Here is a 141,486-nt window from a genome sequence, read left to right on the forward strand (position 1 = left end):
CTACAAAAGTAGATAGATCTGTTGTAGTGAGGGCTAGTGTCTCATCCTGAGCTGAAAGTCTACACTTCCATTGCACATAGACAAGGTCATGGGAACACATCTGTGCCAATGAAATGAGAGCAGATTTGTCATGCGTCATCCTCAGGTCTGTGGGGTGGGCAAAGGACTGTTGGGGCACCTGCCCCAATGCGGTGCTGCTGGGCCTTGTCCTTACGTGTGCATGCAGAGCAGTGTGTGGCACACATACACGCTAGTCCTGGAGCTTAAACTCAAGGCCTGGACACTGACAATGAGCTGCTTTTACTCAAGGCTAGCGTTCTATTACTTGAGCTGCAGCTCCACTTCTGGCTTTTTGCTCATTAGTTGCTAATTACTAAGAGTCTCTGGGATTTATCTGGCCTAGCTGTCTTTGAGTATGATCCTTAGATCTCAGCCTCCTGAGTAGCTAGGATTAAGGGCATGAACCACTGGTGCCTAGACACAGCACCCCAAGTTCTGCTCTGGTGGAAATGATATGCTAGCATGTTTATCCTGCTCATGATAAAATTTTAAAATAAGTACATAAAGTCTACAATGATGTAGTGATAGTGGAAAGGATGTAGAGCTGAGAAGGGACTGGAAATGGGGACGGAGTTCAGGTAGGGCTGCTGGGGAAGGTTTCAATGTTAGAGGGGCACAGGAGACAGAAAAACTGTCCTGTCTTGACAATGGCCCTGGTATTCTTTGGCTACCAACATGTCGGCGCCTGCCTGTGTGTGTCCCTGTGGGACTGGCCCGGCAGGGCAGGGTGAGGTGTCTGGAATGGAGTCTGGAGCAGAGCAGGAGCCTCGCAGCCCGGCCTGTCTCAAGCTGAGCCAAGCAGACCCAGGGCCACCAGATCTGGGCAGTATCAGCAACACCTTCTCCCAGGCTGGATGCAGCTATCTCAGAAGCAGGACGGGCCCTGGAGATTATACAGTCTCCTTTGTCTGGCCCTTTGTGGCATCAAGAGTTGGGTGGGGGGACACTGTGGGGTGAGCGTGGCTTTCCACCTCCTGCCCCACCCTCGCTACTACCTTGGCTCCTTTCCCACTCCCCACAGGCTGTCCCGCCGGTGGGTTTTTTCCAGCCAGGACAGTGGCCTGACCCAGCGGGGGTCACAGGGATGAGGCAGGGACCATCTCTGGACAGTCAACAGCTGCGACCCTGAGCCCTGATGGCCAACAGCAGAGGAAAGACAGGAGCAGGTAGAGGACAGGGAGGGGAGGCGCTCCACCCCACATCCTGTTTTCAGAATGTGGGGCCCGAGCATGTGCTATTTATTCCCTTTGGACTGGATCCAAGGCACCCCCCACCACACCACACACACACACAGGCCCACTCCCAATGGATCCTGCAGGAGAAGGGGGAGGTTCCCCACATACCCCAGCAGAGATTAACCTAGGGTTTTTCCAGGTTGGGCTGCACCCCTGAGCCAGGTGGGGGTGGGGCACACTTCCTACCCCTTCCTGAAAGGCCGGCCAGGGAGCCCTGTCAGCTGATGGAAGACCAGGCAGGTCCCTGTGTCTGACTGAGAGAGGAAATGGTGCCTAGGAGGCGAGGCCCAAGGCCCTTGCCCCTCACAGGAACAGGCATGGCCCAGCTCCAGCCTTCCCTCTTCACTCACACAAAGCCCTGGGGACCAGGGGGGGCCCTGGGACATCACCAGGGACAATTTCTCCACAGGCTTAAGAATGTGGGCTTCATGCCAGGCACTGCTATCATCAGGCCTGTAATCCGAGTTATTCAGGAGGTTGAGATCTGAGGATCATGATTCACAGTCTGTGAGACACTTATCTACAATTAACCAGCAAAAAGCTGAGAGTGGAGGTGTGGTTTAAGTAGTAGAGCACCAGTTTTAAGCGGAAAAAGCTAAGGAATAGCGTCCAAGCCCTTAGTTTAGTACTGGCACACAGATGCACAAAGAACACAGGGGGCCAGGGGCTGGTGGCTCATACCTGTAATCCTAGCAACTCAAGAGGGTGAAGATCTGAGGATCACAGGTAGAAGCCAGCCCCGCAGGAAAGACTAAAAGACTCTTATCTCCAATTAACCACCAGAAAACCAGAGGTGGATCTGTGGCTCAAAGTGGTAGAGTGCTAGCCTTGAATGAAAAGGCTCAGAGACAGCACTTGGGCCCTGCGTTCAAGCCCCATGACTAACCAACCAACAAACAAAAAAAGAACATGAGCTCAAGCTGAGCACCAGGTTGGTTGCTCAAGCCTGTACTCTGCTACTTGGTAGGCGGAGACTGGAGGATCTCAACCAGTCCCAGCGAAAGATTCCCAAGACTCTATCTCAACCAATGAATGGCTGGGTTCAGTGGCTGCACTAGTTAGCTATAGGGGAAGCAGAAGTGCACACGTGCCATCTGCAGCCCCATGGGGAAGCCACAGCCCAGGCCAGCCTGGGCAATAAATTGAGACTCTACCTTGAAAATAAGCAATTCAAAAAAGGCTTAGTCACAGATCAAGTGCTACTTACAGTCACAGATCAAGTGCTACTTACAGTTCCAGCCTCGACAGCATGAGGCCTTGAATTCAATCCCAGTACAGGCAAAAAGAAAAGAAACCGTTGTACTAAGTGTGAGGCCAGGATCTGCTATTTCCTGGCAGAATGACTGGGCCTCAGTTTCCCTGCCAGGGATATTGACTAACTGAATGAGCAAATGGATATGACAGGCTGCATTTAGGTCCCGGTTTGGCCGGTGCTGGTGTTTGGGCTTGGCAGGCTCCTAGAAGGTAAAGGGGACAAACAAAACATCTCAACCAGGCCAGGCACTGGTGGCTCACACCTGTAATCCTCACTACTCAGGAGGCTGAGATCTGAGGATCACAGCTCAAAGCCAGCTCAGGCAAGAAAATCCATGAGACTTTGATCTCCAATTAACCACAGAAAACTATGGTTCAAAGTGGTAGAGCGCTAGCCTTGAACAAAAGAGCTCAGGCAGTGACCAGGCCCTGAGTTCAATCCCCACAACTGACCAAACTAAAAAAAAAAATCTCAATCAGGTGCTGGCGACTCACACCTGTAATTCTAGCCATTCAGGAGACTGAGGTCTGAAGATCACAGGTTGAAGTCAGCCTGGGTAAGAAAGCCCATTAGAGTCTCATCTCCAATTACCCAGCAAAAAGCCAGAAGTGGAGCTATAACTTAACTGGTAGAACACCAGCCTTGAGCAAAAAAAGAAAACAACAACAAGACTAGCCAGGCTCTGGTGGCTCACACCTGTAATCCTAGCTACACTGGAGGCTGAGATCTAAGGATCACAGTTCAAAGCCAACCCGGGCAGGAAAGTCTGTGAGACTCTTATCTCCAATTAACCACCACAAAACCAGAAGTGATGCTGTGGCTCAAGTGATAAGAGTGCTCGCCTTGAGCTGAAGAGCTGAGGGACATCAACTTGGGAGTCTCTCCCCCTGGCTTACTAAGTCCCTCAGCCGACATCCTGATTCCCCTGCCTCATGGGACATCTTCTGCTCTCTAGAGTAGGAGGAGGAGAAGCTCAATTCATAGCCTCCAGGGTGGGGGTGGGGGAGGGGGAACCTTCTCTACCTTATACAACACTGTGTGCATCATAGTAAATGTGAGTATTTCAGAGAAGAGGGAAGCAAGCCAGCCAATCTTCTGTTGGTGGGGCGGGGTAGTGGTGGTGGTAGTGGTCGTGGGGTCTGAACTCTGGGCCTGGGTGCTGTCCCTCAGCTCTTCAGCTCAAGGCTAGCGCTCTACCACGAGCTACAGCACCATTTCTGGCTTTTTCTGCTTATGTGGTGCTGAGGAATCAAACCCAGGGCTTCATGTATGCAAGGCAAGCACTCTACCACTGGGCCACCTTCCCAGCCCCATAAGCCGGCCATTTTTGATAGTCATGTTTTTCCACATGGGATTTTTCCATCCATGGGGTTTGTAAAATGGTTGAGACCTAAACTTGCTGGGATTCGGTGGTCCACATCTGTAATCCTAGACACTTGGGAGGGGGAAACTGGGAAGATGGAAGTTCAAGACTCCATCTCAGGGCTGGGAATGTGACTCAGTGGTAGAGTGCTTGCCTAACATGCCTGAAGCCCTGGGTTCGATTCCTCAGTACCACATAAACAGAAAAAGCCGGAAGTAGCACTGTGGCTCAACTGCTAGAGTGTTAGCCTTGAGCACAGAGAGGCTCAAGGACAGTGCCTAGGCCCTGAGTACAAGTCCTAGGACTGGCACGCACACACACACACACACACACACACACACACACACACACACACACACACGACTCCTCCGTCTCCAACAATGACTAGATGCGGTAGCACATAACTGTCATCCTAGCAACACAGAAGTGGGAAAGTGCCAAATAGGTGGATTGTGGTCCAGCCATCCTGGGCATACACTTGAGGACCTATTCAAAAAAAGGTGGGGGTGAGGGTGTGGCCCAAAGAGATCAGAGTGGCTGCCTAGCAAGGCCAAGGCCCTGAGTTCAACTTCCAATACCACCAAAAAGAGAAGGGAGCGCGAGAAGAGAGAGTGATCACAAACAAGAGCACTAGATGAAACTTGGGGGTCGGCAGGCCCAGCCCCTTTGGGAAATGCTGAGTAATTTGTCCAGGTCCAGTCATGGCAGAGCTGGATCCAGAAGTCTTTAGATGTTTGCTGCCTCCTAATCACCAGCACAAACCTGTCGCCCAGTGCCAATGTGAACCTCCGCCAGGTGCCAACGATCACTCCCCTGAAAGTGACAGTCAGCTACAGTCAATCTAGGCTGCTCATTCTAGGGTGTCTGAACCCCTTGGTTCCCTCAATAAAGGTTTAGCTCTGGTTAACTCCCACCCAATTCCAGATGGAGACAGAACTATGGGATGGGCATGGGGGTTGGGGGGGAGGGAGGAAAGGGAGGGCTGGCAGAGCCCAGCTAGGGGCGTGGCCCTGGGTCTGTTCCCAAGGTGGGGCCAGCCAGCAGGGTCACCCTGTCCCTTTAAGAGAAGGGGGAGAGCTAGCCCCTCTCAGCCATCCTGTCCTGTCAACCATCCCAGCCAAATCCGAAAGGGAAAATGAAAGAGGGACCAGAAGGGACAGGTCCCAGCTGTCTCCCAGGGTCCTGTCCTCAGCGCTAACCCTCCAGCTTCAGGGTAAGTGGGGCTGGGAGCAGGGCTGGGGGCACCAGGGGTCTGAGGGCACCTGCAGGGGTGTGTGTGTCAGACAGGGGAGGCGTTCGGGAGCTGTGAGAAGAGGTGGAGGAGGAGGTGGGAGCAGGCTGCACCAAATTCCCACCCTGCTTGAGGGAGGAGTGGGAGGGAGCACCGCCAGCGAGGATCCTGAAGTAAGTAGGAAAGCCGAAGCCACTCTTGTGCCAGTCCCCGATCCAGAGAGAAGTTCACCACAGTGGAAAGAGCAAGAGAAAAGCCGCGCAGAGTGGGGCATGAGGGATCTCGTGGTCTGCCTCTGGCTCCTGCTCCCAGGGCTCTCAAACGAGGCTCAGAGGCCTGGCCTCCGGAACCATTCTCGCCCTGGGGAAGCACCCTGGGCCTCTGCATCTATAGTGCCAGTGGAGGCTGGTCCCGGGGACCTAGAAGCTCCTTTCTTACGGGCCTGTGGTCTAGAGGACCGAAAGGTCTAGCAAGTGGGTCCATGGATGGCTAGCTAAAAACCAGGATGGTCTCCCCTCTCCAGCACCCTCTGTCTCCAAAGAGAAGAGAGCCTGTGGCTGACAACCACCTACTACACTCAGCAGGTCCTGTCCAGGGTTTGGAGGCGTTGTTTTTGTTTTGGTGCTGGTCCTAGGACTTGAATTTAGGGCCTAGGTGCTGTCCCTGAGCTGCTTGTTGTTGTTATGAAGGTGATGGACAGAGGGGTTACATACATAAGTGGGGTAAAGAGTTTTTTTTTTTTTCTTCTTTTTCTTTTTGGTGGGAAGAAGGGAACAAAGTCACCCTTTTCCTTGCTCTCTCCCAGTTTTTCCCTTTTGATCCCAGGTCCCTGAGCTTGTTTTGGGGGATGGGGGGGTCCGGTCGTGGGGCCTGAACTCTGGGCCTGGGCGCTGTCCCTCAGCTTTTCAGCTCAAGGCTAGCACTCTACCACTTGAGCCACAGTGCCACTTCATGCTTTTTTTTTCTGCTTATATGAACCCAGGGCCTCGAGCATGCAAGGCAAGTGCTCTACCACTGAGCCACCTTCCTCAGCCTGTCCCTGAGCTTTTGTACTCAAAGCTAGTGCTCTACCACTGGAGCCACAGCCCCACATCTAATTTTTGGCTGGTTAATTAATAGGAGTCTTGTGGCTGGCTGGCTTCAAACCACTATCCTCACATCTCAGCCTCCTAAGCAGGAGGATTACATCTCTGCCTCCTAAACAGCTGGGATTACAGGGGTGAGTGGCTAGGGCTTCGGGGATTTTTTGGTTGCTGTTTTTTATTGTTGTTGTTTGTCAGTCCTGGGGCTTGAACTCAGGGCATGGGCACTGTCCCTGAGCCTCTCTCTGCTCAAGGCTAGCACTTTACCACTTGAGCCACCGTGCCAGTCCTGGCTTTTTCTGTGTATGTGGTACTGAGGAATCGAACCCAGGGCTTCACACATGCTAGGCCAAGAGTCTACCACCAAAGCCACCTTCCCAGCCGGGCTTCCAGGTTTAACTCATTAGTTCCCACAGGCTGAACCCAGGCTTCTCTGAGTCCTGTCTCAAGCTCAAGTTAGAGACCATAAAACGGGTCCCACCGGGTGGGCGTGGAAGGGGCAGGTCCCCCCCCTCGGTCCCAGCCTCTGACGCCCCCCCCCTCCCCCGCTGCGCGCCCCAGCGCCATGGGGGAGTGGGCGTTCCTAGGCTCGCTGCTGGACGCCGTGCAGCTGCAGTCGCCGCTGGTGGGACGCCTGTGGCTGGTGATCATGCTGATCTTCCGCATCCTGGTGCTGGCCACGGTGGGCGGCGCGGTGTTCGAGGACGAGCAGGAGGAGTTCGTGTGCAACACGTTACAACCGGGCTGTCGCCAGGTCTGCTACGACCGCGCCTTCCCGGTGTCCCACTACCGCTTCTGGCTCTTCCACATCCTGCTGCTGTCGGCGCCGCCCGTGCTGTTCGTCATCTACTCCATGCACCAGGCCAGCAAGGAGGGCGGCGGCGGCGCGGAGGCGGCGGGGCCCCCGCGCGCGCCCCGCGCCCTGCGCGCCCGCCGCGCGCGCCGCTGCTACCTGCTGAGCGTGGCGCTGCGCCTGCTGGCCGAGCTGGCCTTCCTCGCGGGCCAGGCGCTGCTCTACGGCTTCCGCGTGGCCCCGCACGTCGCCTGCAGCGGCCCGCCCTGCCCGCACACCGTCGACTGCTTCGTCAGCCGGCCCACCGAGAAGACGGTCTTCGTGGTCTTCTACTTCGCCGTGGGGCTGCTCTCGGCGCTGCTCAGCGTGGCCGAGCTGGGCCACCTGCTGTGGAAGGGCCGCGCGCGCGCCCAGAGCCGCGGACCCCGCAGCGGCGACCGCGCGCTCGGCCCCGCGAGGAAGCCGCTCCCCCCGCCGCCGCCGCCGCCGCCGCCGCCGCCGCCCCCGGCCCCGGCTCCGCCCTCGCCGCGCGCCCCGGCCCCCGCCCCGCCCTCGCCGCGCGCAGACCCCGACCCCGACGCCGACGCCCCGCCCGCCTACGCGCACCCGGCGCCCGGCCGCAGCCCGGCGTCGCTCGCTACCCCCCGCCCGGACCTGACCGTCTAGCGGCCGGCCCTGCCCCGTGCGGACGGCGAGGCCCCCGGCCGAGCCCCCACCCTCCAGCCAGGTCCTGGCGGCCAAAAGCCAGAAGTGGCCTCCGGCGGGGACGGTCGCCGCCTGCGCAGCGGATGGATGCGCGCTGGCGACGGGCCGGCCGGGGGTGGCACCGCCGCGGTCCCCACTGCGCCGAGCTGCCCGCTGCCTGCCGAGCGGGGGCCGAGTCCTCGGGGTGCTCGGATCCCGGCGGGGTGCGAAGTCGGGGGGGTGGGGTGGGGACCAGAGGAAGGGGACAAGGAGGCCGGCAGCTGGCGACCTGGTTAGGGTACCGGGAACCTATCCAGCATTCTCGGGTGTCTGTGGCCCCACAGGAGTAACTCTCTGGCGTTGTCCATGGGTGTGCACCCAGAACCCTGGGGGCTGTGTGCCTGCACGCGGAAACCCCGCTGAGCTCTGCGCACGCGTACCGTGCTTACACACACCCTGTGCAAGCTGCACCCACGCACGTGTACGGAGGTGCGCACACACACGAACCTGCCCCATCCCCCAAGGAAGTTGTGTGCTTACACGCCTGGGTGAGTTGTGACCGTGTGTGTAACAGACGGGTATGGCGGCTGTGAATTCTATGCGCATTTGGGATGCTGTCCTGGGGAGCCGAGTGTGCGCATTGTGGACCCCAGTACATTCGGTCCCGGCTCTCTGCACGCCCACGTATACACTGCACATGCGCAGTGCGCATGCCGAGGCCTGGGGAGCTCTGGGCGCAGGTGTGCGTCGCTGCTCTCAGTGCCTGGATGACCAGGATCCAAGGCCGCAGTGGGCCCCGGGTTGCCCCTCCCTGCGCACAGCGACCTGTGATGGTGTTCCTAATGAAGGAGCTCACATCAACCAAAGTTCCCAACCCTGTAGATCTGTACACACACCCCCATGCCAAGCACGTGGCTGGGCCCCAGGTAGTGATGGGGTGGAGGTGAGACCATAGGAGGAAGGACTAGTGTTATTCTTGTCTTTTCCATCTGTACACACACACACACACACACACACACACACACACACACACACGCTGCTGTTCTCCCAGTCTGTAAACGTGGTCAAGGCCCTGGCATCCTCAGGAAAAAGCTGCTCCTGCCCCGCCCCCTCCCAGCTAACTCTTCTTCCCACCTAGGCCTTCCAAGAGCTCGGAGGGGGCCCACTCTTCCCTGCCTCTTCTTGCCCCCACCTGTCTTCTTCTACCACCCCAGAGGGCCCACTCTCTACAAGCTCACCCGGGACCAAGTGACCAATGCAGGAGCTGCCATCACAGCTGCTGACCAGGCTCTGCCTTTGACCGCCACACCACCACTCTGCCCATTTCTGCCTCTCTGTCTCTTTCTGAAATTGCATGCACTCTCTTTCTTCCTTGAGTTGGCTTTTTTGTGTGTGCCAGTACTGGGACTTGAACTCAGAGCCTCATGCTTTCCACAGAAGGGTTTTGTTGTGTGGGTGTTTTTTGTTTTGTTTTGTTTTGTTTTGGGGTCCGGTCGTGGGGCCTGAACTCTGGGCCTGGGCGCTGTCCCTCAGCTCTTCAACTCAAGGCTAGCGCCCTACCACTTGAGCCACAGCGCCACTTCCGGCTTTTTTTCTTTTTGCTTGAGGTGCTGAGGAATTGAACCCAGGGCTTCATGCATGCAAGGCAAGAGCTCTACCACTGAGCCACCTTCCCAGCCCCATGTGTGGGTTTTTGTGTGTGTGTGTGTTGTTTTGTTTTGTTTTTTGTCAGCCTTGGGGCTTGAAATCTGGCCTGAGCACTGTCTGGAGCTTTTTTGCTCAAGCCACAGCTCCATTTCCAATTTTCTGGTGGTGGTTAATTGGAAATAAGAGTATCATGTAGCCGGGTGCCGGTGGCTCATGTCTATAATCCTAGCTACTCAGGAGGCTGAGAAAGTGGGTGAGATTCTTATCTTCAATAAACCACTAGAAAATTGGACGTGGCACTGTGGCTCAAGTGGTAGAGCCCTCACCTTGAGCTGAAGAGCTAAGGGACAGCGCCCAAGCCCAGAGTGCAAGCCCCACGACTGACAAAAAAAAAAAAAAGTATCATGGAGGGGCTGGGAATGTGGCTTAATGGTAGACTGCTTGCTGTGCATGTATGAGGCTCTGAGTTCGATTCCTTGGTACCACATAACCAGAAAAGGCTGGAAGTGGTGCTGTGGCTCAAGTGGTAGAGTGCTAGCCTTGAACAAAGGAAGCTCAGGGACAGTGCCCAGGCCCTGAGTTCAAACCCCAGCACCCCCCCCCCCAAAGCACCATGGACTTTCCTGCCTAGGCTGGCTTTGAACTGTGATCCTCAGATCCCAGCTCCTGGGTAACTAGATTATAGGAATAAGCCACCAGCACCCAGCTTCTCTCTTGTTGTTGTTTGTTTGTTTGTTTGTTTTGTTCAACCCCATGTCCTTACTTCCAATCCATGCTAGAATTTCTTTTCTTTTGGTCCCAGAGCAGGACTGGAACTCGGAACCTGGTACTTTTGCTCGTTGGCTAGGGCTCTCCCGGCTGAGCCATGCCTCCAACCCCTGATGCCAAGGTTTCTATTCCTAGCAAGTGCCATGTTGGCTTCTGTTCCTCACTCATGCAGCCTCCCTGCCTCCCTAGCTATTGCCTGCCTGGTTTTGGTCCTGCTTAGAAGCAAACAACTGCCTTGGGGAGAGGCCATCACTGGGAGCCCCCCGTAAGTCAGCACGCATGCCCCGGGCTTTCCCAGGATGACCTTCCTGCCCCCTGCACGTGTAGGGGTGTTTGGTGAGAAATTTGAGGGGTCTCAGGCCCATCCCATCACATGATCCAACACATACCCATGCTCCCTAATGACCAGGATAGGCTTTTCCCGCTCTCTAAAGACAGTCTGCTCTGTGTGCACCACTTGGGCCTCTCTGTGCAAATGCGAGTACGGCTATCCAGCTCTTTTCCAGACAAGTTCATTCAACAAATACTTGTTGAGCACCTGTGATGTGTCAGGCAGCGTCTGGGATCAGCATTACTTGATTAAAAAGCATGTGAACCATATTTCAAGTTTTCCACAAACCACATTATTAAAGAGAGAGAAAAAAAGAACCAGATGTGAATCGTGTTCATAATATCTTATATCTGCAGCCCATCATTGATATGAAAAAGTATTAAGGAGACATTTTCGTCTTTGGGTGGTACTGTGATTTGAACTCAGGGTTTCAGCCTTGCTCAGCAAGTACCTCTGCTACTTGATCACATGGGCCAGCCTTCACATTGTTCTTCTACGAAGTCTCCAAAGCTGGCGTTGACTTTACCTTCAGCACATCTCAGCTTCCACCAGCCATAGCCCCATGGCAGGGCCAGCATGCGCCGCACATCACAGACCTTGATGTGGGGCTGCAGCCGAAAGGTCCCCGACCCCAGGGACCAGCTGCCCATCTACTGACCACATCTGCAGCTCATCACTTTGCCACCTAACCATCACCTTCCCTGTTAACCTCCTCTCATCACCACCCCTTTAGATGCTGCCCAGGGCAACTCCACTGCCCCTGCTCTGGAGATAGCCTACAACTTGGCTCTAGCCCCTCCCAGACCAAGCTGATAGGCCCAGCACTCAGGAGGTAGAAAGGCAGGAGGATCGTGAGTTCAAGGCCTGTTTTAGATCTTGTTTTACAAAAACATAGCAAAAGATGGGGCTGGGAAGGTGGCTCAGTGGTAATGTGCTTGCCTTGCATGCTCAAGGCCCTGGGTTCAATTCCTCAGCACCACATAAGAAAAAAGCCGGAAGTGGCGCTGTGGCTCAAGTGGTAGAGTGCTAGCCTTGAGCTGAAGAGCTGAGGGACAGCGCCCAGGCCCAGAGTTCAGGCCCCCACGACCAGACCCCCCCCCCAAAAAAAATAGCAAAAGATGCCGGGCACCGGTGGCTCATGCCTGTAATCCTAGCTACTCAGAAGGCTGAGATCTGAGGATCACCGTTCAAAGCCAGCCCAGGCAGGAAAGTCCGGGAGACTCTGATCTCCAATTACTCACCAGAAAACTGGAAGTGGTGTTGTGGCTCAAGCAGTAGAGCACTCGCCTTGAGCTGAAGAGTGCAGGGACAGCACCCAAGCCCAGAGTTCAAGCCCCACGACCACCACCACCAATAACAACAAAAAATAGCAAAAGGCTGGGAAGGTGGCTCAGGGGTAGAGTGCTTGCCTTGCATGTATGAGGCCCTGGGTTTGATTGCACAGCACCACATAAGCAGAAAAAGCTGGAAGTGGCGCTGTGGCTCAAGTGGTAGAGCGCGAGCTGAGGGACAGTGCCCAGGCCCACAGTTCAGGCCCCATGCCTGACCAGGAAAAAAAAAAAGGCAAAAATAATGGAACCAACTAAAACACAGAACTGCTGGCAATTTCTACTTATGCAAAACTACGAAAACCCTCTGGGCCCCACCTAGGTCTTTACAGGGTGAGTGGCTGAAAGGGACTCTGTGTGTGTGTGTGTGTGTGTGTGTGTGTGTGTGTGTGTGTGTGTGTGCGCATGTGCCCATTCATACACGTGTGCACATGTGTGCAAGCATCAGCACTGGGGCTTAAATTTAAGGCCTGCCACTTACCCTTAGCTTTTTCTACTCAAGGCTCTACCACTTGAGCCACACCTCCCCTTCTGGCCTTTTGTTGGCTAATTGGGATGAGTCTCATAAATATGTCTGCCTAGGCTGACTCTGACTCTTCATCCTCCAGATCTCAGCTTCCTGAGCCACCAGCACCAGCTGCTTTGGTTGTCACAGCTCAGGAGGAAACACCATTGGCACCTTCAAGGTAGAGGCCAGGGAGGCTGCATGCGGCAAGTCGTCACCTCGCCCTGTGTGCCTGGTGCCATGCCTGAGACTCTGCTTTACACTGATGAACTGAGGACCGGAAAGGACAACCTGGAGCCAGGCGCCGGTGGCTCACGCCTGTAATCGTAGCTATTCAGGAGGCTGAGATCTGAGGATCGTAATTCAAAGCCAGCTTGGGCAGGAAAAGTCTGAGACTCTGATCTCCAATCAACCACCAGAAAACTGGAAGTAAAGCTGTGGCTAAAGTGGAAGCCTTGAGCAAAAAAGCTCAGGGATAGAGCTCAGGCCCTGAGTTCAACCCTAATAATAGCATGTGCCTGTGTGTGCGTGCGTGTGTGTGTGTGTGTGTGTGTGTGTGTGTGTGTGTGTGTGTGTGTGTGTGTGTGTGTGTGTGTGTGTGTGTGAAAGATGACCTGGAGCCCAGTAATCCCCAACTGTGAGCCAATCAGCACAGGAGAACACTTCCCCAAGGGAAGTTCATCAGCGTGGGGACCACTGCCTGGTTGTCACAGTGATCAGGGACTCAGATGGCTTTGATCAAGGAATACGAATGCCAAGATACCCTCTCAAAATAAAGCATTGTTACATCCAAGTTTAAAAGAGACGTTTACAGGGCTGGGATGTAGCTCAGTGGCAAAGCCCGTGCCTAAGCAAGTGCAACGTCCTGGGTTCGATCCCCAGGACCAAAAAAGAAAAGCAAAAAAAAAAAAATAGAATTTGGAGCTGGGATGGTGGCTCAGTGGTAGAGTGCTTGCCCTGCATGCATGAGGCCTTGGGTTCGATTCCTCAGCACCACATAAGCAGAAAAAGCCAGACGTGGTGCTGTGGCTCAAGTGGCAGAGCAGCCTTGCGCTGAAGAGCCAGAGTTCAAGCTCCATGACCGACAAAATAAATAAATAAAAATAGAATTTTAAAAAGATATATTTATATAGAGAACAATCGAACAATCTCTTTAAATTACCTTAGCCCAGTACCTGGCCCTGGTTTATGTGGAGAATTTGTTTCTGGATTTGGTTTGTGTTTTGTTCTGATATATTCATGGTGGTGTTGTTGTTGCCTTTGGAATATTACAGTTTTTGCTGGGCTCTGGTGGCTCATGCCTAGAATCCTAGCTACTCAGGAGACTGAGATCTGAGGACCACAGTTCAAAGCCAGCCTGGGCAGGAAAGTTCATGAAATTCTTACCTCCAGTTAACCACCAGAAAACCAGAAGTGAAGTTCAAAGTGGTAGAGCACTAACCTTAAGCAGGAAAAATCTCAAGAACCGCATCCTGAATTCAAACTCTACAACCAAAAAGAAAAAACCTCCAGTTTTTGTTTGTTTCAGTGTGCTGTCGTACAGAATAACATGCAGCCTGCTAGATTAAAAAGTCCTCATTTACAATAGAAGCACGAACAAATGTATTGTAATACACAATGCATCCCCATTCCTCCTGTGTGATATGATATCACACTGATATTTGAAAGTATGCATAGAAGAATTTTATACTTTGATTTGTTTCCTAAAGATGTTAGAAAATATTTCCCAGAGGAAATCACCTCTTCCCAAGGTGCCCTCTGGAGAGGGCCTTAGAGAAGGAGCTGCTGCCCCCTTGTGGCTGGTATAGAAATGCTGGGGGCCTCCCAGGGAACCTCTTGTTCTTTACCTAGGGCACTGAGCTCCTCCTACCATCACACCCACTGTGATTCCTCTTTTGGGGTTCCAGCTATCCAATAAAAAGCTTTAGGCTGAGGTTAAAAACCGGGAGAGACCTGGACGCCCATGGCTCACGCCTGTAATCCTAGCTACTCAAGAGGCTGAGATCTGAGGATCGTGGTTCAAAGCCAGCCCGGGCAGGAACAGCCCAGAGACTCTTATCTCCAATAAACCACCAGAAAAATGGAAGTGGTACTGTGGCTCCAAGTGGTAGAGCACTAGCCTTGAGCTGAAGAGCTGAGGGACAGCGCCCAAGCCCAGAATTCAAAATTTAAAATTAAAAAATTAAAAATTAAAAAAAAAAAACAAAACAGGACTGTGAGGGGAGGGGTGACATTGTCCAAAAAAGAATTTTTTTTTTTATTTTTTTTTTGCCAGTCCCGAGGCTTCCAAGCTTTTTCTGTTTATGTGGTACTGAGGAATCAAACCCAGGGCTTTATGCATACTAGACAAACACTCTACCACTAAACCACATTCCCAGCCCAAGCAATGTACTCTGTACCTGGCTTATGTAATTGTAACCCCTCTGGACATCACTTTTTATTTTTTTGGTTGGTTGTGGGGCTTGAACTCAGGGCCTGGGAGCTGTCCCTGAGCCTCTCTGTCAAGGTTAGCACTCTACCATTTAAGCCACAGCACCACTTCTGGGTTTTGGGTGGTTACTTGGAGATAAGAGTCTCACAGTCTTTTCTGCCCAGGCTGGCTTCAAACGACGATTCTCAGATCTCAGCCTCCTGAGTAGCTAAGATTACGGGTGTGAGCCACTGGTGCCCAGCTGTACATCACTTTTGAAACAATAAAAACAACTTTAAATAAAAAGACACACCCTGGGCTAAGAAGCAGGTAGCTGTGATCTGCCACTAAAGTCACTGCCTGACTTTGCTCAAGGACTCTGCTGTCTCCCGGGTAAAATGTGGAGCAGTAGAAGGGAAGGCCAGCACACACTCCAGGCTCTCATGCAGTCTGTCCTTTGTGCCTGCTATGTAGAGTGGCCTCAGGGTGGACAGGACAGAGGGAGTCCTTCCTGCGGAGGATGGATGTGGAGGGGCTGCTCTTCTGGAGCCAGTGTTGGTGTCTCATGCCACCAAACCCTGACCTTAGCCCATGACACCTGACACTGCTGTCATGAAGATCAAAGCCTCTGGCCACTCCCCAAATTGAGTTCCTCTGACAGTGAGTGGCTATAAGCTTAGCCTCTGGTACCCCAAGGCTGAAGTGCTGAAACCCAGGGACCTACTTTCTCCCCAACTGGGGCTCCCAAAGGCACAGCGGGCTCTCCTGTCAGGTCCCTTTTCCCAGCCTTCCCACCACCCCCCCCAACCCAGACAGTGTAGACCTCCACATAGCAGGGGTTCTACTTGACCCCCTGTACCTGATCACTAAGTTCTAAAGCCTGCCAGGGAGCACCCTAATATCAAGACCACTGTCCAGACTTGAGGTAGCAAGACACAGACACATGTAGAATAAATAGAACTTTATTCTTTATCCAGTAGATCTTAGTGGAAAGCCCAACAGTAACAGGTGCACCAGCTCCAGGGATGAGACCCCAACCCCATGGCCAGGAGGGCAGGGCAGAGCCAGCTCCCCCAGCCCAGGAATGCAGGGGCAAGGGGAGGGGTCCCCCTGGAGGCCCGTCCTGCGGGGCAATGAGGGGACATGGGTATAGGGCGAGAGAGGACAGGCCAAGGAATGGAGGAACTCAGGCCAAGTGTGTTGCCATCTACTGTGTGTGTGTGTGTGTGTGTGTCTAGGGGCCCCGTGGGGTGGGGTGCTGGTGGCTGTGAGGCTGAGGGGGGCAGCTTGGACTCCTTGGCCAGCCCCTTCACAGTGGGGCCGGGAGCTTGGATGGTGGGGGCCTGGCAGGCGGACAGCACCCCGCTGCTCTCACCCCAGGGGGCCCCAGCCTGCCTCTTGGTGAGTGGAGGCAGGTTCCAAAGGCCCTCTCCTTCCAGAAGTGCTGCAGACTCTGCCCACCCTCAGGGGTGAGCGGGGGAAGGGGGCTGGCTTCTGTCCTCACACAGGGAGGGAAAGACAGCCTTGGAAAGTTAGTACTTCACAGTATTAAAGAGAAAACTGAGGAGAAAAGGCTGAGGAGAGTGCAGGGACAAGGGACATGGAGAGGGGCGTCCCTGGAGCCCCGCCCCTCCCGAGGCCCCGCCCCCTCCAACTCGGAATCCAGCTCCCCGCAAGACACAGCAAAATTCCTTCAGTATAAATGTGCTTAAAATGAAAATTCTTATTTAAAAAAAATCAAAACCAAAAAAAATTAAAATAAAAACAAAACCAGCGAGAATTAATACCTGGGGGGTTGGTACTCAGGGTATGTACAGGGGAAGCTCCCCCACCCCAGCCACCCCTCGGTCACCAACCAAGGCAGGGGGAGGGCCCCCAGCGGGAGCAATGGCTTATGAGTTCAAAGGATGGAGAGAGAGCCAGGTCCCGGCGGCCGTTTGCTGGTGATGAAGATGTGGCCGGGTGGGCAGGGGCCGTCCGTCTCCTTGGGCAGCAGGCCCAGGCCAGGTCCTTCCTGGGCTCCACCTTGCCGCGGTGTCAGCCCCAGCTGTGGGAAGAGACAGTCCATCGCAGGCCCAGATCTCTGTCCACAGTCGCTGCCTCCTCCTCCTGTCCCCAGTTCTGTCTGGGAGGATGGGCAGGGGCAGGGCTGGCAAGGGTTGCATGGTCGGTAGAAGGCAGAAAAAGCCAGGACAGGGGTGAGGGCTGTGTCCATGTGGCGCGGTGGTCATGGGGAATGGGTGGCTGGGCTGCTTCTGTTGGAACTGGGGCTGAGGCTGGGGCTGCAGCTGCCTGGCGGAGGGGCCAGGCCACCCCCGTCCCTTGTCCCACCCCCTGCCTGTCCGCTCAGAGTGTCCAAGCCCTCCGAGTTCTCCAGCATTTCCTGGATAAGAGGCGGCATAGAGCCTGGGATCTCCATCTTCAAGGTGATCACTCGCTCAGCCCCTGCAGGAAGGGAGGGCAAAGGTCAGTGCACCAGCTGAGCCCTAGCCCCGCCCACAAAGCCCCTCTGGGAGAGAAGCTGGGAATGAGGAAACCAATGCGGCCCTGTGGGTCTCCATCGTGTTCTGCACTCGCGATGTGACACATGCCAGCTCTCAAGTCTCCAACATGTGGCACTGGGACAAATGGCTCTGACCTCAGGTCCAGGTGCACACTGCCTGCTGGTTTGGCCCTGGGTTGGTCCCCAGTGCTGGGAGCTGACACCTCTGAACACAACCACTGTCCCCCCCTCCACACAGCCCTATTCAGTGGTGTGAACATGCCAACACTGTTGTAGTCTGAATGGGGACAGGTTGGATCCAGACAAGCATAAAGACGTGAGTGCCAGCCCTGCTGTGGGGGTCCAGGCCCTGGGCCTGGGTCTTAGGCCAAGTGTCAGGAGTGGGTCTTCCAGCACCAGGAGACTCACCCTTAGCACTGATGCTTCTCAGGTCCGTGATCTTCATCAGCATCTTGGGGAACATGTGGGGGCGGCTGGGCCTCCGTTTCCTCACGTACACCTTCAGTGCCTCAAGCAGCGGTTCTTGGAGCATGTCCACCCTTTCTGGCTGTTCTAGGTCCTGCCGATCTGGGAAGCACAAAGCCAATCTCTGAGCAGGCAGGCCAGGTCACTCGGGAACACCACTGCACTCCCAGCCACAGCCACTGGAGGTCGCACCTGCCCAGGCCACAGCACAGGAGCCTGGCTGCTCCCAGGTGCCTCCAGGCAAGGCCAGAGAAATGGAAACCTAGGCAGCCCAAAACCCTCCCCTACAGTCCAGTTGGTGGTATGGGGCCAGGTCACAGGAAGAGCTCCCTCACACAGACCCACAGAGGTCATTACTTGGGAAAGCAGCATGATACACACAAGTGACAGCAACAGCAGATCTTAGTCTGGGCACAGAGTGCCTTATTTACCCCTCCCCCCATCTTTCTGAGGAAGAGGCCACTATTGATCCATCAGACAGAAACAGATGCTCCAAGCCCAGCAACCTGCCCAAGGTCACACAGCCACCTAGGACTTGACCCTGGGTGGTCTGCCTCTCACTCTTGATCTAGGCACCTAGAAGAATGCTGCCCAGAAACAGGGAACAAGAGGTTCAGGCGCTGGTGTCTAACAGAGGCAGAATCAGACACTGTGTCCTGAGCCTCAATGTCCCGTTTGAGAGAGACCTGACAGATAGGCTTCAGTTTCTTAGAAGAGGATCTAGGGTCTGCACCCCAACCCTGGGTCTGGGCCTTGTCCTAGGCCCCTACTCACCTCCACAAATGAGGCAGATGGCGCTGAGCAGCCCGGTCTCAGCATCGTCCATCTCCAGAGGCAGCAGCTGGTTGGCGAAGGCAAAGACCAGGTCGGTGAGGGGACCGAAGCCAGCATTGTGCATCTGGGTCCGGTTCAGAGTCAGCCCATCTGAGAAGGTCATGGTGTCCTGCTCAGGCGTGTACCGCGTGCAGATCCGCAGGATCTGAGTTCAGGGGAAGCACAAATCCAGGGCTCAATCCCACCCATTCCTAGCACTCCAGCACCAGCATCCCCAGAGGCCCCTGGCAGGCAGCCAGAGCACGGCTGTCCGGCAGAATTTTCTGCAGTGATGGAAAGGTTCTGTCTGCACAGCCCACATGGTAGTCACCAGCCCCATGTGACTACAGAGCACTTGAGATGTGGCTAATGCATCTGAGCAACTGAACTGAATCTAACTGTAATTAATTTAGGTTTAAATATAGTCACATGTGGTGAGCTGTGACTGAGCTGGGCAGCGCCAATCTAAGTCACTGCGCCGCTGTCTCCGTGCAGAGAATTCTGAGGGAAAGGGATTTCCAGAACAGAGCCTGATCAACGGCGCGTCAGCCTGAATCACAGGAACTCAATTGTGTAGGTCACATCGGTGCACGGCCTGGACCACACGTTCCACACTCCCATCCCTGGCTGTACCTGGGAGGGAACATCCCTTCTTACGGATGACAGAGGAAAAGGAAGTCCTCCTTCCAGCCTCCACTTGGCTGTTTGTACTACCCTGCACCCATCCCTTGCTCAGATCACGCTGGCAGCTCCAAGGACCTTCCTGTCCCCTGAATCCAGCGGGCCTTTCACCTGCTCCTAGGGGAGGGATGACCTTTCACGCGCCCCTGTAAGAACCCACGAGGTACTCCTTTGAGACATCCCTGTTGGGGGGAGGGTAGCAGGGAGAGGCCAGCCCTCCCCCCACCCAGCAGTAATCAGCTTCAGATCTGTTCACTGCCTACGGCCTCCTCCACCGGGAGGTTTTTGAGAGAGGGGAGGTGGTGTGTTCAAGTCTATGCATTCAGCGATGGGACTGGCCAGGGAGCCCCAGGAGACTCTCATTATGGACTAAATGGAGGGATGGACAGATGGGGAAGACAGACAGGTGTGGGCATAGGTGACCAGGTAAACCCATGTACACCTGGGTCGGCGGACAACTGATGAATGGACAGGCTGATGTGGGAGGAGAAAGATGGCTCTCTGGGTGCTGGTCATGTGGATGGGTCAGTCCCAGACATGTGCAGGGAGGTCAGAGCAGTGCCCAGGAACAGGAGCAGCCCCTCACCAGGATGTCCAGGCAGGCAGCCTTGAGGAGGGTGATCTGGTCAGCGATCGTGAGGGTGGTGAAGCCGGGCAGCTGCTTGGCAAACTCTACGGTCTTAATGATGCACTTGGTGGAGAGTTCACTGAACTTGTCCCAGAGGTCAATGTCCAGGGAGACACGTTGTTCTGAGCTGTTGTTCTGGGGGAGGGAGGAGAGTGAGAGCCTCCTCCATGGCACCCATCCTCAGCCTGATTCCACCGGCTCCCCGGCCAGCCCTCCACCCAGCCTTGCTTCCTGAGAGCTGCTTGGCGGAAGGGGCAGAGGAAGGGCAAGGGGAGGCCAGGAGACCCTGGCCAGGGTGAGGTGGCAATGCGAGGCAGAGGGCCCTGTGGCGTACCGTAGTGTACTTGCCCAGCTGGCAGAGGGCGGGGAAGGTCTCCTGGTGTGCCTTGCGCACCTTCTCGATGAGCTCCCCCACTTCCGGCGTCAGGGTGTAGCTCTCCGAGCACTCGGGCTTTGGGGTCTCCTTCTTCTTCTTGTTGCGGTCGTTCCGCACAGCTGTGGAGGGCACAGGGCCGTTTAGAGAGCAGCTGCCACACACAGTGCCCACCCCAGGCCTCGGTCCAGCCCAAGCAACTTGCACCAGCCCTAGCTGCCAGCTGCTGAGGTCACCTGGCTGAGTAGATGCGTAGATGCCCACACATGCACGTGCTTGCATGCATGCGCGCGCGCACACACACACACACACACACACACACACACACACACACACACACACACGTGGCAGCCTGTGAGGCCCTGTTCTCCCACGCATCTGTCCCTCCAGCCCATGTGCCAAGGGCCAGTGCTCAGGGCCAGCAGCCTCACAATCTGCATCGCTCCTCTGCCCCCCAGGGGGGCTGCCTGCCTTCCAGGCCGCACTCTCCCAGGGGGTCCCTGGGCCTGGCTCAGAGCAGCTTGTCTGGCAGGCAGGCAGGCAGGGACTAAGGGCCCCACAGCCCAAGAGAGTGGGGGGCCCACAGGAGAATCTCTCGGCCCATTAGCCGGGGAGCTGACAAATCACCAGGGGCGCTGAGCCGCACACACCACTCGGCTTTAAAGAAGCGATGGGGTCGTTACCAGCCGATTATCCCAGACACACAATCATTCACAGGGCCATGGTGGTGGCTGCTGACAAGGGAGGAAAGCAGGGTGGGGGTTGGGGGGACTCGGGAGGGGGCAGCGGGGGGGGGGGGCGCTGGCATAATTTGGAGATCACTCATGTCGATTCTGCAAATTCAATAAAGTGCAGGGGAGAAGAGGGAGAGGGAGAGAGAGAGAGAGTGGGGGGATAATTTGGGAAGAGAAAATTGCAGCTGTGACAAGACGTTTATCATTCGGAAGCTTTAATTCTATTGAAATGGCAGCTGCTCAGCTCCAGGGCACAGAGCAGCAGGGAGAGGGGAAGGAGGGAGAGAAAGGGGGAGTCGGCAGTGGGAGGGAGAGGGGTCCCCACCCTGGTCCTTCTGCAGTGAAAGGAAGGGAAGGTGGCCCTGAGGGAGAAGGAGATGACGGCCTGCCAGAGAAGGGTCCCAGGCCTTCAAGTCCCAAGTGGTATCACTCCGCCTCAAGGACGCACCACTTCCTAGACTCCAGACGGGCACCACCAGCCTCCAGGGGCAGGAGCGGGCAGCATACTCCAGCTCCCTTCCGCTCTTGTCTAAGGCTCCTAGTGCATGAGTCACAATCATCCCCTGGCCCCTCCCCACTTCCCTTCCCACAAGGGGGTAGGGGGTCCTGCCGCCCCCTCCCCCACCCCATCCCCCAAGGCTCAGGCTCCATGGCAACGGCCACGCAGACAAGGAGGCGTCTGTCAGCGTCATTTATCTCTGACATCATCAATCACCAGTCACCACGGCAACACCCATGATTCAACACAAGAGGGTCTCCCTGTCCAGCCTCTCCCTCCCTCTCTCCCTTCCTAGGCCTCAGCTGAGCCCAACTGGAAGTCCCTGTTCCTCTGGGAATCTGAGAAGCCCAATTCTCTCTTCTGACTCCAGGTCTCAGGCTTCTGGATCCTTGTGCCAGCCCCCCAACACATAAGCACAAACCTTGTACCCCACAGAGATCAGGCTCCACACCCCCCACCCCCATGAAAGATGCCTAATTAAAAGAGATTCAAGTACACCACTGATCCTTACCCCAAAGGCAAGCAAGGGCCTGGAAGAAGGCTGTCCTGAATATGGGTACACATACACACACGCATGCCAGCACACACAGACGGGCACATGGAATGGTCACGTGCACACTGCACTCAAGCACTGACCCACATCTCAACACCCAGCCAGGCAGACTCACAAACAGGTCCTTGCAGCTACACACAAACCATCTGTGCTATGAACTTGCACGCCACAAGCATGCATGTTCACACATGTGCACACATATCCAGACGGCCCCGCTCCCTCGAGCCCCACCTGGGGCAGGTGTGGCACTTACACTCCTTGGACATGCCCACTTCGAAGCACTTCTGCAGCCGGCAGTACTGGCAGCGGTTCCGGGTCACCTTGTTGATGATGCAGTTCTTGTCCCGGTGACACGTGTACACCATGTTCTTCTGGATGCTGCGGCGGAAGAAGCCCTGGATATAGAGGAGGGGAGTCAGGCCACCCACACACAGGCGCAGCCGCCTGTCCCAGAGCCTCTGCCACAAGCCTTTGCCCAACACCTGCCTAGGAAGAGGCAGGAAGAGGGCTGACCAGAAGGACTCCTCAGAAGAACCTCACAGAGTGGCCAGTGTATTCCTCTACCCAGCACCCATCTATCCAACTCCTCCCTGCTGGGGGAAAGGCTGCTGGAACACCAGAGGCTAATGGGAGAGAGGCAGAGTTCTGGAACCCACAGCCCAGGACTCAGAATGCGGGAAGAGAAGATGGCAGGAAGAGGCCAAGAAGGCAGAGACAGAGAGGCAAGACACACATTGACCCACCAGACACACAGGCTGGGACCAGCCAAGACCTAGGAGCATGTAGAAAGACTGAACAGAGGCTGGGAATGTGGCTTAGTGGTAGAGTGCTTGCCTTGCATGCATGAAGCCCTGGGTTCCATTCCTCAGCACTATATAAACAGAAAAAGTTGGAAGTGGTGCTGTGGCTCAAGTGGTAGAGTGCTAGCTTTGAGCAAAAGAAGCTTAAGGACAGTGCCCAGGCAAGAAAGAAAGAAGAAAGAAAGAAAGAAAGAAAAAGAGAGAGAGAGAGAGAGAAAGGAAGGAAGGAAGGAAGGAAGGAAGGAGAAAGAAAAGAGAGAGGAAGGGGGAAGGAGGGAAGGAAGGAAGGAAGGAAAGAAGGAAGGAAAGAAGGAAGGAAGGAAAGAAGGAAAGAAGGAAGGAAGGAAGGAAGGAAGGAAGGGAGAGAGAGAAGAGAGAAAGAGAGAAAGGGGGGAGGGAGGGAGAGAGGAAGAAGGCCTGGGAAGGTGGCTGAGTACTAGAGTGCTTGACTCACATGCATGAGGCCCTGGGTTTGATTCCTCAGCACCACATAAGCAGAAAAAGCCGGAAGTGCCCTGTGGCTCAAGTGGTAAGAGCGCTAGCCTTGAGCTGAAGAGCTCAGGGTCAGCACCCAGGCCCAGAGTTCAAGCCCCATGACCAAAAAAGGGAGGGAGGGAGGGAGAGAGGGAGGGAGGGAGGGAAGGAAAGAAGGAAGGAAAGAAAGAAAGAATAGGTAGGAATAAGCAGAAACAACCAGAGAGAATCAGCAGATAGTCTGCAGCTTTGCCCTTGAACTTTCTCTCACATCTGGAGACAGCCACTTCAGGCTGAGAGGTGTCCCAGAGCCCCAGACCCTGAATCTGCACAGCTCCCAGGCTCCTGTGTCTGAAGCAGGAACCAAGAATGGAGTAGTAGCTAGGACACCAGACTGGGAGCTGCAGGAAAGGTGCAGCCATGTCTGCATCTGGAACCTAGCATGAGGACAGGAATCCAGCAGGACCCCAGGGGCAGGGGGCTAGGGGGAGGGGAGGAAGGGCCCTGTCCTGGATGGCTGAAGAGGAGGCCAAGGCAGGGTGCCTCTCCTGACCACCTCCCGCCAGGCGGCCAAGGCAGACCTCTTGGGTCCCCAGCCAAGAGCCAGTCGGCAGCCAGCTCACCATGGCAACCTGGGCAGCGGTGGTAGAGCCTGTATATACGCCTTGCCAGCTGGGAGATGGATCCAGAGAGCTCAGGCAAGAGGGGACCCTTTGGTTTGGGGGTGCCCTGCTCATCTTTAGAGGAGGTTCTATTACAGGCACCCCTCCTCTACAGCGGTTGCCAGCTCACACTCAAAGGCCACCCCCTACCCCAAGTGCATCCCCTGGAAGTGGCAGTGGGGACCCTTCATTTATCCCATCGAGACTGTCTGTCCGAATGATTCTGATGACTCCGGGACTCACCTTGCAACCTTCGCAGGCGCTGACTCCATAGTGGTAGCCTGAGGATTTGTCTTGACAGACAAAGCAGGGTTTGTAGATGCGGGGGAGGGGGGGTGGCGAGGGCGGGCTGGGCACTATCTCTTCCGAACTGCTGCTCTGGGTCTCAATGGCTAGGAGAGAAGAGGGCAGAGGTGTTGAGTGCCAGGTCACCATCCTTTAGTACTCTGCCCGCCCTAACTCTTGGCCTCACCCAGGAGCCTCTTCCACCTCAATACCGCTGATGGCAGCACTCCAAAGTCTGAGCAGAGACAGTATTAGGAACGTCCCCAACCAAACTTGGGGGAGGGAGGCTACCACTAAAGCCTCCAGTCCCCCCATTCCTGTCTGCCTCCCTAGGACCCACCTTCAACCTCAGAAAGATTTGGGTGAGTACCTGTTGGGCAGGCAGGGGGAAGGTTCCAAAGCCCTGGCCCTTGGGCACCTGGCCAGGTCTCCCCCAAGTTAGGAAGGAGTTAAGACGTGAAGAGGGAGGGAAGAGACATAAGCTGGGGACAGAGGAAACTGGGGTCAACAGGATATTCAAAGGCGGCCACTCCCTCGCCCCTCTGCTTCCGCCCCCCCTTCCACCCTCTCTGCCAGCAACCACAGCCCCTCCTCCACCCAAACAATCCACTGGCCAAGGCAGGGTCCCAGGCGGGGTATGCAAAGAAGAATCACAAATGGTGGAGCAGAGAGGGGCAGAGCGGGTAGGCCCTCCCTGAGATGAGTAGAGGAATCCCCTTTAAGACAAGAAGAGTCCCCACGGCCCCCAGAAGCCCATCACTCCACCCCAGGTGGGGGGGTGAGCATGACAAAGGGGGGTCTGTTCCCATCAATGCCCTGTCTGTCTGGCCTCAATGGTATATCCGGGTTACTACCCCCTCCCCTCCTGTTATTCAGCTCCAAGAGGGCAGCTAGCAGGGGTAACCTAGCCGGCAGGGGAAGCGCCCCCACTAACCCCAGCCTTCCTAGTGCCTCACTCCATGCCCATCACCCAAGACTGAATGAGGGTGGGGGGATGTCTGTATCAAGAGCCTGGGCAGCTGGACATTCCCAAGAGGCCATCCAGCATCCTTCTGAGGCCTGTGCCATATACACCAAGCCAAGGAGGGACAGGGGTGCCACCCTGATAGAGGTGGCTTCCTCACACACCCTGCTCCTCCACACTCTGCACAGAAACTGGTACCTAAAGGGGAATGAGCACCCTCTAGATGAGAGTAGCCATCAAGGTCAGGCACAGGGGCAGGAAGCTGAGGGACACCGGGGGCTGGACTCAGACTACCACCCACCCCCTTACCTAAGAATACACAAGGGGCTGCCAGGCAGCTGATGACAGGGGACCAGGCACTTCTGGCTTCTAGTAGGGCCTGGGTATCACTTCTCTGGTCAACAGACTGACCAGCGCTGCCGAAGTCTCAGGTCTCCTTCCCTGCCCAGAAACTAGCCTGCAGCAAAGGGACAATCTATGCCTGTGCCCACCCCCACAGGTCTAGCCGATCCTTCACTGACCTCCTCCAGCTCTCTACTGCTCACCCAACAGGGAGCTACCTAGGCCTCATCTCTACTCCACTCTCCCCAAGCCACACAAGCCAATCAGACAGGCAGGAAGGTCTAAGAACAGCTGTGGGGGGGGGGGGTTGGGGGGCCTGGGTGAGGCCAGGAGGCAGAGGGGTGAGTGACAAAGGAGTCCTTTGTTGTGCTAACTTTTTCCAAGACGTAAAAGCAGTAACAATAGACAATGGGGGGAGGGCTTCAAGGACAAAGGGGGTCTGGCCTAGAATTCTGGTTGGCATTCCAACAAGCAGAGTAAGAAGGCCCTGACCTCCTCTCCCCTCTTTACCCATCCTTTGCCCTGGCGCCCCACCAAGCCTCCACCTCTAAAATGAACCAGTTGAAAAGGACTGGAGAGTTTAGGGGTACACGGGAGGGAGGGAAGGGGGGCACAGGAGACAGAAGACACCAAGGAGGAGGAGCAGCAGCAGCAGTGGGTTCTAAGGCTAGATAAGAGGAGAGATCACAGGGGCAAAGGCCTATAGAAATTTGGAGCTAGGCAAAGTCCACAGGGTATTTATGGCACTAAAATACCCTTTTAAAGCTGTTTTTTGGCCAGGCACTGGTGGTTCACTCCTGTAATCCTAGCTACTCACAAAGCTGAGATCTGAGGACTGAGGTTTAATGCCAGCCCAGGCAGAAAAAGTACACGAGACTCTTATCTCCAATTAACCACTAAAAAGTCACATGTGGACCTGTGGCTCAAAGTGGCAGAGCACTAGCCTTCAGCAAAAAAGCTTAGTGACAGTGTCCAAGACCCAGTGTTCAAGCCCCATGACAAACAAGAAAACAAACCTGACTTTATAGGTCTACCTTGGGCTGACTGAAGCCTCTTTCTGGGCCAGCCCCCTCCTCACCCCAGCCACTGGCCCTCTTCGAAGATGTTAACAGCCTGCACCCATATCCACAGCATATCCAAACCTGTCACCCAGGTAACATAGCTTGGAGGTTGCCTGCTCTGCCCTTTGAACCCAGAACCTGTGGCCCAGGCCCCACCTCTCCAGGCCTCTGAAAGAGCTATAAACTCAGTACAGACAGGTGAGGGGGTGCACCAGGGGAAAGACTACCCTAGCCTGGCCCCTCCAGAGGGCTCCCTCCCTAGAGGCTCCCAGCCCACAAATCTCCCTTTTTCCAGAAGGACTCAAGCTGCAGAAGGACCACACCTTCTCAGCTCGAAGTTCTAGATCCCCAGCAAAGGCTGGCAGAGGCCCAGGAAGCCCTGCATCCCCTCTTGCAGCCGCTGCCTGTGGGTGCCTCTCCTCTGCTCCCCCTCCAGGGCGGGTGCTCAGTGCTTGGAGTCCCCACGCCCCAGAGCTGTTCGCAACCTCGCGCAAGGGGCCAGTTTCCTGGAGGAGATCAGCAGGAAATCAGCTGGGCCCCAAGCCAGTGGCTCCCCTCCCAATCCAGCTGGCGCCCTCTCCTCTGCAGCCCCTGGAGAAGCTGGGGAGGGGGCACGGGGGCCCTCTCCACTGCCCTTCCTCCCACAGGTCGCTGGGGGGGGGTCTGCTCTGCCACAGTGGAAGGGCAGAAGAAGCCCATGGATTGCCTGATAAGCATCTCTCCCCTCCCCCACTACGGGCATCCACGTGCTTCACATTCTTGGACGTCTGGGAGCTGGTGGAGGCGTAAGTGGCTGAGAATGGTGGGGGACAGATGGGGAGCTACATCCTATGCACCCCTTGTCCTCTAGTGCACCAAAATGGGGCCTGTGGGAGGGAGGCAAGATCCCTGGGCCCCTGCAGCCCCAGCAGGTCCTCCCACAGCCAACCTGCTCTCTTCCCATCAGCGGTGGAGGTCCCGGGCAGTGGGGTATTCTCCAAGAGGGGCTGAACGGCGTCTCTAATCACCAGAGAATCCCCATACCCCAAGGGGCTCCTTCCAAGGCAGACACTGGCCCCCCCAAGCCAGGCCGAGTGGCCACCTTCAGACTTCAGATCTTTCCTGCTGGCCTCAGAGCAACCCAATGTCCCCCACCGTGGATGCTGGAAGCAGACACACCCCCACCCCACTGGGGGAACTGGGAGGCCAGCTCCCCCTCCCCGGCCCTTCTCTACCCCAGGCCAGGTGTGTGGCCAGGTTCCTGTGGCTGGGGAAGCACTACTTGGGCTGCTGGCCGGCTCACTGCAAGCCTCCTCCCCTCCAGTTCTGGGCCAGGAAGAGCTGAGCTGTCCTGTGGGCTAAGGAAGGGCAGGGCTGGAGCCCAAGGGCTCAGAGCCCAACTTCCCCCCAGAGCTCCAGTGGAGCAGAGATGTGGTAAATCTGCCTCACTATCCCCAGGGGTAGGTGCCTCCTTTCTCCAGTGCGTGGGGGTGGGTGGGGTGGGAGAACAGCAGAAGAGTCCTGGTGTCCACTGTCTCACCTCTCCCTTCTAGCAAAGCCAATGACCATTCACCCCACCCCATCAGTCAGCAGCCTTAGAGCTGATTCTGTACCCCCAACCCCTGCAAAGGTCAGGAGGCAGGACAAGGGGATAGACTGGGGCTGAGGTGGCTCTGAGAGGCTGTCTACTTCAGTTTTCCCTCCCTGTAGGGCTGTAGGTAGGGAGGTCCTTTGCCCTTCAACCTTCCCCAACCTACCAACACCCCACCCCCGCCTCCAACTCTGGCAGGCAGGAGGATGACAGCAGGTCTGGGAAAGTGGAAGAAACCCCAGGGAATAGTGAGCCCCCCGGGGGGGCGGGGGAGGGAAGGGAGAAACCTGAGCCCCCCTCACAATAACCCCCAAGCATCTACCTTCCTACCCAGAGCACACCACCTCCCAGCTGGCACAAACACGCCCAGGTGTGCACTCTGCCCTGGGTGTGCATGGATCCTCTCCTTCCCCAAGAACCTGACCCCAGGCTAGATAAGGTCTCCCGCTGGGACACCAGACTTCTCACCAATGCCCCTCACAGAGACAGCACAAGGCCTGGCCCTACCCCCTACACTGGGTAACAAAAGGACTCTGTGAGCGGCGGGGTTCCTCACTTCCAGAGCAGCCCTAGCCTCACAAAATTCAAACATCCCCAGAGAACAAGCCCTCTTAACATTAAGGGGCAGGGGAATCTTCCTGCCAGTGAAGTTTCTCCCCTCCATTTCCAGGACCAAAGCCTCCAGGATGCCAGCCAAGGGCCTGGGGCCATAACAACCCCCAACTAAGCCAGTTGCCCTTCCTGAGCATGTACAACAGCTGGGTGTCTGGTGAAGTTGCCCCTTTCTGCTACACCTCACTGTCAACACCAAAGACAGGAAGTGCGCCCCTGACACCCACCCTAAAGATTCAGGGCTAGGGACAACAGCCGCCACATGGTGTGTGTGTGTGTGTGTGTGTGTGTGTGTGTGTGTGTGTGTGTGTGTGTGTGTGTGTGTGTGTGTGTGTGTGTGTGTGTGTGTGTGTGTGTGTGTGTGTGTGTGTGTAAGACCTCTCTCTCCCAGGCTTTGGCAGGGGTGGCATTTACAGAAGTGGTCCCTCCTCCTACAATGCTAACAAGCCCACCCTCCAGGCAGCTGTGAAGCTCTGGGATCCTGAGGAATTAGATATAAATTGTGGCAAGGGCTAGGGCCCTTAGAGGAAGCACTGGGAGAAGAGAAGAATACATATCCTGACACTAAAAGTTCCCCACCCCTAACAGTACATAAATGGAAACTGAAGATTACTAGGTCAGGGAGCACTGTCCATCAGAGGCACAAGAAACGCATCAAGCTGATGGTTCAACCTTGTAATCCTGGCTACTCAGGAGGCTGAGATCTGAGGATCAGGATCGAGGTTCAAAGGCAGCCTGGGCAAGAAAGTCCGTGACTCTCATCTCCAATAAATAACCACCAAAAAGCTGGAAGTGGAGCTGTGGCTCAAGTAGTAGAGTGCTAGCCTTGAGTGATAAAGCTAAGGAACAGCAACCAGGCCCTCAGTTCAAGATTTAGTACTCTTACAAAAAAAAATATTTTTCATCAAGAGAGATGGGTGGAAAGTGGGAGACAAATCCCCAGCGCGTTGGCCCAGTCCCTGGGTAGGACAGGAAGCCCTAACTGCCACCCTCTCCCCGGCTGCTACAATAGCAGCGCGCGGCCGGTACGTACAGTGGTTTGAGCCATTCCAACCCGGAGTCCGGAGCGGGGTGGAGTAGGGGCCGGGGGCGGGGAGCCCCTTCTCCGGGAGCAAACAGGCTCGGTTCTGGTTATAAAAATCCACCACAAGAAAGGGATTAGGGGTGGGAGCGAGTCCCCCCACTTCCACGCTCTCGTACATGGTCCCCCGCGAAGACAGGAGGTCCCGGCGGGGAAGTCCTGCGTGCCGCCCCCCTCACTCGGCCGGCGGCGCCATGCGAGCAGGGCGGCTGGGGGAGAGGGGAGGGGTCCCTCGCCCCGTCCCACGGCCCGGGCGGCGGGACGCCCCCCGCCGAGGGGGCCCGCGTCCAAGTCCTCCGCGTCCAAGTCCGTTGGCCCCTCTGCCAGTCCCAGGTGGAAATCGGGAAGTTGCGTGTGCAAGGATGGGGTTCCTCGATGCTCCCGGGGAACGCCCGGCGGAGGCCCGGGAACTCGGCGGCTTCACCTCGAGGGGGTTCCCGGCTCGAGACTCACGGTCCAAGGCAGAGTCCGGCGGCTCCCTAAGTCGGCCGGTGGCAAGCGAGGTCGGCGCGGGGCGGGGCGGGAAGGGGGGGTCACGGAGCACTTCCTTCTACCCGCGGAGGACTCCCGGGCTTCTCCCCGGCGAGGATTCCGGGTCGGGGTGGAGACCCCGCGCGGCCCCACCTCCGCCAGGCCAGGGCGGCTCGTTGGGTCTCCAGTGAACGCGCCGCAGCCCCCCAGCCCACGCACCCCGCCCTCTGGTCCCACCCCTCTCCCCGCCCCGATCAGGCCCCGCCCCACCGAAGCCCCGCCCCACCGAAGCCCCGCCCACGCGGCCAGGCCCCGCCCCTGACTTAACCCTTTCCCCACGGGTGGCACACACGAAACACCGGGAGGCCGTCGCAAGAGGCGGCGTGGAGACGGCAAGTAGGGGAGCCCCGGAGTGGGGAGAGAGGGGGAGAAGAGTTATCAGGCCCCGTAGGAGGAACGCGGCGAGTACTGGCCGTGGCAGGGACGGACGGCGGAAGGGGGCGTCTCCCCCATCCCAGTCTGGGCCTAGAGACTGTGCGGAGCTCCCTGGAGGGGGGTGGTCCCGGCGCCCTCCCCTGCGCCCCCCCCCCCCGCCCCGGAGCACACCCCGAACCAGCCTCGGCCTCATTTGCCTAATGCAATGCGGCTGAACTCGCGCTGAACTCGCCCGGCGGCGCCTCACCTCCGGGTGACCCACCCACCGCTGCCCGTGACATCACCCGCCGGCCAGCCCGCCCGCGGGGTTCACCCTCCGGCCCCCCGCCGGCCCGCCCCGCCGCCGCCCCTGGCACGCGGAGCGCGGCCGCCCGAGGCGCAGAGCGGGGTGCCGCGAAGGTGGCGTCCCAGCTGTGACGCGGTGCAGCCCCGCAGTGTGAGACACCCTGCTTGTGTCAGCCGGTGACATCACGTGTGACTCGGGCCGCCCGCCGGAACCCGGCTCGGCCACGCCGCCGGCTGGCGCGCGCACACACACACACACACACACACACACACACATACACACACACGGCCGTGGGAGGCACACACACACACACACACACACACACACACACACACACACACACACACACACACACACACACACACGGCCGTGGGAGGCTCCCGCCCTCCCCGCTCGGCGTGCTTCCGGCGGGCGGGCGGGCGGAGCCCCGCCCAGGGTGTCTCCCAGCCGGGGAACCCGGATCGTGGCTGGATGCTCCAGCCACAGAGAGATAAAAGAGCCCGGTGCCTTCCAGCCGACCACTTCCTCCCGGAAGCCCTCGGGACGCTGAGGACGTCGGTTTCACTGGAAGAAAAGCCCAGATTGAGTAGCTTTCCAGAAAAAGACGGGATACCCACGGGAAGAAGGACTTTCCTATTACCCTGTTCTCTAAAAAGAAATTACACGATATCAAAGGATTTCCTTCTAGACCCCCGGCTCTTTACAGCTGGTGTCAGTTTACAGAGCAACTCCAAGAAAACTTACAAAGAAACTGCAGTCTCAGCAGGCCGGGTGGGTTCTCCAAGCTCATACTACTAATATAAACGGGTTGTTAAGGGTGCTTTCTGCCACCAAAGCCCACACTCCCACTAAGCCACGAAAACTCAAAGATAAATTGTATTTCTTTTTTCTTTTTGTTCTAGTCCTGGGGCTTGAACTCAGGGCCTGGGTGCTGTCCCTGAGCTTTTTCCACTCAAAGCTGGTGCTCTACCACTTGAGTCACATCTCCACTTGCAGTTTTTTGGTGACTAGTTCGTTGGAGATAAGAGTCTCAAGGACTTTGCTGCTCTAGTTGGCTTCAAACTGCAATCCTCAAATCTCAGCCTCTAACCACCAGCGACCCACTAAATTGTATTTTCCAAGTGCCATCTGTATGGCTCTCCAGATGAACCTGCCCTTGGAGACCTTATGTAGTAACAGCCTTTAAACAAATAACCACATGATAGATAAGATAGAAGAACTGCAAACTGAGGTAAGGCTATGATCGCACAGTGACAGCGCACTCAGTAGGGAAATGATGTGGGTTCAAGGGTCAGGGAAGAACTCAAATCTGAGAAAAATCAGAAAGTAGAAACTCAGAGTCAGGCAAACAAGAGGCCGGGGGTGAGGTGGCTCTGAGAGGCTGGCTACTTCAGTTTTCCCTCCCTGTAGGGCTGTAGGTAGGTAGGTTCTTTGCCTTTCAACCTTCTCCAACCTACCAATCCTCCCCTTCTCCCCCCCTCCCCAACTCTGGCAGGCAGGAGGGTGGCAGCAGGTCTGGGAAAAAGAAAAGAGCCTGTGTAAGAGCTCTTGGGGCTACAGAAATAAGTGAGTTCATGCAAGGAACCGACTAAAGACTAGAATGGATGGAATATACAATTTCAGAGGGAAAGATAGGCGAGGCCAGGTTGGATTTGTAGGCTGCATTTGAAGAGGCTTTTGCATTTTATCCTAAATGCATGGAGAAGCCATAAAAAGACTGCAGATAAAGGAGAGGGAAGTTACATAAAAAGAATTCTTCAGAAGCTGTGTGAAGAATGGGTTACAAGATGGCAAGAGTGCCAAGCGCTGGTGGCTTATGCCTGTAATCCTAGCTACTCGGTGGCTGAGATCTGAGGATCGTGGTTCAAAGCCAACCAGGGCAGGAAAGTCTGTTAGAATCTTATTTCCAATAAACCACTAGAAAACCAGAAGTAGCGCTGTGGTTCAAGTGGTAGAGCGCTTGCCTTGAGCTGAAGAGCGCAGGGACAGCACCCAAGCCCAGAGTTCAAGCCCCACGACCAACAAAAAAACAACAACAACAAAGATGGCAAAAGTGACCACTTAGGAGCTGCAGCAACCAGTCCAGACAGCTGACAGGCTGCTAGCCCTAAGAAAGTGACAGAGAGGGGAAAGTGGCTACAGACAAGTGATTCACAGGATAGGTGAAAAGTAGAATCATTGGGGGGGAGGGGGGAGGCTGGGAAGGGATGTGAAGGGTAAACAAAGGAGGAGGCTGCAATGCTTGGTAAGAAATGTACGCATTATCCTGCCCATGTAATTGTAACTCCTCTGTACAGTATGTTCACAAATAAAATTAAATTAAAAAAAGAAAAAAGAAAAAAAAAAGTAGAATCAATTGGGAGAGGGGCAGTTCTAAGGGGGTTTTATTCTGTCCCAGTACTGGGACTTGAATTCAGGGCCTGAGCACTGTCTCTTAGCTTTTTTGCTCAAGGCTGGCACTCTACTGCGTGAGCCACACCTCCAGTTCAGGCTTTTGGATAGTTAATTAGAAAAGTCTCATAGACTTTCCTGCCAGGGCTGGCTCCAAGTTGTGATCCTCAAACCTCAGCCTCCTGAGTAGCTAGTATTCTAGGCATGTGCCACCAGTGCTGGCTGCTTTTTGTTTTCTGTGGTACTAGGGATTGAATTTGGGGCCTTTTGTTTGTCCTTGATCACTTAAGCCAGACCCCAGTCTGTGTTTTGGGGTTGTTCTGTTTTTGTTTTGAGATAGGATCTCCATATGCAGCCCAGGATGGCCTAGAACTGAAGGTCCTGCTGAGTTGCTGGGATTACTGGTGTGTGCCACTATGCCTAGCTATGATACACAGCTTAGGCAACAGAGAAGTTCCTGATAGCAAAACAGAGAAATCTACCTGCTTCTGGGCAGATGAATATGGGCATGCAGGGCTACAGATGAAATTTGGATCTACAGATGGGGGTCTGGATCAGGTACACAAATCTTGATATAAATGAGGCTGTTAGGGAAGAGGGCAGAGAACTTAAGGACCTGAGACTGTTGCCCTGTCAGAAAGATCTCTCAGATGATTATAGCTCATGGCGGAATAAGGGGGAATAACTTTGTGGTAGAGATGAATGCTGTAAGAGAAAAAAACTATGCCACAGGCATTCAAAGGAGGGAGGGAGAGTGTGGCAAGGAAGGGGAACATCTGTGAAGGTTTCTGGGAAAAGGCGGCATTCAAAATGTTCCTTGAAGGATGGACAGGATTTCCGAAGCTAGATAGAAGCTGGAGTGAGGTGCCCGTGCTGGGCAACAGCAAGGTCATGGAGCAGGTCAAGACAGAACATGGTGTTCTGGAGCAGTGGAAAAAGAGGGAAGAGAGAAGGGCTCTGGCCAAGGGCAGGGGGATGGGGCCTCTGGTGGCTGCTGTCTACAGGCCTGGTCCCCATCATGCTCAGCCTCATCCCCCCAGCTCCTCCAGAACCTTTGTGCTAAGCAAGCTCTCAGCAGGTAAAGGCTGAGCTGGCCCCCACTTGTGCCAAGCCGGGCTCCCTCTTATCCCTACCCTCATCTGAAGAGAACAGGCGAGATCCTGAGGCTGACTGCCAGATGCACATCAGGTCCCAATAAAGGGCGGTCGGTCCCCAAGACAATGCCCAGCTCCAGTCTGTCCCTGTCATCACTGCTCTTGCAAGGTACTTGAGGCTCCGCGCGAGGCCATCCACAGCAAGTGGGTCACTGTGGCCTTGCAGCAATTAGGCTAGCCCCAGGCGAATTGGGAATCTCGCTTTAAAAAGGAGGAAACAGATTGAGGGAGATGTTGGGTGACCTGTCCAAGGCTACACAGGAGCAACAGCTTTTTAAGACTTCTCCCTATAATGCAGGGGGAGAGGTAGAAGTGGTCGGTGTCAGGGCATCTTCAGGCTGGCAAGTATTTCTAGAAACCCAGAATGCCAAATGGAATTCAGATTTTTTTTCTTTATCCAATCAAGAGTTAAGTGTCCTCCAGTCTATCCTGACCACTGAAGGGGCAGAAGCACAACCCCAACAGGATTTAGAGAAAGGCACCACTTCCCCTTTCTGCAGATGCTGCCCCTCCCCCCACACACACACACATAGAAAGAAGGCAGTCCAGGACTGCACTGTCTCAGTCTCACGGGCCCACGTCCCACGGTGTGAAGAGGACACAATGCCATGCCTCAGGCCCTGACTTGCTTAAGAGGAAGACAGACTTCCTTCCGAGTCCCCTCCCCCATCCCCCAGTTCAGGCTGGGATCTTGCCCTAAGGATATCTGTGCTTTATCCAGGCTGGAAGATAAAAGGTATATGGGGTCTCGTTTTCACTGAAGACTCCTGTGCTAAGGTCTTTTGGCTGACATAGCATTTTGGACCTTCGGAAGGCATTGCTAAGGCAGTGACCCCTCCCCCTAGGCGGTCCCTCCCATTGTCCAAAGGAAAGAGGGAGGGAAGATGCTCAGACTGAAAAGGAGGAAGAAATGGGAGAGGAAAGTAAAAGGGAAAGGCGCTTTCCCTTCCTCCCCTCCGGCCCAGGTACACCAGACTCAGGCTCATTTACAGACTGGGGAAGTGTAGAGAGACCCACTTGCAACCAACAAATGGGTGAATGGAAATTCTGGAGCCACTCTCCTCCATTGACTGTTCCTAGCTTCCCTGCCCCCACCCCACAAATGGAAACAAAATAAGCATAAGAACTCGACTTTTACACCCTGTTCCTTCAGGGTCTGTCTGGAGACTGGAGGAGGCCACCCGCGAAGCTCCGCAGACTCCCAGAGGGCTGTGGCGGGTGGGGGGCTGGTGGGGTGTGAACAGACTGTATCCACAGCTTCCAGGACAGGGTGACGAACTGCCCCGCCCCCCCCTTATCTCCCTTTCCCTCCAGCCTTCAGGATCCAAAACATAGGCGAGGGGGCGTGGCTTGGGAGCTCCCCTGCGCCCCCTACTGGGGAAGCCAGGAGGTCCTGAGGCATTAGCAGGGCCTCAACCACGGGAATGGGGGCAAAGCTTTCAACCTTGGTCAGTACCCCCCACTAGGTTTCCCACACCAGGAGTGCCTCCCTTCCTAAAATGGAAAACAGGAGCTCTACAACAGGCCCTCCCCTCCACCTGATCTCCCCTTCTATTTCCCATGTTAATGGGGATAAGGCCTCCATAGGAAGTTCCGCAGCCTCCCATTCTAACTCCCACCTAGAAATGAGGTCCCGTCCCTGGCACAGGGTCAAGCGCCAGGCAATGTGCGGACATTGCTTCCATGATTGTGTGTAAAGCCCTCTGAGGTTGGTTCTGGTTTTTAAAAAAATCAGAGGGGAGGGGGGAACTGGCACAGAGTTATTTCCTTGGACACAGAAACACTAGCTCCCACTCCACAGCCCTGACTTCAGTCCAGACCCCTCAGCCCATGGAATTCCCGGGATCTGCAACCAAAGTGGCAGACTAGCTCTCCCTCCAGCAAGGAGAGGTGCAAAGAGACAGAGACCCTCTCTTCCCAAACAGGTGCTCTTTGAAGACCACACCTCCTTACACCTCTGTCCTGCCCCTCCCCCAGCCCCAACACACAAGCTGATAGCCTCTTCCAGCCCTGGAACCCTCTCACCCAATACATACAAGCCATTAATCCCCTTCTCAACACATACTCAACCTTGACCCCACCCCCACCCCTAAAACACACACACAGGCCTGACCCTCCACATAAAGTACACGGAATCCCAAACCTCAGTAAACACCAGTCTTCCCTGCCAAGTAGCAAAGGGAGAGGCTTGCACTATCTCTGGGACCTCCTACCCATAGTGGCTCTCTCTCCTCCCCAAGGCCACCTGGGCCTCTGAAGGACACACCCAGAGTACCTAGGCACTGCCTCTTTTCCCTCTGCCCTAAGAGAAAGAGGAGGTAGGGAGGCCCCATCCTGATACCTCTGCTAGGTGGTGAGTAGAGGCGGAAGGTTCCTCCAGCAGGTTTACAAAAAGCATGTCAGAGGACCAGAGCTTATCGCTGCTGCCCACAGGAACAGAGGAAGGCCACAGACGACTCCCACCTCCCTTAGGGACTGTCTGACTCTAGCACTAGCCCCAACAGGAGGCTGATTGCCTCCATCTCTAAGCCAGATGTGTAAGGGTTTTTTTTTTTGTGCCAATAGCAGGACTTGAACTTCAGGCCTAGGCACTCTTAGTTTTATTGTTTAAGGCTGGTGGTGCTTTGGGGTGGTTAATTGAGCCTCATGGAGCCGGGCACTGGTGATTCATGCCTGTAATTCTAGCTACTCACTATGCTGAGATCTGAGGATCGCGGTTCAAAGCTAGCCCAGGCAGGAAAAGCCATGCAACTCTTATCTCCAATAAAACACCAGAAAACCAGAAGTAGTGATGTGGCTCAAGTGATAGAGTGCTAGCCTTGAGCTGAAGAGCTCAGGGACAGCGCCCAGGCCCAAAGTTCAAGCCTCATGACAAAAAAAAAAAAAAAAAGTCTCATGGACTTTCCTGCCTGGGCTAGCCTGGAACCTGGATCCTTGAATCTTAGCCTCCTGAGTAGCCAGGATTACACCTATGTGAGCCACCAGCACCCAGCTTAGGTGTGTGAAATTTTTATCCATCCTGCTTCCCTACCAAGAGCTGGGGGGCTCTGGTCACTGGTACCTCCAGCCCTGCAGGAGAAGGAAGGACATGTATGGCTCTCTTGGACCCAAGGCCATACCTCAGGTTCCAGAGAAAGTGGACCAGAAGCTCAGAAGCAGGTGATGGATGGGGTAAGCAGAGAAGTTGTTTACCAGGAGGAGTGGGAAACCCACAGGCTCACAGAGGAGGGGACAGGAAGAGGGCATTGCCTAAGATGGGTGGGGAAGCCAGAGAAAGCTACATTTGCCCGAAATGTGGGCACCCCACCCTGGGAGAAGGTTACCAGGGTAGGAGCCCTTCCCACCCACCTCTAAGAAAGAGGAACCAGTTTGCAACACTGAGGGGAGGGCAAAGCATTTGCTCTGTCTGGCTCAGAAAAGGCAAGAATGAGGCCCCACCCCAGACCCCACCCGCCAGTCCAGACCCTAGGTGGGAATTCTGTTCTCAGTACATGGGGAAGGACAAGTTGTCCACAGTACCAGGTTACAGGATTACCCCCACACACACATCTGTCCCCTGCCTCAATACCTTTCCTCCTTAAAATTCCACCCTGGCTCCAAGTAACCTGAGACCAGCATTAACAATCCTGCTCCTGAGGCTGGGAAGGTGTCTCAGTGGTAGAGTGCTTGCCTTGCGTGCATGAGGCCCTGGGTTCGATTCCTCAGCACCACATAAGCAAAAAGAAAAAAGCCGGAAGTGGCACTGTGGCTCAAGTGGTAGAGTGCTAGCCTTGAGCTGAAGAGCTGAGGGACAGCGCCCAGGCCCAGAGTTCAGGCCCCGTGACTGGACCCCCCCCAAAAAAAATCCTGCTCCTTTCAAATGCATTGAGTATGCCACCCAGGCATAACCCACACTTTCCCCAGCCACTTTGTGCCCTGAAGGCTGGCCACCCCCCATCACCACAGCACAGACTAGAAGACAAAATCAGAATTGGAGTTCTCCAAATCCATCTGCCTCACACTCCTACACAAGGCAAAAACAGGGCAGAAAGGGAAAGGAGAGTAGGGGAAACTGAGGCAGCACCTGTCTGCCTCCCTGACCCTAGGGCATAAAGTGGGAGTTGCTGCTCCCAGGCAGCTGGGAGGGAAGGGGCTGATCCAGGAAGCAGTGGTGGCGGTGGGCAGACAGCCAGCGTGGGCAGTGAGGCGCCCAGCCAGGGCCTGCCCCAGGGACAAAGAGACTCCCTGGCTCCGGGGAGAGAGCACTGCCCCCACACTGAGAAGGGGGCACTGACCCAGCCAGCCGGGCACACAGGGCAATGGTGCCAGGCAGCGTGCCAGTGACTGTGGGAGGAATGGTGGGTGCCCAGGGCAGGGTGTTCAGTCCCTGCCAGCCAAGAGAGGTGGGACACGTTTCTCAGGTCAGCAGCTGACCAGCCCGCCAGCTAGCTGTCCATAGCCTGTTCTACTGCTTCCACCCCCTCCCGCCCCAGGCCAGGCCCAACTCCCTCCTCCCTGGCCCTGGCCTAGAGCCCAGCCAGGCCCTGGGGGCCAGAGTTACTGTAAGCGGCCTGGCAGGCCCCAAGCCTGGACTCTGCCAGCTGGCCATAACTGCCGCCACCTCCCACTACCTGGCTTGGCTGGCCAGAGAAGGGTACTGAGACCCCCACCCAGCTAACACGTGACCCTCATGGCAGAAAACAAAGGCTCTGCCAAGACCATGCATGTGGCCAAGGCCAGAGTCCAGGCTGAGTGTCCCTTCTCCAAGACACCCTCTTCACCAGGCTAGCCTGTGGGTCCTTCCCTCTCGCTAGCATCCCCAGAAAGGGAAGAGTGGGGGAGGAGATGGCAGGGGAGAGCAAGGGGCTCCAGCTGCCTCTGGCCTCTTCCTTTAAAGCCCTTTCCCATAAGAGCACCAGGTGGGGGTGAGCAGAGTTGGGTGTCACTTGCTCTCACTCCCTAGGGCTGTCATTTCCACCCACTGTCAAGAGGAAAAGCCTCTCCTCCAGCCTCTGCATCCAGTCCTCCTCAGAGCCACCCAGGACAGCTAGGCCAGGGAACAGTGTGGTTTCACACCCCTCCCCCGCCCTAACACCAAACACAACCAGCCCAGGCTAAGGCCCTCCCCCTGCCAGGATGGCCCCCTGAGGCCTGGCCCTCCATAGCCCCCTCCCACCATGCCCCCCCAAATAGACTTACTGGCTGGGGATGGTGTGCTGTATCCACTAACTGGAAGCTGGTGCTGGAGAGTGGTGAGAGCTCCTGGCGGGGAGAGGCCCCCCAGCATAGGGGGGAAGAAGAAGGCATAGGGGGGCACTGGGTAGCCATTAAGGTGCCCACCCCCAGGTGTTGGGCAGGAGCTGCTGTTGCTGGCCATACCAAAGGGCCACAGTCAGGAGAGCAGGCAGACAGTCTGGCAGGGGGCTGCGGCGGGCTTCAGGCTGCGCCTCCTTGGGGCATGGGGCCTGGGCCCAGAGGGGGTTTGTGTGGTCAGCCCACACCCCCTCTTCTGTCCTGGAGCGGCTGTCCAAAATCAACAAAGCTAATGTCAGCCTTCTAGAGCCCCCACCCTAGCTGAGGCTGGGTAGGTTGGGGAATGTCCCAAGAGTTGGTCCTTTGGTGAAGCAGTTCTGTGAGCTGGCACTTTCCTGGGAAGGTCCAGAGCTGGCTTTCGGGGCACCAAAAGGGCTGGCACTCCTAGACGGACCCCAGCCAGGCAGGAAGGGGGGCCGTGTCCTGTGATGCTGCAGAAAGAGGAGAGACAGGTGAGTGGGCACTGAAGAGCAGGCACCCGGGATTCCCTGTGGAGCTCCGGAGATTTTCCCGTGGCACCCAGCTGAGCAGACAGCTGGCACCTTGCCTGGTTGGCAAAGGCAGCCTGGGAGCAGGGCCCAGGCACTGCTGGTGGTGGCAGGATAGCTCAGCCAGGCTGGAGAGCTGAGGACATAACCCAGACCCATTGGGAGGCCTCTCACCCATGAGAGTCATCAGGGAAGAAAGGGTCCACGGTGCCGCCCCAGAGATCACTGCAGCAGAGGCGGCAGCTGGCTCTCCTTTCCCCAGTGTGGGTTACCTGAGGTCAAGACACAGACTGTGTGCTGGGGGGGGGGGGTGAGGGAGAGAGGAAAAGCCGCTTCCCTAAAGCATTGGCACTTCTCAGAAAAATGACTCCTGAACTGGGGGGGTCACTTATACCACTTCCCCCCAAATCCAAGCCCCGGCACCCCCAGATAAGTTGATTCCCCCATTACATCCATGTGAACAGGATGGATGGTTGACGGCTATGATTGTTGGAGTCTCCCACCCCCAGAGATGAAAAGGCGAGAGAGACTGATCTCAGAGTTCACCATACTTCTATCTGCAAAAGCAACACCCTCAGAATGGGGTGGGAGGTGGGCAGAAGATGAAAGGCCAGATGCCCCCTCACCAGTGCATACAGACCTACACCCTGTTTGAACAGCTGGGAGCAGAGGATATGCATAGATAGCACCATGGGGTACAGAGGGACAGCGATGAACCCAAGAGATCCCCCAACAGCGAGACACAGGCAGCAACAGAGACAGAGAGAAAATGAGAAACAGATCCACAAGAAGATGTTTCAAATCCACTGTAAATAATGAATACATAAACAGACACATACACATCCATATATACATGGATGTGTGTGTCAAAAGAGACCCATGTCACCAAGTACTGATGGCTCATACCTGTAACCCAAGCTACTCAGGCTAAGATCTGAGGATTACGGTTCAAAGCTAGCCAAAGTAGGAAAGTTTGTGAGACACCCCTCTCTCTCCAATTAACTACCAGAAGGCCAGAGGTAGAAATGTGGCTCAAATGGGAAGACCTGCTTTGAGCTCAAAAACTCAGAAACAGCACCCAGGTCCTGAGTTCAAGCTCCAGAATCTAAACAGGTTAAAAAAAAAAAAAAAGGCCCATTATAAAAATCACAGCCAACCAAAACCACAATGCAGTAATGCAGTAATCCCATCTACTTAGAAGGCAGAGATCAGAAGGACTGCAGTTTGAGACCAGCTAGGGAAAGAAACAAAACAACAAAAACTGTTAAGACAATCTCAAAGAGTATGCTGAGTGCTGGGAAGGTGGCTCGGTGCTTGCCTTGCATGCATGAGGCCCTGGGTTCAGTTCCTCAGCACCACATAAGCAGAAAAAGCTAGAAGTGGCACTGTGGCTCAAGTGGTAGAGCACTACCCTTGATCTGAAGAGCTAAGGGACAGCACCTAGGCCCAGAGTTCAGGATCCATGACCAGCCAAAAAAAAAAAAAAAAAGAGTATGCTGAGCATTGAGGTTCACACCTATAATTCAGCCATGTAGGAGACATAAGAAGATCATAGTCCCGACTGACCTAAGGAAAATCCAAGACCCTATCTGAAAAGTAAACGAAAAAGCGACAGATGAAGAGGTGTGGCTTAAGTGGCAGAATGCTTGGCCAACAAATGCAAAGCCATGAGTTCAAACCACAGAACAGGGAGAGGAAAAAGAAACAACAATGATAAACTCTGCCTGGCTATGTTTTCTTCCCTAAAAAATGACTATACACTAGCATAGTGGGGCACACCTGTAAACCCAGCTACTCACCAACGCAGAGGCAACAGAACTGAAAGTTCAGGGGTAGCATGGGGCAATTTAGCAAGACCCTGTCTCAAAATAAAAAGGACTAGTGATGTAACTCAATGGTAGAGTGCTTTCCTACCATGTACAAGGTCATGGGTTCAAACTATTACCCCCAAATAAAACAACAAATACTGGTGAGGATATGAAGAGACCAAACCTTTACATACTGTTGGTGGGAATGTAAAATAGTATAGCTGCTTTGGAGAACAGCTTGGCAGTTCCTCAAATGACTACACATTTGCGTTAGCTTATGACCTAGGTATATTTGAGAGAGATGGATAAGTCTGGGGGGTGGGGAGGGGGACGGGGCAGAGAAGGAGTTATAAGAGCTGGGAATGTGGCTTAGTGGTAAAGTAACTGCCTAGCATGCATGAAGCCCTGGGTTCGATTCAGTACCACATAAGCAGAAAAAGTCAGAAGTGGTGCTGTAGTTCAAGTGGTAGAGAGCTAGCCTTGAGCAAAAGAAGCTCAGAGACAGTGCCCAGGCCCTGCATTCATGCCCCAGGACTGGCAAAAGTGGAACCAGGTCTACATGTCCATTAACTGAAAAATGGATAAATAAAATGTAGATCCACACTCTAAGATATTATTCTGCCCCCCCAAAAGAAATACACAAAAAAATATCCTGATACACACTAACTGGAGTAAAACTTGAAATCACATGATAATTACAAAAACATGCATTTGATTTTATTTGTATGAATGTCCAGGAGAGACAACCTATATAGACAGAAAGTACATTTGTGGTTACCAGGAGCTGGGGTGTGAATTCTAGGGAAATGGGAAGTGACTGCTGATAGATACGGGGGCTCTCTTTAGGGTGATGAAAATGTCCTAATGTCTAAAATTGGTTGCGGTAGTGGTTGCAGAACCCTGTGAACATATGAAAACCGCTGAACTGTATACTTCTACTTTTTTTTTTTTGACAGTACCAGGGTTTGAACTCAGGACTTTTAATTCATTTGGCTTATTTGCTAGGCTAGCACCTGGCTTTTTGCTGGTTATTTTGGAGATGGAATTTTGCATAGTTTTCTGCCTGGGCTGGCTTCAAACTGATTTTCCAGATCTCAGCTTCCTGAGAAGCTTACAGGCCTGAGCCACTGGTACCTGGGTTTCCTTGTGCTTTGGAGACAAGATCTTACTATGTAGTCCATCCTGACTTGCAACTAGCAATCTTCTTGCCTCAGACTCCTGAGTGCTGGAATTACAGGTGTATATTACTATGCTCAGTTTGACTTGTGTACTTTAATGGGTAAATTTTACAGTTTGTGAAGTATATCTCAATAAAGCTGTAGAAGAAGAAAAGAGGATGAGAAAGACCAGGAAAAGAGAAAACAGTGCAATAAAGACTCAAAATAAAGACTTTCCAACATCCTCTGTTCATTTCCACTCTCTAAGCTCAGTACATACCAGGCTCCAGGCTCCAAGTCCCAGGCTCAAACCTGGAGACTAAGGTATACATACATACATAGACAGTATTTGGCTAGGGACCAGGCCCAGGATGGGGCAAGTTCCCACCAACGCCCCTGTGGAAGGTGCCAGGACTTCTGGGCCCAGCTGGACCAGCCAACCAGGCCCTGTCAGAATGAGAGAGACAGGGAGAAGGCGGAGGTAGTGGCTAGGGAGGAGACAACGGCCCCTAGGGTGAAATCTGGACTGTTAACTCATCAGGACAACCACAGAGCCAGCCTCCTCCCTTACTCCTTAATGGTACGCCCCTTGTCTCTCCTCAGCCCCCTGCCATTCCCTCCCAGGCTGAGGGCTGATGTCAGTGGAACAGGAGCCCCACCCACTGGACCAGCTGCCATGGTCCCCCTTTCCCCTGTGGGCCCCACACAAAAGGGACTTGAGCAAGGGGAGCCAGGCAAGGGGAAGAGGGGCTGACTGAATTCACAGGTATCTACCCCCCCCCACACACACATACACACACTTACACAAACTCATGCATGCAGCTCTACAAAAAACACCTGGGTGGGCAAGAGCCCACTTGCAGCCCCAGCCTGTGTGTGCAGGCATGCACGTGAAAACAGAGAGGCTGCAGATACCATCTCTCCACACCTGGGATCTGCCATCTAATGCACACAGTTCAGTACTTGTGTGCACCGCCCCCCCCCACCATATATGCTCCCAGAAGATGCACAACCCCAGTTTCCCACACTGTACAGTTCCTGGCTCTCACACATCAGGCTGGCCCCTGTACTTGCCTCTTTCTGCCAGGAGATGCTCTGAGTCCTCCAAGTAAACTCAGTTCATTATAGTGGATCCACATACACCAATTCCCGTCCACACAGAGGCCACTTCCCTACAGGTGAGGCCTAGCAGGCACCTGGCCATAGGGAAGCCTCCTGAGCCAAGGCCAAGGTCCAGAAAGCCATTCACACCCACATCTCAGGCATCCTGACCTAACTTTAGGGGTGCAAGTAGGAGACACCCAGCCTGGACTTTCTAGAGTTCTGTCTTATCTTTACAGAAGAAATAATTACAGCCACTTCAGAGCCGATGTTTCAGTTCTGTCCCTGATGAAAGTTTGAAATCAGATGAAAGTTGAGCCTTGTCCCCCTCACACACATACCCCAGGGAGTGGCTGGAAGACCTTAGAAACCCCAAGAGCCTATCACAGCTCAGTCTGCAAACTGCAATGCAAAGTTGCTCAGCTCTCAGGAAGGAGGGACTTCCATTGAGGGAGAGGGCGAAGGTCACAGAAATGGGCCAAGGGCCAGGTTGAACAGAGAACAGGGATGGGCAAGGGCTGAGAAGATGGGGGTGTGGTGCAAAGAACACAGACCCTGTCACAAAAGGTCCTAGGTGAGCCATGCTTCTGGGCCCCAGTGCCTTGCACCCAGTGATAGAGAAAGCCCCACCAGAGAACTGAAACCAGTACCAAAGAGAGGGAAAACACACTACCCACATCCAACTTCTGCCCTATGCCAGCCACCTCCACTGCACATAAGCATGAGAGAGAGAGAGAGAGAGAGAGAGAGAGAGAGAGAGAGAGAGAGAGAGCCATAGGCCTGCACCTCCAATACACAGCCCGGGGGCGGGGTGGGGGGGAGAGGGGCAAGGTGAGGGGTAAGGTAGAGAAGGTGGGTGCTGCTAGTGACTCATACCTGTAACCTTAGCCACTCTGGAGAGTAAGATCTAAGGACCTTGGCTTAAAGCTGGCCAGGCAAGAAAGTTTACAAGATTTTTTTTTTTTTTTTTTTTTGGTCTTGTAGGTTGTGGGGCCTGAATTCTGGGCCTGGGCACTGTCTCTCAGCTCTTCAGCTTAAGGCTAGCGCTCTACCACTTGAGCCACAGCACCACTTCCGGCTTTTTCTGCTTATGTGTTGTTGAGAATTGAACCCAGGGCCTCATACATGCAAGGCAAGCACTTTACCACTGAGCCACCTTCCCAGCCCTACAAGATTCTTATCTCCAATTAACCACCCAAAAAAGCTGCAAATGGAGCTGTGGCTCAAGCTGGTAAAGTAGAGCTTTGAGTGAAAAAGCTAAGGAACAGTGCCCAGGCCCTGAGTTCAGGCCCCACCTAGTACTAGCACAAAAACAACTGGGGGAAGGGGGGAAGGGAAAGTGGCTGCCACCAGCCATGCACCATGCCCACTGAGGTCTCTTTCACTCCTCGAAGGTACCAAGATTACTTCAAATGTCCCCAGCTGCCCACACATTATTCCCCAGAGCCACATACGTGAAAGAAAAGCAAGAGTTGCCAGAACCATGAAAATGGGTAGGGTTAAAAAAAAAAATCTAAAGGGTTAAATCTCAGCTCTGCCACTCTGGGTGACCTTAAGGCAAGTCACAAGTCACTTAACCTCTGTAGGCACCTTTACTCACCTGTGAACTGCCTACCTCCACACTGGCAGTTCGGGGCAGTTGAGCTTAAGGAAGCATCTAGCCCAGCCCAGGGTAGAAGGCCTGGACACCTGGGCACTTCCTCCTTCCCCATGGCTTACCACCATCCTGGGAGAGAGCCCTCAACAGGCTGTCTGCCTTCTTTTCTCACTGTCACCCCAACCAGGGCCAGCATCTGTGGCCAGAACAGGGAGGGAGCCTTACCCATGTTCCAGGGTCTGCTTCCCCCCAGACAGAGGAGAGGGATGTGGGGAGACGGATATTATGGGTGTGGGTGGAGGCCTGACCACAACCCTTTCCCAAATTCCCTTCTTGCAATTCACAAACCAAACCAAAAAAAAAAAAAAAAGGAAACCTTTGGATGTGGAGAGGGGAGAAGGGGGAGAGCAAGAGCAATACCCCATTTCCTCCCCTATCCTGGGATGAGGAGCCAAGGGTCTCTAAGCCCATCTGGGCCCAGCCTCCCTTCTTCATTTATTCCCTCCTGTAACCTTGCCTCCAAGTGAAAGAGCAGTGCCCCACAAACTGAAGCCAAGCAGGAAAAGGAGCTAGGATTGGGGAGCTTAAAAGAAGGGGAGACAGGGGGTTTCCTAAACATTCTAGACAGTTAATGAATCATATGCAAATGACACCCAGAGCTCAAACTCTACTTGGGTGGGAGGGACTCAGCCTTGGCAGCAACACAGCCCTGCCTCCTTTGGACCCCCTACCCTGCCAGGAGCTGGCAGAGCTGGCCAAGCAGGGGCAGGGCGGGACAGGGCCGATTTCAAAGGAGAACAGTGGGCTGGAACTATTTATAAACTTTCCAGGAAAACACACTCACACACACAAAGCCGCAACCTCTCCCCTCCTCCAAGCTCCTCCAACTACAGGCAGGCGGGTTAGGGAGCAGTAATGGCCACTACCCTTTTTCCTCCTTTTTCCCAGGGCCCCTCTTGGCCACAGCTCCTACTTTCTGCTGGGCAAGCACGGCCCCACTTTGAAAGAAAGCACCACCTAGGGGAGGCACGGATAGATAGAGTTCCTTGGTCGGTCGGTCGGTCTGTCTTCCCCACCGGCCCTACCCAATCCCAGCCTGCCTCTCTGCAGGTAGGGCTGGTTTGAAAACTTGTCCCAGTGTGTGGCTTACAGCAAGCTCCTGGAGGGGGTTAGGAGGTGGAGGTGCTGCATCTCGAGGATCGGGGCTCTGCCTTAAGATGCAGCCTGAGGCTCACATCTATAATCCTAACTACTTAGGAAGCTGAGATCTGAGGATCCTGGTTCAAAGCCAGCCTGGGTAGGAAAGTCTATAAGACTCTTATCCAATTAATCACCAAAAAGCTAAAAGTGGAGCTGTGGCTCATGTGGTAGAGTGCTAGCCTTGAGCAAAAAGCTAAGATACAGAGCCTAGGCACTGAGTTCAAGCCCCAGTATTGGGGCAGGGGGTGAGGAGGTGCAGGGGAGAGGGGGAGCATGCCCACAGGGAATAAATAAATAAATAAAAAGGTGCAGATGGATCTGATGTCTCCCCACAGCCCAAAGTTTTGTACCACACAGCACAAAGTTCTACCCCAGCTCCATAGTTCCAGTGCTGCCTGGCTCCTGGGCCAAGTCAGCAGTGACTGAGTGACTACCAGGGAGGACAGGGAGGGCAACTAGACAGCCCAACCCAAAACAGGTCCCATTTCAGGAGGAAGAAATGGGGTCTTTGCTGGGTCCCCTACAAAGTGTCCCTGGGGGGACATGCTCAGGGTGGCTAAGGGAGACACCCAGAAAAAAGAGCCACAACCTCTCAGCAGATCTTCCTTGGGCACAGAGAGTAGGTGAAAGGGCAGGGGGCAGCCCAGGCCTCTAAGAGTAGACCAACCCATGGGGAAGGAAGAAAACAGGAACAGGAAGAGATGAGCCTGTGGAGGCTACAGCCGGACCACAGGAGTGTGCGGACCATACAAAGGCAGCCCTGTTTTGTGGGGGACCAAAGGGGCACAAAGGGGACCCCCCAGCTTGGAAACCACCGGCCTCACATCCAGCCTGACAAGGGGCTTTCCCCACCCTCACCTTGGCAGCTGCCCCCTCATCACTCTGTCCCCACTCCACCATTCAGGAAACATGACTGAAGGGAGGGGGACTCACAGACAAGTGACAGGGCAGCAAGGAGGGGGCCAACAGGCCTTCATCACCTCCAGCTCAGCCCCAAGCCCAAGCTGAATCCTAGGGCAAGCTGCCAGCAACACTGGATGTTACCAGCCCCCTTCCCTGCACCCCTCCCCGGGGACCCACGCTGCAGAGAAGCCAGGAACACCCCTCCTATCTCAGGATATCCTTTTGGCTCCAACCCCAGACCAGGCCTGAGTCAGACTGTGACCCACCCCAACCTCCCCCCACAATCATGGACCCCCCAAGCAACTTCCTACTCCACACCCAACCACTCAATTGAGGCTGATTAACCCCAGATAATCGGAGAAGCCTACAAGGGGAGGAGGTGAGGAAATGGGGTCACCAAACCTCATGGTCTCCCCTTAAAGAATAGAGCCTGTAGGGAGAAGCAAAGCACATCTACCACCTCCTCATTCCCCAAAAACACACATAGGGGATCCTCCCAGAGCCCTCAATACCCCTGCCTGGGTTCCAAGAAACCACAGAACTCCCTGGGAAGGTGGTGTCCATGAGGACACAGGCTGGAATCTGAAGTCTCTCACACTGTGTGTGTGTGTGGGGGGGGGGGGGGGCAGGCCTGTTCTTACAAAGATCTTACAAAGCAGGATCTCACAAAGAAGAGGGACCCAGGCTGGAAGGAACAGGGCTGCCAAATCAATCAGTCTCACACAGTCACAGCCATAGTCAAACACAGCCAGACGTGGTGGTCACAGTCTCACCAACACTCAGTCTGAGTAGGTGGCAATGACTCCTTCCCACAGACAGAGGTCTGGGGAGCCCCGAGGGACCCAGGGCATCAGAGACCACACACATTCAGCCTGAAAGGGCCCCCTAGCCAGCGCCCGCCCCCCATGTCACCCTCCCTAGTGTGGATCTTGAGGGGAGGGGCAGCTCCCTCCCCACAAGAACCAGGGGTAGCGCCTAAGGCGCCATCACCATGGTAACCAACAACAAACATCCCGGGAACCACAGTGGGACAGGAAGTAATAGCCACGTGACAGGAAGACATTTTTTTCTCTGTTGGTGGGGGGGGGGAGATGATGAAAATTGCTCCCAGCTCCTAGGGAATCAGCTGTTCCCCAACATTCCTCCACCTGCAGCTGGAAGAAAGGACCACTAGCAGGGTGTCCTCCCACCACTAAAAGCATGGTCAGTCTGTGCCGGAACTGACAGGGCCCTCCCTCTCCACCTGCCACTCACGGTTCCCTCCTTCAGTCCCCCTCCTCTCCACTTCCTGCCGTGACTGGAGATCAGAGAACTCCCCACCGCAGCTTCCCCTTCTCAAGTCTCAATTCCTGGGCTGAAGGTTTCACTGTGGGGCAAGGCACAGAGGGAAGGCCAAGCGACTTGCAGTAGGACCCAGAGGACAGAGGCTCCAGGGGGAGGGATCAGAAGGAAGCCACTCCAAGGTAGGTGTGTATACACACAGGCACACAGTGAGTAGGTCACAGTGACATACCGCCGGATGGGCGCAATGACACACACAGACTGCCTGACCTCAGGCAACTCCAGGGGGTGGAGGGAGGAGGAAAAAAGCCAGAGGATCCAGCCAGCGCACCCCACTTGGGCTCTGTCCTAAGCCTCTGGGTTCATTTGAGGTATCTACTGGCTTCCAGGCAGCCAAGGTCCCAATTGCTCAGCCTGCCTCCCCCCCGACTTTGTGCTGAGGAACCCCCCTCCCTGCTCCAAGGTGCCCGTCCAGGCGAGGGCACCTTGGTTGGAGGTGGGGGGAATGGAACCTCCCTCTACCCCCTCCCCTTCTCTGCAGATGTCCCAGACTATATTTAGCCCAAACCGGGCGGCCAGCCAGACCCAGACTCCCCACTGGCCCAGCGCTGAGCTCCCAGTTTTTATGCAATTAAAATATTAACCGAGAACCACCTCCATCTACGCCCCCTAACACACACACACACACACACACACACACACACACACACACACACACACACACACTCACACACTCCCCTTGCCGGGCCAGGACAGCAGATCAGAGAACTTGGAGGACAACCCGGTTCATAGCCAGTGATGGGGGTGGGGAACCACAGGCAGGACACAGGCATCAATGCTGAGATCAGGTTGACACTTGGGGGAGGTGGGAAGGGGTGAGCTTTCCTAGTTCCGGCTGGAAGGGAAAGTCATATCTAGTTAGGGACGGGAGTTGCCTGGCTGCAGAAATTCCACCTGTCATTTTGCAGCCCCCTCCCTGGCCAGCTCCAGTTACAGGGTTGGAGATGGCAACAGGTGCTGGCCAGGCTGGCAGCAGCCTAATCCCCTCATGGGCTCCTTGGGCTAATGAAGGTGCCTGGAGGTCCAGCAGGGGTCCTTTGGAACAGGATGCCCTGAGGGGTGGGCAGCCCATGGCCCTCTGTAAGAGCTGGCTCCTATGTGCTGAAGGGTCTGGGGAAGCCAGAGAAAACTTAGCTCTATAATACCTATTTCATTTCCCCATGATGCCAGGCGGGCGGGCTAGAGTGTGGGAGGTCTGTCTGCCTGCCTGCCTCTCTTCCTCCTCCTTCTTTCCAAATTCCAGGAACAGGCAAGGGAGGCTCCAGTTGCAGAGAGAAGAGAGCAAGCAGGCAGTCCCAGCTGGAGGGGGGAGTGCTGGAAGGGGAGTGAAGACCGGAGCAGGAGGCAAGATCTAGACAAGCAAGAGACATCCACACCCAAGCCAGACAAGGACAGACACACCGACTACAATGCTGACAAATTCTCACACTCTGGGCCAGGTCCCTACAGGCTGCCCACCCTGCAGGGCCATCCAGATACCCTCAGCCAATTCTGCCAATTCCCAGAACACTCCCTGGACACACACAGAGATCTAGGCCCTGTCCCCCATCTCACATGCCCCCACAAACCATATGGGCTCGCCAGCAGCTGGAGGGTGGAGAGGGAAGCAAAGGGGTAGACAGCAAGCCTCACAGAGGATATGGGAGCCAGGGCTATCAGTGCCTATACCCCTTTCCCAAAATTCCATCAAGACAACCCTGGTCATTTTGCCAGAGGCCCTGCCAGCTTCCCACACTCCCCAAACCACAACCACCACCACCACCACCCACCAGACAGGGGCGTGGGGTACTAGGAGTGGAGATTACCCTGCTTACTTGTCACAGGGATAGGATTACCTTCCACAGATGCCCTCACCCTAGATCCCCAGGCAACGCTCCCAAACTGATCCTACAGAGGCCCCAACACACACCCCCTCCAGCTGAATCTAGGTCCTGCCCTGCTTATGCTTCCCAGAGGAGGGGGGCCTGGGCAGTGAGGCTTGTATTTAGAGGCAGGCCCCACCCTCATATTACACAGTTCGGAGAACTATCTCAGCTCTAAGAGCCTACGGTCTGAACAAAGAGTGGCTTGGGAAAAAGGTCTCAGAAGCCAGAACCCAAATGGTTTAAGAGAAGGGGAAGTCACTCGTTAGGGTCCGGGTCAATGTCCCCCAAACAGAAAACAGATCTGAAGGCCATTCAATGCCCTTTCCCCCACACTAGACAGGGTAGCAGGAACCACGTCATGGCATGTGTGGGTGACTGTGCCCAGCGGGGGAGGCCATCAGGATGGGGCTGCCTACAGCTAGCTTCCTGCCAGGCTGCTGCATGGCTAGGAGTAGGAGAACTAGAAAGGTGTCCCAGAGTAACAGCAGGGCTGTTTACGGTCATTCCGAAAAGACAGAGATTTAGAGCTGTAGCAGGACTAAGCTGTTCCCAGCCCAGGGTCTTTCCAGAGCTGCCACTGTGTCTGTGCAGCCTCATGAGTCTCCTGGTGAAACTCCTGCAGTGCCCGCCTCGGCATTCACACCCTCAGCATCCTTATGGATCCACCCTCCTCAGCTCCCAAGGGCCTACTCCAGACTGACCCTACTGACCTCTCTGCTTCAGACCCAGACGCCCAGGCAGTAGTGGTGTCCCAGCCCCTCCCAGTGCACCATCATTCACAGCCACAAACTCCCTGACTCCACAACCGCCCCTCTTCTTCCTCCAGGAGGAAGAACCACAACTCTGTACATTCTTCCTCTTCTTCCATCCCCCTAGACTTATCTGCAGGCTCCTATCCATTCTAGCCTGGAGGTGTTTGGGGGCCTGAGCCCAAATTTCCTACCAGGAACTGAGAAGTAAGTCTTTACTGACTCACTCACTTCCCCTCAATCTTGCCCTGTGATGGCTGCAGCTAGAAGGTAGACATCCCTGAATCCCTCTTCCACTGGTGGGGGTGAAGGAGGGTCAAGGAACAGAACAGGAGGGGTTGAAATAGCAACATTGGGTGGAGGTGGAGAAATGTACTTAGGAACAATCCCCTTAGAGAACATATACAAACACATGTACACACAGACAGAGGGCAATGGTGCTGCAGAAGGTAGAACTGGCACCAGGTAGGGGGTACCCTTCCATTGCAGTGCACTGGGCGTCCATTCTACCCAAGGCAGGATGGATGGTAAAGAAACTTCTCCAAGGCTGGGGGCCGGAGGAGGGGGTGGTCATTGATCTGACTGCCATATGAGTCAGTTGCTATCTCCAGCCCAGCGCAACTGGGGCACAGTCCCCCTTTCTCCTGGAGCAGACTTGACAGGGCAGTGCCCAGAGAGGAAAAGGGACGTAGCTAGCCTCCCCCCCCCCAACCCAATACACACATACACACATCTGGCTAGCAGCTTCCAAGCCTCGTGGGTGGCACTAGGTCCCAGACATCCTCAGCAAAGGGAGGTCTGCCAGTCTATTCTGTCCTCCCCTCACCCCAAAAGACTTCCACAACCCCCATGGTAATGAGATCCAGGAACATCCCACCCAAAACGGCATCGGTTCAGGCACCCAGTACTGGCGGCTCCCCTCACTCCGTCTGGGACACCAGCTGAGCGGCCCCGCCCCCCACCCCCAGCCAGCTTCCTCGGGGCGGCGGGGAGCAGGGGGCCCCCCTTGGCTGATTCTCCCCCCCAAACCACAGGGCGGCTCAGGTAACAGGAGGGAGGGCGGAGGGCGGGGAGGAGGCCAGTCCGTTGGGCATCCGATCTCTCCCCAAACAGGTTTGAAAGTCCTTTTTTGTTTGATTTTTTTTTTTCCCCTTTTTGAAGAGAGAAAAGGAAGAGGAAAGGAGAGGGAGCAGGAGTTCCCAGAGGCGGATCGGCCGAGGCTGGAGCGCCGGGGACACGCGCGGCAGACGGCCGCAGACGCCTCAAGGCTGCGCGCGGAGACGCGGGGCGGGCGGCGGCGGGCGGCGGGCGCAGACAGACGGGACTCCCCACCCGAGCGGCGGCGGCGGCGGCGGCGGCCGGCTGGGAAGCCCAGGAAACCCCGGGTTCCGTCAGCACCGCCTGGCACCGGTCCTCGCCCGCAGCGCCTCATCCCAAGAAGCGGGGGCCGCGAGTGCCCCGAGGCGTGCGGGAACCCAGCCCGCCCCAGGATCTCCCGGGCAGAGCTTACCTCCAAGCAGGGAGGGGGGGACGTACCCCGTCCAGGTGTCTGTGGGCGAGGCGTCTGTCCTAACCCAGCGCCTGGGCGGCGGGGCCTGGCGTCAGGGGTGCGGGGGTCCCCGGAGAGGAGCCGTCCGGGGGGCCGCGGCTCAGGGGCGCGGGGCGACGGCAGCGGCCATAGCGAGTCACGTGCGGAGGCTGAAACTTTACCCGGAGCCCCAGACTAGAAGGGGGGGGCGGAGGGTACGGGGGGGGGGGAGGGAGGGAGGGCCCCCTCCGGAGGGCCCGCCCTGGCACGCCCACCGACCAATCATGAAGCAGGGGCGGGTCCTCGGGCTCGGTCACGCCCCTTTTTCCTTAACAGACCCTTGGAAAGGGAGAGTCTTAAAGGAGCCGCTCCCAGCTGTGTGCTGGACCGTGGGAATCTGGGAGAATCCCTTCCCTCAGCACCAGAATAGGAGATTCAGGAGCGGGGGGGGGGGAGGGGGGGTGAAGTTCTGTGGAAAGAATAGAAATAGGACTTCGGTGGAGAAAGGACCGCAGTGTGTGGTATCCTCCCTTCCCCCAACTACACACCCACACTCACAGGAACACCCCTCGGTCTCCTCTCTCTCTCTCTCTCTCTCTCTCTCTCTCTCTCTCTCTCTCTCTCTCTCTCTCTCTACACACACACACACACACACACACACCACTACCACCGTCATCACCACCACACCTAAACCTGAGACGAGATGAGGTGGTGTAACACGGAAACGCGGAAGTAAACGGAATGCAGTGACTCCTGCCCCAGCTGTCAAATCCTTGACTCTCATTATTAAAATCCTCCAGAGACCAGATGGCATCCAGAGCTTTGTGACCTTGAGCAATTCACTTCCCTTCTTCTGGATCTTAATTTTCTAATGTTTAAAAAAAAAAAAAAAAGCACGAGTAGATCCTCCCCAAACACCAAACGCCTCTCCAGATCCAATGAGTCGAAGGAACTCTAACCCAATCTAACCGATCCACCAACACCCACCCACTCACCCACCCCACTCCAAAAAGGCAGCTCTGGGATCTTCCAGCAGGGGCACCTGAGGAGCACCCCTCCATACTAGAAAGACTTCTCCAACTCAAGCGTCACTCCTCGCCAAGGCTAGAGGAGCCAGGAAAGCTTTCATTCATGTTGTAGCTGGACAGGATCTGAATCACTCCATCTACAGACCCCAGTCCGCCAACACAGCCGTGAGTCCCCTCCCCAGCCTGCTGTTCTGTTTGGGAGGCTCAGGACTCCACTGCTAGCTGCCACTGTGGGGCAGATGGGCGGATTCATCATGATACAGCCCCTTCTCTGAGTTCCCCAGGCAGAAAAAGTGGCCACAAGTAAGTGGCCACAAGTGTCCCCACAGGACTTCCCGCTGGAAAGGGAAGTGCCACACTCCCAGGCCTCCACCCCAGTAAAGAGAGGCTCAGCCAGACCCATGGCAGAGTCGGGTCCTACTGCCCTTGCTTTTACAGGCCAGGACCAAAGGCCGGGAGCCGGCGCCAGGTCCATAGTTTGCAGAGATGAGTCTAGAATTTAAGTCTCTGATTGTCTTTTTGGCTTTAGCCCCCAGCCTTGGAAGGTAGCCCAAGGCCGAGTTCGCGGGATGTTCTGCCCTGAGGTCTGACACAAGGGGAAATTGCCAGGCCCGTGAAGGGGTACAACGCTTCCCCAAACCCCTTCCCTCCCCGCTGGGCCAGAGCTGTCTCCCCCTCCAGTCTGGATTTCCGTCTGCCGGTGCGAACTGCCTGCCCAGCCCCTCCCGCCCTGTCCCGTCCAGATCCATCCGCAAACATGCGCTCAGCAGGCTGGAATGCGCCAATGGCTCCCAGATGTGAACGCTGATGCTTAACCCCTTCCCCCCCAGTGGTCCCCCAAGGGCTTTTCAGCCTAAGGCCTACCACAGTAGAGGCCCCACCCCAGTGAGCAACCAACCTAGGGCCCTGGCCACCAGGCTACCTCTAGTCCCCACTAGTCTCTCTTCCTAGCCTAGATTCTACCAGCTGAGGCCAGCACGGGAAACTGTCTTTGTTTAGAAAAAAAATAAAAAACCTCAACTCCACTGTCTACCACATACACCTGCCAGCAAATGGATTCCTGGCTTTTGTTTGTTTTTGTGTGTCAGTACTAGAGCTGGAACTCAGGGCCTAGGCAGGGTCCATTAGTTTTTTTACTCAAGGCTAACATTCTACTACTTGAGCCATAGCTCTACTTTCAGCCTTTTGGTGATTAATTGGAGATAAGAAAGAGTCTCATGGAATTTCCTACCTGGGCTGGCTTTGAACTGCGATCCTTAGGTCACAGTCTTCTAAGTAGCTAGGATTACAGGCGTGAGCCACCAGCACTGGCTAGCACATAGATTCAGTTATAGCCAGACTCCTGGACTTGATGTTGTTCTAGTACAAATGCATACTATTCACACATACATTCAGTGTACCTAGTGTGTTACACCCCCCAAGACATATGTATGCATACCCAGCACAGACATGGCACACAAGTAAGGGCATGAAGCAAGGGTGAGGCACACTTCTGAGCAGAGCATTAGGCCCATGTGTACAAGAGTAAAAGAAATGGATGCACACACAAATCCACCTCCCACAGGGTGGCAGACAAGCACCTTGTGTATACACCTACATATTACACACCATTGGGGGGAGCTCCCTTCTTACCCCAGGCACCCAATACCACCTGTCCAAAGTCCAGACCTTCTCAAGCTTAACTCCAAGAAGCAAGAACTGGCCCTAGGTGGTAGTGCAGGGGGTGGGGGAGGGGGGAGCCATGCAGAAGTCTTCAATCTACAGCAACAGCTGAACTCCAGCTGTGCTGGCCTCACAATCCAGTTTCCATTCTCATATGCCAGAGATCCTGATGCAGGAGAAGAGAGTACTCAGGGAAGACACAGTAAGAGAATAAAAGGTGAGAAGAGCCAGAGACCCTGGGGTGCCTTGCTCTGTGTGAAAGATACTTCTGTCCTCTCTCTTCACAGGAGAAGTTGGGAAGGAACAAGCCACTGGGTTCCCAAAAGAAGGATCCCTCTTTTATAATACAGGAAGCAGCTAGAGAGCACAACTCTGCACAAGTCAGTGACAGCACTCAGTCATCAACAAAGATAGATGATAGAGAGCCTACACTTAAAACAAATAACGTCTCCCTCTCATAGCCTGCCTGTGGGAACTCCTAAAGAACAGCATTAAAGCTGGGCACTGGTAGCTCATGAATGTAATCCTAGCTACTTGGGAAGCTGAGATATGAACATTGCAGCTCAAAGCCAGTCCAGGCAGGAAAGTCCTTGAAACTCTGATCTCTAGTTAACCACCAAAAAGCCAGAAGTGGAACTGTGGCTCAAGTAGTAGAGAACCAGCCTTGAGTGAAAAGCTAAGGGACATGGGCTGGGAATGTGGCTTAGTGGTAGAGTGCAAAAGAAGCTCAGGAACAGTGCCCAGGCCCTGAGTTCAAGCCCTAGAACCGGCAATAAATTTAAAAAAAAAAAAAACGTTGGGCATTGGTGGCTCATGCCTGTAATCCTAGCTACTCAGGAGGCTGAGATCTGAGGATCTCCATTCAAAGCCAGCCTTGGCAGCAAAGTCTGTGAGACTCTTATCTCCAATTAACCACCCGAAAACCAGAAGTGACACTGTGGCTCAAGTGGTAGAGCACTAGCTTTGAGCTGAAGATCTCAGGGATAGCACCCAGGCCCAGAGTTCAAGCTCCACAACTGACAAAAAAAAAAAAAAAAAAAAAAGCTAAGGGACAGCATTCATGCCCTAAGTTCAAGGTTCAGTACTGGCACACAATGGGTTAAAAAAATAGTATTAAACAGGGCATAGTTCAGCATGCCTGTAATCTTAGCACGCAGGAGGGTAAGGTAGGAAGATGGAGGGTTAGAGAACAGTTTGGGCTACATAGTAAGACCTTGCCTAAAAAAAGGCTCATAAGGCACAGGTGGCTCATGCCTCTAATCCTAACTACTCAGGAAGCTGAGATCTAAGATCTGAGGATCTCAATCCAATGCTAGCCTGGGCAGGAAAGTCTATAAAACTTTTTTTTCTTTTTTTTTTTTTTCTTTCTTTCAGTACCCAGCTTTGTGAGACACTCATCCCCAATAAACTACCAAAAAGCCAGAAGTGGAACTGTAGCTCAAGTGGTAAAATGCTAGCCTTGAGCAGAAGCTCAGGGACAGTGTGGCCAGGCCTTGAGTTCAAGCTCCAGGACAGGGAAGGAGGGAGGGGAAAATTAACTAGAGTATGAAGAAGGGGCTAGGAAACAGCTGTTACACACACACACACACACACACACACACACACACACACACACACACACACACACACACACACACACACACACACACACACACCGCCCCCCAAGACCACTTGGAGGCAGGCTGGGTTGGGAGACCTCTGTAATCTCAACTGATTCTTCCTCCTTATCCTCCCAGCTCATCAGAACAGAACAGGAGCTCCCCCCACAAATGTGTACCATGGGTCCACTTCATGTAATTCTCATCCAGAAGGATCAGGGTTCTTGTTTCCATTGTACAGAATAGTAAACTGAGGCCAAAAAGTCAATGCCTTGCCAAGTTGTACAGTTGTCAATAACAGAGCAGGGATTCAAAGACACAGTCCTCTCCTTCTCCATTTACTCTAACCCAAACATACAAACACACAAGACAGAGGCATCATCCTGACCTGGCTCTGCAGGTTTTATGGGTGGGGCTGGGACATGCCAGAGAGATCAGAGAAAGTACTGGGGGCTACATACATAACCCTCTACTCCCACCCCAAGCATGGTGCCCACCTGCCTAGCAGGCATGGCTGGGTGACTCAGCCGCATCCGGGGGAGATGCCAGGGCAGTGACTCACCTACCGAGAAGAGCTGAGTCTGGCACTTTGCCAGCCTTAGGACAGAAGCGACTTAGTCACCACCCTGGGACTGCACTGCCTGGCAGGCATGGCCCAGTGATCAGGACAGGGGCAAGCTGTGCCCTCTTTGGCTACGTGTGCCCCCTAGTGAAGACAGGGCTCAGAATCCTAGAGTGAACCTGAACTATGCCTGTCCCTGCCCCTTTACTACTGCTCCCATCAGGCCAGGCCCCACCCCAGTGCCAACAAGTTTCCTGCGACCCCGGGGCTTCTCTGCCTCCTTGCAGCCTAGCCCCTGCCCATCATTCACCACCCACTCTACCTGCTCCACCTCTTCCTGCCACCCAAGTTGTACCCAGGCTGTGAGTCTCCTTTAACATGTCCTGGCAACACCCCTACCCTCATGGCCCCTCTTCTCCCCTTCCCTCCCCCAAATGCACTCAAACACACACTTCTGCCAGCAGCTGCTGAAGCTGTTGAGCAGGAGGGAAATCAGGAAGGTGGGGTGCAGGGATTGAGTTACCAGAGCTGATGGGGTGGGCTGTCACCCAATCCTTCCTCTAGCTAGTCTCCCTCCCACCGCCCATCTCCCTCTCCCACCTGCCTCCCTCCCCACCCCTGGCTGGCAGCCTACTGCCCTTTGAGCCCCTCCACCCCCACTCCACCCAGACTAGGAAATAAATGTTCAAGACTATTTGTCATGCTTATGACCAGCCCAGTATATAAGAGATTGAAAGAGACAGAGACAGACAGAAAGAGTAATTCCTGTGCTCAATGCTCTGTCCACAACCACTAGGGAGGTGTGTGCGTGTATGTGTGTGTGTGTGTGTGTGTGTCTATGTAGATGAAGGGACTGAGTAACTCCACAAGTCCCAGTGGAGTTGGTGGGGCCCAAGGGGAGTTGACAGACTGAACAGCCTCAATCCATTTGCACTATTGATTTCTCACACACTGCAGCAGGCCTGATGTGGGGGGGGGGTGGTGGAGAGAGGGGAGCCCATGATAAATCAGCCCCTCCCCCCCCCACAGAGACTGAGAAACTGGGTGGAGAAGGGAGGGGCTCCTGTACCATAATTTGTGACCCACTGAGAGCTGTTTGGGAGGGGGTGGGCAGCAGAGGAACAGGAGAAGCTGAGTGGCAGGAGGCACGGTAGGGGAAAGGGTGTTGGATTAAGGCCTGTCTGGAACATCTTATCCCAGCTGGATTTGAAGCTAATTTGAAGAAAGAAGGTGGAGACAGATGCATCACATCTGGCTACATAGGACCAGCCAGTGGGCACTGGACTGGTCCCTTCTTAGACCAAGAGTGGCTTTCTCTGTGGCTAAGTGTACTGTAATGACCCTCAGGGAGAGAGAGGACCACCAAATTCCCCACTGAGGTTTCTCCCCACACACTGGTTCCTGCCTCCAGGTCTCAAAGGAGAACTATTCTCCCCAACTATTCAGCCCTGCTCCTTTCTTTCATTGGGGTCTGGGGATAGCAAATAACCACTATGACCCATGGGTCCTGGATCTGGAAGGAAGGGTTTCACAAGAGGCTCAGGAGCCAAAAATGGTGGTTCACACTTTTTTTTTTTTTTTTGATTCTGGGGCTTGAACTCAGAGCCTGTGCGCTGTCCCTCAGCTGCTGTTTTGCTCAAGACTAGTGCTCTACCACTGACAGCCACAGCTCCACTTCCAGTTTTCTGGTAGTTAACTGGTAAAAGTCTCACAGATTTTCCTGCTCAGGCTGACCTTGAACCAAGATCCTCAGATCTCAGCCTCCTGAATAGTAGGATTACAAGCATGAGCCATCAGCACCCAGCCTGGTGGTTCACATCTTTAATCTCGTGGAGATCAGAAAGATCTCTGTTTAAGACCAGGTGAGTGACAAAGTTCTTGAGATCTCATCTCAACCAATAAAAAGCTGGGCATGGTGGTACAAGCCTATTATTGCTAGCTACATAGTAAGCATAAATAGGACAATCTCAATCTAGGCCAGCCTGGACATAAACACAAGAAATTAACTACAGTGAGCCCACCATAATCCTAGTTACTCAGGAGGCTGAGATCTGAGAATCTCAGTTCAAAGCCAGCCCAGAAAAGAAAGTTGGTGAGATTTATCTACAATCAATCACCAAAAACGCCTGAAGTGAAACTGTGGCTCAAGTGGTAGGGTACTAGCCTTGAACAAAAAGCTCACCAGGTGCAGGTGGCTCACGCCTGTAATCCTAGATACTCAGGAGGCTGAGATCTAAGGATCGCGGTTCAGAGCCAGCCTGGGCAGGAAAGACCGTGAAACTCTTATCTCTAATAAACCACCAGAAAACCAGAAGTGGAGCTGTAGCTCAAGTGGTAGTGCACTAGCCTTGAGCTGAAGAGCTGAGGAACACTGCTCAGGTCCCTCAAGCCCCAGGAAGGCACCAAAATACATACATACAATAATAACTAAGGCAAAAAGAGTTTAAGGTATAGCTCAAGTAGTTGAAGCCTGCCCCTCCAAGGGCAAAGCTCTCAACAGAAAACCCCAGTATCATCAAAACAAACAAAAATGCCAAGGGCCCTGGGGCTGAGAATGTGGCTTAATGGTAGAGTGTTTGCCTAGCATGCATGAAGCCCAGAGTTCTATTCTTCAGTACCACATAAACAGAAAAAGCCAGAAGTGGCCCAAGTGGTAGAGTGCTAGCTTTGAGTAAAAAGAATCTCATGGATAGTGCCCAGGCCCTGAGTTCAAGCCCTAGAACTGGCAAAAAAAAAAAAAAAAAAAAAAAAAAGCCAAGGGCCCTGAAGATTCTGGAGACCTGCCTTCTTGTCCTCCATCTGTCCCTAGCTCACACTGCAATTGTGGACAAATGCGTGGCTCTCTCTGGGTCTCTAAAATCAGGCAGGTGGACAAGATGTCCCTTCTGTAAGGTGTCTCTGAACCTGGGAGCTTGCCAGTCTGTGACTGGACTGGAACCTATCCAGCACCTCCTCCATTCACACCAGTGGCCACAGGCCACCCAAACAAACCCCAACATCAACCTCCTTCCAGCCTGGACGTTGACTCTCTCCACATGATGGAGACTTATAAACAAACCAAGCCAGGGTTTATGGAGGCCCTGCACAAACAGGCAGGGAGAGAAACAGGCTGTGTGTGCCTGGCCACAGGCCCTCCTTGCTGCAGGAGGGGAGAAGCACAAGGAGCTGGGATAAGGGACAGTGACCAGAGAAGAGCCATGCAAGGAGCCTAGGTCAAGGTCCCAATGCAGCCAGTGACCAGCTGAGGGTCCTAGGGTGAGCCATGTCCAACTTCTAGGCCTCAGTTTCCCCCTGAATGACGAGAAGGGGCTGAGGCGCTGTCCAGCTTTGGACAGAGAGCCTTTGCGGGGGGAGGGCTCCCAGAACTCCTGCACCCAGGGTAGCCTATCTACCTGGTCTGGTTCCTATCAGCAAGGTCCTATCCCTGCCCATCATGCCTCTATCTGCCACCTCTCCCCCCTACCTTACTTCTCTGCCGCCCCTCATCCCTTCCTTACTTCTCTGCTTTCCTGCTTAACCTCACCTTGCCCAGCCCCTCTGCTTCCCCGTGCTTTTCTGCACGTCCCTCCTGCCAGGGGACAGACCAACTAAAAATAGTCCCTGCAGCCTTTCTCGCCCACAGCTGCCCAAAGAGCAGGAAATGAGGGGGGGCCGGGAGGCCCATGCCCTGTTCTCCCCCACCAACTCCCAGCTCAGAGCCATGTCCAGCACTCCAGCCAGGGGCAGATGCCAACTTGGCCATCTCGGGGGCATCCTACACCCCTTTCCCTAGGGGGAGGCCTGCCCAGAAGTGTCTACAGTCACAGCGCTGCCCCTGCCCTGCGGGAGGAGAAAGGAGGCAAGCGGTCTAGAGGGAAACCTTCCCAATTTCTGACAAATCAGTGCCAACCACATTGTGGGCACAGAGAAGCAGAGCCTGGTTCCACTGGCTGGTCTTTTGAGGGCAAAGGGAATTGGTGCGGAGAAGTTTGTGCCAGTTTCTTTCATCCTGGCCTAGCTGGAAGGAAGACAAAATATTGCCCTAGCCTCAATGATGCCAGTCCCCTGTTTTCCAAAACATGTGGGTACAGACATAGGGGTTTCGATAGTCACCCCCAGGTACCATGGGAAAAAAATAAAGAGGACAGTAGATGTTGGCCACCCACACGTAAAGATAGAAACGAGAATAGGTCATGCCTACCAGGCTGGCATGAGTTGCCTCTGAGCTGAGTCAGAGGCTAGGAGAGAGAAGGCTGGGTGCTATGGTGCCAGGGGCTACAATGCCCTCTCCTCATCCCAGCTGGGATTCCTGACACCACCCAGGCCTAGGGGAGATCCTCTCCATACAAGAGGCAGGAAACCAGCATAGTGACTCTTCCAAGGCCTGCAAAGGAGCCTGTTCCATGAGGCAGGCGGGAAACCCAGGAGTCCTGGCACCCAGCCCAGAGAATAAATAAGAGAAACACCTTGGAGAGGAAACAGCCTGAGATAGAGGCAGACACATGGCGCCCCCAGCAGCTCCCAGATGTGACCCATAAGGAGGCTGAGGCCCAAAGGGCTGGACAGAAAAAGGGAACAAGAAGGGGAGAAGAGCCAGGCACCCATGGTTCATGCCTGTAACCCTAGCTACTCAGAGAGGCTGAGATCTGAGGTCCGTGGTTTTTCAAAGCCAGCCAGGACAGGAAAGTCCTGTGAGACTGTTATCTCCAATTAATCACCCCTCCCCCCACAAACAAAAAAAATGGAGCTGTAGTCCCAAGAGGTAGAGCACTAATCTTGAGCACATAAACTCAGGGACAGTTCCCAGGCCCAGAGTTCAAGCCCAAGATTGGGAAAAGAAAGTGAGGTGGTGGGAATGAGGGGAGAGAAGACCAGCCTAGTTTGTGCCTGTTGTCCCCTCTTTCTAGTCAGTCAAAGGTGCTGGCATTAAAGCCATCAAGTATTAATCAGGGCCTCAGGTGCTGGGTGTGTTTCCCCTGCCCTGTTCGCTAGGTCCCAGCTGGCTCATTCCTGAGCTTCCTCTGGCACCCCTTCCCTGGGACCAAGCCAAGTGAGGAGTCAGCAGGCTCAAGGTGGTGCTCCAGAGGCCTGGGCAGTGCCAGGGGCAGCCCTTACACCATCCTCCCACTGGCTTCCCTCCCCCTGCTCTCAGCCGCCACACATATCTCAGCTGTCGAATCGGATTAGGGCTGCTGCCCAGTGAGCCGGACAAGGAGGCCACTGGGTAGGGGAGAGACAGAGACAAGGACGCAGAGCAGGGATGGCAGAAAGAAGGTGGAGACAGAGCTCAGGGGAGAAGCTGTGGATCCCCAGACGAAGGAAGCACCTGATGGAGAAATGGGTACTCTCTGACCACAAGGGTGCTGGTACATCTGTGTTGGGTGAATTCTGCAGCCCTCAGGGGAGCAACAACTCTGCCGGGCTCCCCCACGCCTGACAGGCAAAGGAAAGGGAAAGGAAACTGAAGGCAGAGAGACTGACCTAGATTTAATAAGAGAATCCCATTCTGGAACCCTCCAGCCATAACTACCATTTGCATTGTGCTTTACCATACATTACCAGGTGGGGTCTTTATGGCAGTGTCCCCATAGGCAGGCTCAGCTTGGTACTGATAAGATTTTTACAAATGAGGGAAGAGAATGAGGCTTAGAGAAAGAGGAGACTGTGTACTGATGCACAGTGACCCCCACCCCCTGTGCTCCAGCTGAATTTCAGTCATTTTCAGGTTTCTGGTTTCCAGTCTACTGTTCACACCCAGAACTCCCACTTTCTTCCTTAGATGAAGAGCAGAAGTAAACCTGAAAGCCACTGCATCACTTGCCCTTTCCTCCAAGAATGAATGTATTGGGTTCTGACAAAGAGGGGAAAAGAAAGTGGGAGTAGGGAGAAGAGGGCCAGCCTGGCTCTCACCTGCTGTCTCTTCCTTCTAGTCAGCGTCAGAGGTACTGACATTGTCATCAAGTTATCAGGCAGGGCCTCAGATGCCTGCTGTGCTTCCCCTGCTCTGATCTCTGGGTCCCAGCTGGTTCATTCCTGTGCTTCCTTTGGCACTCCCAACCCTCAGAGGACCTTGGGAGCCATGGAGGAAGACAAGAGCACATCCCATAGCTTGACAGTTTACCAGACTGGCAATGTGCTCACCACCCCTACCACATACTGCCAGCCAGAGGAGGGTATCTCTCAAAAAGTGACTGGTCTCTTCTATCACCCTTTTCCCCAGCCTGCCACCACCACCACCACCACCACCACCGCCCCCCCCCCCCCAGGCAAGAGATACATATGGTGATTCAGACAATAACCACTCTTCCTATACCAGACCCCAGAATGAGATGCCCCAGATCTTTAGAAAGCAGGGCTTACCAGCCCACCATGGGGGGGGGGGGAGGGGGAAGAGAGAATAAGTCACTGTAAACAGTAGGTGTATGCATGCAAGCCCTTTCCCAGAAGGCCTGCAGGAAGGCACAAGCTTGGGGACCTCCCAGCTCTGGGGTAACACCAGGAGCTTGAGGCTCTGAAAGCCAAAGAACCCAGGGAGCTGGCATGGCTGGTAGACCTCCCCAATCTGGTCCACACCCCCTTCCCCAGCCATCTGGACTGAGCCTGTTCTGGCCTGAGCTACAGGGATCCCTCGGATGCATGCAAAAACTCAAGAGATCCAAAACTCATATAGATCTTCCAGCCACACGTTCTGTACACGCAGGCACATGGGGGGAGGGGGCTTTTCACAGTCAGCATTGAGGTGTTAGGAGGGATTGGGGGGGGGCGCTAAGCTGAAAGAACTTTCCCTAGAGGAAAAGGTTGCCAAAATGCTTATAACATCCATTACCCTCCAGCAAAGCCCAAGCCCTCTCTCTCCAAGGGTGCAATGAACCCAGAAAGACATTAGCTCCTACAAGGTGAGTAAGGAAGTAAGGCAGGGTCCTGGGCTCTTTGGCTGAGAAGCTGAGAGAAAGCAAGAGAGAAATCCCTGGAGAAGGCTGAGGTCCCCTCTTGGGTTCTTCCCCAGCTGGCTCTATTACCCCAGCACTTGCCAATTCTCTCATCTAGGTGAGTGGGGGAAGGGGTAGAGGGAATACAGCAAAGGAGGGTACAAGGGCACAGGGCCTGGGAAGACCTCTCCCCTACACTTTGCATTCTTAGCTAGAGAATGGAGATTGCCTGAGGGGAAATGCAGGAGGGGTGCGGGAGGGCCTGGGGCTTTGAGCTTTCAGATACCCCACTGTTCTCAGGGTCCCACCTCCCGGGACTACAGTGAGCCGTGGGGTCGGAGGGATGGGGAAAGCCTGAACTGGGTAAGAGGAAAAAAAAAAAACGGCAAGATCAGAAGCGGAGGGGCCAGGCAAAAGGCAGCCAAGGGAGAATTGGGAAAGGGGTGTGTGCACATCCTACCTGCTCAGGTGTGTGCCAGCAGGGTGGCGATGGGGTTCCCAGGAGAACCGGGGGAAGCCCTCTCAGCTCGATTCAGGATTCCCCCCAGCTTCTGGGTTAGGCTGCTGTAAGAAGCACAGGTTCCCGTTGGGTCCTAAAGCCCACTCTCAGGCTCTCCCAGCCTTCCACTATCAGCCCCAGGTCAGAGGGTGCAGAGCTGATGGATGGGGAGAAATAATCCACTGGAAGAAAAACAGGAGTCTGAGTCATGGGATAGGAGCAGGAACAGTACCTGGTCTTAAACACACAGCACGTTTACAGATGACTTCAGTGGAAGACAGGGTGCCATGGGACAAGAGGAAAGAGATATTTCTTTCAGCCAGCCCTAGAGCCAGTGGGTTTGGGCTGAGATGCTAGAGATGGGGTTAAGCTTTACCTAGCACTCCTGCTGAGCTATATTTAGTTATAAAAAATTTGGGAAAAGGGACATCACTATCCCTAATTAGAAACCATCCCTAGAAAACCCTGTCTGCTAATAAAAAAGGCAAGATGACCCAGGCTTAGTAGCCTACATGGGCAAATAGATTTATACATATGAGTCTGAGCAGGTGGGGCTGGAAACACCGTCTTTGGGATACATGCAATCTTTTTTTCGTTGGTGGATTGTGGGTCTTGAACTCTGGGCCTGGGTGCTGTCCCTGAGCTTTTCAGCTCTACCTCTTTAGCCACAGTGCCACTTCCAGTTTTCTGATGGCTAATTGGAGATGAGTCTCACAGATGTTGCTGCTCAGGCTGGCTTTGAACCTTGATCCTCAAATCTCAGCCTCCTGAGTAGGTAGGATTACAGGTGTGAGCCACCAGCACGTGGCAAATACGTGCAACCTTAATTCAAAATGGCACATCAAGCCAGGAGCCAGTGGCTCACACCTATAATCCTAGCTACTCAGGAGGCTGAGATTTGAGGATCACCGTTCAAAGCTAGCCTGGGCAGGAAAGTCCATAACTTTTTTTTTTTTTTGGTCGGTTGTGGGGCTTGAACACTGTCCCTCAGCCCTTCAGCTCAAGGCTAACACTCTATCACTTGAGCCACAGCACAACTTCCAGCTTTTTCTGCTTATGTGGTGCCGAGGAGTCAAACCCAGGACTTCATGCATGCAAGGCAAGCACTCTACCACTGAGCCACCTTCCAAGCACCTCTGTGAGATTCTTATCTCTAATAAACCACTCAGAAAATGGGAAGTGGCGCTGTGGCTCAAGTGGTAGATTGCTTGCCTTGAGCTGAACAGGTGAGGGACAGCGACCAGGCCCAGAGTTCAAGCCCCACGACCAAAAAAAAAAAAAAAAAAAAAAGGCACATCAGTAGAAGAACAAGATGTAGATATTAGGGGTCAAGAGGAGCCTCACCCAGCCTTTTACAGGGTCCTGTATCCTTCTTGTTAAGTATTAGGACTTGAACTTGTGACCTGGCACTCTCACTTGACTATTTTGTATAAGGCTGGTACTCTACCACTTAGCCACATTCTTACTTTCTGCTTTTCTCTTTTTGCTGGTTAGACGTAGATAAGAGTCTCTTGGATTTTTCTGTGTGGGCTGGCTTTGAACCAAGATGCGTCAGATGTTTTCTAAGTAGACTTATAGGTGTGAGCTATCAGTGCCCCAGCTTTGGATTGAGAACATGCTGAAGAGTTGCGCTTATCCCCAGCAACAGAGAAGGAAAAGTGTCATGGGGTGAGGGGGCAAAAGTCTAGGATAAACTGGAGGGAAGGGAGACAGCATTAACCTCTTCCTAGAAGGGGAGAGGGCAATAATGATGACTCCACTGCTTTCCATCTAGCAGAAAGAACTGGGGAAAGGAGCTGGGTGGCAAGGACAAGGATAAAGGGCCCTAGGGTGGAGTCCTTGGGGGTGAGTTCAGGTCAAGCCTTTCGCCCTAATGTGCCTCAGTTCTCTCCCAGCTGTTAAACAGGGCTCTGGGTGCTTCCCAGGCAGCTAATGAGTGTTTACAAAAGGGCTTGGAGATCCTCAGATCTCAGCTGGGCCACCACTACAGTTATAAAGCTCATCAAGAGCAGTTAGGGGAAGGGGGAAATAAGATTGCTCTCTTCTGAGCAAAGGATGGCTCAGTGGCCACAGGATATCCTTGTGCCCAGGATGGAGGTCACCCTCCTCCCCCACCTCTAACCACCACTAAAAGCTGGCTTCCAGCTAGCTGTAGGCAGAACCCAGACAAGCAGCTGGTCTTCATTAACTGCAGCTTTTCACCCCCCACTGTGAACCCACAGCTTCTACAGGCCTAGGCTATAGGGGGCTGCCCTAGCCTGACCTTGCAGCTGACACTGGACTGAGGGATGGGGGGTGGGGGACACCACACCAAAGGCCAAGTTACCACCTGAAAAGTCAAGCCAGCTTCCTTTTCCCCATTGGGAACAAGGAAAAGGGGAGAAAGGAGTGTGGGGGTGAGAGTGGAGGTGGGGAATTTAGGGCAAACAGCAGGCAGTGAAGTCAGCTGGATGGAGGCCCAGAAACCCCCACACCCTGGGGCCAAGTCTTACTCTAGCTTTGCTTTCAGCTAGAGTCTTGGCCAGGCCCCAAACTAGGAAAGGCCCTGGCTGCCCCTTTCCGCCTCCCTACCCCCACCCTTATTAAATACACATTTTATCTCTCAGCATCTTCATTATCTTAACTGAAGGAGACAAGCAGTGGATGGCGGCAGCAGAGAGCGGCAGGAGAGGGGGGGCGGGTGTGGGGAGCTAGGCGCACCCTTGTTATAAAATGCTGATCTAGCTCTTCCAGGCAGTGTGGGAAACAGAGGAGGGATCAAAGTGAGTGAGGCTGATTCAGAACTCAATTAGAGCTTAAAAAAAAAAAACAACAAAAAACAAAACAAAAAAAACCCCCAGAGCTGGCTCTCTCCTTTTGCCAGTCTTCAGTCTTTACCCTGCCTCTTGCACTCAATTAGCTTCTACTGCTAGTGCCTTGGGACTGGAATCAAGGGGAGACCAGAAGGCATACCTTTGCCCAGCTACAGAGGCTGTCTTGAGTGCATACTTCCTTTTCAGTAAGCATGGGAGACTACAACTTTCTCCAAAAGCAAAAAAGTTAAGATATCAAAGGTGAGTTCCTTCCCCAAATTCTGTTACCTTCAGGCGGTTTCTGGCCAATCTCTAGGGAACACTAGGTAACACCCAGCCAGGCCTCCCCTCTTCCTAGCCTGTAGATCTCACTCCCCAGTGGAAGCTTCCTTGAAGCCACATGGAGGCTGCCTCAAGCAACATCTGACATCAGAGGGAGTGATCTCTATGCATCTGAGAGGCCAATAAATGCTTCCCAACTACGCCAAGACAGTGGGATTGAAGTGCCCTCCTTTGCAGAAGCCTGCTCTCCCTCAGTGCAAAAGTACCACGGTTTACCTCCATCTCAGAACACTTCTCAAGAAAGCAGAAAGGCAGCACCTTGCCTGGTTTCACTTATCAGTTCACTAAACAGATATTTAGGATACAAATGCAAATAGAGGCTAGCGATATTGCTCAGTAGTGTTTGCCTAATACGTGTGACATCCTGATTCAATGTCCAGTATGGCGGGGGAACACCCCAAACCCCCTCAATTATGCCTTTTTCTTCTCCCACAGTAGTCAGGATAATGCCCCTCTCTCCCTGTCTCTATATATACACTCGGATGTATGTGCCAGTACTAGAGCTTGAACTCAGGACCTTATGCTTTACCCCTTGAGGCACACCTCTACTTCCAACTTTTTGCTGGTTAATTAGGAGATAAATCTCTGAAGTACCTAGGATAATAAACATGAGCCACCAGTGCCTGTGTTCACTATATATATATGTATATATATATATATACACACACACACACATATATACACACACACACATATATACACACACACACATATATACACACACACACATATATACACACACACACATATATACACACACACACATATATACACACACACACATATATACACACACACATATATACACACACACATATACACACACACACATACACACACACATACATACACACACACATACACACACACACACACATATATACACACACACATATACACACACACACACATATACACACACACATATATACACACACACACATATACACACACACATACACACACACATATACACACACACATATATACACATACACACACATATATACACACACATATATACACACATACACACACATATATACACACATACACACACACATACACACTCAGATCTCAGTTCTGAGTAGTTGGGACTGATGCAATTCACATATATATATATCCCAGAAGCCAGAAGTGGAGCTGTGGCTCAAGTGGTAGACCACTAGCTTTGAGCAAAAAAGCTCAGGGACAGCACCCAGGCCCTAGGACCAACAAAAACAAAACATAAGCCATATCACATCACCACTTCTTGGGTTTTTGTTGTTTTGCCAGTCCTAAGGCTTGAACTCAGGGCTTGGGCACTGTCCCTGAGCTTCTTTTGCTCAAGGTTAGCACTCTACCACTTTGGCCCCAGTGTCACTTTTAGCTTTTTCTGTTCATATGGTACTGAGGAAGGCAAGCACTCTACTACTGAGCCAGTCCCAGCCCCTTGGGGTTTTTTGTTTTTGTTTTTTGGTTGGTGATACAGCTTTAACTCAGGGCCTGGGGTGTCCCTAAGCTCTTTTGCTCTAAGGTTAATGCTGTACCTCTTTGAGCCAGTTCCACTTCCAATTTTCTGGTGGTTTATTGGAGATAAGAGTCTCACTGACTTTCCTGCCTGGGCTGGCTTTGAATCGAATCTCAGCCACCTGAGTAGCTAGGATTACAGGCATGAGACACCAGTGCCTGGCCACTTCTTGGTTCTTATTGTACATCTTAAAAGGGAACTTATTTTTCTGATCTCTGGCTAGCCTGGATCATACACTCTTGCAGTTAGCTAGCCACAGGTAAGTCTTCCTCAAGCCAGAAATTTCTGTCAACCCGTTCTGGGTTGAAGCTCACAAATTTAATTGGGTTTATGTTCTTTCCACGGCAATACCCAACATTTTATGAATACCCTCCTCCCCCACCCCTCCCGCCTTTTTTTTTTTTCAAAGATAAACCAGGATATAGACACATACCCCACCACCTTCAAAAGGAAGAATGTAGGTCAGTATCTCTGCCACTACTCTGTGTGAAGCAGCCTATGATCCTGGCAAAAACTAGTAACCACAGGCCCATCCCATCCTACTAAAACTCCCACCAGCTTCCCATAGCTCTCAGCTCCAGTGCAGTAAGAACAGCCAGGAAAGGACTCTCTTCCTCCTTTCTTCTCCAGCTGTCTGAATTACACTTAAGACTTTACTGACAAACATATATCAGCTTTTGCTCCCACAAGGGCAGCGGAAGCCAGGCGGGGACTCTAAGTCGGCTTCACGCATCATTGATAGAACCAGCCCTGTTCCGATTGCTACAAGTCTTAAGAGCAGCAATGACCTAGAAATTGAGGGTGTGTGTGGAGGGGGGTGGGAGAGAGAGCTGAAGGAAAGGAACGAACAAACCAGTACACAGAAAGCCCTATTTCCAAATACCAGGGGAAGGAGAGAGAAAGGAGGTAGAAGGGAAAGAAATTGGGCCCCTTGGAGTCTGCCAATGTGATCTTGGCTGGAAGCCAGAGAGGATACACAGCAGCCCCAGTGCGAGTCAAGCCATGTTACTGACTCAAGCCCTACAGTGAAGAGGAAGGCGCCAAGCCTCAAACACCGCGAGGTGGGGAGGCAGCTCCTTGTTGGGCAGGATCCTACTGTGGACACAGAACAGACAGCAGCTGCCCACAGTGTGGAAACAAACTGTAAAGCAGTCACGTCTCTTAAGGCTGCAGCATCCAATAAAATGTAATTTAAATCAAGCCTCGCATCTGTTCTCAATCCCATTCAGTCTCTGTTTTCTGTCAGCCTTCGGACAATCTTTGCAATTACACTGGTTAACCCTTACAGCTCCAGATACTTTCCAACCTTCCTGTTGTAGGTCTGTGTACCCCAATTTGCAAACTGCCCTCGGAAGGAAAGAATAATAAAGGAATGTGAGGAGAGGGAAAAGGACCTTCAGACTAATGCTCACAGATTCTTGTCTACCACATACATGGGTGGGCAGTGTTCATTTCAGAGGGCTGTTTGCCCTTCTCCCATCCCATACCACCTGCTGTAGCTCAGATCACTTTACAGGGAGACAGTGCACAGAATGAATGAAACAGTGGCCAACTGATCACTTGTACGCATATCAAGTTCCCAAACTCCAGGCTGCATCAGAGAAAGGCCAGGAGGCAGCAGAAGAGCTAAAGGAGAAGCAGAGACTCCATCACTGGCTCTCAAACCATTCATATTAATACATGACTTGTAGCTTAAGCATTTGCTTAATAAAAATACAGGACTTTCCCAAAGTCAAACTTAAGTACCTTTCTGCTCCTTCCCTCAAAATTACCACGCCCCAAGCCCACACCTTCAAAGCAGTGTTATAATGGTGCCCTCTGCTGTTTCTGTCACAAATTGCCACTTCATGCCACTGGAAAACCAAACCCAGGAGTCTTGAGTAGCCATATGGCTTAATTTATCTAGTAAGAGTGGAAAAATATGTGTTCAGATGCAAATCCAACCCTGAACAGAGGCATCTTGAAAGAACAGCTGTAGCTGAAGGCAGCTCAGACTGTGGGAGGAACGGTTTGGGAAAGAATTTTCACACAGTCTTCCGAAAGCCTGATCTCTCTTAAAATATGATTGCTTAAAAAAAAAAAAAAAAAGACACCAAAGAACACAACTTGAAAAATAAATACATTCACAATCTGCAGAGTTACATTCTCCTTATCACCTTCAATGTTTCAGGGAGTCCCAGGGAAACTCAATGAATCTTTCAAAGGTCACAGTGTCGGGGCATCTGCAACATAAACCCAGTAAAACTCCAAAGTGAAATACATTCTTGGGTCAAAGTGTCCTTTGTCTTTTGAATATCCTTGTGGATAGTCTTGCTTATTTTTCCGATCATTCTCTTTCATTCTTCTTAACCTAACAAAGTTCTTCACAAAACATACTGCTTGAGAAAACTTCAAGATAAATTATATACACATATACAACATAAATCTGCGTACTTACAAAATGTTGGTTAAGGGACAGTAATTTTTTTTTTTTTTCCTGGTCATGGGGCTTGAACTCAGGGTCTGGTCACTGTCCCTGAGTTTTCACTCAAGGCTAGCGCTTAACCACTTTGAGCCACAGCACCACTTCTGGCTTTTTTCTGTTTATGTGGTACTGAGGGAACCTAGGGCTTCATGCATGGTAGGCAAGCACTCTGCCACTAAGCCACATTCCCAGCCTGTAAATATAACGTAAAAATAACTCAAGTCATTTCTATAGGTTAAAAAAAAATCCCAAAGATATTATTCAGTATAATCTTCATGAGCTTATAGATTAAAATTCATTTGTTTCAAGTTAAAAAAAAGTCGTATTTGTTTTCAGGAAGCTTGAACATATAAAGTACTAAACTGAAGACTCCATAGCTTACAAAATTGCCAGCTGAATGGTTTCGGGTGGGATGTAAGGAAAAAATTTAAGATAATCCAGTAGCTAAAATATTTCCAATTAAAGCTTTGTCTTTCAGAGCATGCTCTATTTCATTTTCTTCAATCTTCAAAGACACCTGGAAAGAGAAAAGGATTTTTCATGGCAGAGCTTACACTAAATATCTACCATATTAAACTTTTCGCATGAAGAGGCAGCAGATTAAACACTGCTTTTTTCAATGGCCTTAAAAAGAAAATCTATTCATATCACATGCCCAATCTCCCCACACCGTAAGTTGTATCTAACAGAAAAATTGTTTTGAGGGAAATTTTCATCTTTTTTTGGGTGTGTGTGTGTTTGTTGGTCCTAGGGCTTGAACTCAGGGCTTGGATGCTGTCCCTGAGCGTCTTTTTCTCAAGCTAGAACTCTTCTACTTGAGCCACAGTACCACTTCTAGTTTTCAAGTGGTTACCTGGAGATAACAGTTCTCATGGACTTTCCTGCCCAGGCTGGTTTTGAACTGCAATCCGCAGATCTCAGCCTTCAGAATAGCTAAGATTATAGGTGTGAGTCACTGGTGCCAGCTAAATTTTCATCTTTATCAAAAGACAAGCTTTCTAAAACAGGACAACTAAAGATAGGCATGTCACAAAGAAGCAGTTAATGTCAGACATTGGTGACTCACACCTGTACTTCTAGCTCCTCAAGAAGCTGAGATCTGAGGATCACAGTTCGAAATCAGCCCAGGCAGGAAAGTCAGTGAGACTCCTATGAAAAAAGCAAAAAGTAGAGCTGTAGGCTCAAGTGGTAGAGCTCTAGCCTTAAGTGAAAAAGCTAAGGGACAGAGACCCGAGTTTGAGACCTAGTACTGGTACATGTGTACACATGTGTGCACGTACACAAGTGCACACACAGAAATAGTTGTACCTTTGTGAAGCGAGTTTCTTTGTTTTTCTTTAATCCTACAATGCCTCTGGACTCCAAGAGTCCTGAAAGTGACAAACACTCTGACTGGTCCACAGCTCCCAACTGCTGTTTCCGACAGACAGTACTGTAGGCTTCATATAGCTAGAAGGAAGAGGAAGCAATTATTGCTTAAAAGTTAGATCATTTAACTGAATCCTACTTGTAACAGTTATTACAGAAGCTTAGATTGGGAAGATTGTGATTAGAGGCCACACGAAGTCAGAAAAGTTCGAAAAAAGCAGAACTAGAAGCCTGATTCAATTAGTAGATAGCCCAATAAGAGACTTGAGTTCAAACCCCAGAACCACACACATAAAATGTTAGTCTTAATGCAAGGGGAGAAAAAAGCTATCAACACATCTAATCTCTCCCTCTTTTCAATAAAATTCTTGAAGCCAGGTGTTGGTGGCTCACGCCTGTAATACTAGCTACTCAGGAGGCTGAGATTTGAGGACTGTAGTTCAAAGACAGCCCAGGCAGGAAAGTCCCTGAGATTCTTATCTCCAGTCAACCACCAGAAAACCAGAAGTGGTATGTGGCTCAAGTGGTAGAGCACTCATCTTGAGCTGAAGAGATCAGGGACAGTGCCCAAAGTCCCAGAGTTCAAGACCCACGACTGACCGAAAAATAAATCAATAGATAAGTAAATAAATAAATTAAATAAAATTCTTGAACAGAAATTCCACATTTCCCCAAACTTACACTATAATGCAAGAAGGCTAAGATAGGTGGGTCACAGGATTTGGGCACTGTCCCCCAAGCTTCTTTACTCAAGACTAGTGCCTGCCAGGTGCTGGTGGCTCATGCCTGTAATCATAGCTACTCAAGAGGCTCACAGGCCATGAGTTCAAGTCCCATAACTGACAAAACAAAAACAAAACAACAAAAGCTAGTGCTCAACCACTTGAATCACTCCACCTCTGGCCTTTTTTGCTGGTTACCTAAACACAAAAATCTCCTGGACTTTCCTGCCCAGGCTGGCTTTAAACTGTGATCCTTAGATCTCAACCTCCTGAATAGCTAGGATTATAGGTATTAGCCACCAGAGCCTGACTATAATCTTTTCTTTTGTTTTTTTTTGGTTGGTCCTGGGGCTTGAACTCTGGGCCTGGGCACTGTCCCTCAGCTCTTCAGCTCAAGGTAAGCACTCTACCACTTGAGTCACAGTGCCCCTTCTGGTTTTCTGGTGGTTTATTGGAGATAGAGAGTCTCATGGACATTCCTGCCCAGGATGGCTTTGAACCGTGATCCTCAGATCTCGGCCTCCTTAGTAGCTAGGATTACAGGCATGAGCCACTGGCACCCGGCTAAAATCTATTTTTATAGAGTGCCTGCCTAGCAAGCATGAGGCCTCAGTGCAGCCCGTCCCCTCCCAAAATCCATTTTTAATTTCTATCAGCCAGAGCATGATAGGTCTTTCAAAAACATATCTGCATTCCAAGCAGATTCTCATCTCTACCTCAGCTCCATCTGCTTACCTTCCCCAAAGTGACCTCTTTGATTTTCAGCTGCCTGGTCAAGAGCAGCAAAGAGCAAACCAAAATCTTCTGCTGAAGAGGCAGGGACTCTTGAGTTCCTGCTCGGCTCAAAGTCATCCTGTTCCCATCCACTTCGGAAATGACTTGGGCTATGTGAGCAAGACCAACCCGCTTAGGGACTGGAGACTCAGAAGGTGTTTTACCTATAGGGTAAATGCAAAACACTTTATTAGATTTAAATAATATTGCTCAGAAGTGAGGAGAGATAGATGGCATTCAGTTTTAGCTAAAAGAAATTTAAATGCAGTTAACTTGATGGCAAAGCAAGGATTCCAATTCTAACTACAAGTCAAAAGATGAGACAATGATACCTTCAGAAAGATGCCAAAATAATGCAGACTCAGCTACTGTAGGAAGTATAAATAGGAAGATAATTGTCCACACTAAAAGGGAACACACTTAAAAAATAACCAGAATAGAGCCAGGCACAGGTGGTTCATGCCTGTAATCCTAGCTACTGAGATCTGAGGATCGAGGTTCATAGCTAGCCCGGGCAGGAAGGACTGTGAGACTCTTATCTCCAATAAACCACCAGAAAACCCGAAGTAGCATTGTGGCTCAAGTGGTCTGTACCACTTACCTTGAGCTCTTTAGCTCAAGAATAGGGCCCAGGCCCAGAGTTCAAGCCCCACAACTTCACACACACACACACACCACACACACACACACACACACACACACACCACACACACACACACACACACACACACACACACACACCACACACACACACACACACCACACACACACACACACCACACACACCACACACACACACACACACACACACACACTAGGCCCAGAGTTCAAGCCCCACAACTTCACACACACACACACCACACACACACACACCACACCACACACACACACACACACACACACACACACACACACACACACACACACACACACACACACACACACACACACACACACAGAACAGAGCTGGGTGCTGGTGGCTCACACTTGTAATCCTAGCTACTTAGGCGGCTGAGATTTGAGGATCACGGTTCAATGCCAGCCCAGGCAGGAAAGTCTGTGAAACTCTTACCTCCAATAGACCACCAGAAAACCGGAAGTGGCACTGTGACTCAAGTGGTAGAGCACTCCCCTTGAGCTGAAGAGCTGAGGGACAGTGCCCAGGCCCATAGTTCAAGCCCCATGACTGACCAAAAGAAAAGAAAAAGCAGAAGAAAAAAAGAACGGAAAGGGCTGGAACTGTGGCTCAAGAAGTAGAACATAGTGGATGGGAAAGTGGCTCAGCAGTAGAGTGCTTGCCTTGCATGCACGAGGACCTGGCTTCTATTCCTCAGCATCACATAAGCAGAAAAAGCCGGAAGTGGCACTGTGGTTCATGGTAGAGTGCTAGTCTTAAGCTGAAGAGTTGAGGGACATTGCCCAAGCCCAGAGTTCAGGCCCATGACTTAAAAAAAAAAGGGGGGGGGGGCTTGGGAAGGTGGCTCAGTGGTAGAGCGCTTGCCTTGCCTGCATGAGGCCCTGGGTTTGATTCCTCAGCACCACATAAGCAAAAAGAAAAAAGCCGGAAGTGGCGCTGTGGCTCAAGTGGTAGAGTGCTAGCCTTGAGCTGAAGAGCTGAGGGACAGCGCCCTGGCCCAGAGTTCAGGCCCCACGACCAGACCCTCCTCCCCCCCAAAAAAAAGTAGAACATATAACTAGCAAACAAAAAGTCCAAGTTCAAACACCAGTACCACATACATATTTATATATGTAAATAAACAAATTACAAAGTTGGATGATTTGCAAGTATGCTTATCTTTGGGGCAGAATAATGATTTCTTTTTTTTTTTTGGGTCCGGTCATGGGGTCTGAACTCTGGGCCTGGGCGCTGTCCCTCAGCTCTTCAGCTCAAGGCTAGCGTTCTACCACTTGAGCCACAGTGCCACTTCCGGCTTTTTTCTTTTTGCTTATGTGGTGCTGAGGAATCAAACCCAGGGCCTCTGGCATGCAAGGCATGCGCTGTACCACTGAGCCACCTTCCCAGCCCCGATTTCTTTTTTTTTTTTTTGGTCAGTTTTGGGAGCTTGAACCCTGGGCCTGAGCACTGTCCTTAAGCTCTTCAGCTCAAGGCATGCACTCTACCATTTGAGCCACAGCCCACTTACGGTTTTCTGGTGGTTAACTGGAGATGATTCTTATGGGCTTTCCTGCCTGGGCTGTCAATCCTTAGATCTCAGCCTCCTGAGCAGCTAGGCTTACAGCCATGAGCCACCAGCACCCGGCTTTTTTTTTTTTTGGTCAGTCCTAGGGCTTGAATTCAGGGCCTGGGCACTGTCACTGAGCTTCTTTTGTTCAAGGCTAGCACTCTACCACTTTTAGCCACAGACCAGTTCTGGCTTTTTGTTTATGTGGTACTGAGGAATTGAACCCAGGGCTTCATGCATACTAGGCAAGCACTCTACCACTAAGCCACATCTTCAGCCCAATAGTGAGATTTTTTTTTTTCCCCTTCTGGCACCAGTATCAAGGGCTTGAACTCAGGCTGTGGGCACTGTCCCTAAGCTTCTTTGTGCTTAAGGCTAGTGCTCTACCACTTAACCCATAGGACCACTTCCAGATTATTCTTAGTAGTTTATAGAATTAAGAGTCTCACAGACTTTTCTGCCTGGTCTGGCTTTGAACTGTGATCCTCAGATCTCGGCTTCCTGAGTAGCTGGGATTATAGGCATGAGCCACCAGCACATGACTCATTCAGCTTTTGTTTATACCTAGCAGCACCCTACTACTCCAGTGTGATATTTGGAGGCAAGAAGGTAAAGGTGACAGGGAGAGGGGGAAGTGGAAGGTGACAGGACAAGGAGCAAAAGGGAGAGGAATTGATTGGAATACATCGTGTACATGTATAGAAATGTCACAGTGAAATCCTCCCTTGTACTGCTAATGTATGCTAATTAAAAAAAAACCTGAAGCAAAGATAACTGCCTGGTAACTGAGAAAGTGGTGGTGGCAGGGGAGGGGGAGGGAGAGAGAAAGCAAAGTGTCAATGGCTCTTATCTATAAGCCTTGCTACTTGAGAGATGACTGAGAGAGAATCACAGTTGAGCCTGGGTACAAAAGTTCCCCTTCTCAACCAAGAGTGCCTATCACCCTAAGTATAGCAGGAAGCCTAAGATAGGTAGATCACTGTTCAGGCACATGACTAGATAGGAAGTAAGCCCCTATCTCCAAAGTAAAAAATAATCAAAAAGAGACAAATGTGGCTTAGTTGTAGAGTTCCTACCCAAGAAGCATAAGGCCCTGAGTTCAAACTCTACTACCTTCACTCCCTCAAAAAGGGGAAAGAGAGTTAGAAAAATAACCTAGTATTCCAAAGGAGGGGATAAATGTGGCCATTCAAGTCAGTCCCACAAGTCCTCCAGATGGCCTCCCCAAATGACCTTTCAGGTTTGGTTTACTTGCCCAGGCTGATCTGCAGGAGAGCAACACTTGAGAGAAAATGTCACTGGATATCCTAGCAGATAGCATCCTCACAAAGGCAGGAGCTTGGGAAGCTGCCAACCAGCTACAGAGACTATGGCCTTATTGTTTGCAGAAGCATGACTATAGAGACAGAGGAGGAACCCGCTCTGTAACAACCTTTGCCTGAAGTTACTTCCTGAGACCATCTGCAGTTGCCCTACAACAATTTGCTTCTATTTTGTTACCACAAAGGGGAAGCTGCAGAGGACTAATGGAGATACCAGAGCTTACAGATCAAGTACTGGAATCTTCACATGGAAAGGAATTTACAGGCCTGTTGGTACTCTATCCAAATGCCAACTCCCTAACTCCAACCTGTGGCCATCTGCTGAGCTTTCTTTACATACCTTCAATGCTGGTGAATCCACTACATGTTTCAAAGAACCCCAGTTACTTCTATATACTAGACAATTCCCTCATATTTAGCTGAAGTCAAGTGTCCCCATAGTTTTGTAGAGCCATTAAAAGGCAATCCTGTTGGGTGCTAGTGGCTCATGCCTGTAATCCTAGCTACTCAGGAGGGTGCAATCTGAGGGTCATAGTTCAAAGCCAATCCCAGGCAGGAAAGTCTGAGAGACTCCAAATAACTACCAGAAAACAGGAAGTGGCACTGTAGCTCAATGTGGTAGAGCACTATCTTTGAGCAAAAAGAGCTCAGGGACAACTCTCAGGCCCCTGAGTTTAAGCCCCATGACCAAAAAGAAAGAAAGAAAGAAAGAAAAAAAAAAAGAGGCAATCCTACAGTCAAAGAGATAGGAATTAAAATCAGCCTAGCCCAATAATTTATGTTAGGACCTTAGAACCTCTCTCAGTGATGTATGCCAGCAATGCTCAGAGGGGCTACTGACAAGTTTTTTTTGTGTGCACTGGGACTTGAATTCAGGGCCTCATACTTTCGCTTAGCTTTTCTCTTCAAGGCAGGCACTCGACCACTTGAGCCACACCTCTACTTCTGGCATTTTAATTGGAGTCTCTCTTTCTCTCTCTCTCTGCCAGTCCTGGGGCTTGAACTCAGGACCTGAGCACTGTCTCTGAACTTCTGTTGCTCTAGGCTAGCACTCTATCACTTTCAGCCACAGTGCCAATTCCAGCCTCTTCATGCATGCTAGGCAAGCACTCTACCACTAAGCCACATTCCCAGCCTGGAGATAAGAGTTTCTTGGATTTGTCTGCTCAGGTTGGCTTCAAATCATGATCCTCAGATCTTAGTTCCTGAACAGCTAAGATTACAGATGAGAGCCACCAATGTCTGACTACTGACAAGTTTAAATGCTACTGGTAGGAGAGATGGTGAGGCTATAATCTAAAAAAGTTGAAGAAAAGGAAGCAGGGCACTGGTAGCTCATGCCAGTAATCCTACCTACTCAAAAGGCTGAGATCTAAGTATCGTGGTTCAAAGCAAGCCCAGGCAAGAAAGTCCATGAAATTCCCATCTCTAACCAACAAATAAAGTTCAAGGACAGCACCAAGGCCCTGAGTTCAAGCCCTGGGAGAGAGAGACACACACATACACACACGCATGCGCGCGTGCAAAAAAAAAAAAAAAAGTTGAAGAGGAAACTAGTAGGTATGTATTTCCTATCTTCAGCCTTAGGACCATTTTTGGCTACTTCTGGAATATTTCATTTTCTTACCTAGGTGCCAATGGCTTACACCTGGAATCCTAGCTACTTAAGAGGCTGAGATATGGCTGGGAAGGCGGCTCAGTGGTAAAGCGCTTGCCTTGCATGCCAGAGGCCCTGGGTTCGATTCCTCAGCACCACACAAGCAAAAAGAAAAAAGCCGGAAGTGGCGCTGTGGCTCAAGTGGTAGAACGCTAGCCTTGAGCTGAAGAGCTGAGGGACAGTGCCCAGGCCCAGAGTTCAGGCCCCACGACCGGACCCAAAAAAAAAAAAAAAAAAGAGGCTGAGAACTGAGGATCATGATTTGAATCTAGTCTGGGCTGGAAAGTCTGTGACACTCTTATCTCCAAAAAGAAACTACTCAGAAAAAGCAGGAAGTGGTGCTGTTGTGGCTCAAGTGGTAGAGTGAAAAAACAAAAAACAAAAAAACTCAGGAATAGCACCCAGGCCCAGAAAAAAGAAAAGTTACTTTCTTTTAATAAGCTAATAAAAAAGAGAAAGCACTTTAAGCAGAACCACAATGCTAGAAACAATCAAGTCAGACCATACTGTTTTCAAAGATAAACACTGCATATGAATGAATGAAATATGTAGTTCATGGCTATTTTACACATGTCACAGCTGTAAGAACAAGGCCAAGGGAAAGGAAAAACAAAATCTATCACTTGTGATAACCTTTGGTTTGCTGTAGCAATCTGCTCTCTGTACCTCCGAACTTTCCTAAGCTTGTTTAATGGACTGAGATATTCCAAGATAAAGTCACAATTCTTTCAATGAACTCTCCCCTTATTTATCAGGCTTTGCTTTCCCTTTTATGGAGACCTAAAAGGACTCAATGTAAATACTTAGGAAGAAGCGGACCCAACTTTCCTGTCTTGTTTTCATTCCTAGAGCTTGGAAAGAAGAACTTTATCCCTGCCATTTAAGTAACACCTGGGAGAAGTCATTTCCATGGACTATTTGTAGAGGCAGGTTAAGACAAAATTGCCTAGACACACACAACACACACACACACACACACACACACACACGCGCGCGCGCGCGCACACGCACACACACAGGCCCAGGTGCATGCACGTTCTCTCTCTCTGAGACATACCCATACAGACAGACAGACACACAGATGAATATAATTATATTCATTTCATCTTTTTATTTGGAAAAGCAAACTTCCAATTATAAAGGAAAACAGGAAGGTGATAAAACTACTTACATTCAGACAGGGGTTTGAGGATAGTCTGGCTTTTGACATCCGACTCTACAATTTCAATAGCTCTCCTAATAAAAAAGAACAAAAAATTCTAAAATTAATTTGATCTAAGCCAGACTGAACATTACACGTAGCCACCAAACTCAAAAAGTTTGGCCTATCAACTAAAAACATGTTTAAAGTTAAAAAAAGAAAAGCTAAAAATCCCTAAACAAACTGGATTATGTCTCAGTGTAAGGAGACTTAATTGTCTTGATATAATTTATGGACTTGGAATTTGAGATATTTCAATACCACATGGTTTCCTCTTATACATGCCAAGTAGATTGTCATCCATGGAGTCAATAACATTCTGGATGAGAAAAGTATTACAGGTAGGAGAGGAGAATATGATATATGAGTGAGTCACTAGGAGAATGAACACACCATCTATACACAGCAGACCAACAAAGGCCTCCTCACTCAGGGCCATATACAGGTTCACTCATGCCAGCCTATGTAAGTACTGCTCATGGCTACAGTCTTTTTTTTTTTTTGTCAGTGGTAAGGCCTGGGCACTATCCCTGAGCTGTTTTGCTCAAGGATAACACTCTACTACACTGAGCCACAGCTCTACTTCTGGTTTTCTGGTGGTTAACTGGAGATAACTCAGGACTTCTGGGCTGCTTTGAACCTTGATCTTCAGATCTCAGCCTCCTGAATAGCCAGGAATACAGGTGTGAACCTGTGTCCAGCTATGGCTAGTCTTCCTTTCTTCCTTCCTTTCTCTCTCTCTCTCTCTGTCTTTCTCACTTGCTTTCTTTCTTTGTTTCTTTTTGTTGGTTGTGGGGCTTGAACTCTGGATCTGGGTACTGTCCTTAAGCTCTTCGGCTCAAGATAAGTGCTCTACCTCTTGAGCCACAGTGTCACTTCCAGTTTTCTGGTGCTTAACTGGTGATAAGAGTCTCATGGTATTTCCTGCCTGGGCTGTCTTTGAACCACGATCCTCAGATCTCAGCCTCCTGAGTAGCTAGAACTACAGGCTATGAGCCACTGGCACCCTACTTACAGTCTTTCTTTTTTTTTTTGGGGGGGGGGGTCCGGTTGTGGGGCCTGAACTCTGGGCCTGGGAGCTGTCCCTCAGCTCTTCAGCTCAAGGCTAGCGCTCTACCACTTGAGCCACAGCGCCACTTCCAGCTTTTTTCTTTTTTTTTATATGGTGCTGAGGAATCGAACCCGGGCCTTAGGCATGCAAGGCAAGCGCTCTACCACTGAGCCACCTTCCCAGCCCCCTTACAGTCTTTCTTTACTCAAGGAGTTTGCATACTAGAGGAAACTTTCAAATTGAGGACCATGCAAACTAGCACTAGGAAGAGCTTACTCTCCTACTGCTCTCTCCAAAGTGCTTTGCTCACAGGAAGCCAACAGCAAGACCTAGATCTTCTGCCTGGCAAGAGGGAGAGGTTGGACCAGCAGGCCAACACAGCAAGTATCATTTTAATGGACCCAGCGTCCCTACTGGGAGGGAAGAAATTTCATCAGTTAGCACAGAGGCTTTCCCCAGCAGGAGGGGTTGAAGGATGGAAAGAAGAAAGAGGTCTAGAGTAAGACTTGGGGGACCACCAACTGGAAGCAAGAAGGGGTGCCCACAAAAGGAAAGGAAGGGGAAAAAAGTCTGAAGGCAAAGATGGTTCAGGTCCATAAATAAACCTGCTTGAGACCAGCTAATGGAAAAGTAAACTGGAGTCTTTTTTAATACAAATGTAATTAACCAATCTATAATCACCACAGGGAGTGCCAGCAACATCTCATTTGTTTCTCCCTCTGTAGGTAATGGACTGATAATGTTTCAGACATTAACACGGTGGAAATCCAGAGCTCCCCACTGAGACACAAGTCCTCCTTTCTCGGTGTAAAAAGTAACAGAATGGAGCCTCTTAACTCACATTTACTTGAGATACATGAGGCAATTAAAAGCATTATTATTTTTTTTTTAAACATCTAAGCCACTACCAGTGCTATAACTCACCTGCAAACATCCAGCGCTTTGCGAACATCTCCTGAAACAGCAGAGACTTTTCGAGCACAGAACTGAATTGCAGCACTGTCCAGAACCTGGTCTCTAGATACCTTCAGATAAGACACAGAAGACACTTTTTAAAAGAAAAAAGTTTGGAGTCAGTATTGGGACTTAAACTCAGGGTCTGGACATTATCCCTTAGTCTTTTATGTTCAAGGCTAGTGCTCTACCACTTGAGCCACAGCTTCACTTCTGACATTTTGATGCTTAGAGATAAGAGTCCTAAGGACTTTCCTACCTGGGCTGGCTTTGAACCATGATCCTCAGATTTCAGCCTCTAAAGTAGCTAGGATTATAGGCATGAGCCACTGGTACCAGCAGAAGACAATTTTAACTATAAGATTCTTAATTTAAATTGACTTTTCAAAAGAGGAACTTCCTTTCTTCACAGGCCTTTTTTTTTTTTTTTTTTTAATTAAGGCCATTGAGTAAGCATTTGAGTGATTCCTCTACTTCTTACTTCAAAATTTCAACACTGAGGGATTCAGTAAGTGGAACCATGTGAGGAAATTCAAATAATAATGTTTCCCTCACTATGGTCCACAGGACTCCTTGCATCATTAAGAAAAGCAATCAAGCCAGGCGCTGGTGGCTCATGTCTGTAATCCTAGCTACTTAGAAGGCTGAGATTTGATGACTGCAGTCCATAGTGAGCAGGAAAGTTCTTCAGATTCTTTTTTTTTTTTTGTCAGTCATGGGGCTTGAACTCAGGACCTGGGCGCTGTCCCTGAGCTTTTTTTGCTCAAGGCTAGTGCTCTACCACTTGAGCCATAGCACCACTTGTGGTTTACTGGAGATTAAAGTCTCACAGATGGAAGTGGCGCTGTGGCTCAAGTGGTAAGGTGCTCGCCTTGAGCTGAAGAGCTGAGGGATAGTGCCCAAGCACAGAGTTCAAGTCCCATGACCGGCAAAAAAAAAAAAAAAAAAGTCTCACAGACTTCCCTGCCCTGGATTGGCTTTGAACCTCCATCCTCAGATCTCAGCCTCCTGAGTAGCTAAGATTACAGGCGTGAACCACCAGCACCCAGCTTCTTGAGACTCTTATCTCCATTTTACCACCAAAAAACCACAAGTGGAGCTATTGTTCAAATGGTAATAGACCACCAGCTTTGAGCACAAAAGCTCAGGGACAGCATTCAGGCCTGAGTTCAAACCCCCTGAGTGGTACCAGAAAAAGAACAGAAAACAATCAAAACAAGATATTTTCAAATAATTATTTGTTCTAAAGGAACAGAATTTGGTACTCACTTGATTAAGTCGATCTTGCAAGATAGCAGCTATCTGATTCCTTGTATAAGGTGGGAAGTTCAACAGCTGTGGCTTACATTTTTCTCTAGCTTCAAGCCTTGGCAGAATTCTGTCAGTGAGATCCAGAGTATTAGCAATACCTGAGAAGATAAATACGAACCAGTCAAATCATCATGCCAGGAAAATTAAACCCTCTGAAAGGTAAGCAATAATATTTCCAGTTATAATCTAGCTTTCTAACTGTTACTTTCCACTTGCCTTCCATCGTATACCAATAGGTAAGATGTGTCTAGCCATTAAGCTGAGCATGGTAGTACACACCTGTAGTAAGAACACTAGAGGCTGGGCTGGGAATGTAGCTTAGTGGTAGAGTACTTATCTAGTATGCATGGAGCTCTGGGTTCAATTCTTTGATACCATAAAAACAGAAAAAGCCAGAAGTAGCCGTGTGGCTCAAGTGGTAGAGTACAAGTCTTGAACAAAAGAAACTCAGGCCCAGGCCCTGGGTTCAAGCTCCATGACTGGCAAAAAAAAAAAAAAAAAAGAACATTTAGGAAGCTGAGGCAGGACGATTGTAAATTCAAGGCCAGCCTCAGTTGCATATAAGAGACTTTGCATAAAAACTAGATAAAGGGGCTGGGGGTTTAGCCCAGCGGAAGGGCGCCTGCCCAGCGCGCGCAGAGCCATGGGTTTGGTCCTCAGCCCTGGAAAAAAAACAAAAAAACAAAACTAGATAAAGCCAGGCGCTGGTGGCTCCCACCTATAGTTCTAGCTACTCAGGAGGCTGAGATCTGAGGATCGAGGTTCAAAGCCAGCCCGGGCAGGAAAGATTGTGAGACTCCTATCTCCAATAAATCACCAGAAAACCAGAAATGGCACTTCGGCTTAAGTGGTAAAGGACTGGCCTTAGGCTGAAGAGCTGAAAGACAGTGCCCAGGCCTAGAGTTCAAGCCCCACAACTGACAAAAACAAACAAAAAAGTAAAACAAAAAAACTAAATAAAATTACATATAAATACATGCATAAAAGCATATATATGCATAGCTATACACACATACATATATATGTGTATATACATGTATACCTACGAATACAGAGATACAAAACTGTAGGCTGGGTGCTCCTGCCAAGCTACTCAGAAGTTTGAGATTTGAGAACTGAAATTGGAAACAGCCTGGGAAGCAAAATGCAACAGATTCATCTCTAACCACCAAAAAGCTGGAAGTTGAGCTGTGGCTCAAGGGATAGAGTGCCAGGCTTGAGTGCAAAAGTGTAGGGACAGAGCCCAGGCCCTGAGTTCAAATGGTACCAACATGCATGCAGCATGTGTATGCATGCATAAACACATGCATGCACGCACGCACGCACGCACGCACGCACACACACACACACACACACACACACACACACACTCACATACATACACGCACAGGGTGGGATAAGGGGAAACACTACAGAGCCACTATATATTTACAAATGAGCACTAACCAATTAGCACCAATCGAGAATGGCTTAGCCAGGGCCATTCAAACAGTGTGTATAAAACATCCTGCCCTTTGCTGTCCAGCTGATCCATTTCGTCCAACACCAACACACTACAGATTAAAAAAAAAAAAAAAAAAAACCAGTTAACATCCATGGGCACCTTTCTAACCCTACAGTGTTTGATCCAGGCTGACTCAGGTCACATTCCTACAGCTGAGATGTGAAGATCAGAATCTGTCCTATTTCTAGCCACTGTTAGAATGGCACTCGCTTCTCCTCTCCCATCAGAAACAAGTAATATCCTATTGTTTTCAAGCAGTTGGCTTCAAAACCACTTAAAATTTAAAACTTTTAAAGTTTTAACTTTCTCTCATAGAGAAACTGAGTGTTCTTGGGCTGGGAAGGTGACTCAGTGGTAGAGTGCTTGCCTTGCATGCATGAGGCCCTGGGTTCGATTCCTCAGCACCACATATGCAGAAAAAGCCACAAGTGGCACTGTGGCTCAAGTGGTAGAGTGCTAGCCTTGAGCTGAAGAGCTTAGGGACAGTACCCAGGCCCAGACTTCAGGCCCCACAACCGGCAAAAAAAAAAAAAAAAAAAAGAAACAGAGAGTGTTCTTTTTGTGAACAACAGACCTTGCGGATTTTTGCCAAGCAACATGAAGCAAAGAAATACTTACATCATGGGGCCTTTCTCAGAAGTCATATGTTTTTCCAATTTCTTCACTATGTCCTTCCCAGCTGGCCTGGATACTTCTTCCTGATAAATCTCCTGAGCAATAGCTGGGAATACAGCCTGGGCATTCCTCAAGGACATGCAATTCAGCATGATAGTTTTAAATCCCTTTTCTTCCTTCTAGAAAAAAATTTTTTTTTTAAAAAAGTGCTAACATAGGAGTTATTGTGGCTTCAGAAGATCTGATGAAACTTGAAATGTCTTTTAGACCTAACAGAATATAAGAGGAAGCTCTATTTTCACTTTGAAAGATTTAGACAATGAAATATTGACAAAATATTTTGACAAAAACTTCAATATCCTAAACATCTACTCATTCTTAGTCTTTAATAACCAGTGTTACTGGGCACTGGTGGCTCATACCTATAATCCTAGCTAGTCAGGAGTCTGAGATCTGAGGATCACCATTCAAAGCCAGCTAGGAAGGTCTGTGTGACTCTTACCTCCAATTAACCAATGAGCAGAAAGTGAAGCTGTTGCTCAAGAGTGCTAGCCTTGAGCAAAATTTAAGGGACAGTGCCCAGATCCTGAGTTCAAGCCCCAGTACCTTCCCCATAAAAAAAAAAAAAAATACCACCACCACCAACAACAAAAAGTGTCCTTCTAAGCCGGGCGCTGGTGGCTCACGCCTGTAATCCTAGCTACCCCGGAGGCTGAGATCTGAGGATCGTGGTTCAAAGCCAGCCCGGGCAGGAGAGACCGTGAGACTCCTATCTCCAATAAACCACCAGAAAACCGGAAGTGGCGCTGTAGCTCAAGTGGTAGAGCGCTCGCCTTGGGCTGAAGAGCTGAGCTGAGGGACAGCGCCCAGGCCCAGAGTTCAAGCCCCATGACCGACAAAAAAAAAAAAAAAAAAAAAAGTGTCCTTCTACAAAGAGCATTGTCATTCAGATTCTCAATGCACCTTGAAGTCTTGAAGAATTCGGCTTAAGCAGGCAGTTTTTCCAGTTCCAGGAGCACCAGAAAGGTAAAGACTTCCAGCTTTTTTTCCACAGATGTGTTCCCTCAGGAAATGCCTGATGACATCCATCTCCTTCTCTCTGGCAGGCAGCCGATCCGGGACAGCTGTATTTAGGACAAGCTTTGCTTGCTGATAGCAAGTGCCTGTGCCAGACATAAAAGGACAATTAGATACAACAGAAGGTGACTGGAAAAACCCAGTGGGCTTCATTCCGAGTCATCAGCTTTGCATCACGATGGCTGAGCCCACAGCTGCCATGCAAGAACGCACCTTCTTGCTTGAACAGTCTCACACATACAGATTCTTTCTCGAGTGGACATTTCTGTTCAGAATTTGTTGTGATTGTTTGATCTTTTTGAGCTGAGGAAAGTATCTTGTTTTGGTGAACTCTGGCTTTTTCTGTTTTGCCAGGAGACTTAACTGTCAGCTGATCATCAAATATCAATCTGCGTCCCTTAGGGATAAGTGAGTGCGGAGGACCATTCTCTTTCTTGCCTTGCTTTGGTGGAGAACAGGAAGGTAGATGAGGAGTGTTGCATAGATTGTCATCACCTGAAACATTTAAAATGACAATAAAATGACTTGCAGAGATCTCTGCCTTATTAAGAGGTCTATTTCTCTTTTTTACAAGTGCAGGGACTTGAAATCAGGGCCTTGGTGATATCCCTTAGTTTTTTGCTTAAGGGCAATGCAGTACCACTTAAGCCACAGCTCCACTTCCAGTTTTTTGCTGGTTAACTGGAGATAAGAAGAATCTCACAGACTTTCCTGTCTGGGCTGGCTTTGTACTGCAATGTTCAAATGTCAGCTTTCTGAGCAGCTAGGATTACAGGCCTAAGCCACGGCAACCCACCAGAAGTCCATTTCTTTTTTTTTTTTTTTGTTGGTCGTGGGGCTTGAACTCTGGGCCTGGGCACTGTCCCTCAGCTCTTCAGCTCAAGGCGAGCGCTCTACCACTTGAGCTACAGCGCCACTTCCGGTTTTCTGGTGGTTTATTGGAGATAGGAGTCTCACGGTCTCTCCTGCCCGGGCTGGCTTTGAACTGCGATCCTCAGATCTCAGCCTCCTGAGTAGCTAGGATTACGGGCGTGAGCCACCAGCACCCGGCCAGAAGTCCATTTCTATATATGAACCTCAGAAAGAAAGGCCTTGTCACTTAGAAGTCAGAAGGCCACCAGATGGCACCACTGAATCTTATTTGGTAGAAACTGAATGGGGTCTAATGGGATGAAATCTTAAAATTAGATACAGGATTTCTCAGACATGATACCACCAGCCAAAGAAATAATTTCTGAACATTGCCAGATGTTTGGCTGCAGCATGGATTTCAGATGTTATGCCAGTAACACCCCATGGCTGTGAGAACCAAATGTCTCCAGGTATGATCAAATTACCCCCCCATTAAAACAAATGCTCTTAGGCAGGATGTATAGTTAAATGGTAGAGCTCTTGCTCTGCCTGATCAAGATCTAAGGCCAAGCCGGGCGCTGGTGGCTCACGCCTGTAATCCTAGCTACTCAGGAGGCTGAGATCTGAGGATCGCGGTTCAAAGCCAGCCCAGGCAGGAGAGACCGTGAGACTCCTATCTCCAATAAACCACCAGAAAACCGGAAGTGGTGCTGTAGCTCAAGTGGTAGAGTGCTCGCCTTGAGCTGAAGAGCTGAGGGACAGCGCCCAGGCCCAGAGTTCAAGCCCCACGACCGACAAAAAAAAAAAAAAAAGATCTAAGGCCAGACCAGCTACAGGGAAAATGTTAGTGAAAATTCCCTAGCATCTCAAACAAGAAGTGGAGAATGGTGGTGCATACCCGTAATCCCAGCTACTGAGAGGGACACATAGGAGGCTACCTGAACAAAAACTTGAGACCCTATCTGAAAAATAAAAGGGCAAGCAATGTGGCCTGGTAGAGCACCTGTCTAGCAAGCACTATACCTCCCTTCAGCACTATACTTCTTAAAAGAATTGAAAATATAGTCTCTTAATTTCACAACCATGGAGGCAAATTTCATACGACTATATAACTGCAAAGTAATTTTTAAATGACAGAACTAAGATATAAATAGAAAATCAGCCTTATTAAGTAGGACAGTAATCACAGTAAGTAGCTTAATTCTTAAATTCAGTAAACACTTAGCAACCATTCTGAAAACAAACTGAATTATACAGTTTTAACTTCAAAAGCACCTTTCCATTAAGATAGGTCAAGAAGCACTAGTCAAAAAGTTGTATTAATGTAATGCTTACCCAGACGTTTTCTGGGGCTAAGAGGCAGAATTTTTGTGTTAATACAAGGAGAACAGGGAATAGCCCGTTCATTTGTCGGTTGTAGTTTCGTATTGCTAGAGTTTTTTGTTTTGTTCAATGTCCGAGATTGCTTTTTCTTTGGAAAACTGATAGTAGCTTGTGCCTGGGATCGGGTTTGAGGCATGATGTTAATACAGCTAGATGAAAAAAAAAAAAAAAGTACAATAAACTTGATATGTAAAGGCCATGGGAAAAATAACACGAAATTTGTTTATCAGGTCATCCTAAGTTGTTCTTAACCACTTGAGAGATGCAATAACTGATTTCTATAGTACTTCCATGATTTGGGACCCCTTTCCCAGCAGCTTAGCCCACGACCGCCAAGAGGAGTCTCCCAAGCCCTGACACCGAAGCTCGGGCTTCCCTCCTTCCCGGCACCACTCAGGCTCCACTGCACACAGCCCTCCACCCTGGAACACCTCCTTCCCACAGCTTCCAGTTCCTCCTTACCAATACTAGACCCACTTCCAGGGCGCACGGCCTTCGTCCCCGACCTCAGCCCTCCAACCACCCTCGCTCCACCACCTTCCTTTCGCCTCGGGCCTCGCCAGAACTTGCAGTCCCGCGTCAGCCTCTTCCCAACCCGCTGGCTCCCAGACTCCAAGCCTCCCCCAAGCAACCCGCTCCTTTTTACCCTTCAGAGCTGTGTCACCTCAATGCAGGCTTCTTCTCGAGTCACACACGAGTTATGGGAACCCCAGCCACAAGCCGCACAAGAGCTACTCCAAACCAGCAGCAAGACAAGCAGCTCGCGCCAAATCTGCTCTGCCCGGCGTTCCCGTCTCGCGCCAAAGCCAAGCCACATTTCTGATTGGCTGTCGCCACGGCGCCACGAGGCTTAGCCACCTCCCTTTCCCTCGAGTCCAAAGCAGCGGGAACGCCCACAGCCAATAAGACAGCCTCCAGGTCTCAGAGCCACCATGAGGCCACGCCCTCTAGCGGGGTGAGGGGTGGGGAAAACCAGACTACCTACATCCGGGGCCTCCTCGGAGAGGCGCGCGGTTACGGCAGATGAGACCTTGTCATACCGCAATGCCTGACGGGAGATGTAGTAGTTTTTCCACCCCTCCACGCAACCTACTTCCGCATTCTTTCACCTCCGAGACTGGAGGAGGCTTCTCACTGCCATGCGCACTTAACTTTCATTGTCCTGATGGGTTAGTACTTTAGGTGAGGTTCTATGTAGTAGGCATGATGCCAGGCACCCTTTTCTTTTCTCAAATGCAAATGAATGCGTAGGTCTAGAGGTTGCAGCAGCCAGGAAAGGCTTAGGCCCCTTATCTCCTGATACCTGAACTGTTGTTTGGTGAAGTGAAATGCATAAAAAATTCCACCTCATGTGCAAAAATAATGTCAGCCTTTTATTTTGTTCAAGGTAAAAATATTATATTTTATGCACCTTACCATTAATCCACACATTGTAGGGAGTGAATTATGGTTCTTTAATTTAAAAACACTGTATAGACAAACACCAGGGTTTCAAAGCCAGGAAAGATAGTTATAGGAGAGGCAAGCTGAGCATTTAATGAAAAATACAAACTAGAGCAGTAATTTGTAGGCTAGCCTCCAAGGCTAATAATCCTTCTAAGCTTCCGGTTCCTTTACAGGCTGACTATAGGTAATGATATTTATTTTTTATCACTCAGTATCAAAAATAGAGCCATAAAGGTGAGAAACAGAAAACAATACTATAATCATCAGTTAATTATATTTCAGGAGGAGCCAAGAGCCAATACTGAGTGCTTAAATGGATGTCTGGACTGAGCTACTTTTACAAATATCACTTTTTTTTGGTTAATACTGAGGCTGAACTCAGGGCCTTGCACTTGCAAGGTAGGCATTCAACCACTTGAATCATGCCTCTACCCTCTATTATCATTAGATGATAGTATACATAATATATGTATAGGGCTGGGAAGGTGGCTCAGTGGTAGAGCACTTGCCTTGCATGCATGAGGCCCTGGGTTTGATTCCTCAGCACCACATAAGCAAAAAGCCAGAAGTGGCACTGTGGCTCAAGTGGTAGAGCGCTAGCCTTGAGCTGAAGAGCTGAGAGACAGCGCCCAGGCCCAGAGTTCAGGCCCCATGACCGGACCCAAAAAAAAAAATGTATATATTTTACTAATCTTCACATATACCCCAAGAAGTTGATAAATTTTTGTTTTATAAACAGGAAGACCAAAGTAGAGGGTGTTGAGTAAATTTGCCCAGCCATAAAACTAGTATGTCAAAGAGTTACAATACACTCTGAAATCTGACAAGAAATCAAACTCTTGCCTGGTCCAACGGTTTATACCTGTAATCTCAGCTATTCGAGAGGCCAAGAACTGAGGATCAAGATCCAATGCCAGCCCAGACAAATCTGGAGACTCTTATCTCCAATTAACCTCCAAAAATGCAGAAGTAGTAGTGTGGCTCAAGTGGCAGAGTGCCAGCCTTGAGCAAAAAAAAAAAAAAAAAAGCTAGGAAAGAGTGCAAAGCCCTAAGTTCAAGCCTCAGTACTGGCATGAAATAAAAATCAACTGCTGACCACTTAATTATAGAGGTCCTGACCATTTAATCACAGGGGTAGGATTAAAAAGATGTGGGTTCTAGGGCTGGGAAGGTAGCTCAGTGGTAGAGTGCTTGCCTTGCATGCATGAGGTGCTGGGTTCGATTCCTCAGCACCACATAAGAAAAAAGCCGGAAGTGGCGCTGTGTCTCAAGTGGTAGAGCACTAGCCTTGAGCTGAAGAGCTGAGGGACAGCACCCAGGCCCAGAGTTCAGGCCCCAGGACCGGACCAAAAAAAAAAAAAAAAAAAAAGATGTGGGTTCTAAACAGAAAGAGATGATGGTGTACATTTAAGATGATGGTGTACCTACCACAGTGGATTGATTCAGTGGCAATGTGCTTGCCTAGCACTGCAGTAAAGAAAAAGTTCATAAAATGACTTTCAGATCACGGGGCTGGGAAGGTGGCTCAGTGATAAGAGTGCTTGCTTTGCATGCATGAGGCCCTGGGTTCGATTCCCCAGCACCACATAAGCAAAAAAGAAAAAAACCCAGAAGTGGCACTGTGGCTCAAGTGGTAGAGCGCTAGCCTTGAGCTGAAGAGCTGAGGGACAGCTCCCAGGCCCAGAGTTCAGGCCCCACAACTGGACCAAAAAAAAAAACAAAATAACTTTCAGATCACATGACTTTCTCATCTAATAGGGCAACAGAACCCAGAATGCAAACTTTACTGTGTATTTTTATAACTTGGGCACCTGAAAATTGACTTTAATAACCTGGAATGGTGATCTATTTCCAGCCAGCTTTTTTTTTTTTTGAGTCCAGTCATGGGGCCTGAACTCTGGGCCTGGGAGCTGTCCCTCAGCTCTTTAGCTCAAGGATAGCGCTCTACCACTTGAGCCACAGCGCCACTTCCAGGTTTTTTCTTTTTTGCTTATGTGGTGCTGAGGAATCGAACCCAGGGCCTCAGGCATGCAAGGCAAGCGCTCTACCACTGAGCCAACTTCCCAGCCCCCCATCCAGCTTTAAGAGTTGACTTAACAACCTACCTCAGAGAAAGGAGGGAAAGATATAACCAACATGGTGCATACTGGAACCTATGAAAACACCAGGAGGGCTCGGGATGTGGCTTAGTGGTAGAGTGCTTGCCTAGCATGCATGAAGCCCTAGGTTCAATTCCTCAGTACCACATAAACATAAAAGGCCAGAAGTGGTGCTGTGACTCAAGTGGTAAGAGTGCTAGTCTTGAGCAAAAGAAGCTCAGAAACAGTACCAAGCCCCAGAACTGGAGAAAGGAAGGAAGGAAGGAAGGAAGGAAGGAAGGAAGGAAGGAAGGAAGGAAGGAAGGAAGGCAGGAAGGAAGGAAGGCAGGAAGGAAGGAAGGCAGGAAGGAAGGAAGGAAGGAAGGAAGGAAGGAAGGAAGGAAGGAAACACCAGGAGACAGTAAGGTGCTAGTGGCTCATGCCTATAATTCTAGGTACTCAGGAGGCTGAGATGAGGATCACCATTCATTTGAATCCAGCCTGGGCAGATAAATCCAATAACCAGCAAAAAGCTGGAGGTGCGGCTCAGGTGGTAGAGTATCAGCCTTGAGCATAAAAGCCAGGTAGAAGTGTGATTCCCTGAATTCAAACCCCAGGACTGGTATGCGTACACGCACGCACACGCACGCACACACAAGCACACACACACACATACACACGTACATAAATGACCATTATGTAAGCATGCAGAGATTCACAGTAATGCCAAGACTGGAAGGTCTTGAGCTGAAGGCATGTCTCAAGTGGCAGACCCTGTCTAGCAAGTTGAGGCCAAGTTTAACCTCTAATTCTGCTAAATAAATAATGGTCAAAAGGTCTCTATAAGGCAACCTATTTGCAGCCTTTCCCTTTCCACTGGTAAAAATCCTCCAGTAGTGATGGCCCCACATACCTTTCTCTTCACTATTTCATCTGTCACTTGCCATCCTTTTTCCTGGTTTACTCCTTTTTAATATCCTGAATGCTTCTCCTGATAACTGTCCTGAAATCTTCTAGATGATGTATGGGCTTTTTGGAGGCAAAGACCTTGCCTTATTCATCTCTATTTGTAGACGTCTGCTACAGAGTAAAGTACAGGATATACGCCTGCAGAATGAAAAGGACATTTCTGCCTAGACATACACCATTTTCATGAACCTTTGTTCTTAGATGTGTGGTGTGTGTGTCCAAATTTTACACCTTAATCTATGTGCAGAAACAATCCAGACTGGGCTCCAGTGATTGAAGGGTAAAGCCCTTACTATAGTAACTCTTTAGGGTGGTCGGGACCCTTACTATAGTTACTCTTTGGGGTGGTCAGGATCCTTTATATTACCTTTGTCACTAGAGTGAATACTAGGAAGTCAGAGATAGGCAGCTTCCTTCCAGTGATGCAGTTCATGGTTGGACTGGGTCAGGAGATACTTGAGGCATATCACAGTGTCTCAGTAAGCATGAGTGAGCCAGCGTGTTTCCTATCACCTAATTCACATACAGTATCAAGGAGGAGGAATCAAGCCACACTGGAAAGACCTGTTTGGCTTCCGCACACTCGCACACACCCTCTTGTATGTGTGGTGTGTAGTATCATCTTAGTGAAACAGAAAAAACTTATAGGTTAGGAAAATGAGAGCCATTTAGGTTAGCTCCAATTGCAGGCTATAAATAGACTTTAAAAAGTCAGGAAGTACAATTAAATCAATAAATAGGTAGTTTATTAATCATATTAATGACAATGATGGGTCAAATAATCAGGAATTCAGCCAATCTGGTAAGTATGGATGAAAATGAGTCCTTTTCCCCTCTCCCTTCATATGTTTTTATATCTAAACTATGAGAGTGATTCATACACACACCCATTATGAATCAGTATGGAAAATAATTCCAAGACCTTTGCTAATAATGAAGTGCAAGTTAAGCTCATTAAATCTTAGTGGTTATTATGTCAGCAGATCACAGTAAGCAAAGAATGACTGGTTGAATTTTTTACACCTGAAGTCAAAGTTCAAGAAAACCTGCTACGATTTTAGCTTAAAAAAAAGCAGTGAAGAAATCTGGCTGATACTCACATAAACATGGATATACATGAGCCTGAAGGCCCTGTCCCTATCTTTTCTTCCACTGTCCATGCAAAAATCAGCCATGCAACAGAGACAAAAAGAATCATTATGAGATACAAGGGGAGGCCTAAGGCTAGGGAACCTTTTAGGCTTCCTGAAATCATGGGGAAAAGGAAGTTAAGGAGAAAACAGAAAATGAAGTCAGAATCTGCAGGTCATCATGGCTTAACTCATTTTCAAAACCCAGTAGGAAAATAGACCTATGGCAAGCTGCAGATACTTCCACTGCTCAAATCAATACATACAGGTTTTTTCAGGAGACCTGAAATCAAATTACCACACTTACCCAGATAAGCCAACAGGTTTCCACCCCTCTGCTCCCTCTTGAAGCGGTATTCCAGTCAAGAGTATGTACTACACAATTTACAGGTTTTGTTCTTAAAAGCAAGGTTTAATTCAACTGCATGGCATCCAGAAAAAAGGAAATGTACCAAAGAATCCAACCTGAGACTAGATTATACATTTTAGAGAAGGGGGAAAAAAATCAGTGCTATGTGGGAGAGGGAGCACTGTAATCAGAATATAACTCCAAAATAAATCACAATAAATTATTTTAAAAAAGAAATGGATCCACATGCAGATGGATGGTCTCTCTCTCTCTCATGCACGCACACACGCGCGTGCGCGCGCGCACGCACACACACACACACACACATGTGTGCACAAGCCCACACACACATTCTAGTCTTTTATTCAGTGTTGACTATTATGTCCATGCTGGTCACTGTTGGAAAGGACAAAGGTTAGACATATGAAGGGTATATGCCCCTTTGCCACCAGTGGAACTAATCTGTCAGAAACAAGAGTAGAAAGAAGGAAACAGCTGTTGTCAAGGAAGATTTTAATAACTTTAAAGAGGGAAAAGGAAGAAAGCACAGAAATCTAACACAAGTAAAGGCACAATGACGTGGAGCTGAATGGAACCAAACCTTTCCTTCAATTAAAGTTAGCTCTTTTTTTTTTCTTTTTGCATGTGATTTTGAAAGTGGTTACAGTTTTGTTTTATTTTGTCTTTAAGAGATGAGTCTTGAAGGCAGAGTTGTAATGCCCCTCTCTCTTCTCTTTCCTCCCATTCCCTAAACTAGGGCAGCTTAACAGAAAGCCACCTTGACCACATAGCCAGGGACTGAGATTCAAAAGGAAAATCAAGACTTCAACTGGCATGTGAAGAATCTGATTTGCAGCTGATTGTAGGTGGGATTTCCAGAAGGACGGACAGCTCAGTGTGGTGCCATCAAAGGGCCTTTGATGCCCAATCCTCCACCCAGAGTTTCACAGAAGGGATGGACCCTGGAGTCACACTTCTTCCCCACCCTCATAAGCACTCAGCCTACAGATTATTTCAAGTGATCAGGAGAATTAAAACATACCCCAACCCTGAGTTGCTCTGTAGCAAGTCTATTTACAATTTTTTTTTCCTCATCTCTCTCCCTGGAGGTAAATCTGGGTTTTGAGCTGGGAAGCTAAGTGTGAGGGCATTTCCCCAGTGCAATGGCCAGTGACTACTCTCCTTACTCTCCTTGCCTTTGCCAGGTTTATAAGTCCATAATAGACTCCTGGACCCAGAATGCTTGTCATCAGCTGGGATAGCCCTGCGCTAACTTACTCTGTTGGTCTAGGCTATGAAAATGCTGGACTTTTACAGCTGGAGCAAATCCCCAGGAGAAAAACACACCTGGAATATCAAAGTGCTTTGGTCCAGGTTAAGTGACCAGAGAAGGAGAATGAGGCATCTAGATTATTTAAAACCTTGGAGGCACTGTCCTACTTCCAGACAGAGCAGTAAGAAACGACTACTAAGTTTTTTTCTCACTAGAGAAAAATATCATAAACACAAACCCACACAAGAGCTGTTGTTAGTACAGCTTCTTGATATTTAGCTGGGTGATGTCTCTTTTGTCTGGGAGGGGACAGGGGAGTTAAGAGGACTGGGTAACAGCCTCAACATGAGACCACCCGATCTTCCACTGAAGGGACAACACTCCTGCAAGCAGAGAAAAAGCAGTTTAAAAGGTGAGACGTTTAAGTGCTCTTGCAGCCAGCGCACCTTAAACCTACATTACAAGCTTTGTAAAACATACAAAATAGACCAAGAACTATGAGTATCATATTCCCACCTTCAATAGCAAATATACATGGCAATAAATCTGTTATTCAGAGGGACCCAATAATGGATAAGGCAAAAGAGATTTCAGTAGGTGTTGTGTCATCAACATGCTCTGAAGGAGAAAAGTCATTTGATTATATCTAGACCCAGGCCTTTTTTGTTGTTGGTTTTTGTTTTTTTGTTTTTTTTTTTCCAATCCCCCATTTTTTTCATGAGGCAAAGACAATGCAAATACAACCAGTACCCATGTAACACAGTCCAAATGCTGGGGAATGGGAGGGGCAGCAGCAGGTCATGGGGAGGAAGATTCAGCCCCAATGAAAAGCTGGGGTTTGGCTTTATTTGTGATACACATCTTGATGCTCTATATTTGAGTAAAGGATTAAAAAAAAATACACTTTGAGAACATTGTACAAAAGGCATCAACTCCCATTTCAAAAATAAATGGGAAGACTTCACAGTCAAAGTTCAGAAATGCGTTAGCATCTACCCTGGAATTCTGCTGCAGTATCAACTCTTGTACTCCCCTCTCACCTCTACTCACGGCAGGATTCTGGGGATACTTCTGGGAGGTAACTGCTAACAGATTTGGAAAAAAAAAAGAATAAATAATGAATGATTAGAAAAAGGTTGGTGACAGATATAACTGTAGTCTGTCACAAGAGTCCATGTGATCCAGGAGATGGAAAAAGATAAGAGACTCTGAATAACTTGAGTCCTCCCTCACCTACCACTAGGAAGATTTGGACTTTTACCAGGAATCAGGACAGATCCTTAGCCTGTGATCCAATAGATTATAAGGATCCCTAAGGCAAGTTAAGCCTGTGATGGGTCTGGTTAAAGTTCTTAACTGGAATGCCCTACACATTTCAAGCTCGGTCTCCCTGCTCTCAGGCCAAGCCTAAAGCAGCCTGGGCATGTGGCAATGGCTATATCAAACTCATTTGGTTTGTGGTGTCCAGGAGCCCCATCCTGCTATTGGAGAAAGGACAGTCATTGTCTCATTATCCAACTTCAGACATACCACCTATGTTTCCTGTGCTCTTTAACTAGGGCCTGGAAGACAAGGAAACAACATAATGCCGGCTGCCAACAGAAGACCTATCTTAAGGAGGCAAACTTCACTGACGTCTTTGTGCTTCTTGGCCTACAGGAATACTGAATTATCCCTCCCAGCTTCTCCTGGCTCCTCAACCTGTCCTAATTTGTCATTAGCCCCTGCACTCTAGGCAAGTGAGAATAAAGGAAGGAAGAGCCTGCTCAGTCAGGCCGACTGTCAACTTTTCATTATAAGCAGGCCGTCAAGTCCTTTGTATTCCACCCAGAGCCAGATTCTCCCATGAAAGAAGGGTATCTCCTCCTTGCCTTTTTAATCATTCTGGAGCTGACTGACTCAAAACCAATGATCACTTCAAGGTCAGTCAGAAAAACTGAGGCAGACTTGAGGTGGAGGTTAAGACCCAGGCAATATCTCCCTATCTCCCACCAGAAGTTTTTGGAATTTGTGCATCATAACTGAATGATGCCCCTGGCAAAAGTGACTTTCCTCTTGGCAGGATGAGGACAGGGAGGGTGGGGGGAACATCCTTCAACCTAGTACCCTGAGGAAAGGGGGCAGGGAGTCCCAGAGGACTTGAATGGCTCCTGGTCCCTTAGATGCAGAAGAACTGACTAGCTCTAAACTGATCCTCAGCTTATTTCACCCTTTTCTTTTTTAAATATTTAGTTTAATTGATTAGTATTTAGTGTGTATATTCAACCTATCCCTGGAATGGGGGAGGGGGGGATGAGAACAAAACCTAAAATGCCCCTAAAAATAAAGCAGAGCCATATCCTTGTCCTTTCTCCAAACCTGACCTTTAAAACAGATCACTTGTCTGTACATTCCTTTCCTGCCTCACTATAAATGTCCCTCTCCCAGAAGTCCTGGCTATGCCAGCTTCTTCCTAAACAATGGAATATAATGCACCCACCAAGCTTCCCCACACTGGATAAGAACACAGAGGAGCAGCATTCTCCATCCTGCCCAACAATGAGTCCATCCACCACAAGGCACCTTTCCCCAGGGAAAGCAGGAGACACAGACTGGCAGGACTTGCTAGAAGTGGGACAGATGTAGGGCTTAAGACCCCACTGCCGACAGAAAGAGTCCAATCACCAAATCCAGAGACGAACTGCATAGATGGAAGTGAGCTGGGAGGATGCTTTGAGTCCAGGGTTGGTTGCACTGGAGAAACACAGTAGGAGCTCTCATGCAGGTTTAGGGGAATGGACAGGACCATCTGAGAAGAAGAGGAGGTCCATTCTTTTCCTGAGGAACAGGATCAAACCAGGCTTCACCTGAGAATGGGTGGCAGAGGTGGGGCTCCACGGGCAGCTGGAAAAAAAAAAAACAACAACACCCGAACACATATATATTGATTACATACTAGACCCTGAATAATACAAACATTCTTGAAGTGAGAGTTGAGCTCTTTAAGTAAACCTTTAAAATCTAGGGATTAGGTTTTTTGGTTGTTATAACTGTTTTCCAATACTGGGGACTGAACCAAGGCATCATACTTGCCAGCTCCCAGCCTGTTTTGTTTTTTAGAGACAGCAGGGCAGGAAAGGCCGTGAAACTATCTCTAATAAACCACCAGAAAACTGGAAGTGGCTCCGTAGCTGAATGCTCAGGGACAGTTCCCAGGCCCAGAGTTCAAGCCCCACAACCAAAAAAAAAAAAAAAAAAAGATGAGGAGCAGAAGATCATCACCACCCCCTCCCCCGTCCTGGGGCTTGAACTCAGTGCCCAGGCATTGTCCCTGAGCTTCTTTGTGCTCAAGTCTAGTGCTCTGCCACTTGAGCCACAGCACCAATTCTGGATTTTTCTGAATAGTTTATTGGAAATAAAGAGTCTCATACTTTCCTGCCAGGGCTGGCTTTGAAAATGATCCTCAGATCTCAGCCTTCTGAGTAGCTAGAATTGCAGGCATGAGCCACCAGCACCGGTTGAGAAGCATATTTAAAGCATAATTAAAAACCACAAGCCTGGAGCTGATGATTCTTGCCTGTAATACTAGCTACTCAGAAGGCTTAGCTCTGATGGAGGGAAGAAGAGAGGGAGACAACACAAAATTCAACATTCATGCAATAAAGGAAAAACTTTCCTTACTACCTTTCTCACCTCGGTTTGTTTTGCTGGGATATATTCTCTGAAAATGTTTATATTCTTCTGGAGCAGGAAAGTCTTCTACTGGATGGAAGGAATACTTTGACTCAAAATCATCTGTGAAAAGAATAGAATATTAACTGACATGGCCCCTCCTTGTGCTTCCATAAGCCTCTGACTTCTTACCACCCATTCTGCTTAATAATCCCTCAGGCAAGCCGGGCGCTGGTGGCTCACACCTGTAATCCTAGCTACTCAGGAGGCTGAGATCTGAGGATCACCATTCAAAGCCAGCTAGGAAGGTCTGTGTGACTCTTACCTCCAATTAACCAATGAGCAGAAAGTGAAGCTGTTGCTCAAGAGTGCTAGCCTTGAGCAAAATTTAAGGGACAGTGCCCAGATCCTGAGTTCAAGCCCCAGTACCTTCCCCATAAAAAAAAAAAAAAAATACCACCACCACCAACAACAAAAAGTGTCCTTCTAAGCCGGGCGCTGGTGGCTCACGCCTGTAATCCTAGCTACCCCGGAGGCTGAGATCTGAGGATCGTGGTTCAAAGCCAGCCCGGGCAGGAGAGACCGTGAGACTCCTATCTCCAATAAACCACCAGAAAACCAGAAGTGGTGCTGTAGCTCAAGTGGTAGAGCGCTTGCCTTGAGCTGACGAGCTGAGGGACAGCGTCCAGGCCCAGAGTTCAAGCCCCACAGCCAACAACAACAACAAAAAAATCCCTCAGGCATCCTGATGTATAGAAAGCGTGTTTCAGCCACCAAACCACAGGTTTTTGTTGTTGTTGTTGGTCACAGGGCTTGAACTCTGGGCGTGGGTGCTGTCCCTCAGCTCTTCAGCTCAAGGCCAGTGTTCTACCACTTTAGTCACAGTGCCACTTCCGGTTTTCTGGTGGATAATTGAAAGTAAGATTATCACTGACTTTCCTGCCCGGGCTGACTTTGAACTGCGATCCTTAGATCTCAGCCTCCTGAGTAGCTAGGATTACAGGAGTGACCCACCAGCCTCTGGTAAAAATGATTTTTTTCTTCTTTTTTGTTGGTCACGGGGCCTGAACTCTGTGCCTGGGCGCTGTCCCTAAGCTCTTCACCTCAAGGTTAGCACTCTACCACTTGAGCCACAGTGCCACTTCGAGCTTTTTCTGCTGCTGTGGTCCTCAGGAATCAAACCCAGGGCCTCATGCATTCAATGAGAGCACTCTACCAGTGAGCCACCTTCCCAGCCCCTAAACCAAGGTTTCTTTCTTTTTGGGGGTGGGAGGAGTGCAGGTTCTGGGGCTTGAATTCAGGGCCTGGGCACTGTCCCTGAGCTTTTTTTTTTTTTTTTGTCGGTCGTGGGGCTTGAACTCTGGGCCTGGGCACTGTCCCTCAGCTCTTCAGCTCAAGGCGAGCACTCTACCACTTGAGCTACAGCGCCACTTCCAGTTTTCTGGTGGTTTATTGGAGATAAGAGGATCACAGGGCTGGGAAGGTGGCTCAGTGGTAGAGCGCTTGCCTTGTATGCATGAGGCCCTGGGTTCGATTCCTCAGCACCACATAAGCAAAAAGAAAAAAGCCCGAAGTGGCGCTGTGGCTCAAGTGGTAGAGCGCTAGCCTTGAGCTGAAGAGCTGAGGGACAGCGCCCAGGCCCAGAGTTCAGGCCCATGACCGGACCCCCCCCCAAAAAAAAAAAAAAAGAGGATCACAGACTTTTCCTGCCCAGGCTGGCTTTGAACCATGATCCTCAGATCTCAGCCTCCTGAATAGTTAGGATTACAGGAGTGAGCCACCAGTGCCTGGCTGGCACCCAGCTTTAACTTAGAGATTTGGCCAGGAAATTCCCACTCAACCTAGGTTACTCTCCTTTTGTTCTTTTGTTCTGCAAAACAATTCAGACAGGGCTGAGAAGGTGGCTCAGTGGTAGAGTGCTTGCCTTGCATGCATGAGGCCCTGGGTTCGATTCCTCAGCACCACATAAGCAAAAAGAAAAAAGGCGGAAGTGGCACTGTGGCTCAAGTGGTACAGCGCTAGCCTTGAGCTGAAGAGCTGAGGGACAGCGCCCAGGCCCAGAGTTCAGGCCCCATGACCGGACCCAAAAAAAAAAAAAAAAAACAAGTCAGACAGCCATCTCCTGGTCCCTACTCCTGCAAGAAGGCTCAAAGATTCCTTTAATGTTTAATTTACATTTCCAGGGCTTCTCTTTTTTGGGCTGGTCTAGGTCTTGAATTCAGGGCCTGGGTGCTGTCTGGAGCTTTTGTGTTCAAGGTTAGCACTCTTAACACTTTGAGCAATTCTTCCTTTCTGGCTTTTTTTTTTTTTTTTTTTTTTTTGAGTGGCTAATTGGAAATCCAAGAGTCTCATGGACTTTCTTGCTCAGGCTGGCTTTGAAGTGAAATTCTCAGATCTCAGACTCCTGAGGAGCTAGTATTACAGGCTTGTGCCACCAGCACCCAGCTCACCTCCTCCCTCCCTCCCTCCCTGCCCCCAAGTCATGGGGCTTAAACGCTGGTCCTGGGCACTGTCCCTGAGTTCATTTGCTCAAGGCTAGCACTCTACTACTTTGAACCACAGCATCACTTCTGGTTTTTAAGTTGTTAATTGGAGATAAGAGTCTCATAGGGAATTTCCTGCCCAGGCTGGCTTCAAACCACGATCCTCAGATCTCAGCCTCCTGTGTAGCTAGGATTACAGGCATGAGCCACCAGAGTCCAGCTATCCAATAATCTTTGTTTTTTATTTGTCTGAGACAGTCTCAATCTGGGCTGCCCTCACTCACTATGTAGCCCAGGCTGGTCTCAATTGCAATGCTTCTGCTTCAGACTGAGTGCTGGGATTACAGGTGTGCACAATCGTATCTAGTGACATTTCCAAGGTTTCTTTCATTTTTTGCTGTTGTTGGCAGTACTGGGGCTTGAACTGAAGTTTTAAAGGATTTTCTGCTCACAGCTGGTACTCTGACTTGAACAACCTCCACGTCTAGCTTTTTGCTGGCTAGCTGTAAAAGAGTCTCCAAAGTTTGTTTGCCTGGCTCGGAATCTCAATCCTCAGCTCTCAGCCTACTGAGAAACTAGGATTATAGGCATGATATATTAGTGCTGGGCTTGTTTAGTTGGGGGGGGGGGTGTCATAGGGCTTGAACTCTGGGCCTGGGCACTGTCCCTCAGCTCTTCAGCTTAAGGTGAACACTCTACCACTAGAGCCACAGTGCCACTTCTGGTTTTCTGATCATTACTGGAGATAAAAGTCTCAGGGCTGGGAAGATGGATCAGTGGTAGAGCTCTTGCCTTGCATGCATGAGGCCCTGGGTTCGATTCCTCAGCACCATATAAACAAAAAGAAAAAAGCCGGAAATGGCGCTGTGGCTCAAGTGGTAGAGTGCTAGCCTTGAGCTGAAGAGCTGAGGGACAGCGCCCAGACCCAGAGTTCAGGCCCCATGACCGGACCCAAAAAAAAATACAACAACAACAACAAAAAGTCTCATGGCCTTTCCTGCCTGGGCTGGTTTTGAACCTCAATCCTCAGATCTCAGCCTCCTGAGTAGCTAGGGTTACAGGCATGAGCCACTGGTGCCGGGCTTTGTTAGTTTTTAAAGAGCCGGAAAGTAGCTCTCCTTCCTACGATACGTAATTCTAGGATGTCTGACTAATCTGAAGAGGATACCATCTCTGACATAAAAACTGGCCAGCAACAATGATCCTTGGAAGGCTTGAAAATATCTTTAAAGTTAGCATGATACCTGCTAACTTTACTTCAATCTATTGCAAAGCAATCAGTCCTACAATCTATGCAAGGAAAGATGTCAATGGATGGTGTGTAGAGGTCTGAGGATGGAAGTCAGGTAAAGAAATGCCTCGAGAAAACTATGGTGTGGCCATTCCCACCCAATAGTTGCCTGGCAGCCAAGGCAGTGAATGAGAGAAAGTTACACAGGAACCATGGGACAAAAGAGCAATGACTTACCCAAAAAAGACCGGACAGTAGTGATGGAATCTCTGTGGCCATTCCTCAGAGGTGGTGGAGGAGGAGGGGGTGGACCAGCTGGTGTCCTTGAGGGTGGCGGTGGGGGCTTTCCTCTGTTCAGGGGTTCTGACCCATGCATTCGGTATGGTGGGGGTGGAGGGGGAGCATCCCGGGCACCATTTCGGATCATGGGTGGTGGGGGTGGAGGAGCTGCAATTAAAATTCAAAATAATTAGGCTTGGGTGAAGCTGGTAAGGGAAGAGGGACAAAGAGAAAAGACACAAGGTCTGTCCAATGAGCTTCCAAGTTCTTTGTCCGATTCAATTTTAAGACTGTTTCAAGTAACAGGGCCAGGAAAAAAAAAAAAAAAAAAAGAGTCCTAAAAAAAAGTCAGTTTGAAAAAAAAAATTAGGTAGGAATTCCTCATTTGGAATCCAAGATGATCTTTTTTGTTTGTTGGTTGGTTATGGGCTTGAACTCGGGGTCTGGGCTTCATCCTTGAACTATATGGTTCAAAGCCAGCGCTCTACCACTTTGCCACAGCAACACTTCCAGTTTCTAGTGGTTAATTAGACATAAGAGTCTCAAAGACTGGCTTTGAACCATGATCCTCAGATCTCAGCCTCCTGAGTAGGTAGGATTACAGGTGTAAGTCACCAGTACCCTGCAATTTTTTTTTTTTTTTTTTTTTTTTTTGCAGATAAGGTCTTGCTAGGTAGTCCAGGCTGGCCTCAAATTCATGATCCTCTTGCCTCAACCTTCTTCTTTTTGTTTTTTTGTCGGTCGTGGGGCTTGAACTCTGGGCTTGGGCGCTGTCCCTCAGCTCTTCAGCTCAAGGTGAGTGCTCTATCGCTTGAGCTACAGTGCCACTTCCGGTTTTCTAGTAGTTTATTGGAAATAAAAGTCTTAAGGACTTTCCTTGTCTGGGCTGGCTTTGAACCATGATCCTCAGATCTCAGCCTCCTGAGTAGCTAGGATTACAGGCATGAGCCACCAGTGCCTGGCTTCTTGTCTCAACTTTCTGAGTAGCAGAATTATATTTATACAACTCCCAGCTAATAACACCAATTTTTTTTTTTTGTTTTTTGGTTGGTTGTGGGGCCTGAACTCTGGGCCTGGGCAGAGTTCAACTCTTCAGCTCAAGGCGAGCATTCTAGCACTTGAGCCACAGTACCACTTCCAGTTTTCTGGTGTTTAATTGGAGATAAGAGTCTCACGGACTTTCCTGCCCAGGCCGGCTTAGAACCACAATCCTCAGATCTCAGCCTCCTGAGTAGCTATGATTACAGGCATGAGCCACCAGCACCCGACCAATAACACCAATTTTAAGGGGAAAAATGATAGAAATTCTTAATTTTTTTTTTTTGGTCGGTCGTGGGGCTTGAACTCCGGGCCTGAGCGCTGTCCCTCAGCTCTTCAGCTCAAGGCGAGCGCTCTACCACTTGAGCTACAGCGCCACTTCCGGTTTTCTGGTGGTTTATTGGAGATAGGAGTCTCACGGTCTCTCCTGCCCGGGCTGGCTTTGAACCGCGATCCTCAGATCTCAGCCTCCTGTGTAGCTAGGATTACAGGCGTCAGCCACCAGCGCCCGGCTTCTTAATTATTTTTTATCATTTTACCATTATTATTAAATTTTTTTTTGGTCGGTCCTGGGGCTTGAACTCTAGGCCTGAACACTGTCCCTCAACTCTACCACTTGAGCCACAGAGCCAATTCCAGTTTTCTGAGTGGTTTATTGGAGGTAAGAGTCTTACAGAATTTTCTGTCTGTGCTGGCTTTGAACTGAGATCCTCAGATCTCAGCCTCCTGAGTAGCTAGGATTACAGGCGTGAACCACTGATACCTGGCACTATTTTATTTTTTGCCATGCTTAAACTCAGGGCCTTCTCAGCTTGCTTGTTCATGATGGAGAATTTATCACCTCAACCACAGCTGCTGTTTATTTTCGTGAAGTCTTACAAACTTTTTTTCTGTCCAGGTTGATTCTGAACTGTGATCTTCCATATCTTAGCCTCTTGAATAGACAAAATTATAGATTTGAGCCACTGTCACCTGGCTGTTTCTCTACCTTTTAAATTATCCTTCAAAAGGACAGTATTTGGGACTGGAAGTATGGCTTAATTGGTATACAGCCTGCCTAACAAACATAATGTTCTGAGTTTAAAAATAAAAGAAATTGTAAAGGCAGTATTTTACTCTGCAGAAGGCAAATGTAGGGAATAAACTATGGATGAAGGTCAAATTTCTGGTTTGCTTTAAAGTCCAAAAGACTCTATAACTTCTCAAATGTAAATTCTTTACATAGAAACAAAAATTAAGCTGGCACCACTGACTTACGTCTGTAATCCTAACAACTCAAGAGCCTGAGATCTAAGAATCACAACTCCCAGGCAGAAAATTCCATCAGACTCTTATCTCCAATAAGCTAACAAAAGGCTAGAAACTGAGCTGTGGCTGGTAGAGAGAGCCAGCTATGGGTGAAAAAGCTAAGGGACAGCACTCAGGCCCTGAATTCAAGCCCAACTACTGGTACAAACAAACGAACCCCAAAAAATGGTTAAAAAAAAAGGAAACAAAAAGTACACCATCACATTAATAGTGCTCTGATGTGATTTAACAGTTAAGTCCAAGAACTACTTAGAAGCCTTTTACACAAAACCAGTAGTATACTTTTTAGTTTATAGATGAGGCAACAACTCAGATAGTCAGTGCAATTTGCTCAACATCATACAACAAATATAGCCAATACTCAAAAGAACTTGGACTAAAAGATCTCTGCTCACTTACACAAGAAGCAAGCTAAGACCTCCTGCAGATCTCAACATTAGTGGTGGCTAAGGGACAGAAGAGAATAGCCCTTAACTTCAAATTCATCCAAAGAAACCAGAGGGAAGAAAAATGTGTATAGTCTACAGATGTTTAAACCTCCTCAGCTTAACCCACACACGTTTTTCTCTGCTTCTATTACTGGGTGGGGTTAGAAAGTCATGGACTTTGCTCACATGAAGAACTCTATTTTCTTTTTCTTTCTTTCTTTCTTTCTTTCTTTTCTTTCTCTTCCCTTCTTTCTCTTCTTCCCTCTTCCCTCTCTCCTCTCCTGCTCTTTCTCTCTCTCTCCCTCCCTCCCTCTCTCCCCTAGTCCTTGGGCTTGAACTTAGGGACTGGGCACCATCCCTGAGCTTTTTTTGCTCAAGACTAAGTACTCCACCACTTTGAGTCACAGCTCCACTTGCAGCTTTTTGTGGGGTAAATTGGAGATAAGAGTTTCCCAGATCTTTAGATCTCAGCCTTTTGAGTAGCTAGGATAAGAGGCATGAGCCACAGGCACCAGGGAATAATGGGCTTATAATACATGCTTTTTTTTGGGGGGGGGGTCCGGCCGTGAGGCCTGAACTCTGGGCCTAGGCACTGTCCCTTAGCTATTCAGCTCAAGGCTAATGCTCTACCACTTGAGCCACAGCACCACTTCTGGCTTTTTTCTTTTTTCTTATGTGCTGCTGAAGAATCGAACCCAGGGCCTCATGCATGCAAGGCAAGCGCTCTACTACTGAGCCACCTTCCCAGCCCCTAATACATGCTTTTTAATGACATAACGCTTTTTCTTAAATTGCCTTGCCCAGGAAGGTCCCAAATTTCTAGTCTCAATCAATTCTTAGCCTTCTCAGTAACTTAGACTACATGTGCACCAACAGGCCCAATGACTTAACTTCTTAATCACTGTTCTGTATCTGTAGAGACTGACTACAAAATAAAAGTTCAGGGGCTGGGAAGGTGGCTCAGTGGTAGAGCGCTTGCCTTGGATGCATGAGGCCCTGGGTTGGATTCCTCAGCACCACATAAGCAGAAAAAAAAGGCCGGAAGTGGCATTGTGGCTCAAGTGGTAGAGCGCTAGCCTTGAGCTGAAGAGCTGAGGGACAGCGCCCAGGCCCAGAGTTCAGGCCCACAACCAGACCCAAAAAAAATAAAATAAAATAAAAATAAAAGAGATCACAGAATCTCTCCAACTCTTTCTGTGGTCCCTTAATTCTCTCCTCCTCCAATTTAAGCACTAATGGTCTATTATTAAAATCAATCCATTACATAAGTTATTCCCTCTCCTACCTCACTCTTCCTTGGGATCACAAAATCCAAGTACTAGTTAAATACAATTTGGGTCCCTTCCTGTACCTAGAAATGGCAGCTAAACACACACCATGCAGATTACTCTCTTGGAATGTCCCCTGATCTCAGGCAGGCCCTTTCTGTGGCTGCCTATCCAGGCATACTTCCCAGTCTCTTTACTCTCTCACGCCTCACACGAGGACTTCATGCCTTCTTCTCTCTCCTTAAATTGTCCTCTCTCATTGATCAAGATGCACTGGACTCATAAACTACTTTGTTGAATGACATCTCCTGTATACAACTACATAAAAATAATAAAAATATTTTTAAAATCTCTCCTTTTTTCCTCTGGCCTCATACACAGCTAATTTTCTTGCATTCTATTTCACTGAAGAAACAAGAAAATTAGAACCTTTTTAACATGTTCCTACCATTTTGCCAATTACCTATTTGCTTCTATGCCTATATGCTTTGCCTTCCCTGCTGTTATTATGAAGAACTATGTATTCCCATGTGTGGATCAAATTCCATCTCCTTTCACCTCCTCAAAGACTAGGCTCAGACAGTTTGTTCCCTCATAGGAAGTTCAATCTTCCCCTCTTCACTCATTTTAGGCTACCCAATCCATCAGCAACCAGCTCTCCCATCTTGGAGAGAAAACCTCAACTCACAACCCATACCCACCATTTTATTACTTATTTACACAAACACACACCTACCCAGGTCTTCACAGCAAACTCCTTAAGAGATTTCTACATTCCTCTCCTTCCATTCCTTACATTCTGTTTTCTTTCCCTTTCTTCCCTTCCCTCTTCCTTTCTTCCTGGAGGTTGTGGGAAGTGTTCAGGCAAGATGTCATCAAGTCACCCAGATGTCTGTGCTCAAGTGATCCCTCTGTAGTCCTACCCACCTGCTCAGTCTCCTGTGTGGCCTCCTTTTGCCACAGTCTGTTCTGAACACAGACACTAATGATTTTGTCATACTAATTCTCTTTTGGAAGCCCTCAGTGGCTTCTCATCTCACATGTGGTTCAGCTCTAAGTCCTATAATGGTCTCTCAGGGAGACTGAGCTCTCTCACTTCTGCTCTTGCCATTGACCCCTCATTCAATCTAGTCCTATCACAGTGACTTCCTTCCTACTATCCCAGTGTTAAGAATATTCCTGCCTCAGTGCCTTTTTATTTGTTTGTTCCACTGCCTGCTACAGCTGTTCTGTCAGATAATTATGGGACTTCATTATTTTCTTCAGGTCATTATCACATTGTCACCATACTCCCCAATTCAAAACATTACTCTATCCCCAGTATATTCTCTTCTCTTCCTCTCTGATTTGATTTCTCTACATCATACTTTATATAAACCAGGCGGATGAATATATAAATTGTTATTCTCTACATCACTGAAGGGATACTTTGGGGAAAGGAGTAAAAAGATAAACTTGTAAGAAAAAAAAAAGATGCTTCTGAGCACTTACTTACCTGCTCCCCTACTGGGAGGGTCTCGGGCTGGGGGAGGTGGCCTATTACTCAGTAACGAGGAGGCAGAGGTGGGTGGAGGAGGCGCTAGGCTTCTCACAGGCCCTGGTGTCTTCCTATGCAAAGAATTGTGTCTCTGTGGCAGCTCAGGGGCTGACTCATTAGTGGGACTGGAGGGTCCATTGGGGACCCCAGGAGGCTGGCGGTAAGGCGGAGGAGGTGGAGCCAGAGACTGGCCACTTGGTCCTGTTCTGATATTCACAGGGGAAGGAGGTGGCTTGACTGAGGGCGGAGCAGGAGGTCCCTCTCGACCAGGGTGGAGCCTCTGTCCAGGAGTTGGAGGCAAGGGTTTTTCTCTGTTGTAGGCTGGGGCTTTGTTGCTATGCATAGGCAGGGGTGTAGGGGGTGCATTGGCTCGCCGCCCTGGAGGTGGTGGGGGAGGAGCAGAGGAGCTGTGCTTCATGCCCGTACTACTGGTAGTATTGGGCCGAGAGAGGTCCGGCAAAGAGGGTCTCTGCATCCGGGGCAGTTCTGCAAGAGAAGCTCTGCTGCTGTCTGTGTCATCTTGAGGACGTCCGCTGGCTGCAGACACTGGAGGCCTTGGCGCAGCTGCTCGAGAACTGGGGATCTGTAGTGCTGGCTTACCAGCTGGGTTCTCTATAAATACACCAGACAACACAGGTCAACAGAACTGAAGATGTGTCAGTCTCTCCACACCTGATCTCCTTAGTACAATGGGCACAGCAGTAGGGGAAGTAACTGCATAGTTTTGGGCCAATTTGTTTGCTGAGCTGGAAATGCATACAAAGCACTACCCACTCTACTAATGAGTTGCATCTTAAACTCTAGTCCTGAATTTTAATCTGGTTTCAAGCTCAGAGTCCATTAAAAAATATTACTCACACATACACACGTTTTCACATTTATTTATTTTTGCTAGTACCAGGGTTTGAATTCAGGCCTTGAACTTACTTGACTGGGACTCTATCGCTTAAGCTATGCTTTCAGCCAATTCTTTTTTTTTTCTTTCAGTTATGGGGCTTGAACCCTGGGCCTGGGTGCTGTCCCTGAACTTTTCAGTTCAAGGTGAGCGCTCTACCATTTGAGCCACAGTGCCACTTCTGGTTTTCTGGTGGATAATTGAAGATAAGTTTCATGGACTTTCCTGCCCCGGCTGGCTTTGAACTGTGATCCTCAGATCTTACCTCGGGATTAGCTAGGATGATAGGTATAAGCCACTGGTGCCAGGCTTTCCAGCCAATTTTTTGAAGCTTGAACTCTAGGTTTCACATACCCACTCAGCTTTTTTTTTTTTTTTTTTTTGGTCATGGGGCATGAACTCTGGGCTTGAGTGCTGTCCCTCAGCTCTTCGGCTCAAGACTAGCTCGCTACCACTTGAGCCACAGTGCCACTTCCAGCTTTTTCTGTTTATATGGCGCTGATGAGGAATCAAACCCAAGGCCTCACGCATGCGAGGCAAGCACTCTACCACTGAGCTACCTTCCCAGCCCCAGCTTTTTTACTCACAGCTGTCACTCTACCACTTGAGCTGTCACTCTACCACTTGAGCTACAGCTTCACTTCTGGCTTTTTGCCGGTTAATTTGAGATCAGGGTCTCAGTTTGTCTGTCTAGGCTGGCTTTAGATCTCAGCTTCCTGACTAGCTAGGATTATGGATATTGAGTCACCAGCATCCAGTGTCAGCTCAGCTTTTTGTTGGTTAATTGGAGATCGAGTCTTCCAGACTTTTTATGCCTGGGCTAGCTTTGAACCTCAAGTCTTCTGATCTCAGCCTCCTGAGTAGCTTAAGTAACTATGATTATTATTATTAACTATGGCCATCATGCCGTGTAGACTACTAACACTTTTTCTTTCTAGATGAAGGCATGTATCTCCATATTTCCTACCCTTCACCTTTATCAACATTCTATTCTCTACTAAGTTCATTTTCCATCTCAATTTAAGTGAAATCACACGTTTGCCTTTCTGTAAGCCTAGCTTACTTCACTCAATATAATATCCTCCAGGTTTATTCAAGTTGTCACAAATGACAGAAATTCCTTCTGGTTTTGTTGTTGTTGTTTTTTGCTTTGTTTGTTTGTTTGTTTGTTTGTTTTTGGTCATGGGGCTTGAACTCTGGGCCTGAACACTGTTCCTCAGCTCTTCAGTTCAAGGCTAGTGCTCTACCACTTGAGCCACAGCGCCACTTCCGGTTTTCTGAGTCGTTTATTGGAGGTAAGAGTCACACGGACTTTCCTGCCTGGGCTGGCTTTGAACTATGAACCTCAGATCTCAGTCTCCTGAGTAGCTAGGATTAAGGCGTGAGCCACTGGTGCCTGGCAGAAATTCCTTCTGTTTAAAGGCTAAATAATGTTCTTTTTGTTTGTTTGTTTTGATTGGTTGTTTGTGGTGCTTGAATTCAAGCTCTGGGCATCGTCCCTGAGTTTTTTCACTCAAGACTAGTGCTCTACCACTTTGAATCACAGCGCCATTTCCAGTTTTCTGGTGGTTAATTGGAGTTAAGAGGCTCACAGACTTTTTCCTGCTCAGGCTGGCTTTGAACCATGATCCTCAGATCTCAGCCTCCTGAGTAGCTAGGATTACAGTCCGGAGCCACTGGGACCCAGCTAATAATGTTCTACTTCATATGCTCTTATTTTGCACTATAATTCTGTCTCTGCTCCCATCAATTTCTCCTCCCTTTAGCCAGTTATTAACCCAGGAAGGTCCACTTGGGACAAATCAGAATCTAATGTGCTTCGGAAATTTCCTGGGGAAGTACTTATCAGATACCTGGGCTGTCCTTGGCTCCCACAGGCCGGAGCTTCGGCACTCCTCCTTGGAAGAGCCCTCCCTTGGGCTGCAGAGCAGCGGCTCCAGAGCTGTAACCACCACTGCTTCCTTTGGGCTCTGGAAAGTATACCATTAGGATATTTATTTCATAAGCATTGAGATGATGACCAAGTCAACCCTTCCTCTATGTGGGCTTTAAATTGCAAACAAATCATTTCTGCTTTTGTTGTTGTTGTTTGTCAGTTGTGGGGCTTGAACTTTAAGCCTAGGTGCTGTCCCTCAGCTCTTCAGCTCAAGGTGAGCACTCTACCACTTGAGCCACAGTTCCACTTCTGATTTTCTGCTGGTTAATTGGAAATAAGAGTCTCATAGACTTTCCTGCCTGGGCGGGCTTTGAAGCATGATCCCTCAGATCTCAGCCTCCTGAGTAGCTAGGATTACAGGCATGAGACACCAGTGCCCTGCCTTTTTGTTGCCTTTCTATTAAATAAAGTTAGGCTTTTCTTTTCTCCATCTCCATGTGGGGATGAAACTTCCAGTGTGATGAAAGAAATAGAAGCTAACCTTTTCTTACTTAGGGTGAAAGGAAAGCAATGAGCAAAAGTGTCAGATACTGAGTTCGAGTCTCAGTTTCAGACTAAAAAAAAAGAGAGACAATGAAATGTTCAGAGCCAGGCACCTGTGGCTCACTCCTGTAATCCTAGCTACCCAGGAGGCTGAGATCTGAGGATCATGGTTCAAAGCCCAGACAGGAACATCCATGAGACTCTATTTTTTTTTTTTTTTTTTTGTCCATAGTGGGGCTTGAACTCTGGGCCTGGGCACTGTCCCTCAGCTTTTCAGCTCAAGGCTAGCTACCACTTGAGCCACAGCACCACTTCCAGCTTTTTCTGCTTATATGGTGCTGAGGAATCAAACTCAGGGTCTCATGCATGCAAGGAAAGCACTCTACCACTGAGCCACCTTCCCAGCCCCTCCATGAGACTCTAATGTCCAATAAATCACCAGAAAAATGGGAGTGGCACTGTGGCTCATGTGGCAGAGCACTAGCCTTGAGCTGATGAGGGACAGCGCCTAAGCCCAGAGTTCAAGCCCCAAAACTGACACACAAAAAAGTTTCTACGAAGGGCTGGGAAGGTGGCTCAGTGGTAGAGTGCTTGCTTTGCATTCATGAGGCCTTGGGTTTGATTTCTCAGCACCCCATAAGCAAAAGAAAAAAGCCGGAAGTGGTGCTGTGGCTCAAGTGGTAGAGCGCTAGCCTTGAGCTGAAGAGCTGAGGGACAGCGCCCAGGCCCAGAGTTCAAGCCCCACAACCGACAAAAAAAAAAAAAGTTTCTAGGAATGTAGTGGCATCCCCAAAGAATAGCCAAGGATGGGCCCCAACAAGTACTAGCTACAGTAGAGATGGAAGTCTTAATTCTGAGAATGCTTCTCTTGGATTAAGAAGAAACATCTAAGGTATTCAAATGAGCAGATGGGAAGAAAGCCAAAGGACTCAGCAATATGAATTAGACTATCTGCAACTATGAAAATCTGTTGGGCAAGGGAGACAAGGAATGTGATAGAGATGAGACTAATTGGAATATAGCATAAACACATAGAAATAATATATACATGAAATAGTATATAATATGCATTATAGTACATATATTGTATATATTATATACTATACATATATATAATATATATACTATAATGCTGATTATATATAATAAACATAAACTAAAAAAACAAAAACAAAAATGTAGTGTTTCACTAGAAAATAAAGCTTAAGGACTGGAAAGGTAGATCAGTGGTAGAGTGCTTGACTTGTATGCACGAGGCCCTGGATTCTATTCCTCAGCACCACATAAGCAGAAGAAGCCAGAAGTGGCACTGCAGTACTAGTGGTAGAGCTGAAGAGCTCAGGGACAGAGGCCCAGGCCCAGAGTTCAAGCCCCATGACCAACAGAAAAATTAAAAATTAAATAAATAAAACTTAGGGCTGGGAAGGTGGCTCAGTGGTAGAGCGCTTGCCTTGCATGCATGAGGCCCTGGGTTTGATTCCTCAGCACCACATAAGCAAAAAAGAAAAAACCTGGAAGTGGCGCTGTGGCTCAAGTGGTAGAGTGCTAGCTTTGAGGTGAAGAGCTGAGGGACAGCGCCCAGGCCCAGAGTTCAGGCCCCACGACTGGACAAAAAAATAAGATAAAATAAAAATAAAGCTTAGACTCACTCTCAATAACAGGAGCACTGCGGTCATTACAGTTGGTCACCTTCTTCAGTTTGGTCCCTTTGCAAATGTCTTGTAAGAGGGCACCTCGGTTCCGCTGCTCATCCTTACTCAGCTTGGGTTGTTCTGTGTTTGCCTGGAGGAAGGAGGAAATGTTTAAGTTCACCGTAAGGAGTTACTTTCCTCACAAGCTTTGGATAAAAAAATTAAAGCAAACTGTAACTTAATCAGATATATGTGCAAATAGTGCTATGAACGTGTATGCCAAATCCTCTGGGTTTTTTGCTCCTGTTCTACCTTCTGTGAAAAGCACAGCTCTCCCTCCTATTCATGAGCCTCTGCTAATACTGATCGTTTATATGCTAAGCTTTGTGTGTTGGACACTCACTTGGGACATATCACCATTATCAAAGCAAACTATTATTGAGCCTCTGCTATGCTTCGGGTATGTGCTAAAGAAGCATATTTACATGACTTTGTGTAACTCTTTTAGTATTTCTCTAAAAAAGGCATCACTGGGTAAGCTAGGTATGGTGGCTTAGACCTATAATCTAGCTACTTGAGAGGCTGAGAATAAATTCACAAACCCCTTTGGTGTGCACCTGTCATCCCAAGTAACTGAGATTGGAAGGATCAAAGCTCCAGATCAGCAGGAGCAGAAAAGTCTGTGACACTCTATCTCGACAGAGAGAAGCTAAACATGGTGGTACTGGCCTATGATCCCAGTAACTAAAAGTAGGTGAATCACAACCCAGGCACAAGATTGAGTGAGAAGTGAGACCCTATCCTAAAAAAATCCAGAGAAAAACAGGACTGAAGATGTGGCTCAGAGATACTGCACTGCACTAGCCTAGCATGCACAAAGCTCTGTGTTTAAACCCTAAAACTGTCAATTAAAAAAAAAGTCCTTACTCTCATTTGGAAGGTGTGAACCAGAAGAACCCAACGTTAATAGATTTTTTTTTTTTTTTTGCAAGTCTTGGGCACTGTCCCTGAGCTTCTTTTGCTCCAAGTTAGCACTCTACCACTTGAACCACAGCACCACTTCCAGCTTTTTCTATTCACGTGGTACTGAGAAATCAAACCCAGGGCTTAACGCATGCTAGGCAAGCACTCTACCACTAAGCCACATTCCCAGCCCCTTCAATAGTGATTCTAAAACGTGTGTGTGTGTGTGTGTGTGCGTGTGCACACACATGCACACTAGTACTAGAGTTTGAATTTAGGGTTTAGGGCCTGCTCAGCATGTTTGCTAACTGGCACTCTACCTCTTAAGCTACACCTCCTACCCATTTTTTGCTATTTTGGATATGGAGTTTTATGGACTTTTATGCCTAAGTTGGATTTAAATTGTGATCCTCCAGATCTTAGCCTCCTGAGTTGCTATTATTACAAGTATCATCTAATACTCCAATCTTATCTAACATACCCTGCTCTGTCCCTATTATTTCTATCTATCCTCTACACGTTATAAAATAGATTGATATTATTCTCATTCCAAAAATAAGGAAATGAAGGTTTAAGAAGGTTAATGTTACAGGGTCAATAAACACAGAGATTTAAATACTGGTGTGATTGCCTCAAAGTCGCCTGTATTTTCTTTTCTTTTTTTTTTTTTTTTTTGGGGGGGGGTCTGGTTGTGGGGCCTGAACTCTGGGCCTGGGCGCTGTCCCTCAGCTCTTCAGCTCAAGGCTAGCGCTCTACCACTTGAGCCACAGCGCCACTTCTGGCTTTTTTCTTTTTGCTTATGTGGTGCTGAGGAATCAAACCCAGGGCCTCATGCATGCAAGGCAAGCGCTCTACCACTGAGCCACCTTCCCAGCCCCGTCACCTGTATTTTCTACTCTCCTGGCCATCCCTTTCATAAGTCATGTCTCTTTTCAGGTCTTTCATATTCCTCTTAAATGTCTTTCCCAGAGTTCTGAGCCTCAGCCTCCATCTAAATGTTTCTGAGTAAACCCCATCAGTCTGAGAATGTACATGCCACAAATAAGCCTCAAAACCTCAAATCTTTTTCTTTTTTTTTCTCATCAGTCATGGGGCTTGAACTCTGGGGCTTGGGCGCTGTCCCTGAGCTCTTCAAGGAGAGCACTCTACCACTTTGAACCATAGCGCCACTTCTGGTTTTCTGGTGGTATTTATTGGAGATAAGAGTCTCACAAACTTTCCTGACCAGGCTGGCTTTGAACAGCAATCCTCCGATCTCAGCCTCCTAAGTAGCTAGGATTACAGATGTGTGCCACCGGCGCTGGCCTCAGAAATTTTTATTGTGTCTACTTTTCTCACCTTAACTTAATTTCTATATGTGCCAACACTTACAGGACAGCTCCAAATTAATATCCTCTATGTACCTACAATTCATCCTATCATATTCCAGAATAGGAAGACTAAAAATATCATGTATTTGTTAAATCTTATACAATTTACAAGTGTAGAACCTTTTTTTTTTTTTTTTTTTTTTGCTGGTCGTGGGGTATAAACTCTGGGCCCGGGCACTATCTCTCAGCTGTTTAGCTCAAGGCTAGTACTCTACTACTTGAGCCACAGTGCCACTTCAGCTTTTTCTGCTTATGTGGTGCTAAGGAATCGAATCCAGGGCCTCATGCATGCAAGGCAAGCACTCTATCACTAAGCCACCTTCCCAGCCCCAAGTGTACAACTTTTTTTTTTTTTTTTTGGGGGGGGGGTCCGGTTGTGGGCCTGAACTCTGGGCCTGGGCAATGTCCCTCAGCTCTTTACCTCAAGGCTAGCGCTCTACCCCTTGAGCCACAGCGCCACTTCCGACTTTTTTTTTCTGCTCATGTGGTGCTAAGGAATCGAACCCAGGGCCTCATGCATGCAAGGCAAGCGCTCTATCACTGAGCCACCTTCCCAGACCTTTGTGAGACTCTTATCTCCAATTAACCACCAGAAAGTGGTGCTGTGGCTCAAGTAGTAGAGTGCTCGCCTTGATCTGAAGGGCTGAAGGACAGTGCCCAGGCCCAGAGTTCAAGCCCCACAACTGACAAAAAAAAAAAAAAAAGAATTAGCCTAGAGCTGGATGTGGTCATGTATGTCAGCCATCAGGAGGTAAAGCAACTTCAAGGCCTGCCTGAGCTACATAGTTATGACTGTGCCTCAAAAAGCTAAACAGATTCTAAATCCACATATAAGATTGAGCATGTGGGAAGGAGGGAAAAAATAAAAACAAACAAAAAACCCAAGAAAATGAAACTTGCAACAACAACAACAAAAAAAGGCCAAGACCAATTGTAACAGCAGCATAGGAACAGAGTTAATATATCCAACAAAAAACAATTCCATAAGCAGGTCCAGGGTTGTTTTTTATTTGTGTTTTTTTTTTTAATTGTATTTCTCATCAGTAAAAAAGGGATAGACAAGCTGGGCACCGGTTGCTCACACATCATCTGAGCTATTCAGGAGGCTGAGAACTGAGGACTGCAGTTCAAAGCTAGCCCAGGCACAAAAGTCTGTGAAACTTTCTCCACCAACCTACCAAATAAGCCAGAAATAGAGCAGTGACTCAAGTGGTATAGCACTAGCCCCAAGCAAAAGAAACTCAGAGACATAGGCCAGGTCCTGAATTCAAGCCCCAGCATTGGCAAACACAAAAAATGAATGGAGCCAGGCACCAGTGGCTCACGTCTTTAATCCTAGCTACTCAGGAGGCTGAGATCTGAGGATCACAGTTCAAAGCCAGCCTGGGCAGGAAAGACCATAAGACTCTTATCTCCAATAAACCACCAGAAACTGGAAGTGGCTCTGTGGCTCAATGTGGTAGAGTGCTCACCTTGAGCTAAACACCTCAGGGACAGTGCCCAGGCCCAGAGTTCAAATCCCAGGACCGACCAAAAAAAAAAAAAAAAAGAATGGATAGTTGACTAAATGAGATATGGATAACAACTGATTAACTTTTGGAAAAATATAAAACCCCTACTACATGACATGCTATGAAATAACTTCAAGCATGATAATATTATTTAAGTACAAAAAATCAAAACCAGGCTGGGAATGTGGCTTAATGGTAGAGTGCTTACCTAGCATGCATGAAGCCCTGGGTTCAATTCCTCAGTACCACATACACAGAAAAGGCCGGAAGTGGTGCTATGGCTCAAGCTATACAGTGCTAGCCTTGAGCAAAAGAAGCTCAGAGAGCGCCCAGGCCCTGAACTAAAAAGCCCAGGACTGGGGGGGAGGGGGAGAGACTAAAACACAACATTATTTCCTATTCAGCTAGTAAACACCGGTAACTGAAGACACTGTAAGCCTCATATGGTAGAGGCCACTGTTCACTTCTTTCTAGTATGTCTGGCACACTAAAGAAGCTCAAATAGGGCTGGGAAGGTGGCTCAGTGGTAGAATGCTTGCTTTGCATGCATGAGGCCCTGGGTTCGATTCCTCAGCACCACATAAGCAAAAAGAAAAAAGCCGGAAGTGGCGCTATGGCTCAAGTGGTAGAGCACTAGCCTTGAGCTGAAGAGCTGAGGGACAGCGCCCAGGCCCAGAGTTCAGGCCCCACGATCGGACCCCCAAAAAAATAAATAAATAAAGAAGCTCAAATAATGTGCAGAATGATGATGATGATGGTGATCATAAGAATTCAGAGAAATAAACACACTTACACTACCTGAGGTAGAGAAATTGGTATGCTCTTTATAAAAAGTGATTTTAAGCCAGTACTAGTGGCTCATGCCTATAATCCTAGCTACTCAGAGGCTGAGATCTGAGGATCGCAGTTCAAAGCCAACCTAGGCAGGAAAGTCTGTGACTCTTATCTCCAATAAATACCACCAGAAAACCAGAAGTGGTGCTGTGGCTCAAGTGGTAGAGATAAGAAACATTGCCCAGGCCCAGAGTTCAAGCCACATGACCGACAAAACAAACAAACAAACAATTAAAAAAACATATATCAGAAGCCCTTGGGCTGGGAAGGTGGCTCAGTGGTAATGTTTGCCTTGCATGCATGAGGCCCTGGATTCGATTCCTTAGCACTACATAAACAGAAAAAGCTGGAAGTGGCACTGTGGCTCAAGTGGTAGAGTGCTAGCCTTGAGCTGAAGAGCTCAGGGACAGAGCCCAGGTCCAGAGTTCAGGCCCCACCACCAGTGGGGGGGGTGTGGGGGGGTGGTATGGGGTGGGAAGCAGCCCTTAAAAAAGCCATGCGCCAGTGCCTCATGACTGTGAGACTCTTATCTCCAGTAAACTACTCACAAAAAGTGGTAGAACACTAGCCCTGCACACAAAGAGGCTTAGGGACAGCGCCAGGCCCTGAGTTCAAGCACCAGTACAAGGGGAGGGAAAAAAAAACCCTTAAAAAGTCTGAGCACATCAGGCACCAGTGGCTCACACTTGTAATCCTACCTAGTAAGGAGGCTGACATCTGAAGCTTGAGGTTTGAAGCCAGCTTGGGCAAGAAAGTCCATGAAACTTTTACCTGTCCAATTAACTACCAAAAAGCCAGAAATGGAGTTATGGCTTAATTGGTAGAGTGCTAGACTTGAGCATAAGAGCTCAGTGGCAGTGCAGACTGTGAGTTCAAGCCCCATAACTGGCATGCACACATGTGCTCACGCACACGCGCGTGCGCGCGCGCACACACACACACACATACACACACACAGAGACACACACAGCCTATTCAAGTGATCCTCTTGAGTAGCTGGGACTACAGGTACACACCACTGTGAATATAGGAATTAAATTTTTTTTTTTGCCAGTCCTGGGGCTTGAACTCAGGACCTGGAAACTGTCCCTGAGCTTCTTTTGCTCAAGGCTAGCACTCTACCACTTGAGCCATGCCCCCAGCCTTTTCTGCTTTACTTTTCAACAAACTCTCACAGTTAGCCCAGCAAGCATGGACTATGCCCTCCTATTTACTCTTTCCTAGTAGCCAGGATAACAGGCATGTACCACCTTGTCTAGCTTCTTTTAATGGCTGAGATAGGTCTTGTCAACTTTTCAATCTGCTTCCTGAGCAGCTAGCATTATTGGCATGAGCCACCACACCCAGCCTTTTTTTCTACTGCATTTTCTAATCTTTCCACAGATATTTTTAGTGAAGTGTAAGTTTTTGTTCATTTTGTTTTGTTTTGTTTTGTTTGTCAGTCGTGGGGCTTGAACTCTGGGCCTGGGTATTGTCAGCTCTTCAGCTAAAGGCAAGCACTTGAACCACAGCGCCACTTCCAGTTTTCTGGTAGTTAACTGGAGATAAGAATCTCATGGACTTTCTTGCCAGGGCTGGCTTTGAACTGCGATCCTCAGATCTCAACTTCCTGAGTAGTTAGGATTACAGGTGTGAGCCACCGGCACCCAACCAAAGTATAAGTTTTTTAAAATATTATTCCTCAAGACTGAGCATGGTGGCACAATTCTTTTTTTTTTCCCAATTGTTAGGCCTGAATTCTGGGCCTGGGTGCTGTCCCTCAGCTCTTCAGTTCAAGGCTAGCATCTTACAACTTGAGCCACAGCACCACTTCTAGCTTTTTCTGCTTATATGGAGCTGAGGAATTGAACCCGGGGCCTTATGCATGCAAGGCAAGCACTCTATCACTGAGCCACCTTCCTAGCTCCAGTGGCACAATTCTATAATCATAGCACTCAGAAGGCTGAAAGAGGAAGACAAGTGGGAGGCTATCATGAGCTAGCTACATAGTAAGTTCAAGGGAAGCCAGGGCTACATTGTCACACTGTCCCCAGAAATGAAAACAAAACAAAACACAATTAAAGAATAAGCTCTCCATATCTTTTTTTTTTTTTTTTTTTTTTTTTTGCCAGTCCTGGGGATTGAACTCAGGGCCTGGGCAATGCCCCTGAGCTTCTTTGCTCAAGGTTAGCACTCTACTGCTTGAGCCACAGCACACTCAACCAATGAATTACATGCCCAGCCCCACCAATTTTAAAGATGGAGGCCTCACTGCATTGCCTAGGTTAGTCTTTTTTATTTTTATTTGCTTTTTATTTGGGGGGGGGGGGTCCGGTTGTGGAGCCTGAACTCTGGGCCTGGACACTGTCCCTCAGCTCTTCAGCTCAAGGCTAGCGCTCTACCACTGGAGCCAAAGTGCCACTTCCGGCTTTTTGCTTTTTGCTTATGTGGTGCTGAGGAATCAAACCCAGGGTATCATGCATGCAAGGCAAGCGCTCTACCACTGAGCCACCTTCCCAGCCCCCCTAGGTTAGTCTTGAACTTCTGGCTTCAAGTAATTATCCCAGTTTAGCTTCTCAGGAAGCTAAAGTGAGCACCACCATACCTTGTTAGTGGTGAATTCCATTTTCTAGATATACTACTGTATCTGTAGAAAAGTCAAAAAAGTAAGCAAAGGTAGTGGATGTCATCCAACTACCTACCTGATTAAAGGTGGGAGGTGGAGGAGGGCCAGGCGGGGGTGGAGGGGGAGGAGGAATTGGCATCCTTGCCCTGCTCCTAGTTGGCACTGCTCTCTCTCCGTCTTTATTTGCAGCTTTAGGTCACTCATATACCTGTAAAAAAAAAAAAGCCAGAAATTCTTAAGAATAACTTTTAACATTAGAGACACATTGGGCGCTGGTGGCTCATGCCTGTAATCCTAGCAATTCACAAGACTGAGATCTGAGGATCACAGTTGAAAACCAGCCTGGGCAGGAAAGGCCGTGAGACTCTTCTCTCTCCCAATTAGCCACTAGAAAACTGGAAGTGGCTCTGTGGCTCAAGTGATTGAGCACTGGCCTTCAACTGAAGAGCCCAGACCCAGAGTTCAAGCCCCACAACCGACAAAAAGAAAAAACAAAACATTAGAGACACTTAGTGTCCAGGAAGTCTACAGGACTGGCATGACTGAGAGCCTAAGCATCTCATCACCTAGATCCAAATCAGGGCAATTAATAAATATTCTAGGCTATGTGGACAACATCCAGTCTATTAGATTTTTTTTCCCTTATGGTGCTGGGAATCAAACTCAGGGATTTATGTATATCAGGAACTCCAATCCAACTCTGATTTTCTTGGTGGTGCTGAAGTTTGAGCTCAGAGTCTTAAGTACTCCACTACTTGAGTCATACCTTTAATCTTTAATGAGTAAACTTTGTATTTTAGAGAAGCTTTAGGTTCACAGCAAAACTGGGCAAAAAGCTCAGAGAATTTAAATATAACTGTCCCCACATATGCACATGATCACCTACCAAAGTGGATCATTAGTTACAATCAATGAATCTATAAGTGGTCCATTATTACCCAAGGTTCATAATTTACATGGGGTTCACTTGATGTGACAAATGTACACAATAAGCTATATCTACTGTTCTTTTTTTTTTCTACTGTTCTGTAGTATCATACTGAAGACTATTCTATAAATCCTACGCTCTCTGCCTTTCCCCACTCATGCCTAAAATAGTCCTTGATCTTTTTACTTTCTTCAAGGTTTTCCTTTTCCACACTGTCACAGTTAAATTATACGCTATGTTATATTTTTACAATTATCTTTTTTCTTCTCTCCGTATCTTTTTTTTTTTTTTTTTGGCCAGTCCTGGGGCTTGAACTTAGAGCCTGGGCACTGTCCCTGAACTTGTTTTTTTGCTCACAGCTAGCATTCTACTACTTGAGCCACAGCGCCACTTCTGGCTTTTTCTGTTTATGTGGTACTGAGGAATCGCCCCCTGGGCTTCATGCTTGCTAGGCAAGCACTCTACCACTAAGCCACATTCCCAATCACTCTCTCCATATCTTTTCATATGACTTGATAGTTGCTACTCCCCAGCTGATGTTGTGGAATGAACAAGGGATTTTGTGTATACAAGACAAGCACTCCGGGCTGGGAAGGTGGCTCAGTGGTAGAGCGCTTGCCTTGCATGCATGAGGCCCTGGGTTCAATTCCCCAGCACCACATAAGCAAAAAGAAAAAAAAAAAAAAAAAACAAGACAAGCACTCCATCAATGAATTACATGCCCAGCCCCACCAATTTTAAAGATGGAGGCCTCACTGCAATTGCCTAGGTTAGTCTTGAACTTCTGGGTTCTAGTAATTATCCCAGTTTAGCTTCTCAGAAAGCTAAAATGAGCACAACCATATCAGCTCTTCCTTGTTAGTGGTGAAATCCATTTTCTAGATATATGACTATCTGTTTATCCATCCCTACTGAAGGATATCCTGGTGGTGTCCAAATTTTGACAATTATAGATAAACATGCTGCAAGCATTCCTGTGAGGATTTCTGGGTAGATGGAAGTCCTAAGCACATTTGGGTTAATATCAAGAATTCTGACGGCTGGATCACATGCTACAGGTATGTTACTTCTCTAAGAACCTGCCAAAACTCTTCTCTAGTGGCCATATCATTTTGCATTTTGGCCACTAATGAATAAGAATCCCTGTTGATGCATATCCTTGCTAGCATTTGGTGTCATGTTTTGGATTTTGGTCCCTTCAATCGGCATGTAATGGCATCTTTAACTAATCCCCAATTCTCTAATGACATGACTAAAAATTGTACATCTTTTTACTGTTTATCTGCCATGCATACATATTCTTTAGTGAGGCATCTGTATTTATTACCTTTTTGAGAGGGAAGGGATGCTGGGAAATGAACACATGCTAAGCCTGTGCTCGCTCTATTAATATGTTATATTTTCACTCCTATGAACCAGGTTCTTTTCTTTCCTTCCTTTTTTATTTTTCTGTGTGTATGTGTGTGCCAGTTCTGGGGCTTGAACTCAGAGTCTGGGTGCTGTCCCTGAACTTTTTTGCTCAAGACTAGCACTCTAGCACTGAGCCATAGCTCTACTTTTGGCTTTTTTGGTAGCTAATTGGAGATAAGAGTCTCACAGACTTTCCTGTCCAAGCTGGCTTTGAACTTTATTCCTCAGATTTCAGCCTCCAAAGTAGCTAGGATTGCAGGCTTGAGATACCATCATCTACCTTTGTTCTGTTTCTTAATGTTGAGTTTTAAAAGATCTTTGTATAATTGGGGTAACAGTTCTTTATTAGATTTGTCTTCTACAAGTATATTTCCCCTGTCTATGGCCTGTCCTCATTTTCTTTTTTTCTTTTTTTGCCAGTCCTGGACTTGAACTCAGGGCCTGGACACTGTCCCTGAGCTTCTTTGGCTAGCACTCTACCACTTGAGCCACAAGAGCCACAAGCATCACTTCTGGCTTTTTCTGTGTATGTGGTACTGAGGAATTGAACTGAGGACTTCATGCAATCTAGGCAAGCACTCTAGCACTAAGCCACATTCCCAGCCCCCTTCTCATTTTCTTGACTTTGACTTTTTTTACGGGGGTAGGGGGGCGAAAATACTAAGGCTTAAACTCAGGACATTGAGATTTTGCTCAGCTTTTTTCCTTGCTCTACCACTTGAACCACACCCCCCCAGTTCTAATACTTATAATCTTTTAGAACTATAAAAACCATTCTTAGCTTGTAGGCCATATAAAAACAAGCTGTGGAACAGATGTGACTCAGGAGCCACAGTTCACTGACACCTGGTATAGTTACACCCATCAAATCAATTAGATTGTAATTATCACACAAAAAGTGCCTTAGCAGGTCACAAAGTACCAACATTCTAATGTATGTAATTATCTAAGGGACATGTGTGTGTGTGTGTGTGTGTGTATGTAATTATCTAAGGGACGTGTGTGTGTGTGTGTGTGTGCACGCGCGCGTGTGTGTGTACCAGTTATGGGCTTGAACTCAGGGCCTGAGCTCTGTCTCTGGTCTTTTTTGCTCAAGGCTTGCAGTCTACCACTTTGAACCACAGCTCCACTTCAGGTTTTCTGGTGGTTAAATGGAGATGAGTCTCACCAAACTTTCCTGTCCCAGCTAGTTTCAAACCTGGAATCTCAGCCTCTTGAGTAGCTAGGATTACATGTGTGAGCTACCAGTACCTGGCAGCCTCCTATTATAATTTGTAAGTAATCTTCATTTCATAGATAAGGGGAAAAAGAGGGAACTGACTTACCCTAAGACATTAAAGTAGGGACCAAACGAGGTTAGGGTATGGCTCAAAAGGTAAAGTCCTTGCTAACATGCACAAGGTCCTAGGTTCAATCCTCATTCCTTGAGGAGAAAAAAGCCAGACACCGTGATTCACACCTATACTCCTAGATATTCAGGAGGGTGAGATCTGAGGATCTCTGTTCAAAGCCAGTCAGCCCTGTAGGAAACGCAAAAAAGGCAAAGTGGAGGTGTGGTTCAGAGTGTGGCAGAGCACCAGCTTTGAGTGGAAAAAGCTAAGGGACAGTAACCAGATCTTGGCACAAAAAAAAAAAAAAAAAAGGAAAGAACAAAAAAAGTTCTTTTTTTTTTTTTTGTCTACTCAGAAGATTAAGGCAGAAGAATCTAAATAAAACCTAAACGCAAGAGCAACAAGCACCTCCAAAATAGGTTTTGATTTTCCAAATCCCATGCTCACTTCAGCAGCACATAGAATAATACAAAAAAGATTAGCATAGTCCCCGAAGGAGGATGATATGCAGATTCATGAAAGAGTTTCTTTTTACTTAAAAAGAAAGAGAGAAAGAAAGAAAGAAAGGAAGGAAGGAAGGAAGGAAGGAAGGAAGGAAGGAAGGAAATCCAACCCCATTTAGAAGTCTTACTTCTTTTTTTTTTTTTTTTTTTTTTTGGTCGGTCATGGGGCTTGAACTCCAGGCCTGGGCGCTGTCCCTCAGCTCTTCAGCTCAAGGCGAGTGCTCTACCACTTGAGCTACAGCGCCACTTCCGGTTTTCTGGTGGTTTATTGGAGATGGGAGTCTCACGGTCTCTCCTTGCCCGGGCTGGCTTTGAACCGCGATCCTCAGATCTCAGTCTCCTGAGTAGCTAGGATTACAGGTGTGAGCCACCAGCGCCCGGCTGAATACGTAATCTTGAGCTTTTCTTGTTGGTAAGTTGAATTCAAGAGAACCATTGTTTTTTGCTTGCATTCTTTGAGATCAAGAAGTAGGACTTCTAGCCGGGCGCTGGTGGCTCACGCCTGTAATCCTAGCTACTCAGGAGGCTGAGATCTGAGGATCGCGGTTCAAAGCCAGCCCGGGCAGGAGAGACCATGAGACTCCTATCTCCAATAAACCACCAGAAAACCGGAAGTGGCGCTGTAGCTCAAGTGGTAGAGCGCTCGCCTTGAGCTGAAGAGCTGAGGGACAGCGTCCAGGCCCAGAGTTCAAGCCCCACGACCGACAAAAAAAAAAAAAAAAGATTACGTAATCAACCTCATCACTCAATCCACAGAAGTGCTTCAAAATCATATGATTAATGAGTTCAAGACATAGGAAAATATTCACAGATAGCCTCTAGTACATATGACAGACCATGTGTACCAAGCCATGCTGGAAAGTCAAACCAGCATATAACCCTAGTGCCACTAGGAAGAAAAAAACAAGCAAGCAAGCGAGAGAAAGAGAGAGAAAGAGAGAAAGAGAGAGAGAAAGAGAGGAAGGAAGGAAGGAAGGAAGGAAGGAAGGAAGGAAGGAAGGAAGGAAGGAAGGAAGGAAAGAAGGAAGGAAGGAAGGAAGGCAGGCAGGCAGGCAGGCAAGAAAGAAAAGACAAAAAGAAAGAAAAGGAAAGAAAAGCCAGGTGCCAGGTGCCGGTGGCTCATGCCTGTAATCCTAGCTACTCAGGAGGCTGAGATCTGAGGATCAGGATTCAAAGCCAGCCTGGGCAGGAAAGTCTGTGAAATTCTTATCTCCAATAAACCACCAGAAAACTGGAAGTGGCCCTGTAGCTCAAGTGGTAGAGCGCTCGCCTTGAGCTGTAGAGCTGAGGGACAGTGCTCAGGCCCAGAGTTCAAGCCCCACAACCGACCCAAAAAAAAAAAAAAAAGGAAAGAAAGAAAGGGAGGGAGGGAGGAGGGAGGAAGGGAGAGGAAGAGAAGGAAGGATAGAAGAAAGAAAGGAAAAGGAAAGGAAAAAAGAGGGGGAAGGGAAAAAGGGAGGAAGGGAGGAAGGAAAGGAAAGGAGGAAAGAAAAGAGAGAGAAAGACATAAAGAGAAAGAAGAAAGAAAAAATGGCAAAAAATGAAAAGTAAAACTGGAGTTGGATAGATAGGCTGGATTTAATCCCATTATCAACCTTACCAAGTTATGGTAAGCATTCAACAAGTACTAATTCAAATAACTCTATATGCTGACTCAATACCAGTTTGGACACTAATTAATTAAATAAAAATTAATCTTGAGAGGACCATTTCATATATTTGTCTAATTACCCAATGAGGTCTAAGCACTAACACCACCACATCTTTTTTTTTTTTCTGGCAGAACTAAAAACGCAAGATTTCCTAGACTAGTATGCCAGTGAGCCAGCCAGCCAGCTACCCACTCCCCAGCACCGTATCTATTTTTCTCCAGTTACTCTATAGCATAGAGGAGAAGCCTAAATAAGACAAAAGTAAATTTAAAAGAAGCAATGTAAGATAGGAATTGTAGCTCAGTGGTAGCATGAGTGAGTTTCCTGGGTTCAAACCCAGCACTTGGAAAAAATAAAAAGTAAGTTGCAATATCTAAAAAGGCAAGCAATAGCTGGGTATCAGTGGTTCACCTCCGTAATCCTAGTTACTCAGGAAGCTGAGATCTGAGGATCACGGTTCGAAGCCAGTCTATGAGAAAGTCTATGAGACTCTTTTTTTTTTTGTCAGTTGCGGAGCCTGAAGTCTAGGCCTGGGCGCTGTCCCTCAACTCTTCACCTCAAGGCTAGCGCTCTATCATCTGAGCCATAGCACCATTTCCAGCTTTTTCTGCTTATGTGGTGTTAAGGAATCGAACCCAGTGTCTCATGCATGCAAGGCAAGCACTCTACCACTGAGCCACCTTCCCAGCCCATATATGAGACTCTTATCTCCAATAAAATCAGAGAAAAAGCCAGAAGTAGCGCTATGGCTCAAGTGGTAGAGCACTAGCCTTCAGCAAAAGCAGCTAGCTGACAGCACCCAGAGTTCAAGCCTCAGTATGGGCAAAGTAAGTAAAATAAAAATAAAAAAGGCAAGCAAGTCTCAAAGAAAGGAAAAAAAGCATACCAACATACCAAAAAGACAGAAGAACAGTATATCTATGAGAAAAGAAGAAACATTTTACCCTGGTTTTCTTGCTGAATTCATTCACTCAACCATCACTGAACTGAGCACTTACCACTTAAACCATTTACAATATTGCCTTCCCCTCCCCCTGCTTGCCAAGTACTGAAATTTGAGCTCAGGTCCTTAGGCCTGCTCAGCTTGCTTGCCAGCAAGCGCTCTACCACTTGAGCCACACCTCTAGTCTAGCATTTTGTGGTTTTGGAGATGGGAGTCTTGTGGACATTTCTGCCAAGGCTAGCTTCAAATATCTATTCTCAGGATCTCAGCCTCCTAAGTATCTAAGATGACAGGCATGAGCCATTAATACCTACCATGTGCTAAAGTATTGCTCTAGAACAATGACTCTGAACCAGCAGAGATTTCCTCTCCCAGGAGACAGTTGGCAATGTCTAGAGATGCTTTTAAATGCTAAGACTGGAGTAGGGGGTACTACTGGCATCTAGTGGATACAAAGGTGATAAACACTCTATAGGTTGCATAAGATGGCCTTTCATGACAAAAAAAAAAAAAAATCCAGTTTATGCCAATAATAGCACAACTGATAAAAATCCTGTTCTAAAACTACACAAGGTAAGTTTCTACAATCTTGGAGCTTACATTCTAGAGGACTAGATAAACAAGGAAACAAAGATAATAACAGTATTTCAGTTCTTGATAAGAGGAATGAAAAGACTACAGAATCACAAAGGCAGAATGTAGGAGTCGGGTGGTGTGTTCTCTCACATAGGTTTGGGGGAAAGGGCAGCACAGAAGTGCCACAGAAGTGGTTCTCTAGACAAGTATCTCTGTGAGCACAGCAAACCCTGTGATCTCCTGAACAATGGTAAGTTTTAAAGAAAAGTAACAGCAAGTGAGATCCCCAGCAGGGGAGTGTGCCTGATATGTTAGAGAATCAGCGAGAAGGCCATGGAAGGTAGGACAGCACAGAGAAGAGAGGTAAGAGATAATAATTGGAAGCTTTAGTGATTTATTCACCACCCAAAGTGCCTACGATAACTAATAAGTCTAAATGAACCAATAGTTTCACACCCAAAGCAAATGAGGAGCTCAGTCAACTATTTCACTCATCTCACAGACCAAATGTAATCTTCCTTTTCTGAGCATAAGAGAGAGAGATTAAGAGTAATTGGAAGCTGGGAAAGGGGTTAAAAATCCCCTGATAAGGGGCTGGGAAGGTGGCTCAGTGGTAGAGCACTTGCCTGGCATGCATGGGGCCCTGGGTTTGATTCCTCAGCACCACATAAGCAAAAAGAAAAAAGCTGGAAGTGGCGCTGTGGCTCAAGTGATAGAGCGCTAGCCTTGAGCTGAAGAGCTGAGGGACAGCGCCCAGGCCCAGAGTTCAGGCCCCACGACCGGACCCCCCCCCAAAAAAAAGAAGTCCCCTGATAAGGGACTGGGAAGATGGCTCTGGTAGAGTGCCTTGCATGCATGAGGCCCTGGGTTCAACTCCTCAGCACCACATACACAGAAAAAGCTGGAAGTGGCGTTGTGAGCTGAAGAGCTGAGGGACAGCACCTAGACCCAGAGTTCAAGCCCCATGACTGACCAAAAAAAAAAAAAAAAAAAAAAAAAGGTCCCCTGATAGTAATCAGCCTACCTATCCCCCTGCCCTTAACTTACTCCTAAAAAGCAGTAAAGTATGGAAAATTAAGAGCTCCTATATTCAATAGCATAATAGCCTTCATTTCCTAAGCCAGGGATGGGGAACCTTTCTTCTGCCAAGGGCTTCTTGGGTATTTATAGGCCAAAGAACCCCAACGTAAGAAAAGAACCAGCCACTGCCTAAGAGTATTCATATGCCACTCCAAAAGATAGCAGGAGCTAGAAGTTTCCTGTAATTACTTGAGAACTAATGTCCACACAGAATCAAAGACATGCCTCCCTGTGTTCTAGGACAGAGGAGGGAAAGTTTCTGAGATCTCTAAAATACAAAGAAACAGGTGTAATTCTTACCATCACTATTCTATACAATTCACACCCCTCTCCTCTTAATGGAGAAAGTACTACCTCTTCTCTGAAATTCAATTCAGTCACACTTCTGGTGAAATAGCTTTCTCTTATGTATAGAGATGGAATTCATTAAGATTCCAAGTATATACGTTGAGGGGAATTTTTTTCCCCAACTACAGGCATTTTTTTTTCTTTATGGAAACTATGTAGCAAATCTGATGGATCCAACAAGCTAAAAAAAAATCACATACCCACCATGAATATTTAAACTGAAATATCTTAAGACTTCTAAAATAAACTGAACACAAATATTTTACTCTTTAAATCAATGATTTTTCACTATTATAAACACACAACCTTGAAAGAGAAAATAAAGGAGACAGTCCATATATTTTATTCTTTCATAAAAATGTAAGGATGAAGCCGGGCGCTGGTGGCTCATGCCTATAATCCTAGTTACTCAGGAAGCTGAGGATTGCAGTTCATAGCCAGCCTGAGCAGGAAAGTCCGTGAGACTCCTATCTCCAATTCATCACTAGAAAACCAGAAGTGGCACTGTGGTTCAAGTAGTAGAGTGCTTGCCTGGAGCTGAAGAGCTCAGGGACAGCACCAGCCCAGACTTCAAGCCCCACGACAAAAAAAAAAAAAAAAAAAAAGGATAACACTGGGCGCAGTGACAAATGCCTGAAAAACTCAGCATTTGGGAGGTAATGGCAGGATGAAAATTCAATGCCAGCTTAGGCTACAGAGTATAATTTTGTCACACAATCAAAAACAAAAACAAAACCCAAAACCATAAGGATGAATCCCAATAACACAGTTTTTTTCCCCTATATGACTTTCTCCTCTGTCTCTTATTTTTTTAGTGCTGTTCCTGGGGCTTGAACTCAGGGCCTGGGCACTGTCCCTGAGCTTCTTTTGCTCAAGGCTAGTACTCTACCACTTGAGCCACAGCGCCATTTCTGTTTTTTGTTTTTTTTTTTCTATTTATGTGGTACTGAGGAATCAAACCAGGGCTTCATGCATGTTACACAAGCACTCTACCATTAAGCCACATTCCCAGCCCATCCAGCTTTTTATTTTTAAATAGTTAATTGGGAGATAAGCATCTCACAGATCTTCCTGCTGGGGCTGGCTTTGAACCTTGATCCTTGGATCTCAGCCTCCTGAGTAACTAAGATTACAGGCATGAGCAACCAGCGAGCACACAGCTATATTTTTTTAATGTCCTAAAACTGTAAATTCTGAAGTCTATTTATTAATGTACAACACTATGTGGTAAAAATTAGATACCACAGATTATTCCCAGATACAAAGCAAGCCCCAGAAGCCAAGTCCTCTCATCTAAAATGATGACAAATCAATGAGAAGTCTACTTTCACATTCAATTAAATAACCACAGCTGCAAAGAAATGGCTTCACTTAGAGGATGACTACTGATAGCTGATGCAAAGACAACTGTAAATTAAATTTCTGAAAATCATCCAAAACAGAAAGCAGGGGATGACCTCACAAAACACCTCCAGCACCTACCCAACTCTTCCCTTAAGGGAAAGAAAATCTATTCTGAAGGCACTTAAGTACTGTGGGATGGTGGGGAGGAGTCATGCAAACAAAATATCAGTAAATCAGAAATAATTTAAAGCAGTGCTTTAAAACACAGATGATAATGAATAATCAATGTACCAGATATACTTTTTATTGAACATTGTTTTTGCAATTTTTGTTTATTAAAACTATTTCAATGGAAGTTGTAAAAATGTCATAGAAGGAGGCAAACACAGTGGCTCATGCTTCTAATTCTAGCTACTTGGGAGACTCAAGGTTCGAGGCCAGGCTGGGCAAAAAAGAAAAAAAAGGGAAGAAAAGAAAGGAACCATCTCAACTCACTGAAAAAAACTGGGCCGTGTGCATGCCATCTCAAATGTGAAGCAAGATGTAAAATAGGAGGATGGCAGGCTAACCAGCCCAGGCAAGAAAAATGAGACACTATCTGAAAAAGAACTCAAGGAAAAAGGGCTGAGGCATAGTTCAAGTGGTAGAGTGGCCAGCTTAGCAAGTATGAGGCCAAACCCAATACTGTGCCCCAGTGAAAAGAAGGGACCTCATGTGTAGGCTCAGTGATTGAGTACACACAAGCACAAGGCCTTCAGTTCAAACCTCAACATAAGCTGAGGCTGGGACATGACTCAAGTGATAGAGTGCCTGCCTAGGAAGCACAAGTCCCCAAGTTCAAACCCCAACACAATAAAGTAAAATACAAATCAAACAAACAAATAAAAATATTAGAGCTGCCGGGCGCCAAAGGCTCACGCCTGTAATCCTAGCTACTCAGGAGGCTGAGATCTGAGAATCTTGGTTCAAAGGCAGCCTGGGCAGGAAAGACTATGAGACTCTTATCGCCAATAAACCACTCAGAAAACTGGAAGTGGCGCTGTGACTCAAGTGGTAGAGTGCTAGCCTTGAGCTGAAGAGCTGAGGAACAGTGCCCAGGCCCAGAGTTCAAGCCCCATGACTGACCAAAATAAATAAATAAATATATACATACATACATATATATATATATATATATATATATTTATTTATTTATTAGAGCTGTTTCTATAGAACTATTCACCTACGAATACAAATAAGCTCTATGCCAAAGCCAACAATGGCCTTCTCTGGTTATGTTTTTTAATGACAAATATTAACAGGTCCAGGAATAAGAACTAGGATTCTATACTTGGCATCTGTAATATTACTGTGACAAGGACTATTAGACTAGTGGCTTCAAAGCACTTCATAGCAACAAAGAAGCAGCTGCAAATGCATTTACTGATATTTTACAGGGACTGGCAGTAAAAGGCACAGCCATTTTTTTTTTCTTTCTAGGTCCTGGGATCTATAATACAAAGGAGAAAAGAGGATGTTTCTTCATCTGGTCAAAGTTAAAAAAAAAAAAAAAAGACACTTTAAGTTACAGGGTTTTATCATCTCCTGAAAAATACTGCATAAATCCAAGGCAGATGGTTAGTACATCTGTTTTCAAAGCCTCAGTCAATTTTCCATTTCACAAAAACATTAACAGATTCCTGGATTTAGATAGTGAAATGATACTGAGTAGCTTAATGTTCTAAATTAATATCACCTCCCTACCCACACAGTCTAGGAACCAAGGGATTTAGAAGTGTTGGCAAAAAAAATGGAGTCACACAAGGCCATCAGCCAGCACAGGGAAGAGAAGAGTTAATCATGAAAGACTCACATTCTAATTTAGAAATCCAGTCAGACTAAAAAAGAGTCTAAATACAAAAGCAATACTAGAAGAAACCTAAGGAGTTTGCCATGGGGACTAAAAAGTCTATATAAGAAATAGATTCAGGCTGGGAAGGTGAGACTCAGTGGTAGAGCATTTGCCTTGCATGCAGGAGGCCATGGGTTTGATTCCTCAGCACCATATAAGCAAAGAAACAAAAAAAGCCAGAAGTGGTACTGAGGCTCAAGTGGTAGAGCGCTAGCCTTGAGCTGAAGAGCTGAGGGGCAGCGCCCAGGCCCAGAGTTCAGGCACCACAACCGGCAGAAAAAAAAAAAAGCAATAGATTCTGCCGGGTGCCAGTGGCTCATATTTGTAATCCTAGTTACTAAGGAGGCTGAGATCTGAGGGCCATGGTTCAAAGTCAGTCTGGGCAGCAAAGTCCGTCAAACTCTTATCTCCCATAAACCATCAGAAAACCGGAAGTGATGCTGTGGCAAACGAAGACTGGGAAAATAAGAGGATGAACCAAAGGACTAGTTACAACTAAGGACAGAAGGACCATCTTGAAAACAGGAGGATCAAGTGAAAACCTGAGTGACACCTCTTGTCCCTCCTCTCCTGAGTTGTCTTCTGCTACTTGGCTCCAAGAACATGAGCAGCCAAGCTTACCCTCAAACATCTACCATTGGCTTAGAATCTCTAAGCAGGACATTGCAGGAGTTCTCTAACAAGCCTGCCACACTTAATCACTCAGGACTTTCTAGTGTCTCACTCATAAAAATAAACAGCCAAGAGGGAACAAGTGGGAAAGAAGAAACAGCTGATGCTATGCAAAACAAAAGAAATGTACACATCACCCAACGTGGAAGAAATAACTGTATTGAAAAGCTCACAGAACTCATAAATGTTATAGACCATGATAGACAATTTGCTCCAGGAAAGTTAGAATGTGTTTGTGACTTTAACTGAGCATCACTATCTCACAATACTGTGAAATTTGGGAAATTATGTAACCACTTAATCACAATAAAAAATTTGAAAGAAAGTAAAAAAAATAAACAGCCAAGCAGGGTAGCAGTGGCTCATGCCTGTAATCCTAGCTATTCCTAAGGAGGCTGAGATTTGAGGATCCAGGTTTGAAGCCAACTCAGTCTGGAAACTCTATGAGACTCTATCTCCAATTAACTACTAAAAAGCTGAAAATGGAGCTGTGGCTTGTAGTAGTAGAGTGCTAGCCTCAAGCACAAGAAGAGCTCAGGGACATTGCTCAGGTACTTAGTTCAAGCCCTAGGACTGGCATAAAAATAAATGTGGCGGGCTGGGAAGGTGGCTCAGTGGTAAAGCGCTTGCCTTGCATGCTTGAGGCCCTGGGTTTGATTCCTCAGCATCACACAAGCAAAAAGAAAAAAGCCGGAAGTGGCGCTGTGGCTCAAGTGGTAGAGCGCTAGCCTTGAACTGAAGAGCTGAGGGACAGCGCCCAGGCCCAGAGTTCAGGCCCCACGACTGGACCCCCCCCCAAAAAAAATGTGGCTTAGTAGCAGGGTACTTGCCCTAGGACTGGCATAAAAAGAAATATGACTTTGTGGTAGGGTACTTGCCTAGCATGCATGAAGCTCTGGGTTCAGTTCCTCAGTTCCACATAAACAGAAAAAGCTGGAAGTGGCGCTGTGGCTCAAGTGGTAGGGTGCTAGACTTGAGCAAAAGAAGTTCAGGGACACTGCTCAGGCCCTGACTTCAAGCCCCAGGACCAGCCCCCCCCCCCCAAAAAGAAGAAGAATCTGCCAGGCACCAGTGGTTCATGTCTATAATCTTAGCTACTCAGGAGGATGATATCTAAGGATTGCAGTTTAAGCCAGCTGGGGAAGGAAAAGTCCGTGAGACACTTATCTCCAATAAACTACTTCAAAAAAGCCAGAAATGAAGCTGTGGTTGAAGTGGTAGAGTGCTAGCCTTGAGCACAAAGATGATCAGAGACAGCATCCAGACCCAGTGTTCAAGCCCCAGGACCAACAAAACAAAACAAAACAAAAAAAGAACTAAACTCAACACATGATGCTATACTTGTTATCAATGCAGGTAAGGAGGGTAGAAAACTTGAGCTTAAAACTTAAAAATATTAAAAGGCTATCATATCTAGTTCTAGAACCTATTACCTTAACTCAACAACTCTAATGGGATCAGGCTGCCTGATGTGACCTAAATCTATGCCCAAGTCTGGGTGTAACCACACAGTGATTCGTGACCTCAGAGCTTATGATAACAGAGGCCAAATACTTGAGCAATTTCTAAACACTAGAAAAAATTATGACCAATCTGGGTACAGTGGCATGCAACTGTAGTCCCAGCTATTCAGGAGGCTGAAGCAGGAAGATAACTTGAGCCCAAGAATTCAGAACAGGATGGGCACTACAGCAATACCTGTCTCTTAAATAGATAAATAAGTAATAGCCAAAATTAACTACAAAAAAAGAAAGACAAGTGGCTCTTGGTGCTATATGACTGTAATCCCATGCCACTCTTGGTGGTATATGACTGTATTCGCAGCACTTGGGAGGCAGAGTCAGTAGGGGTCACAGTATGAAACTAACCTAGACTATATAGCAAAGAATCTTTTTTTTTTTTTTTTAAAGGGCTGGGAAGGTGGCTCAGTGGTAGAGTGCTTGCCTTGCATGCATGAGGCCCTGAGTTCGATTCCTCAGCACCGCATAAGCAGAAAAAGCCGGAAGTGGCACTGTGGCTCAAGGGGTAGACCACTAGCCTTGAGCTGAAGAGCTGAGGGACAGCGCCCAGGCCCAGAGTTCAGGCCCCACAACCCAAAAAAAAAAAAGAAAAAAACAACTTTTTTTTTTGGTGCCAATACTGGGGCTTAAACTCAAGGCCTAGGCATTCACTGTCTCTCAGCTTTTCACTCAAAGCTGCCACTCTACCACTTAAGCCACACCTCCACTTTCTGCATTTTGGTGGTTTATTAAAGATTAAGTTTTAGGTCTAATTGTTAAGATTAATTGGCCAGGCAATGGTGGCTTACGCCTATAATTCTAGGAGGCTGAGATCTGAGGATCACGGTTCAAAGCCATGGCAGGAAAGTCCATGAGACTCCTAGCGCCAATAAACCACTCAGAAAACCAGAAGTGGCACTGGGGTTCAAGTGGTAGAGTGCTCGCCTTGTACTGAAGAGCTGAGGGACAGTGCCCAGGCCCAGAGTTCAAGCCCCAAGACCAACAACAACAACAAAAAAAGCCTGAAAAGAAATATAAACAGATGTTCCTTGAAATGCTGATCCAGACTTCCTATGGAGAGAGTATCAAGCCTCATTTCAAAGATAGTAAGCCCCAACTCACCACAGATAATCAACAAGGCTGTGACTTTCACTGTTGAAGACTCTCTTCTTGTTCATATGATACCCTTAAGCCATCAGAAACACAGATGCTCCTTGCTGAAATGCTAGAAAACTTGCACATTTTTGTTCTTTGATCTCTAGTGGTAGGCTGCTAAATCAAGAATCTACTTTAAGTTATAAAAGCAGAGCAAGCTGATCCAATTACATAAGAAAAGTACTAAATCAAACACGACCATCTGGGCTTTAAATACAGTGATTTCCAAACCAAAGTCACTTTCTTTGTAGATAAAAAATGCTTTCTTTCACATATACAGATTTACAATGGTCCCAGATAAAAATGCTTCCATATATTCAGTTGTAACAGCCCTTGGGCTACTGATCACTTGTATGTCCACCAAGACTTATGTATCCAGGTAAGACATATGGCCTCCAGGATGAGTGTGGCAGAATGTCATACTCACCAGTTCATAACAAGAACACCGCATTCTCTCCCTGACCCCATGAAGATTCAAATAAAAGTTAATATTCCCTGGAAGCAAATATGTTTCCTGAATAGCTCTCTAACAAGCCAACAATCACACTCTCCTCTATAATCTAAGAAGCCACTTTCTAAGACCCTAAAATTTCAATACCCAATGCAGCCAACCCTAGTTTATTCTTTATGATACTGAGGATTTCAGCGCCAACATTAGTATACTAGTATTTTTGGAGGGAAGAGAAACAAAATCTCTAGTGGTTAAGCTAAAAATTCACAGATGTGCCAGGTGCCAGTGGCTCACACTTTTGTAATCCTAGCTACTCAGGAGGCTGAGATCTGAGGATTGGGGTTTGAAGTCAGTCTGGGCAGAAAAGTCCCTGTGAGACTCTTACCCCCAATTAACAACTCAAAAGCCAGAAGTGTCACTGTAGATCAAGTGGTAGAGCTCTAGCCTTGAGCATGAAGAGGCTCAGGGATAGCACCACCCAGGCACTGAGTTCATGCCCCACAACTAACAACAACAACAAAAAAATCACATATATGTGCATCTGTGTTTTAGGAGAGGAGCATTTGCTGAAGCCTTGTCTCCTGCCTCTCTGCTTCTCATTCCCTGTGTCCTAGATTCCCTGTAACTTCTTTTAATTTAAAATACCCATAAAACTCTTTTCCTCCTGAAGACCTTCACTCAAGCTATTCTATTCCTTCCACCTACAATTGCCACTGGTCCTTCCCTCATCCTGAGGCTTAAAGTCAATTCCTAATAAAAAATAAAAAATAAAAAAATAGGGGCTGGGAAGTTGTCTCAGTTGTAGAGTGCTTGCCTTGCATGCATGAGGCCCTGGGTTCAATTCCTCAGCACCACATAAGCAGAAAAAAGCCAGAAGTGGCACTGTGGCTCAAGTGGTAGAGGGCTAGCCTTGAGCTGAAGAGCTAAAGGACAGCGCCCAGGCCCAGAGTTCAGCCCCCACGACCGACAAAAATAAAATAAAAATAAAAAATAAAATACAATCTCGTTCCAGTTTTGGCATGCAAAAAGAATCTTTTTTTTTTTTTTGGGTCCAGTCGTGGGGCCTGAACTCTGGGCCTGGGCACTGTCCTTCAGATCTTCAGCTCAAGGCTAGCGCTCTACCACTTGAGCTACAGCGCCACTTCCGGCTTTTTTCTTTTTGCTTATGTGGTGCTGAGGAATGGAACCCAGGGCCTCATGCATGCTAGGCAAGCGCTCTACCACTGAGCCACCTTCCCAGCCCCTGCAAAAAGAATCTTGAAAGCACTTATCAAATAGAATTTGGCAAAGGAGGACTAATTTGGAATGACTCTCTGACCATGTGGTCTATTTAGAAAATACCCTTTAGTTCCTCAGGGCTAATTAGCTAATAGCAACATTGTGTCAAGATAGATCTTGGGATGGATTTATGAAGCTATTTCTTAGATTATACTAATAGGTGGTCTTTTTAATATTGAAGCTAACCAGGAAATAAATCTTTTTGCTGACCTTGGATTCGGCTTTCTCCTGCCATTATTAGTTGGAGTAATCTATTCCTTATATGAAGGTATGAAAACTTTGAAGGTAGATACAAAGGTTTTTATTATCTCAAGCTCTAATTGTGGTAACAGATATTAGTCTTTAATATAGTCTTAGATCTTTCTTTTCTCAAGTGTTTGAAGTTTGGTAAACCTGTATATTTAAGGAATGTGGTTCCACCCCCCCCCTCCCCTTTTTTGTCAGTGGACCTAGACACTGTTCCTGAGCTTTTTGTGTGTGGGGGTGGGGGGAGGGTCGATGGTGGGGCTTGAACTCTGGGCCTGAGCGCTGTCCCTGTGCTCTTCATCTCAAGACTAGCACTCTACCACTTGAGCCACAGCACCACTTCCAGTTTTCAAGTGGTTTATTGGAGATAAGAGTCTCACGGACTTTCCTGCCAGGGCTGGCTTTGAAACTCGATCCTCAGATCTCAGCCTCCTGAGTAGCTAGGACTACAGGCTTGAGCCACCAGCGCCCAGCTCCTGAGCTTCTTTTGCTCAAGGCAAACTTTACCACTTGAGCCACAGTGCCACTTCTGGCTTTTTCTGTTTATGTGGTACTGAGGAATCAAGCCCAGGGCCTTATGCATGCT

At 49.2% G+C, this 141,486-nt stretch overlaps 4 protein-coding genes across 13 annotated transcripts in view; 1 reads left to right on the forward strand and 3 right to left on the reverse strand.

The window, feature by feature from the left end:
• The first annotated feature begins 6,791 nt into the window (after positions 1–6,791).
• Gjd3 (gap junction protein delta 3) lies at positions 6,792–7,685 on the forward strand. Its single transcript, XM_070026924.1, has one exon. The coding sequence runs from the start codon at positions 6,792–6,794 to the stop codon at positions 7,683–7,685; it is 894 nt and encodes a 297-aa protein (XP_069883025.1).
• An 8,710-nt stretch (positions 7,686–16,395) lies between these two features.
• Rara (retinoic acid receptor alpha) lies at positions 16,396–65,837 on the reverse strand. 3 transcript variants are annotated; one of them, XM_070028095.1, is made up of 9 exons: positions 65,777–65,837; positions 39,708–40,252; positions 24,121–24,269; positions 22,195–22,336; positions 20,117–20,277; positions 19,741–19,917; positions 18,435–18,639; positions 17,604–17,762; positions 16,396–17,137 (listed from the first exon to the last, which is right to left on the reverse strand). In XM_070028095.1, the coding sequence occupies exons 2-9, from the start codon at positions 39,883–39,885 to the stop codon at positions 16,920–16,922; spliced, it is 1,389 nt and encodes a 462-aa protein (XP_069884196.1). In that variant the 5' UTR covers positions 39,886–40,252; positions 65,777–65,837; the 3' UTR covers positions 16,396–16,919. The 3 variants fall into 3 exon arrangements, with proteins under 3 accessions (XP_069884196.1, XP_069884195.1, XP_069884197.1); XM_070028094.1 differs by lacking the exon at positions 65,777–65,837 and adding an exon at positions 53,541–53,772; XM_070028096.1 differs by lacking the exons at positions 39,708–40,252; positions 65,777–65,837 and adding an exon at positions 29,745–30,450.
• Positions 65,838–72,370: 6,533 nt separating this feature from the next.
• On the reverse strand, positions 72,371–91,632 carry Cdc6 (cell division cycle 6). 3 transcript variants are annotated; one of them, XM_070026848.1, is made up of 12 exons: positions 91,562–91,632; positions 90,850–91,046; positions 88,876–89,157; positions 88,549–88,748; positions 87,589–87,764; positions 86,913–87,019; positions 85,425–85,564; positions 84,126–84,226; positions 82,121–82,185; positions 75,749–75,951; positions 74,232–74,372; positions 72,371–73,440 (listed from the first exon to the last, which is right to left on the reverse strand). In XM_070026848.1, the coding sequence occupies exons 2-12, from the start codon at positions 91,031–91,033 to the stop codon at positions 73,351–73,353; spliced, it is 1,689 nt and encodes a 562-aa protein (XP_069882949.1). In that variant the 5' UTR covers positions 91,034–91,046; positions 91,562–91,632; the 3' UTR covers positions 72,371–73,350. The 3 variants fall into 3 exon arrangements, with proteins under 3 accessions (XP_069882949.1, XP_069882950.1, XP_069882948.1); XM_070026849.1 differs by having other exon boundaries at positions 87,589–87,761; positions 91,544–91,630; XM_070026847.1 differs by having other exon boundaries at positions 91,544–91,630.
• A 4,487-nt stretch (positions 91,633–96,119) lies between these two features.
• Positions 96,120–141,486, reverse strand: part of Wipf2 (WAS/WASL interacting protein family member 2) — a 56,104-nt gene continuing 10,737 nt past the window's right edge. For 5 of the 6 annotated variants that reach the window (XM_070028103.1, XM_070028098.1, XM_070028099.1 and 2 more), the window contains exons 2-8: positions 123,670–123,801; positions 116,329–116,461; positions 114,114–114,230; positions 111,324–111,977; positions 105,745–105,954; positions 101,806–101,916; positions 96,120–101,025 (exon numbers count right to left, since the gene is read on the reverse strand). In XM_070028103.1, the coding sequence (XP_069884204.1) occupies positions 100,985–101,025; positions 101,806–101,916; positions 105,745–105,954; positions 111,324–111,977; positions 114,114–114,230; positions 116,329–116,461; positions 123,670–123,732 (1,329 nt within the window). In that variant the 5' untranslated portion in view covers positions 123,733–123,801 and the 3' untranslated portion in view covers positions 96,120–100,984. The remainder of the gene's footprint in view (positions 101,026–101,805; positions 101,917–105,744; positions 105,955–111,323; positions 111,978–114,113; positions 114,231–116,328; positions 116,462–123,669; positions 123,802–141,486) is intronic. The other variant, XM_070028104.1, reaches the window with a different exon arrangement.

The sequence above is a fragment of the Dipodomys merriami genome, unplaced genomic scaffold (genome assembly GCF_024711535.1).
Source record: "Dipodomys merriami isolate MVZ:Mamm:240054 unplaced genomic scaffold, mDipMer1.0.p SCAF_19, whole genome shotgun sequence".
In the NCBI taxonomy this organism is placed as follows: domain Eukaryota; kingdom Metazoa; phylum Chordata; class Mammalia; order Rodentia; family Heteromyidae; genus Dipodomys; species Dipodomys merriami.

Coding starts and splice junctions, on each gene's coding strand:
- Gjd3 (XM_070026924.1), top strand. CDS start 6,792: ATGGGGGAGTGGGCGTTCCTAGGCTCGCTGCTGGACGCCGTGCAGCTG.
- Cdc6 (XM_070026848.1), bottom strand. CDS start 91,033: ATGCCTCAAACCCGATCCCAGGCACAAGCTACTATCAGTTTTCCAAAG. Junction 75,952..82,120: donor CCTCAAACCCCTGTCTGAAT/GTAAGTAGTTTT, acceptor TTTACCCTATAG/GTAAAACACCTTCTGAGTCT. Junction 73,441..74,231: donor AAGAAACTCGCTTCACAAAG/GTACAACTATTT, acceptor TTCTCTTTCCAG/GTGTCTTTGAAGATTGAAGA.
- Rara (XM_070028095.1), bottom strand. CDS start 39,885: ATGGCCAGCAACAGCAGCTCCTGCCCAACACCTGGGGGTGGGCACCTT. Junction 17,763..18,434: donor CATCTGCCTCATTTGTGGAG/GTGAGTAGGGGC, acceptor TGTGCTTCCCAG/ATCGGCAGGACCTAGAACAG. Junction 17,138..17,603: donor GAGAAGCATCAGTGCTAAGG/GTGAGTCTCCTG, acceptor CCCTTCCTGCAG/GGGCTGAGCGAGTGATCACC.